We start from the raw sequence: 119,166 nt of genomic DNA on the forward strand, positions 1-119,166 counted from the left end.
TCTTTTGACCTCTAACTTTCCTTCTGGTGACATACATGATGCTGAGCTTCCCCTTTCCACCTCATTCATGCACCATTCGGCACTGTTAGTTATTCTCACATCTTGCTACCAACACCTCTATTCATTTCCAAACATTTAAGTTCATCGTAGTTGAACATTCTGCTCATACTAAGCAACCGCTCCCCATTCTTAAGCCTCGTCCTGTATCTTGGTACCTTATATTTCATGTCTTTGAGTTTACGTATTATAATTAGTTCTTATCAGTGAGACCCTGCAATATTTGTCCTTATGTGTCTGGCTTATTTCACTCAGTATATTGCCCTTGAGGTTTTCTCATCACCCCATTTTTTTTTTTTTTAAGATGGTTTTGTTCACACACCATACATTCCATCCTAAGTAAACGATCTATGGTTCTCTGTATGGTCACGTATTTATGTGTTCACCACCTTCAGCACTATCTGTATAAGGGCATCTACATTTCTTCCACAAGGCAGGAGGGAGAGTCAAAGAAGGTAGAGAGGCAAAAGAAAGAGGAAAAAAAATGACAGCTAGGAAGTAGTAAAAGGAAAAGTAACCTTAAATCAAAGTAAAGAGTCAGACAACACCACCAATGTCAAGTGTCTAACATGCCTCCCCTATCCCCCCCTCTTATCTGCATTTACCTTGGTATATTGCCTTTGTTACATTAAAGGAAGCATAATACAATGATTCTATTAGTTACAGTCTCTAGTTTATGCTGATTGCATCCTTCCCCCAATGCCTCCCCATTTTTAACACCTTGCAAGGTTGACATTTGCTTGTTCTCCCTCGTAAAAGAACGTATTTGTACATTTTATCACAATTGTTGAACACTCTAGATTTCACCAAGTTACACAGTCCCATTCTTTATCTTTCCTCCTTTCTTGTGGTGTCGCACATGCTCCCAACCTTCCTCTCTCAACCTTATTTATAGTTATCTTTGTTCAGTGTACTTACATTGCTGTGCTACCATCTCCCAAAATTGTGTCCCAAACCATGCACTCCTGTCTTCTCCTATCACTCTGTAGTGCTCCCTTTAGTATTTCCTGTAGGGCGGGTGTCTTGTTCACAAAGTCTCTCATTGTCTGTTTGTCGGAAAATATTTTGAGCTCTCCCTCATATTTGAAGGACAGCTTTGCTGGATATAGGATTTTTGGTTGGCGGTTTTTCTCTTTCAGTATCTTAAATATATCACACCACTTCCTTCTTGCCTCCATGGTTTCTGCTGAGAGATCCACACGTAGACTTATCAGGCTTCCTTTGTATGTGATGGATTGCTTTTCTCTTGCTGCCTTCAGGATTCTCTCTTTGTCTTTGACATTTGATAATCTGATTATTAAGTGTCTTGGCGTAGGCCTATTCATATCTCTTCCGTTTGGAGTACGCTGCGCTTCTTGGATCTGTAATTTTATGTCTTTCATAAGAGATGGGAAATTTTCATAGATTATTTCCTCTATTATTGCCTCTGCCCCTTTTCCCTTCTCTTCTCCTTCTGTGACAGCAATGATACCTACATTCTTGTACTTCGTTTCATCTTTAAGTTCCCAGGGACGTTGCTTATATTTTTTCATTCTTTTCTCCATCTTCTCCTTTGTGTGTAGGCTTTCAGGTGTTTTGTTCTCCAGTTCTTGAGTGTTTTCTTCTGCCTCTTGAGATCTGCTGTTGTATGTTTCCATTGTGTCTTTTGTCTCTTGTGTTGTGCCTTTCATTTCCATAGAATCTACTAGTTGTTTTTTTGAACTTTCGATTTCTGCCTTATGTATGCCCAGTGTTTTCTTTACAGCCTCTCTTTTGCAAAATATTCTCTAAACGTTTTGAATTGATTTAGCATTAGTTGTTTAAATTCCTGTATCTCAGTTGAAGTGTACGTTTGTTCCTTTGACTGGGCCATAGCTTCGTTTTTCTTGGTGTCGATTGTAGTTTTCTGTTGTCCAGGCATCTGACCTCCTAGGCCACCCCAATCAGGTTTTCCCAGACGAGAACAGGCTCAGGTCACAGAAGGAGGAAATATTCAGTAACTGGTTTCCCTGATGGTTTTTCTTAGAGGATTGATACACCTGTGCTTTTCTGCCTGGCAGGTGCACCTGTCAGCCTGTCACTGGCAGGTGTAAGAGGGTGTGGCCTGTGGGTCTCCTCCCCCAGGCTTTGGGGTCTGGTTCCAGTAAGGCGGGCAGTAGAGCTGGGCCCCTCCCTTTCCTCTTGGGAAGCTGTGCCCCCTCCAGAGAGGTCGTCTGCATATCAATAAGTTCTTTGTTTCTCTGACTCTGCTGGTCAAAGTGTTTTGATTTTAAAATGGCTGGGTCTGTCTTTACTGCAAAGCTCTATGGGCTGAAAATGGCTGAGGTTTTCTCCACAGAGAGAGAAAGGGACAGAAAAGTTCCCAGATTCACCTGTCAGCCAGAGATAGCACCCGATCCTCTGGGCTCCCAGTCCTGAGACAGTTTTGTCCCCTGACTCTCCCAAGGTCAGTCGTCACCAAAAGCCTCTGTCTGCTTGTTGAGGATTCGCTGTTTGTATTGAGCAGTTAACATTAAAACCCCAGTTGGAGCTGGGCTGAGAGAGTGCTGCTCTCTAGCACCACGAGGCTTCCATGAGGGAGGGGCTCTCAGCTCTCGGCTCTCAGCGCAGGTCCACAGTTTTACTTACAGATTTTATGCTGCCATCTCGGGCATTCCTCTCAATTCAGGTTGGTGGATGATGAGTGGACAGTCACGTTTGTCTCCTTGCAGTTATTCCAGGTTATTTACTAGTTTTTTGGTCATTTATGAATTGTTCCAGGGGGGGCCTAACAGTCTTCCACTCCGCTCTATGCCGCCATCTTAGCTCCTCCGACGCTGGGTTTTTATAAAATAGGACAGAGCTACTAGAAAGTATTCTGACTCAAGCATATTCACTCTTCTCTCAAGGATTGTTTCTTTTTTTGCACATTTTGCAGACCTGTGCCAGCAGCTTTGACTGGGGAGCTGGTCCTCCAGGTTCATGTGTAGGATCCAATCTTGCTCTGTTCACCCAGGCCTGGGTTATGATGTACAGACCCAGCAGGTGGAATCCCCCTTCTGAATCAGAACCAAGGATAGAGCTAAGAGCCCTGTAGGATTTACACAAACACCACTGTCATATAGATACTATGTGGGAAAGATAAAGACTTCCAGGATCAAAGTGCTTACAGCTTACTCTGAGGCAGTACAGACCATAGATAACAAAATGCCGTAACCTGCAGGGAACAAAATGGACATGCCCTCACCCAGTGGATGAGCTGGGTTTGCGAAGTCTTTGCTTTCCTTTGCCTCTTAAACTTGGCACAGAAGAACTCACCCCAGTTCTGTTTCATTATTCTGTTTCACTGTCCTACCCACCCCACCAAAAATGGACCATCTAGTCTCCTGTGAAGCTGACGTTGGTCATACCTGAGCTCCCATCTTCTCTCTCTGTGGCCTGCTCTCCAGCTCTTCTCCTCCAGCGCCCTGACAGTGAGGACCCCCAATTCTGCAGCCTCTGTAGCCCTTCACCAAAGGCTTTGCACATAGCTGAGGAGGAGAAATAGAAAATTAAGGGGTCAGTGCAAGCACTGAGAGCACTGAGCAACACTGCACACACCCGCCAACTTTGACTTCTCCTCTGGAGAGAATCCCACCACATGAGACACATTATAGGGCACAAAACAGACCAGAAAATTGAAAACAGGGGCCAGCTTCATGGCTCTCCCAGTACTTCTGAGTCCCCACTTGGGGCCGGGAGAACATGATGTGCACAAAATACCAGTAGCAGAAGATGGTCATCGCCATGGAGTTGAAGAAGAGGACAAGGCACAGCTCTAGCCACACAGGAAGCATCATGTTCAGCTGCTCTTTGCTGAAGTTCTCATAACAGACAGGGAGGCCGTCAGCATCACTCATTGCATTATTCGTTGGTAAGTATTGGACACTGATCATGATGCTGCAGTGTCCACAGGATATGATCTAGGCAACCGGAACAGCAATCACTCTGTACACGGGCTGGCAGGAGAGCTTGTACTGCATGGGGAAAGCTGTACTGTGGTAGTGCTCAATGCTGATGCCTGCCAGGAGCCATGCGCTGCAGTAGATGCTGCTGTAGAAGCCGAAGCCAGTGAGGGCACAGAGTATGTCACCAAGGGGCCAGAAGAAATCTTTCACTGCCTCAACCATCTTAAAGGGCAGCAGCAGCAGCCCCAGGAGTCCAGTGTTGGACCAAGCCAGAGTATATGGACGGGTACAGGGTGGGGCCGGCAGACCCACCCTAAGAGGACCCGCAGCGCCAACAAGTTGGCAGGGAGACCAATGAGAAACGATATGATTAGACGAGGAGAAGTCCCGTGTTTCGGGGATTTGGAACCATCTTTCCTTAGGAGACAAAAGATGGGGTCAGAATCCTCTCAGATCTCGAGTTTCCCAGCCCCAAACCAAGGTGAATCCATCTTCAGCTTCGTTGAAGCTCTTCCCCCGGATTCACCGAGTGATTATGTTGCTAAACCTCCTCACTGGGCACTGTTCTGCTTCCTGTGTCTGCCACCGTGTGTCATGGAGAGGAAAGGCCTCCTTCCCCTCCAAATTCCTTCTCCAGGACCTGCCTCCTTTCCGTTTCCACCCCATCTGAGAAAAAGTTACACCCGTAAGAATGCTGATGTCTCAGAAGCTCCCACAGGCAGAGTGCTGAGGTCTCTGGGCCCACACTAGAAAGGACCCTTCAGGAGGGCCGTGACGTCGTCTCATTCACCATTGTATACCTAGCACCTGGAACCATGCCTGGCAATAGTCGAATGGACGTATGAACTGAGGGAAGGAAACAGCCATTTTCAGCACAAAGCGGGGGTAAGCCCGAGACTGTGTCCCAGTTTCCTCAAGTCCGCATTCTACCTGGTTGTGGCTTTTCTCTCTCTCAGTCTTTTCTTGTTTTTTCTTTTTTTCTTTTTTTCTCTCCCAAGTCATTGGGCTTGAACACAAGGTTTTCAGCTTCACCTCTGGAAATGAGCATTTGACTAAGCCTGGGAGAAAAACAGATTATGTTCAAAGTTAGTCCTGGATGCCCAGTTTCTTGATTCCATGCTGAGCCTTTCAAAGAAAACCTGTAGGTTTGGGTGGGGTAACAGAAGGGGCCTGTCCTGGGCAGGGTGTTCTAGCTTGCTAATGCTACCGGAATGCAAAACACCAGAGATGGATTGGCTTTTATAAGAGGGGGTTTATTTGGTTACACAGTTACAGTCTTAAGGCCATAAAGTGTCCAAGATAACACATCAACAATCAGGTACTTTCACTGGAGGATGGCCAGTGGTGTCTGGAAAACCTCTATTAGCTGGGAAGGCACGTGGCTGGCATCTGCTCCAAAGTTCTGGTTTCAAAATGGCTTTCTCCCAGGACATTCCTCTCTAGGCTGCAGTTCCTCAAAAATGTCACTTTTAGTTGAACTTGGGGTATTTGACCTCTCTTAGCTTCTCTGGAGCAAGAGTCTGCTTTCAATGGCAGTCTTCAAACTGTCTCTCATCTGCAGCTCCTGTGCTTTCTTCAAAGTGTCCCTCTTGGCTGTAGCAAGCTCACTCCTCCTCTCTGATCTTATGTAGTGCACTAGTAATTTAATTCAGACCCACCCAATGGGCGGGCCAACACCTCCATGGAAATTATCCAATCAGAGTCATCACCCACAGTTGGGTGGGGCACATCTCCATAGAAACACTCAAAGAATTACAATCTAATCAACACTGATAGGTCTGCCCACACAAGATTACATCAAGATAATGGCGTTTGGAGGACATAATACATTCAAACTGGCACAGCAGGGTGGCGAGGATTGAAGTCCTAGACAAGCTTCAGATCAGCCACATGATTCTGAGAAACTCACTGTAACCCCTCTAAACATCAAATTCTCTCATTTGTATCTGAACCGCATAAAACCAGTGATTTCGCCAGAGCTATCATAATTTCCAGTGTGCTGCCTGCAAATTCACTCTTTCTCTCCCTTTGAAGAAAGCTTCAGCTTTATGTGAGTCAGGAGTAACCTTAAAGCTCCTCATTAAAAGGTAGACATTTTAAAAATAAAATTGAGTCCTTAACCTCATACTGGTAACATGTTACTGGTGGCCGGCCCATCTGCGTATGCTGTTCTGCCTTTGAGAACCTCAGAAGTAGAGGACCAGATGACAGGGAGAGATTTCCTGCCTTGCTGGGGCTGAGCTCACCTCTTGTTCTCCTCCTGCTCTTACCTCCTTCAAGGCCCATCTAGCACCATCTCTCCATAGACCTGTCCTGGCCCCTTTCACATTTCTGTGACCTCTTACTTCCCCTCCCTTGGGAGTACACCCCATACACTACTCCCTCTATTCCTTCGATCCCATCCCTTCCTGGGGTTGTGATCTCAGAAGTCTCTTCCTTGACCACAAGTTAATCGGGTGCCTTGGCCTTTCCTGGAGACAGTTGATGGCCTCTCAGATACGTCAGGTGTCAGAAGCAGGCTAAATCCTGGCTAGCTGGACCACCTCTTTTTCTTCCATGAACAGTAACAGGCTTTTGTTCTTGGTAGAATTATGTGGTCAAAAGGAGGAAAGTCAGTAATTGAGCTCTTTCTGAGGCAGCTTGGTCCTTTTGCTCCCCCACAAAATTCTGCCCCCAAAAAACTTTCTCTCTCCCAGAATCCAAATTGCAGCTTCTCTTTCAGTCTTCTTCTCACTTATGCTTTTCAAGTAATCTATTCTGTTTCCTTTCCACGAGCAGTTATTCCAAACAATTCTGCACATGCACCAGCTTCTTACTCCCTCTGTTGTTTCTTCACTTGCTCCTCCCCCACCGTTCTGCTTGAGGCTCCTGACCAGTTTCCTGTTCGCCTTCCAGGAGCTCCAGCTGAAGCCGGGTCATAACTTAAGTGTTGCTTGACTTCCTCTGGCCCAGCAGGTCTGTTCTCACAAATTGCGACCACGATGCAAACGATCCAGCAAAACACCCTGAGTCCAAGTTGCTGCCAGGGGGTGTTGGGTTCTGGGCCTCCCTCCCTACTCGTTCCCCCTCCCAGGGGCCAGAGGCCTTACCTGGGCCACCCTATCTTCTCACTGTTGTTTTTGCACCAAACTGTGCAGGGTCCTTGTTGCTTCGTCATCCCTGGTGGTGCTTTTGAGGCAGACACATGAAGCTGTGGAGATAATACAGGGGAAGCCTTTGTCTCTCCTCAGGGCGTGTGTCTCTTGCCATGGGTTGCCTGACCTTGTTCTTACCCCATGATCTAGGAGGAGTGGCCCTCAATAATGTTTCTCCTCCAAAAGGGTGGCTTGTCAGTTAGCTCTTCTCTCCTGGTCCCCACTCTTCACCCCGGTACCTCTCTCTTTCTCTATTCCTGCCGGCTGGCCCTCCCCAGCTCACATGGTGCCCATCCTGAAATGGGCACCCAGGAAGTAGTTTTGAATCCTTGATACACCTTTTGGTCTCTACCAAGTTAATTTAGGTATCTGCATTTGACGGAGCAACAGAAAGGTGAAGATTGCCAGATAGGGATGCTCCCATACTCCTAAAATGCCGGGCGAGGCCCCTCTTTTCCCCACTCCCATCCCCAGCCACACAGAACTGAGTCCAGGACAGGAACAGAGCTGCAGAATTCTCTAGGTACCAAGACCTGGGTAATTCCTAAGACATCAGGAGTCTCTCAGTCAGTCCCCCTCACTCTTAGAAAAGGGCATTGCCTCCTTGGGTAAACCTATCCTTTCTCATCTATTAGTGTTTAGTCTGGGTAAGATTAGTTCTTCTAGAAGTTGCTGTTTTGAAATTTGTCCTTAGAAAGAACCTAATTCATATAATAGGCACTCAAATGCTTGTGGACTGAGAGGGTGATGGTTAGATGTGTCTTGAAGAACTTGCTGGTAGATGATACACGAAGGAGATTGCTGACCTGCCATTGAGGTCAGAACCTACTTCTTCTTTCTTTCTTCCTTTTATCTCTATTCTGTCATCCAAATAATGGGTATTGAGACATTCTTGGTCCTGCAGTCCCTAGGGTCACTGGGGCCAAAGGGGGAATTCAGACTAAATTGGTTTGCAGAATCATAAGGCTTTATGGAGCTCACGCACAGTTGCATCATGGGAGTGGGCAGTGCAGCAAGTCACGTCTCTCTTGACTGATTGCTCAGAATGATTGACGAGACATTATTCATGGAGGGTTTCAAGCCCACCTTTCACAGCCACTCCCCTTCCCATTGTTTGGGTCCTGAGCCCTCACTCTGTACCAGGCACAGATCGAGGCCCCAGTACATGTGTGAACAAGACAGACGGTAAGTAAGTCAACAAATGAACCAGGTAATTTCTAGTGATACATCCTAGGAAGGAAGTAAAATAGGGAAACCCAGAGAGAGACTGGCATGGGGCTCTTTTTAGATAGGGCTGTCGGGAAAGACCTGGGCTAAGAAGGGATGTTTGAACTAATGAGAAGGAGCAAGCCTTGTGAACAGCATCCCAGGGAGGGGGTCAGCGAGTACTAAAAAGTCCTGTGGTGGGAACAAGCTTCCTGCGTGGGAGAACCAGAAGGAGGCCAGTGTGGCTGGGCTCTGAGGATGAGGTCAGGCTGCTCAGCTTTGTGGGCTGTGCAAGAAGTCACAGGGGTGGGCTTGAAAGTGCTGATTTGAGAATGGATTTGTTTGTCCTTGCCTGTCTCATCCTTGATCTTATCTTCCTCTCTGGTGTTCGATGTGGTCCTGATAAGCTGCTGCAGCCAACCAGAACCTGACAACACCCCCTCTGGTTCATGGTTCTCTTGATGTTTTGACAACAGAAACCTGCACAGAGCCTCACTGCTCTTTTCAGCATCCAGCAACAGCAGATAATGTGAAAGTCAGGTATGGGGACCCTGACAACAGAATGACTGTGAGGCATTTTAAAATGAAAGGGAACCCAGAGCTCTCCAGGTAGCACTAGCCATAAGTAGAGAGATGAAGGCAGCAGTGTGGGCCAACAGGAGAAGCAAAGAGAAAGGTGAAACGCAGACCCAATTAGGGAACTGGGGCCAAGTTGGTCCCTGCTCTCAGTCGCTTTAAGCTGGGCTTCCTGTGGAGTGCAGCCCTCTGTAGTTCAACTGTACCTCTTTGAAATCACCCCAACAGTCTCAGATAGGGAGACCTCATCTGCTGCCACCAACTGATGCCTCTCCAGGCCCCTGCTTCTACCATCTCGGGAGGGACACCCCAGGTTACCCAAGCTTTGCCGTCGCATCCTTCCAGTTGATCCAGCCAAACACCCAAGAGACAGCTTTAACTCTACTCTTTCTCTGACATTTATTCCATCAGCAAATCCTTTCCATTCTGTCTTCAAGATATATCCCAAATCCAACCACTTCTGCCCACATCCACACTGGCTCAGGCCATCCTCCCCGTCTCTCACTGTGCACCTCCAATAATCCCCTCTCCTGCCCTTTGCTTCTATGGTTGCCCCCTTCCAGCTGTTCTCTGTGCAGTGGCCAGAATGATCCCTTCAGAGTGTAAGTAGGTCACGTCCCTTTTCTGCTCAGAATCACTCAGCGGCTCCCCTATTGCTGACAGGGCGACGCAGGAATGAGACACGGACACAAAGCTAAGAGTTAAGGGAGCAGAGGGCCCACTCGCCTCTAGGGCGAATGGACGACAATGCATCTTTGCTCCAGCTATTTATCAGAGCAGATCACGTGCATATGCTCAAGGTACATCAGGTGTAGTTACATCAGGTGTGCACATCTTGTTTACATCAGGAACTTCATAGTCACAAGACTTACATCAGGTGTATATCCTCATCATCATAGTCACAAGTTACATATCTTTCCAGGGCGGGCCTGCATGGTATTCTATGCAGGCCTGCGGCTCACTGTTTTAAGCCACCACCCTAGATATGCCTCAGGCAGCATGGAAGACTCAGTTTCCCACACTCCCCCATCTCTTGTCAAAGCCAAAGTCCTTTACAGTGACCTACAAGTTCTACTGTGTCTGCTTCCTGCTCCTGTCGCTTTCTCACCTCGTCTCCTATTAATCTCTCTCCCTCTGTTACTGGAGATACTTCTGTGGGGGGCAATGTGATGATATCTTTCAAAACTAAAAGTCCTGTGTCATTTGCCCCAACAAGTTGATGTCTATGAATTTAGCATATGGATATACTTTCCCATAAACATAGGGGAGTATGTTCAAGAGTCTTCAGCACAGCGTTTTTTGTTTGCTTGTTTGTGATAACAAAAGACTGAGAACAATCTGTGTCCATCAGTAAGGGGTCTGATCAAATAAAAATATGGGACATCTATACAGTAGTATTATTATGCCTCTGTTACAGAGAATGAGACAGATCTGCAGATGCCAGTGTAGATCAAACTCCAAGATGTATTGTTAAATGAAAAAAGCAAAGTATGAGAACAGTGAGTTGTAAAAAGAAGGGGATATCCACCCACACAAGGATACTTCTGAGCTGCTCCCATGTCACAGCACTCTCTGGTGCCAAGGAATCAGCAGTGAACAAAGCCTAGCTTCATGGAACTGACATTTCATGGTGACAAGATGGGTGGTAATTGTTAACCAGATTCACAGCGTAAAGCCTGGGGCATGGCTGGTATAAGGGGCAGAGAGTGAGGGTGGTCAAAGAAGACCTCTCAGGGGAGGTTATGTTTGAGGAGAGAGCTGCAAAAAAGGGGTGGAGGGGGGAGCGCATGAGACTGACAGGAGGGAAGAGCACTCCAGGCAGAGAGACAGCAAGCCCTGGGGTGGGCCACAGTGTGCCAGAGGAGGTCAGGGAGGCCCGAGTGGCCGCAGGTGGACTGAGTGAGCGGAGAGTCAGGGACAGAGGCCAGGGCAGTTGACAGAGCCCAGATGGGATAGAGTCTTGTGAGCCTCGGTCAGGATGTGGAATGAAATCTGGAGCATGATGGGAAGCCACTGCAGGGCAGGGTGCAATGTAATCTGTTTAACATTTCCAAAGGGTGCCTCAGGATGCTGGGTGAGGAGTAGACTGGATTAAGGGGTACCCATGAACCTGTTAACAGTCTCTGGAAAGGGGGAATTGGATGTCGGGATTCCAGTTGCATACATACAAGCATGTATATGTATGTTTACATATGTATATGTATATATATATATAGTCTTACTCAAAAATGAATTAAAAGCAAGAAAAATAATCACAGAAAACATTTATTGAAAACTTATGAACTATCTGCTTGCTGCAGTGAACACTTAAGATTAAGGAAGATAGTACGTGCAAGTGGCAAGCGACTCAGCCCACACTGTCCAGCCAGAGACTTTTCTTCTGTTACATGCTCCAGACAGGCGAATGTACAGGGACCAAAGAAGACACAGAAAAGAAACAGGACATTGCTGCCAGCCTCACAGCTGTTAGATCTCTGAACCACATCCCTACCCACAGTTGGCGTTATCCAGCTTCCAAGCTTTTTCCAGTCTAATGGATATTAAGTAATGTCTCTTTGCTGTTTCAGTTTCATTTTTTAAAAATTACTAATGAGTTGAGTCTCTGTAGAATGCACACTTTCTTTGCATGATCATTATGTTGTGCTAGTGTCTCAGTGATGGCTCTTAAATGTAGCCAAGAGGCCAACTCTGGCTAATTCAGACACGTAATGATAAGATATTGGATAGTTCTGAGACTTGCCAGGAAGCCTAGAGGACTGGGCTTGGGAGGACAGAGGAAGCTTTATAGCCAGAACTATGTTAAAAGTCATGTCTCTGACACAGTCCAGAGAGGACACTGAACACTAGGTCCTGGAACCACGTTCTATTTGCCGTCACTTTTGCCACCACCAGGAGGCATTCTCCACTGCTCCTTAGATTCAGAATTTGGGGCTGGTGAACCTGATTGGCCAAGAGGAGATGTCAGGGTTACTGCAAAAACAGAGCACTGTCAGCCTCTCTAGTGGGAAGTGGGCTCTGCCTTCCACCAAAATTCATACGTGGATATGGAAGTGTTAAGTGTTCAAAGAACATGATGTATACAACCTACTCTCAAAAGTTTAGAAAATATACAGATAGATATGTAGTTAGGTAGATAGAATGACTTGGAAAATGTGGCAAAATGTTAAAAGTTGGTGAATCTGGGGGAGGGGGGTTATGTTGTAGTTCTCTTTATGGGTTTTGTGTTATTTTTGCAACTGTCCTGTAAGTTTGAAATTATTTCAAAATACAGTGTTTATTTTTTTTAAAAAAAGATTCATACGTGGGTAGTTCCCTAAATCTGAAGAAGGGCTTCAGATGCTCGGTAGCTGAAAGAGGACTGATGTCCCAATGGTAGGGCCTCTAGAGGTCAGGAAAGCCCAGACCACTTCCATTTTTTTAGATTCCCAGTATATGAAAGAAAAAATGACGAAATGGTAAAATGGGATTACCAAAATTGTAGTGTTCCGGTTTGCTAATGCTACCATTATGCAAAATACCAGTAATGGATTGGCTTTTATAAAGGGGGTTTATTTGGTTACAAATTTGAAGTCTGAAGGTCATGAAAATGTCCAAATTAAGGGATCAACATGAGTATACCTTCACCAAAGGAAGGCCAATGGTGTCTGGAAACCTCTGTTAGCTGGGAAGGCACATGGCTGGCATCTGGTGATCCTGGGTTGTATTGCATCTCCTCTCTCAGCTCCTGTGCATTCTTTGAAATGTTGCTCTTGGGGTGTTTTGTCCTCTCTTAGTTTCTGTGGAGCGAAGTGTCAGCAAAAGTCTGCTTTCGATGGCCGTCTCCAAAATGTCTCTCTCTTGGCTGCAGCAGTGAGCTCCTTCTGTCTGTGTGCTCTTATAGGACTCCAGTGATTTAATTAAGACCCACACTGAATGGATGGGGTCACAACTCCATGGAAATAATCTAAACAAAGGTATTACCCACAGTTGGGTTGGTCACATCTCCATGGAAGCAACCTAATCCAAAGACTCCAACCTAATCAACACTAATACCTCTGCCCCCACAAGATTGCATTAAAGATAATGGCATTTGGGGGGACATAATACATGCAAACTGGCATACATAGTGTCTTTAAAAGGTTTGTAATAATAGTACAGCAGCATTCTTAAAATGAAATAAAAAAATCTAAATGTCCTGGTAACAAAATAACTATAGGAATTTGTTTGCTTTTTGACAGAATTCATTGCAGTGTAGAGCTAGGAATGGGCCACAGGTTTAAAGTTGGGTGCTGTCAAGATATCTCTGCAACTGCATGCTTAACCTCATTTGGTGATGATGTCAGAACTGCAGTTCTGAGGCCTGGCCCAGATGCCCTCCAGGCCAGCACTGCGAAGGGGCCTGGTGTGGGCAGATGGTCCAGGTGTGTGATTCAGCATCTGCAGTGTCACTCTGAGGACAGGATGCACCCTCAGGCAGCAGCCCTTCCCTTCCCAGTCTGGTCCTGCGGGGACCAGGCTCAGTGCTCATTCCAGCAGCAGCCAGGGGCTGCATTAGATGTCGTGTAGAAACTAAATGCCAAAGAGGCAAATCACAGCACCCTTAGGCCATTGAAAATAAAATATAACCCCTTTATTGAACTAGCTGGGCTTGAAAAGAGTTAAGCAAAAGCCAATGTTATTCCTCCCCATACCCCTTCTTCCTCTGGCTTGCCTGGCCTCTTCAGGCACTCTTGGATCATAAAAAGTCCAGGCCAGTAGTAATCACATAGCTCAAGTCTAGTGTAATACCAAAATTTCAAACTTTTATACAAGCTGAGTTTCTCCTCCCCTAGCTCTGCAGTGCCTCAGGCTCACAGCCTGTATAGAAGGGAGAGGGGCATGTTGAAGTTCTTTCTTTGCTCCACTTTGTTTTATTTCCTTTTCCACTTGTTTGCTGCTACTTTGGACCCACTGGGCCCAAACCTGTGGAAAGCGAGGAGGCACAAGGGGCAGCAAATGTCAAGCTGGATTGGTAGGGTTGTGACCTGCTGGTGATGTCCTCCAGGTGGGGCAGACTTCTAGGGCTGACTCTCCTGTGGGGACCTCTTACAGGTTCTTTATCCTTCCCAGGTGGGACCTTCCTCTGCATTTCCTTTGGATACAGACAGCGCCTCTTTTGCTTGGCTACATTCGACTCATTCTCAGCCCCTGACATCCTCTCTGTGGGACTGCTTTGCTCTCATAGGCTGACCCTTGGGTGGGATTATTTATAAAATAACTCCAGGCTGTCTTCTCAGCAAGGGGCCCTCTTCCGGTTCAAGGGACCCATGCACCTTTGTCCCATTGCTGGTGGAGCAGCAGCTCACTCCTAATATAGCCTCTGTCCTATTTGCTCACCAGCTACAGTGAGTCTCTTATGTTTTGATTTCTCCCAGCAAGCATCTGTCCCCCAAACTTCAGGGGCATGTCATGTTCCCCCAGTGGTTTCTTTGAGGTTCCTCTATTGTGCATCATATGGGTGAGTGGGAAACTCTCTCTCTTTTTCCCACTGACATTAGAACACACTGCACTGACAACTCTGTCCCAAAGCAGTCCTCACTATCTGCTTCTTCCACTTCACGGCATCTTAATTTGGCTTGAGCTAATGCTGGCAAAACCAGTCTTAGCACATTCTGCATAGATGATCTAACACCTCCCATTAATTTGGGATGTGGAGGTACTTGGGTATCTATCAGCTATTCTTGGCTACAACTAACATAGCTAAGGTCCCCTTTTTATACCCTGAATTCACTTCACAGATGTGATCCTCAGGGCTGTCATCTCTAAAGAAAACAGAATAATGTCTAGACCTCAGGATTACTTTACAAGCTGAAGAGCTAATCCACCAGGAAAATCTTTGCAAAATTTAAAAGCATTCCACCAACTGTACTTATTTTTTGTGCAGATTATTTGCTAGACAACCTAAAAGGCTAGTGCTATAGTCTCTATCTTTTTCACTACACCTGCAGGAGGAATAATGTTCACATATATAATGTGGTCTTCAGAGAGACTAGTTCCTGGTGTGCAAGTTATAACTTTGCCTCTTCTGCCCCATGGAAGGAGACTTGTGATGAAAACTCCCAGTACTATAGGGACAACCTTGGCACTGCTCTATTTTTTTTTAATTTTTATTTATTTTTAAATTCTGCTCTTTAGCTATTGTGATAAAAGGCTCCTCCCCAAAGGGTGTGACGCTGTTCCTGCTTCGAAGGCTGCTGCCATGCCTCTCAGTGATTCCTTGCGGAAAATTCCCTGCCTGCTTTTTGGATATATCCAGAGACCAGTATAGTGAGACTGATTGTGTTTTGAGCTTATTGTGGATAATTCTATGTGACACGTTCACAGGACACAGGTCAGACGGGGCTCTGTCTGGGTGTGGTTATCCTGATCTTCACCCTTTGGGGTACTTTTTCTATATTATATCAGTGGGAGAAATGGCAGTGCCCAAAGGCATATGCTGGCCCCACGTGGTGGGTAAGGAGTCCCTCCCACATACCTTTCAGTGTTGCCTGCCTTGGGGTCCTTTATTGATATCCTGCCCTGTTTCTGTTCCCCCGTCTTCCGGTGACACCTCCCTCATTTTTGGTAGGGAAATCGCTCCTCCAGCTTTCGATGCATGAAGTTTGGGGACAGGGCGGTTTAAGCATCTCACTCCTCCCCAGCTCTCAGTGGGCACTCAGAGGCCTGAGTGTGTTAAATGGTTTACCCACATTACCCAGCTAACCTCACGGCAACCTGGTGAGTTTTCAGGCAAACTGAATCTCTGTGCCCTGTATCTGTTTTAGCTTAGGCAGAACTCAGGTGGTGAATGTTCTTCTATTATTATTTCTTTATTTTAAAAAGTACATAATAGTATATAAATATCTCCTTATTATAAAAGAGTCCAACAATGCACAAGTATAAAATGTGAAATACTTCTTCACTTCTCCTTGACACTTCTCCCTTCCTAGAGGTAACCGCTATTTTGTTTATGCACATACATGTGCGTATACAAATGTATAGTTTTTAAAAATGCATAATGGATTCTCCCTTCCAGTCCACCAAGATGGGAACATAAAATGCTCCCGGGTGCCATACCCCCACAGAATCTTTGAACAACCAGCAAAAACTGGCAGAGTCACCTTCCTCAAAACTCTGGAAATGCTTACAGGGTTGTAGTAACTGGATGAGGGCTAAATCACGAAAACACAGCTTTAAAAACAGTAGAGGAAGCTTGTGGTTCCCTTGCTGGTCTCTCCCTCAACCCCTCCCTGGCCTGGTGTGGAGCCAGCTGAGGGTCCCTGGCCCTTTTCCACAGAGAGCAGAGTAACCCCTGTGGGCATCCTGGGGTGCCCACACATCAGTGCCAGTCGACTGCGTGGCAGTCTGAAAGGCTGAGCCAGGAAATGTGTCTGGGGCTCACCCTCCCAGAACTTGCCCAAACAATCCAATTTAAAAATGGGCAAAAGGCTAGAATAGATATTTCTCAAAGAAGATACACAGACGACCAAAAAGCACATGAAAAGATGTTTAACATTATTATCCATTAGGCAAATGCAAATCAAAACCACAATGGGATACCATTGCACACTCACTAGAGTGGCTACTAATTTAAAAAAAAAAAACAGAAAATAAGTTCTGGAGAGGATGTGGAAAAAGAGGAACCCTCATTCACTGTTAGTGGGAATGTAAAATGGTGCAGCCGCTGTGGCAAACAGTTCAGCAGTTCCTCAGAAAGCTAAGTATAGAAATACTGTATGACCCGGCAATTCCCCTACCCAGTGTATACCCAAAATAATTGAAAGCAGGAACTCAAACAGATACTTGCACACTGATGTTCATAGCGGCATTATTCCCAGTTACCAAAATGTGGAAGCAACCCAAGTGTCCATCAGTTGATGAATGGATAAACAAAATGTGGTATATACATAAAATGGAATATTATTATTTAGCCATAAAAAGAAATGAAGTTTTGATACATGCGACAATGAATTGATTGAAATAAGCTAGACATAAAAGGATAAATATTATGTGATCTCAGTGATATGAAATATTGGAATACACAAATTCATAGAGTCAGAAACTGGAATACAGGTCACCAGGGGCCATGTGGGGGCAGTAAGGAATGGGAAGTTAATGCTTAATTGATACAGAATTTGTTTGGGGTGATGGAAAAGTTTTAGTAGTGGAGTGGTGATGATAGCACAACATTATGAAGGAAATGGCACCATGAATTTTATGTTTGGATATGGTTGAAAGGGTGAGATTTAAGATTGTATGTATGTTTCTTGAATAAAAAATGAATGCACAAATGGAATATATATATATATATATATATATATATATATATCTTCATTTTTCATTTCATATTATGCTTTGGTGATCTTTCCATGTCAATACATACAGATCTACTGAATTCTTTCTAATGGTTACTTGATGGTTGTTTTACACCTGTTCTATAATTTATGCAGCCATTTAAGGTCCATTTTCATAATTTCCGGTTCTTTTGCTATTACCAGCCGTGCTGCAGTAAATACCTATATGTGGGGTATGCTCGAGCAGACACATACTTTTTTTATTAGATGGATTTCTAGATATGTAATTGCTGAGTCAAAGAGATGTGCTTTTGCAGTTTTGATAGATATTTCCATATTACCTTCCCGAAAATGCCCAGCAATTTACATTCCCACCAACTATATATGAAAATGCCCATTTCCATGCACTTTCTCTAATATTGGGTATTTTGAATCTGTAACTAATTTTTGCTAAAATGATGGATTAAAAATGATAATCTTGTTATTTTAATTTACATTTTGAGGTTTCTTTCTACTTAAGTGATCCAAGTCTATTGCAAATCAGTGTGGAAAATGATGGCCTTTTTAGAAAATAATGTTGGGACAATTAACTATCCATTTGAAAGAGATATAATTAGATAACAAAACTAGAGTCCAGGTGTATTAAAGATCGAGTATGTTTTTAAAAACGTAAAAGTTGTGTAAGTATGATATAAGAAAATTTGTTTAAATCTTGAAAATGAGAAGGCTTTTCCTAGTCTGATGTAAAAACTGAAAGTCATCAAATAAAAAATTTAAGCACATAAAAAATTTAAAACTATGGAAAACATTGCCATTGACAAAGAAAAAGACCACTAATTTTCTATATATATGACCAATGAAGGTTTGTGTCCTAATATCCAAACAACTCCTACAAATCAAATAAGAAAAAGACGACATAATAGAAATATGGGAAGACACACAAATGACTATAAACAATATGCAAAGATTTTCTACCTCACTTTTTATCCTGGGAATTAAAATATTGCTGAGACACTGAATTTTAAATATCAAAATTTCAAAAAATTTAAATACTGATATTTTCCCTTGTTGGCAGGGTTGTGAGATTAGGGCACTCTTACAGACTCTTGGGGGAGTAAGGGTTGATTCAGCTAAAGAAGGTAATTTGTCATTGTTTATCAGAATTTAAAATGTTCATACCCTTTGTTTTTGTTTTTGTTTCCTAGCTGCTAAAACAAATGCTACACTATGGGTTAACTTAAACAACAGGAATTTATTGGCCCATGGTTTTGAGGCTAGGAGAAGTCCAAAATCGAGATGTCAGCAAGGCAGTGCTTTCTCCCTGAAGACGGTGGCACTCTGAGGCTGTCTGCTGGCGATCCTTGGTTCATGGCTTTTCTGTCACGTGGTGATGCACATTGCGGCATCTTCTGTCTTCCAGATTCCACTGACTTCAGGCTTCCGGCTGCTCCCTGTGGCTGCTGCTTCTGTATCCAATTTCCTTTGCTTATAGGGAGTTAAGGCCATATTGGATTAAAGGCCCACCCTTGTTCAGTTTGGCCACACTTTGACCAATAACATCTTCAAAGGTCCTATTTACAGATGGGTTCACACTCAGAGGACCAGGGCTGGGACCTGAACGTGCCTTTTGTGGGGGAACTGATTCAATCCTCAACATCCTTTAATACTGCAGTGCCACTTTTAGGAAAGACACAAGTACACAGTCATTTGTATGAAAGGATGTTCCTTTACCATTAATTGTAATAGTGGGAAATTGGAGATACTTTTATTATTCATTCATTTATTTATTACATACCAAACGGCTACTTGGGTATATAGTAATGAATAAAGTAGACGTGGTGACTGCATTCATGGGCTTCCCAATCTAGTAGGAGGAGTTATATATTAAACAAATGAACACAGAAATATGTAAATCAGACTGTCCTAAGCCCAATGTGAGATGATATCAAGGAAGGCTACTTGAGATTGGGAGGTCAGAGAAAGCCTTTCTGAAAAATGACATTTGAGTGAAACCTGAAAGAAGGGGTCGAACACGTCAGGTCCAGCATGGTGGCAACTGTGTGCAGAGATGGAGAGGTTGGCTGCTTGAGGAACAGAGTGGTCAGAGGAACAGAGTGGTCAGGCCAGCAGAGGGATAGGAGTGAGGGGAGAGAAGAGAGGCAGGGCCAAATGGGGAGGCATTGAAGGGTTTTATTTAGGACAGTGACATGATCCAATTTATGTTCCTCAAAGTTTCCTCTGGCTGTGGTGTGAACAAATGGTGATGGGGACAAGTAGAGAGACCAGGTTAGAAACTTTTGTAATAATCCAGTTAATGGTTGTGGGGTTGGAGAGAAGACGACTCATACAAGATATATTCTGGAGGTAGAAGTAATAGGACTTAATGGTGAATTGGATGTGGGGAGTAAGGGAGAAGTCATCAAGAATGGCTCCCAAACCGCTATACTCCTATCAGAATGGCTAAAATAAAAATTACTGACAATACCCAGTGCTGACAAGGATACAAAACAAGTGAACCTCTCGTATATTGCCAGAAGGAATGCCAAACGGTACAGCCACTCTAGCAAACAGATTGACTTAAAAACATGCACTCAATCATATGATTCAGAAGTCCTTCTCCTGTCTATTTACCCTAGAAAAATGAACACTTCTGTTCACAAAAAAACCTGTGCACAAATGTTGAGAGCAGATCAATACATAATTGCTCCAAACTGGAAATAGCACAAATGTTCTTCAATGGATAAACTGAGGTATATCCATACTATGGGAATACTACTCAACAATTAAAGGGAATGGACTATTGATATTCAAAGTGATTTGAATGAATCTCAAACACATTAAATGTGTACTGATTTATTTTAAAGTAATAATAACCATAAATTCATTACATGTTGATATAAAATAACATTTTTATGAAACAATGTATTTTCAAAAAAATTTAGCAAGCATAATGGCATTGATTTATATTTTTGCAAATCTCATTGATGACTGGCCTAAGAGAAGACAGACATGTGACCTCTGAAAAACTCCATTGTACATTTGTGAAAGAGTGAGGGTAAAAAATGCAAATAACATTAATATCATTATGAAAATAGTTTTTACCTCATGGATCCCTCAAAGGGTCTCTGTCCTCTGTCTGTGCCCCCTGCTCTCCCAGGAATCTCTAGACCAAACTTGGAGAAGTGGTGCACTAGATTCACAGCATTGAATGCCATCTGGATTGGCTTTTTTCCTTGATGGGTGATATTTAAAGAAAGAAGGAAGGAAGAAAGGGAGGGGCCAGCTGAAGAACTGCAGGCTCAGAAGTTGCATACTTTATGATTCCATTGATGTGACACCCTTGGAAAGATAAAACTAGAGTGATGGCCAGCAGATCTGTGGATGCCAGTGGTTATGGTTAAGGGGAGGATGCAACTTTAACTGCTCTTATCTTGATTGTGGTGGTGGCTTCACAACTCTGTGTGTTGAAAGTGATCGAACTCTGCACCCTTTCCTGAAAACGTTCATTTTGTTGTATTTACTCTTAAAAATTAAAAATAAAACAAAATTTTTAAAAAAAGACTGATGCCTGGGTTCTGGCATGAGTAAATAGGTAAATGGTGTTTCTATTTAAAGAGATGGAATAAGCTGGGGGTGGAGCCAGGTTTGGGGGTTGGAAATGAAGAATTCAGTTTGGACTTGTGAAGCTGAGGTGTTGCCGTACACAGTTGGATACAAAAGCGCCTAGGCCCAGAGAGGGAAATTCGAAAGTCCTTGGCATTTAAAGCCAGGGTAGTGGTACCTGGGAAGAGGATATAGAACAGGAGGCAAAGAGCAGGGCAGGGGTGAGGCTGAGGAACAAGAGCCTTCCAGAGCACGGGCGCAGGAGGAAGCACCTGGATTGAGAGAGAGGGCTCAGGAGAATGTGGGGGCCTAGGAACTGCCCTCCCCTTCCTTGCCTGGTCCAAGGACCACCCTTGTGCTTGGGGGATGCAGCTCTCAGAAGAGGGCTGCCAGGGTGGACAGGGACAGTACAATGAGAACGAGAGATTGGTAAGGATGTTCTTACAAAGTCAGCAGGTCTTTGCAGTGGTTTGCTGCCAGAGCTGGGCAAAGGCATTTCTGAGCTGTGCATGTGGCACAATCCCATGTCCTCGTGCTTCTTGCCCAGCCATCTCCAACGTCTGCACCCTCCACAGCCTGGTCCACTACTGCAGAGGTCCCCAACTCATTGCCGGACCCAACAACATGCAGGCTGTTTTGTTTTCACACACAGAACTTTAACATTTTGAATCAGTCATCAGCTTGAAAAAGTGTAAGATTTCAAGAACAACAATAACAACTGGATTTGGGGGTTGAAAAATCAGAAGATATGGCAACCCTGAGGCCACCACCCAGCTTGGGAACAAGGCAGGAGTTGAGTTCAGGTGGGCTTTGCACACTCTAGTTTGCCCTCGTCCCCACCACTCCCTGTGGTCTCCAGCACCGATTCTGAGCGCTGGTTGCCATTTGTCACCTGTGCACACCATTAGCTCTGTCCCTTTGTGTAACCTGGGACATCCCACAGCAGTCATGACCACTGCCAAGTAGCCTCTGGCTTATAGGAAGATTTATTCATGATGTTAAGGACATAAATATGAGCATGGAGGTGAGATGACACCTTTTATTTTTTAATTCCTCTTATTGGGATTTAATTGGCACTATACAATGCACTCATTTTAAGTGGTGAGTTTTGACAAATGTACACAGCTGTGTAACCCTCATCACAATCAAGATATAGAACATTTCCTTCACCCTCATCATAATCAAGACACACAACAGTCCATTTAGCGATTTCGCAGTCAATCCCCAGTTCCTTTCCCATATAGCCCCCCTGGGCCATCTGCTTTCTGCAGGAGGCTGTATTGTTGCTCACATCAGTAGTTTGTTCCTTTTTATTGCTAAGTAGTATTCCATTGTATGAGTACACCACAGTTGTTTATTTAATTTAAAATTTTATTTTGAAATAATTTCAAACGTACAAGATAGTTGCAAAAATAATACAAAACTCATACAGAGAAATCCAATGTACCCACCTCCAAATATCCACCAATTTTAATATTTTACCACATTTGCCCTATCATTTTATCCATCAGTCTGTCATCTATCTATGCATTTATCTATTTTCAGAACATTTGAGAGTATATGTTGTATACATCATGATCCTTGAATACAAATACTTCCATGTATATTTCTTAAGAACCAAGGATATCTAATTATGTAAACACCTTAAGTACAGTTATCAAGTTCAAAATATTTAACACTGATATAAAGCTTACAGTCTGTATTTCAGTTTTTTCATAAGTCACAAAAATGTCCTCTTGAGCCTTTTCTCCTCCATTATGAGATCCTGTTCAGGATCATGTTTTGAAATTAATTGTCATTGTCTCTTTAGTTGTTTTTTGTTAACTGCAGAAACATTTATACAGCATAAACAATCCCATCTCAACCCCCCACAAACATACCATTCAAGGGGATTAATCACATTAACAAAGTTGCGCTACCATCACCACCATCCATTACCTGAACTTTCCCGTCACCCCAAACACTGCACCCATTATGCAACAACTCCCCATTCCCTCTCCCTGCTGCCCGTTTCTATGCATTTGCATATTCTAGGTATTTCATGTAAGTGGGATCTACAATATTTTTCCTTTTATTCCTGACATTTCAAATAACATGACGTCTACAGGGTTCACCCATGTATGATAGCATTTATCAGAAAATCATTCTTCTTTAAGGTTAATATTCCATGTGTGTACATTGCACATGGTGTTAATCTATCCATCTGCCGATGGACATTTGGATTGCTTTCACCTTTTGACTATTGTGAATAGAGGTGCTAGGTACACTGGTGTACAAATATCTGTCAGAGTCCCTGCATTCAATTTTGGAATACCTAGAACTGGGATTTCTATACAGTAAATAAATTCTGTATTTAACTTTTTGGCAACTGGCCAGATGGTTTTCACAGTGGCTGTACCATTTGTTATTCCTACCAACAATGTATGATGGTTCCTATTTCTCTACATCCTCAGCAACACTTGATATTTTCCAATTATTAATAATAGCCATTGAAGTGGCTGTGAAGTGGTATCTCATTGTGTGTTTGATTTGCATTTCCTTAATGCCTAATGATATTGAACATCCTTCATGTGCTTATTGGCCATTTGTATATGTTCTTTGGTGAAATGTTATTCACCTTTTAGTCATTATTTAATTGGGTTGTTGGTCGTTTCTTGTTGAGTTGTAGGAGTTCTTTATATATTCTGGATATTAAACCCTTATCGGTTATATGGTGTCCGGATATTTTCTCCCATTCTGTTGGTTTTTCAATCCATTTTCTTGTTGACGGACACCTGGGCCATTTCCAGTTTGGGCTATTTTTATTAAAGGTGCTATGTGTACAAGACTTTGTATGGACTTCAGCTCTCGTTACTTCTGAGTCCTACCAAGGATGGCATTGCCAGTACGGTGAAGGGATGCCCCCAAAGCACCATGCACGTTGCTCCAAGTCTCGCCAAGACTGCGCTGATTCCTCACTGGGTTGGTCAGCATTGACTCTTGCAGGATTGTCCTTCCTTTAGCTCACACTTGCTGATGGGTTCAGCTCACCCTGCGGCCATCGTTCTGCTTACATCTTCTCTAGCTGAACTTCTTTGATTTGCAACAAATAATTTGATTGTTTTCCAAAGGACAGGCAACAAGGAGTTATTTTATTGCTAGAGGCCACTTGAGAGTGGAAAAGATGAGGGTTGTGTTCTAAGCAGAGAGAACCGTTAGAAAGCAATCTTATAAAAGGGAGGTGGGGGCATCAAAAAAGGGCAGCAGCCAGCAGCAAAGCCCTACTTGAGTACATTGACTATAAGGAGTAAATTAGATATCTGGGAACACATTTCCTCATCTTCATACAGGCATTGTGTGCATTTTGATGACTCCATGGGCCAGAAGCCAGGGTGGCCCTACAGTTTCCAAGAACAGAAACAGGGCCAAGCACTTTCCCCAGACCACATCGCTCATGACCGCACCCCACTCATTCAGCCCTCTCCTGTTTCCATGTGCCTGACATCCCACAGTGAGCACTGGAATCTTTATCAGTAACGGGAGGAGAGCCTGCACTCGAGACTGTCGGTCAGATGATGTTTGACCTTCTGTCCCGTAATGCAAAGTCCCTGCAGCACCAGCCAGTCAGCTCTCATAAGGCCCCTTCTGAATGAGGGGAGTCCTGACATCTTGGTGCCAGAGATACTATCCAGAACCATAAGAAATCTCCACTGAGTGTAGCCGTAATAGAGGTAAATGAAAGGTAAATGAGAGGTAAATGAAAGGTTAATACAAGCAGTTGTAAATGTAGTCTGATCCCTTAGAGAGACAATGCAATTGGCTACAAATTAGAAAATGTTTGTCCAACAGTGACTCAACCATACATTTATTAATAACAACTTTGGAGGTAGGTGGTCCCAGATCAACAGTGTTACCAAAGACAATCAACATTTCTCTGTCACCTTTAGTCTGTTAGCTTTATTTCTTGAGTTTGGGGCTTTATGGCCCCAAAATGTCTGCTGCAGTTCTTAGCATCACTTCCTCATGTGAAAACTTCTAAGCCGTGTAAAGAAAACTCAGGAACGAAGAGAATAGTTACTCATACATCTATGTCTTTTATAGTGGAGAAAAATCTTCCCCAGAGACCCCCTTAGAAATCTAATTATCCTAAATTGGCCAGATTTGGTGACCTGTCCATCCTGAGACCGGTAACCAGTAAAGGGGTTCAAAATTTTCATGATTGGTACCAGTCATGATTCAAATCCCAGGGCTGCCATAGGGAATGATAATCACTTGTAGGGAATGCACTCATTGATTTGGTTGTCTTATTGTAACTTTCAAGGCTAAAGTCGATCAATTCACACACATACCTGCTCCTCTTCAAAAAATATTTCTGACCCTGTTCTCCGTTCTGCAACATTTTCTCTCCCCGGGTTGCACACCTGCTTAATGTGTGAATTCTGCCCAGTCCCCATTTCCTCCAGTGTTTTTCAGTGTCCATCCCTCTATCCCAGCCTTTCCCTGGATGTGATCCTGAATGCTTGTCTCTAATACAGACTGGCACTTTGATACATTGAGCTGGTTCCACCTGGATAGTTTTCAGAATTATTCTCAAAGGGAGGTTGGCAGGATTTCCACAGACATTATGAAGTTTTAGGGACCTCAACTACCTTTATCTCTTGGGGCTTTTGTAATAATAATTATTGTCAGGAGAGGAAGGTCAAAAGATGAGCACTTTCTCACACGTTTTCATTCTCTTTGGTTCCAACCCCCCCCCCCCCCCCAAATCTGGGTCTCACCTCCAGTTCTCCTCTTCCAGGATCTAAGTTCTGACTTGCCTTCCATGCATCTTTCTTCTGTTGTTGATGCTTTGCTTCCTCCCGTAGGATGATTCTTGAAATTGTTCTGCAGATTCCTGGTTTTTTTCTGCTCTTCACCTGCCTTCCATCGTCCCCTGACCTTTGACCTGGTTTAGTATTTGCTTCCCTGCCAGGATTCAGTTGAAGCAGATCGCTTTCCTGATTTGCATCACACCTTCCCTTGACCCACCAGGAAGGTGTACAGACTGAGAGGCTGCTTCCTGAGCTGTCCAAAGTCTCCATTTGATGAGAATGTTCAACTCACTAAAACACCTCTGGTCAGCCTCTCCTCCTCTCCCCTTCCTCCCCTCCCCCTGTATCCCAAATCCACTTTATTGGACACTGAACTAGCATGCAGGGCTTTTACAACTGACTGTCTTCTCTCAAATTGAATTGCCTTAGCCAATTGTAAATGACTTTTTGGGTAGCATCTCTTGATTTCTGGTATCCTGAATATTTAAAACTTCTGGTCTCCTCACCCTTCCTCTGTAACTAACTTAGCCTTGTCCCATGTCACAGAGAATCTGCGTCAGCAATACATCAATTCTACTCTTTTTCCGTCCTGTCCTTCTTCTGGACTATGTTATCCCAGATTTTGAGGAAGGAAAATCCTTCTTTCTAGGCTAGACAGAAATGTTCCTCCTATACCATGGAAATCAATTAGTTCCTCATGTGAATCTTTGCAAACTTTTTCTTAATTTATCAAAATTCTCTACTGCTGAGAGGCCTTGTTCTCTTAAATCACAGACAGTTATAAACTTTGCTGTTTGAAATAATGTTGGTAAGAATAGGTAGAGAATCAGTGTTTAGCTGATACTGAGTGCCTTTTGGGGTCCTCTGTGGGTCAGATGCCCAAAGGCTGGTTCTCATCTGTGGCTATGTCTATGCCCTTTTGGTCTCTGTGTTGTGAGATCCAACCCAACAAACCCTGGTTTGATGCCCTCCAGCAGCCCAGGATGTCCGCCTTTACAGTGGTCCCCTCACCCGTGAGACACTCACACTCGCATGATCTCCATGACTCCCACTCCACTCATGCCCCCGACCCTCTGCCTTCTCCCCTCCCTGCTCAGATAGACACAGGACAAGTCACAGAAACACATCTTCCTCTCTTCATGAGCTCTGCCTCTCTCTGAGAGCTCCTTTCCCTTGGCCTCAGGGACATATGGAAAGAGCCGTATTACTCCCCTCATCATCCCCTGACATTTGTCCCAGCTTCTTATGACTTTTCATCCTCCCCACCTCCCTCTTCTTTTGCTCCTCCAGATTGCGGTGGGGGTAGTGCTGGGTGATGGCTGAGATTGAAAAGCGACTTAACTTGCCGCTGATTCCTGTTAATAAATCCTGGGAGGTAGGGTGGGGGGTGGGGGCAGTAAGACTCCTGCTCTTACTGTTTTCAATTCCTGTTTGTCCTTTGATTTGGATCCTTGTTACCAATTTGGGGATCACAGGAAACGTTCCCTGTGACACCCCATTTCATCACCCTTCTTCCCTTTCTGAAGAAAGGCCCAGGTTAGTATCAACTTCTTATTAACCACCAGGGCCCAGTGCCTTGGGACACATAGATGAGCTGTAGGACAGTTCATGCATCATCTCTCCACACAGATGGGGTCTCTGTCTTTCTGCCTGAAACCAACACCCACAGCCCTCATTCATTCACCCTGTCACCTGAACCTCAGGGAGCAGGCAGATGTTAAAGACATTAGTAGACTTGTGAAATGGCTGAAGTTCTCAGCTCAGCCGTCTGCCATAGAAGCTGTTCCATAAATGTTTATGAAAGCAGGTGACTGAGCACACCTAGGTGCCAGGCTCTCTGATTTTCTTATAGGGCATGGTGGGTCCTTGCCAGCTGTTTCGCATGTACCAGTGGAAAAGGAAAACTTCCTAAATGACCACATTTTGGTAAAAATATCTCCTAAGAACATACGTCTAGTTGGTAGAACCCTAAACTAAATGACACTCACTGGTGATCCTCATTTATTTTTTCAGAAGGGTTTCTTTCCTGGGAAGAGGTCACACCAACAGATAGTCGATCTCCTAGTTCTGTCTCATCCTGAACTGCTGACGTTATGTGCTGGTCAGATGGCCTCACTGACTGGACATTTGAAGGGCTCAGGTCAGGGTGGGTGATACGCAGCTGAATGCAGAACAGCAGAGTGGACTGGGAGCCTGGGCTTCAGAGCCAAGTAACCCCAGCCTCAAGTCCTGCTTCTGTCCTCACCTCTCTGTGCCTGGTTCCTGGTCTGTAAAATGGGGATAATTATAATACCTACCATACTGCTATCTAGAGGTCAAGAGAAGGTCATGCATCAGGCTATCTACTTCAGGTAGGTTAGCTATTATTTTTATTCCATCCCGCCCAGATCCTCTCACATGGTCTCGGCATCTTGTCATTTAGTCCTTTTCCTGCAAAGCCAGCTCTTTTATCCTCCTATCCACCAATTCTACTTGACCCACATACACCAGAAGAAAAATAGGAGAATGAGGAAAGACTGCCCCTTTTGATTGCTAACAAATTTATTTGGGTAATTTTTCTTCTGACATTTTACATAAATGTCCCTGAATATCTGAATAGATTGAGCACAGCCACTTCGTAGAAAAATCCCCAAAGAGCAGGATGCCCCTTCATCCCCGGATCCTGAGACGGCTGCCAGCACTGAGCGCACAGTCCTGCCGGGTAGAGCTGCTAGGAGGTGTGGGTCCTTCTCCTCCACAGTCAAAAGCCACAGGCAAATCCCTTGGACCCTAGTCACAGCTCTTAGCTCCTCCCTTACCCTCAGGAGTCCATAGAAAGTGACCTGCAGTCATGGGGAACTCATTCCATCCTGTTCCATATCTCAGAGAGTCCACTACTTTTCTTCTCATTAGACAGCTCCTGAAACTGACCCTCTCCTCCATTCTCCACCTTCATTTCCACACTGCTCCCAGCCTCCCAGATCAACAGGCCTCAGCCACCCTCCTCAGCAGCCCATGAAAGTCTGCTTGGAACTCAGATGACGAGAAATAGTAGACAAGGGGGTCAACACAGGAATTTAGGGTGTTGAGGAGCAGCACTTAACTTCTCCAGGATGGACTTTTGCCCTGGATGAAACCCACGACATGAGACATACTGAAGGGCCCAAAGCAGACAAGGAAGTTGAGCAGCGTGGCTGTTACAAGCCCTGCCACCCTCTTCCGCCAGCAATGGCTGGCTCCCCTGCCAAGGATCCACACCAGCTGGCTGTAGCAGTAGCAGGTGATGAGCAGGGGCACCCCCAAAAAGGACCACAGCCATCTCTAGCCGGACAGGCAGCAGAATGGCCAGCTGCTCCTTCTGGAACACCAGGTAGCAGGTTGCATTGGCACTAGGTCTGTGAGCGGAGCCCCCTGAGAATTTGGTGATGTAGACCATGCTGCAGACCCCACTCACCAGACCGGCCTGTCTCGGTCGTGGCCGGGCCTTGTACCACACTGGGTAGGCCACGCTCAGGAAGCGCTCAATGCTCAGAGCTGCCAGGAAGAGGGAGGTGAGATAGATGGTGGTGAAGAAGAGGAATCTGCAGAAGGGGCAGAGGAAGAAGCGCATGGTCCAGCGCATGGCACTGCCCGCCTCCACCATGCGGATCGGCAGGAAGATCAGCAGGAGCAGGTCAGAGAGGGTCAGATTGAGCAGGAGCACGTCCACGGCCACCGGGCGGCGACGGAGTTTGCCCACAAAGATCACCAGGACCACCAGGTTGAGGGGCAGCCCCACGAGGAAGGTGAAGAGGTACACGGAGAAGTAGAGCCAGTGATGGCCGGGAGAGAAGGACTGGTCCAGGTCTGTACCCATGGTGGTGGCCACTGGCGGGAGAGAGAGACAGAGTCGGGGTCTGCCAGGGGCCTTCCTGCCCCTCGCCAGCTGCGTCTCATCTTTGAGCAGGAACATTGCCTCAAGCCCCAGCTTGTCCCGATTCTTTTCCCGGCAGAGTCTGCCTGCCCCATTCCCTGTCTGCCATGCCTTCCCTCCGCATAGAAAGCCCCGAGGTGCCAGTCCCAATCACTTGTCCACTCCTTATACCTTCCTGCAGGCCCCACGCTCATCTGCTTATTTGAGAGCCCAGGTGCTCTGGCACACAACACCTTGCCAACTCCTCCAGAGGAAGTGTGGTGAGCTGTTTATCTGGCAGAACTGATAAAGGCCTGGCAGTGCCCGTGATGTCACTCACTGTTTTTCCATAGCAGAAGGTTTGCTCTGTTGCCAGAGCTGGGTCGATTTGCAAAAAGAGGAACTACTGTGTCCTGTTCCTTGGGCAGCCCAGATGGAAAGCCTGAACCAGGCCTGAGCAGACCTTGCCTCCCCGCCCTGATGCTGCTCTCGAATGGCAGTCCTCCAGATTGCCTTGTAAGGGAGTGCAGTGCCGTGGTGGGGAGGGTGGGCTCTGCAGCTACAAGGCCTGGGCTCAATGCTGACTGCGTCACTCCCTCACTGGGTGGTTTGGGCTAGTGACTTAAGCACTCTGTGTCTCAGTTTCTGAGGGGATAATCTGAAAGGGTTGTTGTGTAGATTAAACATTAAACTATATCTCTTGGTTAGAATGGAACTTGGCACAGGGTGAGCACTCAACTGATGGTACCCTCCATTGTCCCAGAAACTGATGTGGGCTTGTCTCTAGAATTATGATATTACTACTGCTACTGTAATGATTTTGCTACTACTACAACATAACTAGTGCTACAACCACTGCTAGTGCTACAACTGCTGCTACTACAACTATTACTTCAAAAACTTCTGCTGATATTAGTATCACTAATACTGCAACTACTACCACAGCTTCTACAACTACTACTACAACTACAGCTACTACTATTACCACTACTTCTACTACAACTACTATTTCTACAACAACTGTTACTACCACTGTTGCAACTAAAATCACTGCAACTACTACTACTACTAATAATAATGTAGCCGTGATGCTTGCAGCTAGCTTTTTCTGCCACGTCTTCCATATCCCTCTGCTGGGCAGGGATCACCATTATGCCGGGCTGTCCTTGAGTCTCAGAGTAGGGAAGTGACTTGCTCCAGGTGGTAATGATGTTAAGCATCACCACCAGGATTCAAATCCAAGTTCTGTTCAGCTTCAGTGGTAAATTATGTATTCATTCCCTATACTTAATGTAGCAGAATGAAATACCATTTCCCACTCATTAGAATGGTCCCGAGCAAATTGTCATACTATAACAAGTGTTGGAGAGATGTGGAGAAATTGGAACACTCATAAACTGCTGATGTGGATAGAAAATGGTGCAGCCACTTTGGAAATCAGTTTGTTAGTCTCTTAAATGTTAAATATGAATTTACCATGGGACCCAGCAATTCAACTCTACATGTCTCCCTGAGAGCCATGAAAACGTATGTCCACCGAAAGATTTGCTTGCTAATGTTCATAGTAGCATCGTTCAGAGCTGTCAATAAATGGAAACACCAACTGGTGGTCCATCAACTGGAGAATGTATAAACAAAATATGGTGTATGTATATAATGGAAATCTATTCAGCAATACATAGGAAAGAAACACTAAGTGCTACAACAAGGATGAACTTGGAAAATACTATGCTAATTAAACACTGCCAGACATGAAAGTCTACATATTGCATGATTGCATTTATATAAAATGTCCAGAAAAGGCAAATCTACAAATTTGTGTAGATTAGTGGTTCCTGGAGCTGGGGATGGAAATGGAGATTAACTGTAATCAAGCATGAGGGATCTTATTGCAGTCATGAAAGTGTCTTAAAACTGGATTTTTCTGATGGTTGCACAAATAAGTAAATTTTAGTAAAAATCATTAAACTGCACCCTTAAAATGGATGGATTTCATGGTATATAAAGTTATACCTCAGTTAAGTTGTTAAAAATATGACAGTGAACCATACAAAGTTTCTGTCTTCACGGTGCTTACCTTTGGGGTACTGGGGGTTGGGGATTGAGTGCAGAGAGGATAATAAAGGCTCCAGTAATTCGAGACAAAGAGCCAGTGAAGAAAACACTGTCGGCAGAGGATTCCCAGTGCCGGACATCACGAGCTGGGGACCTGAAGGTAGGGACAGTGCCCAAGGGGGTCAGGAGAGGTGACCAAGGGCCAGGGCGATCAGCAGGGCCTCAGGGGCCCCGGGAGGAACTGCAGACTCCCCTGAGTGGGAGGAGACAGGAGTGACTGGAGAAGTGTGGGAGCACCCGGAAGTGGGTGGTCCAGAGCAGTGGGAATGATGAGTAATCCCTGGCACGATGGGAGGGGCAGTGGGGCTGACTGGGGCTGGTGGTTTTCTTTCACCGAAACTCCCTAGTGTCAACAGGGGCAAAGCTAGCTTCTGCTCTGTGGAGCCTGGAGCAAGTTACTTAACTTCCTTGGCCTGTCTGTTTCCATATTTGTAAAGTAAGGGTAGTAAAATTTCCTTTGTTTGTAATGCTACATTTCACATCTCAAAATGCTTAAAATTCAAAAGTATGAAAAACAAGTATAATCTTTGTTTCTGAGCACACAGAGTACAAAGATGTAATTTGTTTAAAGAACAACATCATAGAGAGGGAAAGGGACAGTGTGTGTGTGGGCTATAATGAAGTGAAGTTGGAATCAATACAGACTAAATGGTAATAGATTTAAGGTGCTAAATGTAAATCTTGTGGTAACCATTAAAATGTCTAAAAAGTCTACTCAAAAGGAAAGGTTAAGTGAGTCACAACGGCTTATTTGAAAACGTCATCAAAATAAAAGAGGATGGCAGTAATGGAGTAAAGGAGACAAAGAAAGGTATAAGACTTACAAAAAACCATTTGCAAAATGGCAGAAGTACGTCTTACCTTATCAGTTATTACCTTAAATATAAATGAATTGGGTCTGCAATCAAAGAGCAAAGATTTGTAGAATGGATGAAAAACCATAATCCAACTATATGCCTTTTACGAGAGAGCCATCTTAGATCCATAGCTACAAACAGGTTAAAAATTGAAGGATGGAAAAAAATATTTCATGCAAATAAGAACCTTAAGAGAACTGGTGTGGCTATTTTAATATCAGAAAAAGGAGACTTTAATGTAAAACTATTATAGGAAACAAAGAAGGACATTACGTACCGATAAAAGGGTCAAATCAAGGAGAAGATTTAACAACATAAGGAGATATGAACCCAACAACAGGTTTCATAATATATTAAGCAAACATTGACATGATTGAGTGGAGAAATAGACACATCTACAGTATAGTTGGAGATTTCCATACACCACATTTGCTACTGGTTAGAGCATCTAAACAGATCAATAAAGAAATAGGGGATCTAAACAACACTGTAAACCAACTAAACCTAACAGACATATATAGAACACTCCTCCGATCAACAGCAGAATTCACTTTCTTTTCAAGTGCACCCTGATGGTGCTCCAAAATATACCATATGCTAGGACACAAGAGAAGTTCCAGTAAATTTTAAAATGTTGAGATCATACAGAATAACTTTTCTGACCACAATGGAATAAAGCTAGAAATCAATAGGAGAAGGAAAACTGGAATATTTACAAATATGTGGAAATTATACAGCATACTCTTAAACAACAAGGTTAAACAAGAAATTGGAAGAAAAATGTGAAAATACTTAGAAATGAATAAAAACAAAGATACAGTGTACCAAAACTTATGGAATGCAGATAAATCAGTGTTCAGAGGGAAATTTAAAGCTATGAATTGTTTACATTAAAAGAAAGAAGAAATATTTCAAATTAGTAACCTAATGTTACATCTGGAGGAACTTGAAAAAGAAGAGCAAAATATACTCAAAGTCAGCAGAATTTTAAAAATAATTAAGATCAGAGCAGAGATAAATAAAGAAAAACATGTTATTCAGAGAATAAACAAAACAAAAAGTTGGTTATTTGAGAAAAATCAATAAGATTCCCAAAACTTTAACTAGAATGACCAAAAAAAAAAAAAAAAAAAAAGGGGAAAATATGCAAAGAACTAAAATCAGAAAGGAAAATGCTGATACCACTACTGACCTTATGAAACAGAAAGGATTATAAGAGAATATTTTGAGCAATTGTATGCCAACAAATTAGATAAAATAGAAGAAATGGAAAAATTCCTAGAAACACACGTTACCCAAATTGACTCAAGAAGAAATAGAGAACTTCAGCAATTATATAACAACTACAAATTTGATTCAATAATCAAAAACCTCCCTCCACAGAAAAGTCCTGTACTAGATGGCTTCATTGTAGAGTTCTTTGAAACATTCAAACAAGAATTAACACTAATCCTTCTCAAATTCTTCAAAAGAGAAAACTAATTCCAAAGTAAGCAGAAGGAAGGATATAACAAATGTCAGAGCAGAGATAAATGAAATAGAAAATTTTATAAGGAATAATGAAATTAGCAAAACCAAAAGGTGGTTCTTTAAAACATCAATGAAATCAACAAACATTTAGTCAGACTAACAAAAATAAATAAATAAATAAAAAGAGAGAGAGAGGACACAAATAACCAAGATCAGATATGAAAGAAGGGACATTATTAATGACCCCACAGAAATAAAACAATTATAAGAGGATACTATGGACAATTGTATGCCAACAAATTAGGTAACCTAGCTGAAATGAACAAATTCCTAGAAACACACAAACTACCTACCTACACTGACTTTGAAGAAATAGAAGATCTCAACAGACAAATAACAAGTAAATAGATTGAATCAGTGGTCAAAAAATCCCAATAAAGGAAAGCAGAGGACCGCATGGCTCCACAGGTGAATCATATCAAACATTCCAAGGAGAATTCACACCCATCATAATCAAACGCTTACAAAAACTGAAGGAGAGAGAACACTCCCTAACTCATTCTGTGAGGCCAACATCCTTATCACCGACAAGAAAAGAAAATTACCAAACAGTATATCTTATGGTATATGTAAAAATCATCAACAAAATACTAGCGATCTGAATCCAACAGCACATTAAAGGCAATATATACCATGATTAAGTGAAATTTATCCTAGGTATGCAAGGGTGGTTAAATATAAGAAAATCAATTAATATATTATACCTGTTAACAGAATGAAGGGAAAAAAACATATGGTTATTTCAGTTGACACAGAAAAGGCATTTCAGAAAATCCAGAACGCCTTTTGATAAAAACACTTAGAAAACTAGGAATAGAAGGAAACTTCCTCAGCATTATACAGGGCATATATGAAAAGCTCACTGCTAACATCAAACCCAAAGGTAAAAGACTGAAAGCTTTCCCCCTAAGATCAGGAACAAGACAAGGATGCCCACTGTCACCACTGTTATTCAACGTTGTACTAGAAGTTCTAACTAGAGCAATTAGGAAGAGAAAGAAATTAAAGCCATCCAAATTGGAAAGGAAGAAGTAAAACTTCCCTCCCTATTTGCAGATGACTTGAACCTATACACAGAAAACCCTGAAAAATCCACAACCAAGCTACTAGAATTAGTAAATGAATTCAGTAAAGTGGAGTACAAGATCAACATCTGAAAACGAGTAGTGTTTCTATACACTATAAAAGAACAATCTGAAGAAGAAATCAATAAAAAATTCCATTTACAATAGCAAGTAAAGGAGCAAAATATCTGGGAATACATCTAACCAAGGATGCAAAGGACCTGTATACAAGAAAACTACAAAACATTGCTAAAGAACTTAAAGAAGACCTAAATAAAGACAAGGACATTCCATGCTCATGAATTGGGAGATGAAATATTGTCAAGATGTCAATTCTACCCAAAACAATTTACAGATTCAACACTTCCCAATCAAAATTCCAACATCCATCTTTGCACAAATGTGTAACCCAATCATCAGATTTATATGGAAGGGTAAGAGGCCACGGATAGTCAAAACCATCTTGAAAATGAAGAATGAATTTAAGGATTCATGCTTCCCAGTTGTAAAACTTATTACAAAACTCCAGTAATCAAAATAGCATGGTAGTGGCACAATAACAGATATATAGACTAGTGGAACTGAACTGAGAATTCAGAAATCAACCCTCACATCTATGGCCAAATGATTTTTTTTCACTTTGGCCATATTTTATTGATTACAAGTAAGTCACCAAGTCCAGTCCATACCCAAGGAAGGGATTATACAAAGATATGTATCCATAGCAGTGTTCCTTGGAAGCTATTTCGAGGCTGCCCACCACATAAGCTAAATTGAGACACTTGATCTGATTATAAATATAAAGGGAAGCCACTTGAGGGTTTTTGTTTGTTTGTTTTTTATGATTTAACAAGTAGTTGTATAGAAAATTTTCAAGAATGTTATGGGTTACTGTACCGTAGTTTCAGTTATTTCCTTATTGTGACATATAACATATACACAAAAAGGTGATAAACTTCATGTTACAATTTATCAAGAAGCTATATAGCAAATTTCAAAGAATGTTACTGGTTACAGTACCACCATTTCAGTTCTTTCCTTCTAGCTATTCTAATATCCTAGCAAATAAGAAAAAGATAATTATATAGAGATTGAGTATTCATAATCGTTTGTTAAATTCCATCTTGTCTGTTGTGACCCCTTCCTCTATTTAATCACTTTTCCGATTTTCAGGGATGTCTAGGCGGTGACCACCCTATCTTGTTCATATGGCCAACTCATTTTTTAAAATTGTTTTATTGAGATATATTCTCATACCCTACAATCATCTGCAGTGCATAATCAGTTGTTGAAAGTACCATCATATTGTTGTGCATTCATCACCAAAATCAATTTTTGAACATTTTCATTACTCCAAAAATAAAATAAAATAAAATAAAATAGTAAAAAAATAAAAACAAGAATGAAACTACAAGTAAAGAAGAACACCCAAAACATCCCTTCCCCCATCCCCCCTATTATTCATTTACTTTCTGTTCCCCTTTTTCTACTCAGTCAACCGTGTAAGCTACATAGTTATACAATCATCTTCAAAAATCAAGGCTACTGGCTTGCAGTTCAGCAGTTTTAGGTATTTCCTTCTAGCTTTTCCAATACACTAAAAACTAAAAAGGGATATCTATATAACACATAAGATTAACCTCCAGAACGTCCTCGTGATGCTATTTGAAATCTCTCAGCCACTGAAACTTTATTTTGTTTCATTTCTCTTCCCCCTTTTGGTCAGGAAGTCTTTCTCAATCCTATGATGCTGGGTCCAGGTTCATCTCCAGGTTATGTCCCGTATTGCCAGGGAGATTTACACCTCTTGGAGTCACGTCCCACATAGCGGGGAAGGGCAGTGAGTTTACCTGCCGAGTAGGCTTAGAGAGGCCACATCTGAGCAAGAAAAGAGGCTCTCTGGGGTGACTCTTAGGCACAATTATAAGTAAGCTTAGCCTCTCCTTTGCAGTAATGAGCTTCATAAGGCAAGACCCAAGATTGAGGGCTCAGCTTTCTCAATTTGTAGGCCCCAATACTTGTGAGAATATCATAATTCCCCAGGTGGGGAAGTTTAATATTTCCACATTTTTCACCAATACCTCAGAGGTGCTTTGCAAATACAGTTTAATTCTCTGGACCAACTGATTTTTTCCCCAATTATTCTTTTTTTAATTAAATTCAGTTTTATTGAGATATATTCACATACCCTACAATCATCCATGGTGTACAGTCAACTGTTCTTAGTACCATCATGTAGTTGTGCACTCATCATCCCAATCTATTTTTGAACATTTTCCTTATACGAGAAAGAATAAGAATAAAAATTTAAAGTAAAAAAGAGCACCCAAATCATCCCCCCATCCTACCCTATTTTTCATTTAGTTGTTGTCCCCCTTTATCTATTCATCCATCTATACACTGGATAAAGGAAGTGTGATCCACAAGGTTTTCGCAATCATACTGTCACCCCTTGTAAGCTACTTTGTTATATAATCATCTTCAAGAGTCAAGGCTACTGGGTTGAAATTTGATAGTTTCAAGTATTTACTTCTAGCTATTCCAATATATTAAATACTAAAATGGTTATTGATACAGTGTGTAAGAATGTCCACCAGAGTGACCTCTCGACTCCATTTGAAATCTCTCAGCCAGTGAAACTTTATATCGTTTCATTTCACATCCCCCTTTTGGTCAAGAAGATGTCCTCAATCCCATGATGCCATGTACCGATTCATCCCCAGGAGTCATATCCTGCATTGCCAGGGAAGTTTACACCCCTGGGAATCAGGTTCCGGGCCAACTGATTTTTGACAAGAGTTCCAAGTCCACTCATTTTGGAAATGATAGTCTCTTCAACAAATGGTGCTGGGAAAACTGTATGTCCATATGCAAAAGTATGAAGGTGGTCCCTACCTCACACCATATACAAAAGTCATCTCAAAATGGAGCAAAGATGTAAATACAAGAAACAAAAGTATAAAACTATTAGAAGAAAACATTGGGAAGCATCTTTAGAACTTTGTATTAGGCAATGGTTTCCTAGACCTTATACCCAAAGAACAGGCAACAAAAGAAAAAAAAAATAGATCAGTGGGACCTCATCAAAATTAAAAGTTTTGTGCATTAAAGGACCTAATCATGAAAGTAAAAAGATGTCCAACAGAATGGAAAAAAATATTTGGGAACCACATATCCAATAAAGGTTTAAATCCAGAGTATATAAAGAAATCTTACAACTCAACCACAAAAAGACACAACCCAATAAAAAAAGGGCAAAAGATTTGAATACACATTTCTCCAAGGAAGATATACAAATGGCCAAAAAGCACATGAAAAGATGTTTGACATCATTAGCCCTTACAGAAATGTAAATCAAAACCACAGTGAGATACCATTTCACTCCCACTAGGATGGGTTCTATGAAGAAAAAAAAACAACCTGAAATTTACAAGTGATGGAGGGATGTGGAGAAATAGGAACACTCATTCATTGTTGGTGGGAATGTAAAATGGTGCAACCCCTGTGGAAGACAGTTTGCTGGTTCCTCAGAAAGTTAAATATAGAATTACTATATGATTTAGAAATCCCACTTTTAGGTATGTAAGCAAAAGAAGTGAAAGCAGGGACTTGTACAGATATTTGCACACTGATGTTCTTAATGGCATTCACAATTGCCAAATGATGGAAGCAACCCAAGGGTCCATCAGCTGATGAATGGATAAAGAAAATATGGTATATACATACAATGGAATATTATTCAACCACAAAAAGAAATGACATTCTGATATGTCTGACAACATGGATGAACCTTGAAGACATCATGTTGGGTGCAATAAACCAGATACAAAAGGACAAATGTTGTTTGATCTCACTGACACAGAATAATTAGAATAAGCAAATTCATAGAGGGAGAAACTAAAACATTGGTTACCAGGCGCTAGGGTGGTGTAGGGAATGAAGAATTAATGCTAATATGTGCAGAGTTTCTATCTGGGATGATGGAAAAATTTTGGTAATAGATGGTGGTGATGGTAGCACAACTTAATGAACATAATTAAGAGAACTGTATTATATATTTGAATGTGCTTAACGGGGAAATTTTAGGTTGCATATATGTTACTAGAATAAAATTAAAAAAAAAAAAAACAAAAACCATAGGACTGGACAACACAGGCAGTGAGCCCTAATGTAAACCATGGACTACAGTTATTAGTACAATTATAATAATATTCTTTCATCAGTTGTAACAAAGGTACCACTCTAATGGAAGGTGTTAATAATAGAGGGTAGGAGGCATGGGAACTCTGTATTTTCTGTATGCTTTTTCTATAAACCTACAACTTCTCTAATAAAAAGAATCTTCAAAAGAATATAAGAGAAGTGAACACTTCCTAATTCGTTCCATATGAGAACAGCATTACTCTGATACAAAAGCCTAATAAACACCTCAAAAGAAAATTACAGACAAATTACCTTTATGAATGTAGATGCAAAAATTCTTAACAAAATGCAAGCACACCTAGTCCAACATTATATTTAAAAAATTATCCCAGGAGGCAGCGATGGTTCAACATACAAAAATCAGTCAATGGAAAACATAAATAGAATGAAGGAAAAAAATCACATGATTATCTCAATTGATGCAGAGAAGGTATTTGACAAAATCCAGTACCCTTTCTTGACGAAAACTATCAGGAAGGCGGGAAGAGAGAGACAAGACTTTTTTTTTTTCAAGAGGCTCTAAATTTTTAATAAGCCTGCTACAGAAATAGTTGTAAATCTTCCGATATGTAATTTTGATTGTATATATGCAATCTTCTCCAATATATGTTTTATACATTGTGTTGCACATTGTTTAACTTTTAATATTGTGTTATTGAGATATATTCACACACCCTACAGTCATTCACAGTGTAAAATCAACTACTCACAGTACCATCATATAATTGTGCATTTATCACCAGAATCAACTTTTGAACATTTTTCTTAATCCCCAAAAAACAGCAATAAAAATAAAAGTAAACAAGAACAACCAAAACATTCCATCCCCGCCATCCCACCCCATTTTTCTACACATCTCTCCGTACACTGGACAAAGTGAGTGTGAGCCATGAGGTTTTCACAATCACAGTGTCACACCATGTAAGCTACATAGTTATGCAACATTCTTCAAGAATCAAGGCTACAGGGTTGCACTTCAACAGTTTCAAGTATTTCTTTTAGCTATTCCAATACACTAAAAACTAAAAAGGGATATCTATGTAGTGCATACGAATGCCCTCCAGAGTGACCTTTCAACTCCATTTGAAATCTCTCAGCCACTGAAACTTTGTTTTGTTTCATTTCACTTCCCCCCTTAGGTCTAGAAGATTTTCTCAATCCCACGATGCAATGTCCAGGCTCATCCCCAGGAACCATGTCCCACATTGCCAGAGATAATTATGCCCCTGGGAGTCAAGTCCCACATGGCGGTGGTGGTGGGGGGAGGCGGGACAGTAAATTCACCTGCCACATGGACTTAGAAAGAGAGAGAGAGGGCCACATCTGAGCAATAAAGAGGTTCTGTGGGGGAGACTCTTAGGCACAATTATAAGTAGGCTCAGCGTGAGGGACTTTTTTAATGTGTCAAAGGCATATATTAAAAATGCACAGCTAACATGTTCCTGTTTGCTAGTGCTGCCATTTTGCAAAACACCAGAAATTGATTGGCTTTTATTAAGGGGGTTTATTTGGTTACACAGTTGTAGTCTTAAGGCCATAAAGTGTCTGAGGTAGGGTATCAGCAATTGGGTACCTTCACTGGAGAAGGGCCATTGGTATCCAGAAAACCTCTGTTAGCTAAGAAAGCACATGGTTGGTGTTTGCTTGCTCCTACGTTGCATTTCAGCTCCTCTCTCAGCTCCTGTGCATTCTTCAAAGTGTCCCTCATGGCTGCAGCAGCAAGCTCCTTCTGTCTGAGCTCTTATATAGGGCTCTAGTAAACTAATCAAGGCCCACGCTGAATGGGTAGGGCCACGTCTCCATGGAAATTATCTAATCAGAGTTATCACCTACAGTTGGGTGGGTCACATCTCCATGGAAACAACCTAATCCAAAGGTTCCAACTTAATCAACACTAATTTGTCTGCCCCCACAAGATTGCATCAAAGAACATGGGTTTTTCTGGGGGATATAATATATACAAACCAGTACATAATATATCATACTCAAAGGTGAATTACTAAAAGTTCTTGCTGGAACAATTAGTCAAAGGAAAAAAATAAGTTAGCCACTTTATAAAGTAAGAAGTAAAACTATCTCTATTTCCAAACAGGTGTGCTCTTAATTACAGAAAATCCAAAGGAGTCCACAAGAAATCTATTAGAGTTGGAAATGAGTTGAGCAAAGTAGCAGCATAGAAGATCAACATACAAAGTCAATTATGTTATATTGTGACTATTACTAATACTGCTGAATTGTACACTTGAATGTGGTTAAAAGGAAAATTTTGTGCTCTATATTGGTTACTATAATAAAAAGTTTAAAAAAAATCATTTGCACTCCTATACACTAGCCACGAATAATACAAAGGGGAAATTAGGAAAAAAATTCCATTTACAATAGTATCTAAAAAATTCATTATCTAGGAAAAAGTTTAACAAAATATACAAAAGACTTGTATACTGAAAAATACAAAATCCTATGAAAGAGAAGAAAAAAAAGCTATGGCCACCAATGAATATATGATAATAGCAGAGTATGGAGGAAGGTAAAGCTGTCAACTGGAGCAGTGGGATAAATTTGATTTCATCAAAGTTAAAAACATTGCGCAATGAAAGAAATTATCGAGAAAGAGAAAGCAACCTGCAGAATGGGTGAAAATATTTTCAAACCATATATCAGATAAGGACTTAATACCCAGGATATATAAAGAAATTTAATAATGCAACATCAAAAAGATAAACAACCCAATTAAAAATGGCCAAAGGATTTGAATAGAAATTTCTCCAAAGAAATGTACAAATGGTCAATAAACACAACAAATGGTTTTCAACATCATTAATCATTAGGAAAACACAAATCAATACCACAATGTGGTGTCACTCCACAATCTCAAGGATGGTATTATTTTTTAAAAATAAAGGAAAATTAGAAATGTTGGAGAGGACCTGGAGAAATTGGAACTCTTGAGCATTGGTGGGAATGTAAAATGATGCAGCCACTGTGGAAGACAATATGACTATTCCTAAAAATGTTAAATGCAAGATTACCCTATGGCCCAGTAATGCCACTTTTAGGCATATACCCAAAGAGAGTGAGAAGAGGGTCTCAAACAGATACGTGGACTAATGTTTAAAGCAGCATTATTTACAATTGCCAGAAGGTAGTGTCCTTGTTTGCTAATGCTGCAGAATGCAAAACACCAGAGATGGATAGGCTTTTATAAAATGGGGGGTTATTTCACTACACAGTTACAGTCTTAAGGCCACAAAGCGTCCAAGGCAACACATCAGCAACCGGGCACCTTCACCTGAGGATGGCCAATGGCGTCCGGAAAACCTCTGCTAGCTGGGAAGGCAGCCGGCGTCTGCTCCAAAGCTCCGGCCTCAAAACGGCTTTCTCCCAGGACGTTCCTCTCTAGCAAGCTTGCTCCTCTTCAAAACATCACTCCCAGCTGCACTCAGTTAGTCTCCTCTCTCTGAGTCAGCTCATTTATATGGCTCCACTGATCAAGGCCCACCCTGAATGGGTGGGGCCATGCCTCCATGGGAACATCTCATCAAAATGATCATTACCCACAGCTGAGTGGGGCACATTCCAAGCAAATCTAACCAGCACCAAAAACGTCTGCCCCACACAAGACCACAAAGATAATGGCATTTGGGGGACACAATACACTCAAACCAGCACAGGTAGAAACAGCCCAAGTGTCCATCAACAAATGAAAGGATAAAAGAATGTGGTAATACACTCAATAGTATTTGGCCATAGGAAAAAAATTGAAGTTATCAGATATGCTGCAACATGGAAGACCCTTGAAAACAATAAGCTCAGTGAGATAAGGAAGACTTATAAGGACAAAAATTGTATGTTATCACTTATAGCAGATGATTAGAAATAACAAATTTACAGAGATAGAAAGATTAGGGCAACTATTGTGACCCCGGCGCCCCAGATGGGAAGGAGGCAGGTGGCTGCCCTCCCAGGCTGCACACCCCTAAGAACTCGCATACAGGAACTTGGCTGTATTGTCCTGCCTCAGAGAACAAACATCTATTGCAGGCCTAGCCTGGGTTGCTGCCTTTGAAAGCAAGGGAAGTTGGTAGAATGTCAACCACAGCACAGCATGGAAATTCCAGAGAGGTCTTATTTCAAAGCTTCATAAAGAAACGAACCACATGGACTTCTGCTAGGGAGATTGAACTGGCCTGAGTTTGAGAAGGATAACGTGTGACTAACCAGTAACTAACACCAAGGACGCCAGGTGGCAGAAGGTCTTGTATGAGTGACAACCCTTCCCTGATAACTACATGGATCTACAGTTTCTGGAAGAGCTCCGGAAAAACATCTGTGCTCAGAAATACCAATATTGGGCTGTGGTGTTTGAGTCCAGTGTGGTGATGCAGCAGCTTTGCAGTGTCTGTGTTTTTGTAGTTATCTGATGGTATATGGACGAGGGTCTTCTGGCCCCCTACTGGCTTTTTGGAACTGGCCTGGCTTCTTCATTGGTTGGCTATGTTCTGTTTGATCTCATTGATGAGGTGAAGGGCGGAAGAAGAGTGGGTCGACCCGGTGGGCTGACTTGAAGAGTGCCCTGGTCTTTATTACTTTTATGTATGGTTTTTCACCAGTGCTAAAGACCCTGACAGAATCTGTCAGCACTGACACCATCTATGCCGTGTCAGTCTTCATGCTGTTAGGCCACCTCATCTTCTTCGACTATGGTGCCAATGCTTCCATTGTATCCAGCACACTGTCCTTGAACATGGCCACCTTTGCCTCTGTCTGCCTGGCCTCACGCCTGCCGCGGTCCCTGCATGCCTTCATCATGGTGACATTTGCCATCTGCATTTTTGCCCTGTGGCCCATGTTGCAGAAGAAACTGAAGGCATGTACTCCCCAGAGCTATGTGGGGTTCACACTCCTTTTTGTGTTTTCAGCCTTGGGAGGCTTCAAATTTGAGGGAGAGCTTAAATTTTTCACAGGCAAACAAATGCTGAGAGATTTTGCTAATAAAAGACCTGCCATACTTGAGCTACTAAAGGGAGCCCTACTGACAGAGAAACTAATAAACGAGAGAGAGAGATGGAGAAAGGTTCAGTACTAAAGAGATTCAATATTGGTTCATTAAAGGACAATAAGAGAGAGAGGGAAAAAATATATCTGACAAACATAAACCAAAGAATAGGATGGCTGATTCAAGCAATGCCTTCACAGTAATAATGTTGAATGTAAATGGATTAAACTCCCCAATTGAAAGATATAGATTGGCAGAATGGATCAAAAAATATGAACCATCAATATGTTGCATACAAAAGACTCATCTGAGACACAGGGACACAAAGAAATTGAAAGTAAAAGGATGGAAAAATATATTTCATGCAAGCTACAGCCAAAAGAAAACAGAAATAGCAATATTAATCTCAGATAAAATAGACTTTAAATGCAAGGATGTTATGAGAGACAAAGAAGGCCACTACATACTAATAAAAGGGGCAATTCAACAAGAAGAAATAACAATCATAAATGTTTATACACCCAATCAAGGTGCCACAAAATACATGAGAGAAACACTGGCAAAACTAAAGGAAGCAATTGATGTTTCCACAATAATTGTGGGAGACTTCAACACATCACTCTCTCCTTTAGATAGATCAACCAGACAGAAGACCAATAAGGAAATTGAAAACCTAAACAATCTGATAAATGAATTGGATTTAACAGACATATATAGAACATTACATCCCAAATCACCAGGATACACATTCTTCTCTAGTGCTCATGGAACTTTCTCCAGAATAGTCCATATGCTGGGACATAAAACAAGCCTCAATAAATTTAAAAAAAAAATTGAAATTATTCAAAGCACATTCTCTGACCACAGTGGAATACAATTAGAAGTCAATAACCATCAGAGACTTAGAAAATTCACAAATACTTGGAGGTTAAAGAACACAGTCCTAAACTATCAGTGGGTTAAAGAAGAAATAGAGAAATTCCTACATATATAGAGATGAATGAAAATGAGAACACAACATATCAAAACCTATGAGATGTAGCAAAAGTGATACTGAGGGGGAATTTTATAGTACTAAATGCATACATCACAAAGGAAGAAAGAGCTAAAATTGCGGAACTAATGTAGCAACTGAAGAAGCTACAACATAAACAGCAAACTAATCCTAAAGCAAGTAGAAGAAACTAAGTAACAAAGGTTAAAGCAGAAATAAATGACATAGAGAACAAGAAAACAATAGAGAGAATAAATAACACCAAGAGTTTGTTCTTTGAGAAGATCAACAAGACTGACAAGCCCCTAGCTAGACTGACAAAATCAAAAAGAGAGACCTATATAAACAAAATAATGAGTGAGAAAGGTGACATTACTGCAGATCCTGAAGAAATTTAAAAATTATAAGAGGGTACTATGAACAACCATATGCCAACAAACTGGATAATATAGAGGAAATGAACAATTTCCTGGAAACATATGAACAACCTAGACTGACCAGAGGAGAAATAGAAAACCTCAACCAACCAAACACAAGCAAAGAGATCCAATCAGTCTTCAAAAATCTTCCCACAAATAAATGCCTAGGGCCAGATGGCTTTACAGGGGAATTCTACCAAACTTTCCAAAAAGAACTGACACCAATCTTACTTAAACTCTTTCAAAATGTTGAAGAAAATGGAACACTACCTAACACATTTTATGAAGCTAACATCAATCTAATACCAAAACCAGGCAAAGATGCCACAAAAAAGGAAAACTACAGGCCTATGTCCCTAATGAATACAGATGCAAAAATTCTCAACAAAATACTTGTGAACCAAATGCAAAGACACATTTAAAAAATCATACACCGTGACCAAGTGGGGTTCATTCCAGGCATGCAAGGATGGTTCAACATAAGAAAATCAATCAATGTAATATGATACATAAACAAATCAAAAGAGAAAAATGAAATGATCATCTCAATAGATGCTGAAAAAGCATTAGACAAAATCCAACATCCGTTTTTGATAAAAACACTTCAAAAAGTAGGAATTGAAGGAAACTTCCTCAATATGAAAAGGAGAATATATGAAAAACCCACAGCCAGCATAATACTCAATGGTGAGAGACTCAAAGCCTTCCCTCTAAGATCAGGAACGAGGCAAGGATGCCCACTGTCACCACTGTTCTTCAACATTGTCCTAGCCAGGGCAATCTGGCAAGCAAAGAAATAAAAGGCATCCAAATTGGAAAAGAAGAAGTAAAACTGTCATTATTTGCTGATGATATGATCTTATATCTGGAAAACCCTGAGAAATCAAAAATACAGCTACTAGAGCCAATAAACAAATTTAGCAAAGTAGTGGGACACAAGATTAATGCACATAAGTCAATAATGTTTCTATACGCTAGAATGAATGAAGTGAAGAGACACTCAAGAAAAAGATTCCATTTTCAATAGCAACTAAAAAAATCAAGTACCTAGGAATAAACTTAAACAAAGATGTAAAAGACCTATACAAAGAAAACTACATAACTCTACTAAAAGAAATAGAAAGGGACCATAAAGATGGAAAACTATTCCATGTTCATGGATAGGAAGGCTAAATGTCATTAAGATGTCAATTCTACCCAAACTCATCTACAGATTCAATGCAATCCCAATCAAAATTCCAACAACCTACTTTGCAGACTTGGAAAAGCTAATTATCAAATTTATTTGGAAAGGGAAGATGCCTTGAATTGCTAAAAACACTCTGAAAAAGAAAAACGAAGTGGGAGGACTTACACTCCCTGAATTTGAAGCTTACTATAAAGCCACGGTAGTCAAAACAGCATGGTACTGGCACAAAGATAGATATATGGATCAATGGAATTGAATTGAGAATTCAGAGATAGACCCCCAGATCTATGACCGACTGATCTTTGATAAGGCCCCCAAAGTCACTGAACTGGGACATAACAGTCTTTTCAACAAATGGGGCTGGGAGAGTTGGATATCCATATCCAAAAGAATGAAAGAGAAGATGGCAGACTGGTAAGCTGTAAGTTTCAGTTACTCCTCCAGGAAAGTAGGTAGAAAGCCAGGAACTGCGTGGACTGGACACCACAGAGCAATCTGTCTTTGGGCATACTTCATACAACACTCATGAAAATGTCGAACTGCTGAGATCAGCGAAATCTGTAAGTTTTTGCGGCCAGGGGACCCGTGCCCCTCCCTGCCAGGCTCAGTCCCGTGGGAGGAGGGGCTGCCAGCTCCGGGAAGGAGAAGGGAGAACTGCAGTGGCAGCCCTTATCGGAAACTCATTCTACTGATCCATACTCCAACCATAGATAGACTGAGATCAGACACCAGAGAATCTGAGAGCTGCCAGCCCAGCAGAGAGGAGACAGGCATAGAAAAAAAAAAAAACAACACGAAAAACTCCAAAATAAAAGCAGAGGATTTTTGGAGTTCTGGTGAACACAGAAAGGGGAAGGGCGGAGCTCAGGCCTTGAGGCACATATGCAAATCCCGAAGAAAAGCTGATCTCTCTGCCCTGTGGACCTTTCCTTAATGGCCCTGGTTGCTTTGTCTATTAGCATTTCAATAACCCATTAGATCTCTGAGGAGGGCCCTTTTTTTTTTTTTTTTTTTTTTTTAATCCTTTTTTCTTTTTCTAAAACAATTACTCTAAGAAGCCCAATACAGAAACCTTTAAAGAATTGCAATTTGGGCACGTCAAGCCAAGAGCAGAACTAAGAGAGCTCTGAGACAAAAGGCAATAATCCAGTGGCTGAGAAAATTCACTAAACACCACAGCTTCCCAAGAAAAGGGGGGTGTCCGCTCACAGCCACCATCCTGGTGGACAGGAAACACTCCTGCCCATCGCCAGCCCCATAGCCCAGAGCTGCCCCAGACAACCCAGTGTGACGGAAATGCTTCAAATAACAGGCACACACCACAAAACTGGGCGTGGACATTAGCCTTCCCTGCATTCTTTCTTTTGAAACAACGAATCAGTGACCTGGAAGTTGAACAACGAATCAGTGACCTGGAAGATGACAGAATGGAAAATGAAAGCATAAAAGAAAGAATGGGGAAAAAAATTGAAAAAATCGAAATGGACCTCAGGGATATGATAGATAATATGAAACGTCCAAATATAAGACTCATTGGTGTCCCAGAAGGGGAAGAAAAGGGTAAAGGTCTAGGAAGAGTATTCAAAGAAATTGTTGGGGAAAACTTCCCAAATCTTCTAAACAACATAAATACACAAATCATAAATGCTCAGCGAACTCCAAATAGAATAAATCCAAATAAACCCACTCCGAGACATATACTGATCACACTGTCAAACACAGAAGAGAAGGAGCAAGTTCTGAAAGCAGCAAGAGAAAAGCAATTCACCACATACAAAGAAACAGCATAAGACTAAGTAGTGACTACTCAGCAGCCACCATAGAGGCAAGAAGGCAGTGGCACGATATATTTAAAATTCTGAGTGAGAAAAATTTCCAGCCAAGAATACTTTATCCAGCAAAGCTCTCCTTCAAATTTGAGGGAGAGCTTAAATTTTTCACAGACAAACAAATGCTGAGAGAATTTGCTAACAAGAGACCTGCCCTACTGGAGATACTAAAGGGAGCCCTACAGACAGAGAAACAAAGACAGGACAGAGAGACTTGGAGAAAGGTTCAGTACTAAAGAGATTCGGTATGGGTACAATAAAGGATATTAATAGAGAGAGGGAAAAATATGGCAAACATAAACCAAAGGATAAGATGGCCGATTCAAGAAATGCCTTCATGGTTATAACGTTGAATGTAAATGGATTAAACTCCCCAATTAAAAGATATAGATTCGCAGAATGGATCAAAAAAAAATGAATCATCAATATGTTGCATATAAGAGACTCATCTTAGACACAGGGACACAAAGAAACTGAAAGTGAAAGGATGGAAAAAAATATTTCATGCAAGCTACAGCCAAAAGAAAGCAGGTGTAGCAATATTAATCTCAGATAAAATAGACTTCAAATGCAGGGATGTTTTGAGAGACAAAGAAGGCCACTACATACTAATAAAAGGGGCAATTCAGCAAGAAGAAATAACAATCGTAAATGTCTATGCACCCAATCAAGGTGCCACAAAATACATGAGAGAAACACTGGCAAAACTAAAGGAAGCAATTGATGTTTCCACAATAATTGTGGGAGACTTCAACACATCACTCTCTCCTATAGATAGATCAACCAGACAGAAGACCAATAAGGAAATTGAAAACCTAAACAATCTGATAAATGAATTAGATTTAACAGACATATACAGGACATTACATCCCAAATCACCAGGATACACATACTTTTCTAGTGCTCACGGAACTTTCTCCAGAATAGATCATATGCTGGGACATAAAACAAGCCTCAATAAATTTAAAAAGATTGAAATTATTCAAAGCACATTCTCTGACCACAATGGAATACAATTAGAAGTCAATAACCATCAGAGACTTAGAAAATTCACAAATACCTGGAGGTTAAACAACACACTCCTAAACAATCAGTGGGTTAAAGAAGAAATAGCAAGAGAAATTGCTAAATATACAGAGATGAATGAAAATGAGAACACAACATACCAAAAGCTATGGGATGCAGCAACAGCAGTGCTGAGGGGGAAATTTATAGCACTAAACGCATATATTAAAAAGGAAGAAAGAGCCAAAATCAAAGAACTAATGGATCAACTGAAGAAGCTAGAAAATGAACAGCAAACCAATCCTAAACCCAGTAGAAGAAAAGAAATAACAAGGATTAAAGCAGAAATAAATGACATAGAGAAGAAAAAAACAATAGAGAGGATAAATATCACCAAAAGTTGGTTCTTTGAGAAGATCAACAAGATTGAAAAGCCCCTAGCTAGACTGACAAAATCAAAAAGAGAGAAGACCCATATAAACAAAATAATGAATGAAAAAGGTGACATAACTGCAGATCCTGAAGAAATTAAAAAAATTATAAGAGGATATTATGAACAACTGTATGGCAACAAACTGGATAATGTAGAAGAAATGGACAATTTCCTGGAAACATATGAACAACCTAGACTGACCAGAGAAGAAATAGAAGACCTCAACCAACCAATCACAAGCAAAGAGATCCAATCAGTCATCAAAAATCTTCCCACAAATAAATGCCCAGGGCCAGATGGATTCACAGGCGAATTCTACCAAACTTTCCAGAAAGAACTGACACCAATCTTACTCAAACTCTTTCAAAACATTGAAAAAAATGGAACACTACCTAACTCATTTTATGAAGCTAACATCAATCTAATACCAAAACCAGGCAAAGATGCTACAAAAAAGGAAAACTACCGGCCAATCTCCCTAATGAATATAGATGCAAAAATCCTCAACAAAATACTTGCAAATCGAATCCAAAGACACATTAAAAAAATCATACACCATGATCAAGTGGGGTTCATTCCAGGCATGCAAGGATGGTTCAACATAAGAAAAACAATCAATGTATTACAACACATTAAAAACTCGAAAGGGAAAAATCAATTGATCATCTCAATAGATGCTGAAAAAACGTTTGACAAAATCCAACATCCGTTTTTGATAAAAACACTTCAAAAGGTAGGAATTGAAGGAAACTTCCTCAATATGATAAAGAGCATATATGAAAAACCCACAGCCAGCATAGTACTCAATGGTGAGAGACTGAAAGCCTTCCCTCTAAGATCAGGAACAAGACAAGGATGCCCGCTGTCACCACTGTTATTCAACATTGTGCTGGAAGTGCTAGCCAGGGCAATCCGGCAAGACAAAGAAATAAAAGGCATCCAAATTGGGAAAGAAGAAGTAAAACTGTCATTGTTTGCAGATGATATGATCTTATATCTAGAAAACCCTGAGAAATCAACGATACAGCTACTAGAGCTAATAAACAAATTTAGCAAAGTAGCGGGATACAAGATTAATGCACATAAGTCAGTAATGTTTCTATATGCCAGAAATGAACAAACTGAAGAGACACTCAAGAAAAAGATGCCATTTTCAATAGCAACTAAAAAAATCAAGTACCTAGGAATAAACTTAACCAAAGATGTAAAAGACCCATACAAAGAAAACTACATAACTCTACTAAAAGAAATAGAAGGGGACCTTAAAAGATGGAAAAATATTCCATGTTCATGGATAGGAAGGCTAAATGTCATTAAGATGTCAATTCTACCCAAACTCATCTACAGATTCAATGCAATCCCAATCAAAATTCCAACAACCTACTTTGCAGACTTGGAAAAGCTAGTTATCAAATTTATTTGGAAAGGGAAGATGCCTCGAATTGCTAAAGACACTCTAAAAAAGAAAAACGAAGTGGGAGGACTTACACTCCCTGACTTTGAAGCTTATTATAAAGCCACAGTTGCCAAAACAGCATGGTACTGGCACAAAGATAGACATATAGATCAATGGAATCGTATTGAGAATTCAGAGATAGACCCTCAGATCTATGGCCGACTGATCTTTGATAAGGCCCCCAAAGTCACTGAACTGAGCCATAATGGTCTTTTCAACAAATGGGGCTGGGAGAGTTGGATAGCCATATCCAAAAGAATGAAAGAGGACCCCTACCTCACCCCCTACACAAAAATTAACTCAAAATGGACCAAAGATCTCAATATAAAAGAAAGTACCATAAAACTCCTAGAAGATAATGTAGGAAAACATCTTCAAGACCTTGTATTAGGCGGCCACTTCCTAGACTTTACACCCAAAGCACAAGCAACAAAAGAGAAAATAGATAAATGGGAACTCCTCAAGCTTAGAAGTTTCTGCACCTCAAAGGAATTTCTCAAAAAGGTAAAGAGGCAGCCAACTCAATGGGAAAAATTTTTTGGAAACCATGTATCTGACAAAAGACTGATATCTTGCATATACAAAGAAATCCTACAACTCAATGACAATAGTACAGGCAGCCCTATTATAAAATGGGCAAAAGATATGAAAAGACAGTTCTCTGAAGAGGAAATACAAATGGCCAAGAAACACATGAAAAAATGTTCAGCTTCACTAGCTATTAGAGAGATGCAAATTAAGACCACAATGAGATACCATCTAACACCAGTTAGAATGGCTGCCATTAAACAAACAGGAAACTACAAATGCTGGAGGGGATGTGGAGAAATTGGAACTCTTATTCATTGTTGGTGGGACTGTATAATGGTTCAGCCACTCTGGAAGTCAGTCTGGCAGTTCCTTAGAAAACTAGATATAGAGCTACCATTCGATCCAGCGATTGCACTTCTCGGTATATACCCGAAAGATCGGAAAGCAGTGACACGAACAGATATCTGCACGGCAATGTTCATAGCAGCATTATTCACAATTGCCAAGAGATGGAAACAACCCAAATGTCCTTCAACAGATGAGTGGATAAATAAAATGTGGTATATACACACGATGGAATACTACGCGGCAGTAAGAAGGAACGATCTCGTGAAACATATGACAACATGGATGAACCTTGAAGACATAATGCTGAGCGAAATAAGCCAGGCACAAAAAGAGAAATATTATATGCTACCACTAATGTGAACTTTGAAAAATGTAAAACAAATGGCTTATAATGTAGAATGTAGGGGAACTAGCAGTAGAGAGCAATTAAGGATGGGGGAACAATAATCCAAGAAGAATAGATAAGCTATTTAACGTTCTGGGGATGCCCAGAAATGACTACGGTCTGTTAATTTCTGATGGATATAGTAGGAACAAGTTCACAGAAATGTTGCTATATTATGTAACTTTCTTGGGGTAAAATAGGAACATGTTGGAAGTTAAGCAGTTATCTTAGGTTAGTTGTCTTTTTCTTACTCCCTTGTTATGGTCTCTTTGAAATGTTCTTTTATTGTATGTTTGTTTTCTTTTTAACTTTTTTTTCCATACAGCTGATTTGAAAAAGAAGGGAAAGTTAAAAAAAAAAAAAAAAGAATGAAAGAGGACCCCTACCTCACACTTTATGCAAAAATTAACTCAGAGTGGATCAAAGACCTCAATATAAAAGACAGTACCATAAAACTCCTAGAAGGTAATGTAGGGAGACATCTTCAGGACTTTGTATTAGGAGGTCACTTCCTCGACCTTACACCCAAAGCACAAGCAACAAAGGAAAAATAGATAAATGGGAACTCCTCAAGATTAAAAGTTTCTGTACCTCAAGGGAATTTGTCAAAAAGGTGAAGAGGCAGCCATCTCAATAGGAAAAAATTTTTGGAAACCATCTATCTGACAAAAGACTGTTATCTTGCATATATAAAGGAATCCTACAACTCAATGACAATAGTACAGACAGCCCAATTATAAAATGGGCAAAAGATATGAAAAGACAGTTCTCTGAAGAGGAAATACAAATGGCCAAGAAACACATGAAAAAATGTTCAGCTTCACTAGCTATTAGAGAGGTGCAAGAAAGACCGCAATGAGATACCATCTCACACCAATTAGAATGGCTGCCATTAAACAAACAGTAAACTATAAATGCTGGAGAGGATGTAGAGATATTGGAGCTCTTATTCATTGTTGGTGGGACTGTATAATGGTTCAGTCACTCTGGAAGACAGTCTGGCAGTTCCTGAGAAAACTATAGAGTTACCCTTTGATCCAGCAATCGCACTTCTCGATATATACCCGGAAGATCTGAAAGCAGTGACGCAAACAGATATCTGCATGCCAATGTGCATAGCAGCATTATTCGCAATTGCCAAGAGATGGAAACAACCCAAATGTCCTTCAACAGATGAGTGGATAAATAAAATGTGGTATATACACACAATGGAATACTATGCAGCAATAAGAAGGAACAATGTCATGAAACATATGACAACTTGGATGAACCTTGAAGATATAATACTGAGTGAAATAAGCCAGGCACAAAAAGAGAAATACTATATGCTACCACTAATGTGAACATTGCTGGGGGAGAATGCAGGGGGTGTTGGGCTTCCCCACCTCGATGGTTGCTGATGTGCTCACAGACATTGGGGACTGGTGGTTTGATAGGCTGAGCCCTCAATCATGGGACTTGCCCTTGGGAAGACTGTTGCTGCAAAGGAGAGGCTAGGCCTGCTTATAATTGTGCCTAAGTGTCTCCTCCTGAATGCCTCTTTGCTGCTGAGATGTGGCCCTCTCTCTCTAGCTAAGCCAACTTGGCAGGTGAAATCACTGCCCTCCCCACTACGTGGTATCTGACACCCAGGGGCGTAAATACCCCTGGCAACGTGGAATATGACTCCTGGGGAGGAATCTGGACCCGGCATCATGGGATGGAGAACATCTTCTTGACCAAAAAGGGGATGTGAAATGAAATGAAATAATTTTCAGTGGCTGAGAGATTCCAAAAGGAGCCAAGAGGTCACTCTGGTGGGCCCTCTTACACACAATATAGATAACCCTTTTTAGGTTCTAACGAATTGGAATAGCTAGCAGTAAATACCTGAAACTGTCAAACTACAAACCAGAACCCTTGAATCTTGAAGATGATTGTATAAAAATGTAGCTAATGAGGGGTGACAATGTGATTGGGAAAGCCATGTGGATCACACTCCTCTTTGTCCAGTGTATGGATGGATGAGTAGGAAAATGGGGGCAAAACAAAACAAAACAAAACAAAAAAACACCCAGTGTTCTTTTTTTACTTTAATTGTTCTTTTTCACTTTAATTTTTATTCTTATTACTTTCGTGTGTGTGGTAATGAAAATGTTCAAAAATTAATTTTGATGATGGATGTACAACTATATGGTGGTACTGTGAACAATTGATTGTACAGTTTGTATGACCGCATGGTATGTAAATGCATCTCAATAAAATTGAATTATTAAAAAAAAAAAAAAAGAATAAACAGGGATCGTTTATGTAAACCAGTTATCGCAAGCCAGGCACATAGCTCCCACTTCTTGCACTCCCGTGTGCCTATGGCCTTAAAGTCAGCAGGGGGACAAGTACAAGTTCTACTCCTTGCTTTTGTCAGAGCAGATCCCCAGATATTTTACTCTTTCAAGGCCACTTTCCTCTGCAAACACTCTCACAGATTTGGGGTGCCATCCTTCACCTTCACAAAATGGGCCACAAGTATAGATATTAACCCCAATACCCCACGTTTGCCCAATGTCCCCTGGCCTTTTTGGGTTCTGTCTTGCAGGATCACACTCTACTCTCACCCCTTCCTGTTGTGGTGCCCCAAGCAAATATTTTTCCTTTCTTCCCCTCCCCCTCCCCTCCCTCGCCTCCCCTTTTGCTAATGCTGCCAGGATGCACAACACCAGAAATAGATTGGCTTTTATAAAAGGGGGCTTATTTGGTTAGAAAGTTACAGTCTTAAGGCCATAAAGTGTCCAAGGTAATGCATCGACAATGGACAATTGGGTACCTTCACTGGAGGATGGCCAATGGTGTCCAGAAAACCTCTGTTTAGCTGGGAAGGCACATGGCTGGTGTCTGCTCCATAGTTTTGGTTTTAAATGGCTTTTTCCCAGGACGTTCCTCTCTAGGCTGCAGTTCCTCAAAAATATCACTCCTAGTTGCTCTTGGGGCGTTTGTCCTCTCTTAGCTTCTCTGGAGCAAATGTCTGCTTTCGAAGGCCGTTTCCAAAATGTCTCTGTAAGCTGCAGCTTCTCTCTCAGCTCCTGTGTGTTCTTCAAAGTGTCCCTCTTGGCTGTAGCAAGCTCGCTCCTTCTGTCTGAGCTTATATAGGGCTCCAGGAAACTAATCAAGGCCCACGCTGAATGGGCGGGTCCACATCTCCATGGAAATTATCCAGAGTTACCACCCACAGTTGCGTGGGGCGCATCTCCATGAAAACAACCTAATCCAAACTTTCCAACTTAATCAACACTAGTATGTCTGCCCCCACAAGACTGCATCAAAGAACATGGCTTTTTCTGGGGGATATAATATATACAAACCAGTACACCTTCCTTTCCCTTTCCTTTCCTTTCTTTTCCTCTCCTTTATTTTTTGAGTAGTTACAGGTTTACAGAAAACCATTCAGGAAGTAGAGTTCCCCCGTTCCTCCCCCACGTGCAGTTTTCCCTATTATTAACATTTTGCATTAGTATGTCACATTTGTTACAATTGATGACCAAACATTACTGTAATTATATGATTGACTAAAATCCATAGTTTACATTGCAGTCCCCCCTTTGTATAGTACAGTTCTATGGGTTTCTTTAAATGTTTGTATTGTGCTTGTGCTTTTAGGGTAAAGTCTAAAGATCTACTGCTTAATACAAGGTCCTGAAGACATTCCCCTATGTTTTATTCTAGGAGTTTTGTAGTTTTACTTCTTATATTTAGGTCTTTGATCCATTTTGAGTTGATTTTTGTATATGGTATGAGGTAGGGGTCCACTTTATTCATTCTTTTGCATGTGGATATCCATATCCAGTTTTCCCAGCCCCATTTGTTGAATTGGGCTCTTTCCCCTTTAAGTGGATTTGGTGCTCCTATCATAAATCAATTGACCATGGATGTGAGAGTTTATTTCTGAACCCTCATTCTATTCTATTGGTGTATATGTTTGTTTGTGTTATTTTTTTAGAGTATGCAGTATTATTTTTCTTTTTTTTTTGACAGTTCAATAGTATCTTTTCTTTGTTTGTTTGTTTTTTGTTTTTCTTTTTTTATCTTCATTTTATTGAGATATATTCATATACCATGCAGTCATACAAAACAAATCATACATTCAATTGTTCACAGTACCATTACATAGTTGTACATTCATCACCTAAATCAATCCCTGACACCTTCATTAGCACACACACAAAAATAATAAGAATAATAATTAAAGTGAAAAAGAGCAATTGAAGTAAAAAAGAACACTGGGTACCTTTGTCTGTCTGTCTGTTTGTTTCCTTCCCCTATTTTTCTACTCATCCATCCATAAACTAGACAAAGTGGAGTGTGGTCCTTATGGCTTTCCCAATCCCATTGTCACCCCTCATAAGCTACATTTTAATATAATTGTCTTCGAGATTCATGGGTTCTGGGTTGTAGTTTGATAGTTTCAGGTATCCACCACCAGCTACCCCAATTCTTTAGAACCTAAAAAGGGTTGTCTAAAGTGTGCGTAAGAGTGCCCACCAGAGTGACCTCTCGGCTCCTTTTGGAATCTCTCTGCCACTGAAGCTTATTTCATTTCGTTTCACATCCCCCTTTTGGTCAAGAAGATGTTCTCCGTCCCACGATGCCGGGTCTACATTCCTCCCCGGGAGTCATATTCCACGTTGCCAGGGAGATTCACTCCCCTGGGTGTCTGATCCCACGTAGCGGGGCAGGGCAGTGATTTCACCTTTCAAGTTGGCTCAGCTAGAGAGAGAGGGCCACATCTGAGCAGCAAAGAGGCATTCAGGAGGAGGCTCTTAGGCACAATTATAGGGAGGCCTAGCCTCTCCTTTGCAGCAACCGTCTTCCCAAGGGTAAAACCTATGGTAGAGGGCTCAACCCATCAAACCACCAGTCCCCTATGTCTGTGGTCATGTTAGCAACCATCGAGGTGGGGTAGGCCAATACCCCTGCATTCTCCACAGGCTCCTCAAGGGGGCACTACATATTTTTTTAACTTTTTTTTCTTTTTTAAATCAACTGTATGAAAAAAAAAAGTTAAAAAAAAAAAAAATACAATAAAAGAACATTTCAAAGAGACCATAACAAGGGAGTAAGAAAAAGACAACTAATCTAAGATAACTACTTTACTTCCAACCTGTTCCTACTTTACCCCAAGAAAGTTACCTAATATAGCAACATTTCTGTGAACTTGTTCCTACTATATCCATCAGAAATTAACAGACCATAGTCATTCCTGGGCATCCCCAGAACATTAAATAGCTTATCTGTTCTTCTTGGATTATTGTTCCCCCTTCCTTAATTGCTCTCTATTGCTAGTTCCCCTGCATTCTACATTATAAACCATTTGTTTTACATTTTTCAAAGTTCACATTAGTGGTAGCATATAATATTTCTCTTTTTGTGCCTGGCTTATTTCGCTCAGCATTATGTCTTCAAGGTTCATCCATGTTGTCATATGTTTCACGGTATCATTCCTTCTTACTGCCGCGTAGTATTCCATCGTGTGTATATACCACATTTTATTTATCCACTCATCTGTTGAAGGACATTTGGGTTGTTTCCATCTCTTGGCAATTGTGAATAATGCTGCTATGAACATTGGCGTGCAGATATCTGTTCGTGTCACTGCTTTCCGATCTTCCGGGTATATACCGAGAAGTGCAATCGCTGGATCGAATGGTAACTCTATATGTAGTTTTCTAAGGAACTGCCAGACTGACTTCCAGAGTGGCTGAACCATTGTACAGTCCCACCAACAATGAATAAGATTTCCAATTTCTCCACATCCCCTCCAGCATTTGTAGTTTCCTGTTTGTTTAATGGCAGCCACTCTAACCGGTGTTAGATGGTATCTCATTGTGGTCTTAATTTGCATCTCTCTAATAGCTAGTGAAGCTGAACATTTTTTCATGTGTTTCTTGGCCATTTGTATTTCCTCTTCAGAGATCTGTCTTTTCATATCTTTTGCCCATTTTATAATTGGGCTGTCTGTACTATTGTCATTGAGTTGTAGAATTTCTTTATATATGCAAGATATCAGTCTTTTGTCAGATACATGGTTTCCAAAAATTTTTTCCCATTGAGTTGGCTGCTCTTTACCTTTTTGAGAAATTCCTTTGAGGTACAGAAACTTCTAAGCTTGAGGAGTTCCCATTTATCTATTTTTTCTTTTGTTGCTTGTGCTTTGGGTGTAAAGTCTAGGAAGTGGCCGCCTAATACAAGGTCTTGAAGATGTTTTCCTACATTATCTGCTAGGAGTTTTATGGTGCTTTCTTTTATATTGAGATCTTTGGTCCATTTTGAGTTAATTTTTGTGTAGGGGGTGAGGTAGGGGTCCTCTTTCATTCTTTTGGATATGGCTATCCAACTCTCCCAGCCCCATTTGTTGAAAAGACCATTATGACTCAGTTCAGTGACTTTGGGGGCCTTATCAAAGATCAGTCAGCCATATATCTGAGGATCTATCTCTGAATTCTCAATTCGATTCCATTGATCTATTTGTATATCTTTGTGCCAGTTCCATGCTGTTTTGACAACCGTGGCTTTATAATAAGCTTCAAAGTCAGGGAGTGTAAGTCCTCCCACTTCGTTTTTCTTTTTTAGAGTGTCCTTAGCAATTCAAGGCATCTTCCCTTTCCAAATAAATTTTGTAACTAGCTTTTCCAAGTCTGCAAAGTAGGTTGTTGGAATTTTGATTGGGATTGCATTGAATCTGTAGATGAGTTTGGGTAGAATTGACATCTTAATGACATTTAGTCTTCCTATCCATGAGCATGGAATATTTTTCCATCTTTTAAGGTCCCCTTCTATTTCTTTTAGTAGAGTTATGTAGTTTTCTTTGTATAGGTCTTTTACATCTTTGGTTAAGTTTATTCCTAGGTACTTGATTTTTTTAGTTGCTATTGAAAATGGTATCTTTTTCTTGAGTGTCTCTTCAGTTTGTTCATTTCTGGCATATAGAAACATTACTGACTTATGTGCATTAATCTTGTATCCCGCTACTTTGCTAAATTTGTTTATTAGCTCTAGTAGCTGTATCGTCAATTTCTCAGGGTTTTCCAGATATAAGATCATATCATCTGCAAACAATGACAGTTTTACTTCTTCTTTTCCAATTTGGATGCCTTTTATTTCTTTGTCTTGCCGGATTGCCCTGGCTAGCACTTCCAGCACAATGTTGAATAACAGTGGTGACAGTGGGCATCCTTGTCTTGTTCCTGATCTTAGAGGGAAGGCTTTCAGTCTCTCACCATTGAGTACTATGCTGGCTGTGGGTTTTTCATATATGCTGTTTATCATGTTGAGGAAGTTTCCTTCAATTCCTACCTTTTGAAGTGTTTTTATCAAAAACGGATGTTGGATTTTGTCAAATGCTTTTTCAGCATGTATTGAGATGATCATTTGATTTTTCCCTTTTGAATTTTTAATGTGTTGTAATACATTGATTGATTTTCTTATGTTGAACCACCCTTGCATGCCTGGAATGAACCCCACTTGGTCATGGTGTATGATTTTTTTAATGTGTCTTTGGATTCGATTTGCAAGTATTTTGTTGAGGATTTTTGCATCTATATTCATTAGGGAGATTGGCCGGTAGTTTTCCTTTTTTGTAGCATCTTTGCCTGGTTTTGGTATTAGACTGATGTTAGCTTCATAAAATGAATTAGGTAGTGTTCCATTTTCTTCAATGTTTTGAAAGAGTTTGAGTAAGATTGGTGTCAGTTCTTTCTGGAAAGTTTGGTAGAATTCCCCTGTGAAGCCATCTGGCCTTGGGCATTTATTTGTGGGAAGATTTTTGATGACTGATTGGATCTCTTTGCTTTTGATGGGTTGATTGAGGTCTTCTATTTCTTTTCTGGTCAGTCTTGGTTGTTTATATGTTTCCAGGAAATTGTCCATTTCCTTTACATTATCCAGTTTGTTGCCATACAGTTGTTCATAGTATCCTCTTATAATTTTTTTAATTTCTTCAGGATCTGCAGTTATATCAACTTTTTCATTCATTATTTTGTTTATATGGGTCTTCTCTCTTTTTGGTTTTTTCAGTCTAGCTAGGGGCTTGTCAATCTTGTTGATCTTCTCAAAGAATCAACTTTTGGTGATATTTATCCTCTCTATTGTTTTTTTGTTCTCTGTGTCATTTATTTCTGCTTTAATCCTTGTTATTTCTTTTCTTCTACTTGGTTTAGGATTGGTTTGCTGTTCATTTTCTAGCTTCTTCAGTTGATCCATTAGTTCTTTGATTTTGGCTCTTTCTTCCTTTTTAATATATGCGTTTAGTGCTATAAATTTCCCCCTCAGCACTGCTTTTGCTGCATCCCATAGGTTTTGGTATGTTGTGTTCTCATTTTCATTTGTCTCTATATATTTAGCAATTTCTCTTGCTATTTCTTCTTTAACCCACTGATTGTTTAGGAGTGTGTTGTTTAACCTCCAGGTATTTGTGAATTTTCTAAGTCTCTGATGGTTATTGACTTCTAATTGTATTCCATTGTGGTCAGAGAATGTGCTTTGAATAATTTCAATCTTTTTAAATTTATTGAGGCTTGTTTTATGTCCCAGCATATGATCTATTCTGGAGAAAGTTCCGTGAGCACTAGAAAAGTATGTGTATCCTGGTGATTTGGGATGTAATGTCCTGTATATGTCTGTTAAATCTAATTCATTTATCAGATTGTTTAGGTTTTCAATTTCCTTATTGGTCTTCCGTCTGGTTGATCTATCTATAGGAGAGAGTGATGTGTTGAAGTCTCCCACAATTATTGTGGAAACATCAATTGCTTCCTTTAGTTTTGCCAGTGTTTCTCTCATGTATTTTGTGGCACCTTGATTGGGTGCATAGACATTTACGATTGTTATTTCTTCTTGCTGAATTGCCCCTTTTATTAGTATGTAGTGGCCTTCTTTGTCTCTCAAAACATCCCTGCATTTAAAGTCTATTTTATCTGAGATTAATATTGCTACACCTGCTTTCTTTTGGCTGTAGCTTGCATGAAATATATTTTTCCATCCTTTCACTTTCAATTTCTTTGTGTCCCTGTGTCTAAGATGAATCTCTTGTATGCAACATATTGATATTTCATTTTTTTTGATCCATTCTGAGAATCTATATCTTTTACTTAGGGAGTTTAATCCATTTACATTCAATGTTATAACTGTGAAGGCATTTCTTGAATCAGCCATCTTATCCTTTGGTTTATGTTTGTCATATATATTTTTCCCCTCTCTCTATTAATATCCTTTATTGTACCCATACCAAATCTCTTTAGTACTGAACCTTTCTCCAAGTCTCTCTGTCCTTTCCTTGTTTCTCTGTCTGTAGGGCTCCCTTTAGTATCTCCAGTAGGGCAGGTCTCTTGTTAGCAAATTCTCTCAGCATTTGTTTGTCTGTGAAAAATTTAAGCTCTCCCTCAAATTTGAAGGAGAGCTTTGCTGGATAAAGTATTCTTGGCTGGAAATTTTTCTCACTCAGAATTTTAAATATATCGTGCCACTGCCTTCTCGCCTCCATGGTGGCTGCTGAGTAGTTACTACTTAGTCTTATGCTGTTTCCTTTGTATGTGGTGAATTGCTTTTCTCTTGCTGCTTTCAGAACTTTCTCCTTCTCTTCCGTGTTTGACAGTGTGATCAGAATATGTCTCGGAGTGGGTTTATTTGGATTTATTCTATTTGGAGTTCGCTGAGCATTTATGATTTGTGTATTTATGTTGTTTAGAAGATTTGGGAAGTTTTCCCCAACAATTTCTTTGAATACTCTTCCTAGACCTTTACCCTTTTCTTCCCCTTCTGGAACACCAATGAGTCTTTTATTCGGACGTTTCATATTATCTATCATATCCCTGAGGTCCGTTTCGATTTTTTCAATTTTTTTCCCCATTCTTTCTTTTATGCTTTCATTTTCCATTCTGTCATCTTCCAGGTCACTGATTCGTTGTTCAACTTCCTCTAGTCTTGTACTATGAGTGTCCAGAATCTTTTTAATTTGGTCAACAGTTTCTTTAATTTCCATAAGATCATCCATTTTTTTATTTAGTCTTGCAGTGTCTTCTTTATGCTCTTCTAGGGTCTTCTTGATATCCTTTGTATCCCGTACTATGGTCTCATTGTTCATCTTTAGTTCTTTGAGTAGCTGCTCTAGGTGCTGTGTCTCTTCTGATCTTTTGATTTGGGTGCTTGGGCTTGGGTTATCCATATCGTCTGGTTTTTTCATATGCTTTATGATTTTCTGTTGTTTTTGGCCTCTTGGCATTTGCTGAACTTGATAGGGTTCTTTTAAGATTTGTAGACCAGTTGAAGTCTTTATCTCTAATTTATCAGATCTACAGCTTCGTGGAGTACACTTTCTCTAACTAAGCAACAGGTAGCGTCCACGAGCCACCTGTTCTCCACAAGCTAGTTCTCCCCTGCTTAGCCTTTTTGGTGAGTGGGGGAGTGAGTCTTGTGGGGTCCAATTGGTGTACCAAGCTTGTGTGTGTAGTTGGTGTTGCCCGCCCTGTATGTGGGGCATGTTTCTGGGCAGTCAGGGAGTGGGGGTGGCTCTAACAATCAAATCTCCCTGGCGATCCTGGAGTTTTAAAGCTGCTGCAATAGTCTAATCCTTCAGTTCAGTCCTGCCACAGTTTGTCTCTGCCACTGACCCACAAGTCCTTGGTATTGGCGTATGGCTCCTGAGACTTGCAAGTGGGCCCCTCTTCCAGGCTGTGCACCCCGGGTCCTCTGTTGAGGGATGACTGTGCTATGTCACAGGTGAGTGCCGTCCCCCCAGGGCAGTTCTGGGCTGCTGTGCTGTGTAGGGAGGCTCCCAGTCTGCTGAAATGATGGCTGAATGGGGCTTTGTTAATTCACACTGCTCCACCTTCCCAACTCTGGGACAATCAGCTGAGGTTACAGAGAAGGCTAATGTCCACACCCAGTTTTGTGGTGTGTGCCTGTTATTTGAAGCACTTCCGTCACACTGGGTTGTCTGGGGCAGCTCTGGGCTATGGGGCTGGCGATGGGCAGGGTTGTTTCCTGTCCACCAGGATGATGGCTGTGAGCAGACACCCCCCTTTTCTTGGGAAGTTGTAGTGTTTAGTGAATTTTCTCAGCCACTGGATTATTGCCTTTTGTCTCAGAGCTCTCTTAGTTCTGCTCTTGTCTTGACCTGCCCAAATTGCAAGTCTTTGAAGCTTTCTGTATTGGGCTTCTTAGAGTAATTGTTTTAGAAAAAAGAAAAACGGATTAAAAAAAAAAAAGGGCCCTCCTCAGAGATCTAATGGGTTATTGAAATGCTAAGAGACAAAGCAATTAGGGCCATTAAGGAAAGGTCCACAGGGCAGAGAGATCAGCTTTTCTTTGGGATTTGCATATGAGCCTCAGGGCCTGAGCTCTGCCCTTCCCCTTTCTATGTTCACCAGAACTCCAAAAATCCTCCGCTTTTATTTTGGAGTTTTTCGTGCTGTTTTTTTCTATGCCTGTCTCCTCTCTGCTGGGCTGGCTGCTCTCAGATTCTCTGGTGTCTGGTCTCAGTTTATCTATGGTTGGAGTTTGGATCAGTAGAATGATAAGGGCTGCCACTGCAGTTCTCCCTTCTCCTTCCCGGAGCTGACAGCCCCTCCTCCTATGGGACTGAGCTTGGCAGGGAGGGGTGCGGGTCCCCTGGCCACAAAAACTTACAGATTTCGCTGATCTCAGCAGTTCCACATTTTCTTGAGTCTTGTATGAAGTATGCCCAAAGTCAGATTGCTCTGTGGTGTCCAGTCCACGTAGTTCCTGGCTTTCTACCTACTTTCCTGGAGGAGTAACTAAAACATACAGCTCACCAGTCCGCCATCTTGCCCCCTGCAGTATTCTTTTATTCATTCAGTAAGTATTTGTTGAGTGCATACAACAGGCTCTGATAAAGCAGTGAAGAAAAATACCAACCCTGCTCCCATGGAGCTTACACTAGTGGCAGGCGTGTAGTCTGTCACCCAATTATCAAAAAATCATATTATAATCATGCAGTCTAAAACTGGAAAATCAATCAGTTTGGGACAAATGAAAGAAGATCTTGGATCAGCTGCAGGGCAATTTTCATACAGATAAATGTCCTAGTGCCAGTACTATACTGTTCTGATTACTGTAGCTTTGTAATACGTTTTAAAATCAGGAAGTATCAGTCCTCCAACTTTGTTCTTTTTTTGGCTATTTGGGTTCCCTTACCCTTCTGTGTGGGTTTGATGATGGGCTTTTCCATATCTGCAAAGAAGGCTTTTCGAATTTTGTTTGGAATTGTGTTGAATCTGTCAAGCACTTTGGGTTGTTTGGACATCTCAACAAATGTATAGTCTTCCAATCCATGAACAGGGAAAGTCCTTCTATCTATTTAGGTATTCTTTAATTTCTTTCAACAATGTTTTGTAGATTTCCATGTACATGTCTTTTACATCCTTGTTTAAATTTATTCCTAGATATTTTGTTATTTTAGTTGCTATGGTAAATGGAATTATTTCTGAATTTCCATTTCAGATTATTCAGTCTGGTAAGGATGTTCTTAGACAGTCAGCAGGTCTTTGCAGTAGTTTGCTGCCAGAGCTGGGCAAAGGCATTTCTGAGCTGTGCATATGGCATGATCCCACGTCCTCGTGCTTCTTGCCCAGCCATCCCCAACATCTGCACCCTCCACAGCCTCCACTACTGCAGAGGTCCCCAACTAAACACCTCAAAGCTGGAACCAACAACATGCAGGCTATTTTGTTTTCACACACAGAAACTTTAACATTTTGAATTGTCATCAGCTTGAAAAAGTATAGAATTTCAAAAACAATAACCAATGGATTTGGGGTAGAAAAATCTGAAGGTACAGCAGCAGTGAGCCCACCACCCAGCTTGGGAACAAGGCAGGGGTTGAGTTCAGGTGGTCCTTGCAAGCTCTAGTTTGCCTTCATCCCCGCCACTCCCTGTGGTCTCCAGCACTGATCTGAGTGCTGGTTGCCATTTGTCACCTGTGCACACCATCAGCTCCATCCCTGTGTGTAACCTGGGACATCCCACAGCAGTCATGACCACTGCCGAGTAGCCTCTGGCTTATAGTAAGAGTTATTGATGATGTTAAGGACATAACTATGGGCATGGGGGTGAGATGACACCTTTTATTTTTTTATTAATCTCAGTGGAGTTTAATTGACAATGCACTCATTTTAAGCGGTGAGTTTTGACAAATGTACACAGCTGTGTAACCCTCATCACAATCAAGATATAGAACATTTCCTTCACCCTCATCACAATCACAATGCAGTATAGTCCATCTAGTGCATTCCCGGTCAATCCCCAGTTCCTCTCTCATATGTCCCTGGGCCATCTGCTTTCTGTAGGAGGCTGTATTGTTGCTCACATCAGTAGTTTGTTCCTTTTTATTGCTAAGTAGTATTCCATTGTATGCATACACCACAGTTGTTTATTTAATTTAAATTTTATTTTGAAATAATTTCAAACTTACAGGATAGTTGCAAAAATAATACAAAACTGTACAGAGAACTCCACATTCCCACCTCCAGATAACAACCAGTTTTAATGTTTTGACACATTTGTCCTGTCATTCTATCCATCAGTCCATCATCTACCTTCCTTCCTTCCTCTTTCCTTCTCTCTCTCCCTCCCTTCCTTTCTTTCATATCTATCTGTCTATCTATAGCTATATCTGTCTATCTAAGAATCTTCTATTTCTAGCTATCTCTATCATCTGTCTGCTTTCTGTACATTTGAGAGTTCTTTGCTCCTTGAACAGATAATACTTGCATGTATTAACCTAAGAACAAGGATATTCACTAATGTAACCACCTAAGTACAGTTATCAATTTCATGAACTACAACACTAATACAAAGCTTACAGTCTATATTCTAGTTGTTTCATGTGTCTCAATAATGTTCTTTTGAACCTTTTCTCCTCAATTTTAGATCCCATCCAGGATTATTTGTTGCATTTAATTGCCATTGTCCATTGTCTCTTTAGTTGTCCTTTTTTTTTTGCAGAAATATATACAATATAAACTTTTCCATCTCAACCACTCAGTACACTATTCACTGGGATTAATCGCATTCACAATATGATGGTGCTCTGACCACCCTCCATTAACAGAACTTTCACTCCAAACAGAAACCCTACACCTGTTACACATTAACTCCCCTGCCCTCTGTCCCTCTAACCTGTACTCTACATTGTGTCTATGAATTTGCATATTCTAACCATTTCATATAAGTGGAATCATACACTGTCTCTTTGTGTCTGACTCATTTCACTCAACATAATGCCTTCAAGGTTCATCATGTAGTAGCATGTATCAGAACTTCATTTCTTTTTAAGGCTAATATTCTAGTGTATGGTTATACCATATTGTGTTTATCCATTCATCTGCTGATGGACATTTGTGTTGCTTCCACTTTTTGGCTATTGTGAATAATGGCGCTGTGTGCAGTGGTGTACACATATCTTCAGAGTCCCTCCTTTCAATTCTAGAATACCTAGAAGTATCAATTAAGTGTGACTGATGTAAAAGTTTACAATCTACGCTCTAATTTTCATGTAAGCATTTTCTAAATGAGATCAGAGGGTATATGTCCTTTTTTTCTGGCTTATTTCGCTCAACATACTGTCCTCTAGGATCATTCATCTTGGTGCGTGCCTCACAACTTTATTCCTTTCTGTGGCGACACCATCCTGCATCACATGCATACACCACAGTTCATCCTTCTGCTCATCAGTCGATGGAGCCTTCAGCCAGCTCCATCCAAGGACAATCATGAGTAATGCCCCCATAAACATCAGTCCGCACACATCTCTTTTATGATGAAGAAAAATCTTTCTGAGAGATTCCTCCAAATCTAATTATCTTAAGTTGGCAAAATTGGGTGACATGTCCATCCTGAGACCAGTAACCAGTAAAGGGGTTCAAAATTGTGATTGGTGCCAGTCATGAATCAGCTTCCAGGGCTGGGGGTCTGCCACAGGGAATGATGATCACCTGTTGGGAATGCACTCATTGTTTTGGTTGTCTCATTACAACCTTCTAGTCTAAATCCAATAAAATCACACTCGCATACCCATGTCAAAAATATTTCTGTGCCCTGTTCTCTTTCTGCAACAGGTTCTCTCTCCTGGCTGCGCACCTGCATGAGGGGTGAACTCTGTGTCCATCTCCACTTCCTCCAGTGTTTCTCAGTGTCCATTCCTCTATCCCAGCCTTTCCCTGGAATGTGAGCCTGAATCCTTGCCCCCAGTACAGACTGCTACTTTGACACTTTGAACTGCCTCCACCTGGATGGTTTTCATAACTGTTCTCAAAGGGAAGTTGGCAGGATTTCCACAGACATTATGAAGTTTGAGGGGCCTCAACTACCTATATCTTTGGGCTTTTATAATAATTATTATTGTCAGGAGAGAAAGATCAAAAGTTGAGCACTTTCTCACACGGTTTCATTCTCTTTGGTTCTCCCTCCCTGCCCAACCAAGTCTGAGGTTCACCCCCACTTCCCTTCTTCCAGAATCTAAGTTCTGACTTGTCTTCCGTGCATCTTTCTACTATTGTTAATGCTCCACTTCCTCCCTTAGGATGGTCCTTGCAACTGTTTTGCAGACTCTTCTATGTTATTTTTTCATTCCCATCTGCTCTTCACCTTACTTCCATTCTCCCCTGGCTTTTGACCTGTCTAGTATGTGCTTCCTTGCCAGGATCCAGTTGAAGCAGATCGATCTCTCCTGATTTGCATCGCAGCTTCCCTTGACCCACTGGGAAGGTGCACATACTGGAAGGCTGCTCCCTGAGTGTCCAGCCTCCAGTCAAGGAGATATGTTTAACTCTCGAAAATGCCTCCACTCAGCCTGTCTTCTCCAGTGGATGGTTTCCTGCTCCCCTTCACACCTCACACCTCTGATCCCCTCTGGTTTACTGGACAGAGTGAAATTTGGGGGCACCAGAATGCAGAGATTTTATAGCTCACTGCCTTCTGTCATGACACATTTTCTTGGCCAATACTTTAATGACTTCTTGGGTAGCATCCCTTGGTTTCTGGTCACAGTGGTCATTTAAATTTTCTGGTCTCCCCGCCCGCTCAACTAACCTCAAAGCTGACCTGTGTTCCAGGGAATCTCAGCCTGCTTTTCTAGCTCCTGCATTCTCAACAGGAGCAATGTTGCACCAGAAGGAAAGGAAAGTAATTCTTGGGGGCTACAAAATTTTATCTAAATATTACAGGATTTTGTGGCCCTCCAAAGGCACAAAACATAAACAGGTATACAGTATGTCTGTGTTTTTCAAAGTTCTTGGGCAGGGATGGGAGAGTGATAAATGGAAAAAAAATATTTTGAACAGCTCCTTATTGGAGCAATCATCCAGAAAGGGTAGAGAAACAGTGTTTAGCTGATCTTGAGTGCCTTTTGGGGTCCTCTGTGGGTCAGGTGCCTAATGGCTGGCTGTCTTCTGTAGCTACGTCTATGTCCTTTTGGTCTTTTTGTTGGGAGACCAACCCTGGCTTGAGACCGGCAGCAGCCCAGGATGTCCACCTTTACAGTGGTGCCCTCACCTGTAGGAGACTCACACTCGCATGAGCTCCATGACTCCTGCATACACTCAGGTCCCCGACTGTGCCTTCTCCCCTCCCTGCTCAGAAAGCCACAGGACAAGTCATGGAAATGCATCTTCCTCTGTTCGTGAGCTCTGCCCTTCTCTGAGAGCTCCTTTCCCTTGGCCTCAGGGACATAAGGAAAGAGCCGTGTCACTCCCCTCATCATCCACCCTGATGTTTGTCCCAGCTTCTGGTGACTTTTCATCCTCCCCACCTCCCTCCTCTTTTGCTCCTCCTGATTGCAGTGGGGGTAGTGCTGGGTGATGGTTAGGGCTGCAAAGCCAGTTAACTTGCCTCTGATTCCTCTTAATAAATCCTGGGCAGAGGGATAAGACTCCTGATCTTACTGTTTTCAATTTCTGTTTGTCGTCTGATCTGGGTCCTTGTTACCAATTTGGGGATCACAGGAAATGTTCCCTGTGACACCCCATTTCGTCACCCTTCTTCCCTTTCTGAAGAAAGGCCCATGTTAGTATCAACTTCTTATTAACCACCAGGGCCTGGTGCCTTGGGACACACAGATGAGCTGTAGGACAGTTCATGCCTCATCTCTCCACACAGATGGGGTCTCTGTCTTTCTGCCTGAAACCAACACCCACAGCCCTCATTCATTCACCCTGTCACCTGAACCTCAGGGAGCAGGCAGATGTTAAAGACCTTAGTAGACTTGTGAAATGGCTGAAGTTCTCAGCTCAGCCGTCTGCCATAGAAGCTGTTCCATAAATGTTTATGAAAGCAGCTGACTGAGCACACCTAGGTACCAGGCTTTCTCTGATTTTCTCATAGGGCACAGTGGGTCCTCGCCAGCTATTTCACATGTACCAATGGAAAATGAAAATTTCCTAAATGACCACATTTTGGATAAAATAGCTCCTAAAACAAAAGTCTAGTTGGTAGAACCCTAAACTAAATGACACTCACTGGTGATCCTCATTTATTTTTTCAGAAGGGTTCCTTTCCTGGGAAGAGGTCACACCAACAAATAGTCGATCTGCTCGTTCTATGTCTCATCCTGAACTGCTGACGTTGTGTGCTGGTCAGATGGCCTCACTGACTTTGGACATTTGATGGGTCCAGGTCAGGGTGGGTGATACGCAGCTGAAGGCAGAACAGCAGAGTGGACTGGGAGCCTGGGCTCCAGAGCCGAGTAACCCCAGCCTCAAGTCCTGCTTCTGTCCTCACCTCTCTGTGCCTGGTTCCTGGTCTGTAAAATGGGGATAATTATAATACCTACCATACTGCTATCGAGAGGTCAAGAGAAGGTCATGCATCAGGCTAGCCACTTCAGGTAGGTTAGCTATTATTTTTATTCCATCCCGCCCAGATCCTCTCACATGGTCTCAGCATCTTGTCATTTAGCCCTTTTCCTGCAGAATTCTGCTCTTTTATCCTCCTATCCACTAATTTCAGTGGCCCACATATCCTACAGGAAAACTCAAGAGAATGAGGAAAGACTGCTCCCTTTTGCTTGCTACCAAATTTATTTGAGTAAGTTTTCTTCTGTCATTTTGCATAAATGTCCATTTATATTTGAATAGATTGAGCAACAGCCACTTCGTAGAAAAGGGCTGTGAGAGCAGGATGCCCCTTCATCCCTGGATCCTGAAACAGCTGCCAGCACTGAGCGCACAGTCCTGCTGGGCAGAGCTGCTAAGAGTAAAAAGCCACAGGGCAGCTCCTTCAGAACCTCGTCACAGCTCTTAACTCCTCCTTTCCCCTTGGAAGACCTTGGAAGATGGCCCACTGCCATGAGAAACTCATTTTTGTCCAGAGCAGTCTCTCACCTTGATGACTCTTGGAGCTAACCAAATCCATGTAGTTTAGGAGGCTGGGGAGGGGCCAGTGTGGTGCGAGCGATCGTTGGGTGCATTGGGTAGCACACACTTAGGAAGGCTGGGTATATCCTCTTCCCTCAGGCCACCTCAGTCCCCGCCTGCCTCCCCAAGGTCCTGCTTCACTTGAGATAAGAACTACCCTGGGGATGATGTGTCAGTTACACCCCCAGACCCCAGAAGACCCAGCTTTCTCCAAGGCCAATTAGCCACCACAATCCACAGCCCCCTAGAATCCACTACTTTTCTCCTCGTTGGACAGATCCTGAAGCTGCCCCTCTCCTCCATTCTCCTCCTTCAGTTCCACACTGCTCCCCAGCCTCCCAGACCAACAGGCCCCAGCCACCCTGCTCAGCAGCTTGTGAAGTTCTGCTTGGAACTCAGACGATGAGAAGTAGTAGACAAGGGGGTCAACACAGGAGTTCAGGGTGCTGAGGAGCAGCACGTAACTTCTCCAGGATGGACTTTTATCCTGAATGAAGCCCACAACATGGGATACATTGTAGGGCCCAAAGCAGACGAGGAAGTTGAGCAGTGTGGCTGCTATGAGCCCTGCCACCCTCTTCCGCCGGCGATGGCTGGCTCCCCTGCTGAGGATCCACACCAGCCGGCTGTAGCAGTAGCAGGTGATGAGCAGGGGCACCCCAAAAAGGACCACAGCCATCTCTAGCCGGACAGGCAGCAGAATGGCCAGCTGGTCCTTCTGGAACACCAGGTAGCAGGTTGCATTGGCACTCAGTCTGTGAGCAGAGCCCCCTGATAATTCGGTGATGTAGACAATGCTGCAGTGGGCGGTGGCCAGGAGCCAGCAGGCCCCACTCACCAGACCGGCCTGTCTCGGTCGTGGCCGGGCCTTGTACCACACTGGGTAGGCCACGCTCAGGAAGCGCTCAATGCTCACAGCTGCCAGGAAGAGGGAGGTGAGATAGATGGTGGTGAAGAAGAGGGATCTGGAGAAGGAGCAGAGGAAGAAGGGCATGGTCCAGCGCATGGCACTGGCCGCCTCCACCATGCGGATCGGCAGGAAGATCAGCAGGAGCAGGTCGGAGAGGGTCAGGTTGAGCAGGAGCACGTCCACGGCCACCGGGCGGCGACGGAGTTTGCCCACAAAGATCACCAGGGCCACCAGGTTGAGGGGCAGCCCCACGAGGAAGGTGAAGAGGTACACGGAGAAGTAGAGCCAGTGATGGCCGGGAGAGAAGGACTGGTCTGGGTCTGTACCCATGGTGGTGGCCACTGGCGGGAGAGAGAGACAGAGTCAGGGTCTGCCAGGGGCCTTCCTGCCCCCTCGCCAGCTGCATCTCATCTTTGAGCAGGAACATTGCCTCAAGCCCCAGTTTGCCCTGATGCTTTCCCTGATGGTGTCTGCCTGCCCATCTCCCAGACCATTCTCTGCCTGCAGTGCCTTCCCTCCATCCTGAGGTACCAGTCCTGGTCACTTTCCCACTCCTTACACTTCCCTGCAGGGCCCCACGCTCACCTGCTTATTCAAGAGCCCAGGTGCTCTGGCCACAGCACCTTGCTGACTCCTCCAGAGGAAGTGTGGTGAGCTGTTTATCTTGGCAGAACTGATAAAGGCCTGGCAGTGCCCGTGATGTCACTTTCTGTTTTTCCACAGCACAAAAGATCCCTTTAGCTCTGTTGCCAGAGCTGTATGCAAAAGGAGGGACAAACTCCACAACTGTGTCCTGCTCCTTTGGCATCCCAGATGGGAAGTCTGAACCAGGCCTGAGCAGACCTCATTTTCTCGCCCCATTAATCTTGCCTAGATTAAAATAGTAATCTATGTCTAGTTGTTAGAATGGAGCTTGGCATATGGTATGCATGGTGTGGGCTTGTCTCTAGAATAATGGTGTTACTACTAGTACAAAACTACCAGTACTATAGATAGTTACTACTGCTACAACTAGTTATACAACTACTGTTTCTACTGCTGCTACAACTGCTATTACTACTACATCTACTAATGCAACTACTATGGCTACTGCTACAACTACCACTGCTACTACAATTATTAATAAAACCACTACTAACTACACCAACTGCTATTAGTACTACTACAGCTACTGTTGCTATTACAGTTGCTACTACAACTACTACTACTGCTGAACTGCTACTCCTATAGCTACTACTACCACTGCTGCAACAAGTGCTATTACTATGATTACCACTACCACAGTTACTGCTATTACTACAACAATTACTGCTACTACTACTACTACTAATAATAATGTAGCAGTGATGGTAGCAGCTACCTTTTTCTGGCACATCCTCCATACTCCTCTGCTGGGCAGGGATCACCATTATGCCGGGCTGTCCTTGAGTCTCAGGGTAGGGAAGTGACTTGCTCCAGGTGGTAATGATGTTAAGCATCACCACCAGGATTCAAACCTAAGTTCTGTTCAGCTTCAGTAGTAATTTATGTATTCATTCCTATACTTACGTAGCACAATGAGATACCATTTCACACTCATTAGAATGGTCCTGAGCAAACTGTCATACTATAGCAAGTGTTGGAGAGGATGTGGAGAAATTGGTTCCCTCATAAACTGCTGATGAAAATGTAAAATGGTGTCAGCCACTTCGGAAATCTGTTTGGCAGTTTCTTAAAAACTAAACAAGAATTTACCATAGGAGCCAAAAGTGTCTCCCCAAGAGCAATGAAAACATGTGTCCACTCAAAGACTTGCTTGCTAACGTTCATAGCAGCATAATCCAGAGCAGTCAAAAAGTGGGAGCACCAGCTGGTGGTCCATGAGCTGGTGAATGTATAAACAAAATGTGGTGTGTCTATATAATAGACCTCTATTCAGCAGTTTAAAGGAAAGAAACACCAGTAAGTGCTATGACAAGGATGAACCTGGAAATCCTTATGCTAAGTGATTGCAGCCAGACATACAAGACCACATATTACGTGATCATATTTACACCATACCTCATTTTATTGTGCTTCATTTTATTGCACTTTACAGATATTGCAATTTTTACCAATTGAATGTTTGTGGCAACCCTGTATCGAACCAGTCTATCAGTGCCATTTTTCCAATAGCATGTGCTCACTTCATATCTCTGTATCACATTTTGGTAATTCTCACAATATTTCAAAGTTTTTCAATATTGTTGTATCTATCTGTGGTGATCTGTGATCTTTGATGTTACTATTGTAATTGTTTGGGGGCGTCACTAACCACGCCCATATAAGACAGCAAACTTGATAAATAAATATTGTATGTGTTCTGACTGCTCCACCAGCCAGCTGGTTCCCCATCTCTTTCCCTCTCCGTGGGCCTCCCTATTCCCTGAGATGCAACAATATTGAAATTAGGCCAGTTAACAACCCTACAATGGCCTCTAAGTGTTCAACTGAAAGGAAGTGTTGCACACCTTTCACTTTAAATCAAAAGCTAGAAATGAGCAAGTTTAGTGAGGAAGGCATGTCAAAAGTCGATAGGCAGAAAGCTAGACCTCTTGCAACAAACAGTTAGCCAAGTTGTGAATGCAAAGGAAAAGTTCTTGAAGGAAATTAAAACTGCTACTCCAGTGAACACACAAATGATAAGAAAGTGAAAGAGTCTTATTGCTGATATAGAACAAGTTCAAGTGGTCTGGATAGAAGATCAAACCAGACACTACATTCCCTTCAGCCAAAGTCTAATCCGGAGCAAGGCCCTAATTCTCTTCAATTCTCTGAAGACTGAGAGGTGAGGAAGCTGCAGAAGAAAAGTTCGAAGCTGGCAGGGGTTTGTTCATGAGGTTTAAGGAAAGAACCATCTCCATAACATAAAAGTGCAAAGTGAAGCAGCAAGTGCTGACACAGAAGCTGCATTAGGTTATCCAGAAGATCTAGCTAAGATAATTGATGAAGGTGGCTACACTAAATTACAGATTTTCAATGTAGATGAAAGAATCTTCTATTGGAAGAAGATGCCATCTATGGGGGGTTGGGGGTGGGCAGGGAGTCAGTCCCAGGCTTCAAAGCTTCAAAGAACAGGCTGACTTTTTTGTTAGGGGCTAATGCAGCTGGTGAATTTTAATTGAAGCCATTGCTCACTTACCATTCTGAAAATCCTGGGGCCTTTAAGAATTATGCTAAATCTACTCTGCCTGTGCTCTATAAATGGAACAACAGAGCTTAGATGACAGCACATCTGTTTACAACATGGTTTAGTGAATATTTTAAGCCCACTGTTGAGTTCTGCTGCTCGGAAAAGACTCCATTCAAAATATTACTGCTCATTGATGGTGCGTCTGTTCACCCAAGAGCTCTGATGGACATGTACAACCAAATGAATGTTGCTTTCATGCCTGCTCACACAACATCTATTTCAGCTTTCAAGTCTTGTTATTTAAGAAATGTATTTCATAAGGCTATAGCTGCCATCGATAGATTCCTCTGATGGATCTGGGCAAAGTAAATTGAAAACTTTCTGGGAAGGATTCACCGATCTAGATGCCATTAAGAACATTTGCGATTCATGGGAAGAGGTCAAAATATCAACATTAATGGGAGTTTGCATGACTTTGAGGAGTTTAAGACTTTTGTGGAAGAAATAACTGCATCTGTGGTAGAAATAGCCAGAGGACTGCAGTTAGAAGTAGAGCCTGAAGATGTGACTGAATTGCTGCAATTCCATGATAAAACTTTTAACAAGTGAGGAGCTGCTTCTTGTACATGAACAAAGAAGGTGGTTTCTTGAGATGGAATCTACTCCTGATAAAGATGCTGTGAACATTGTTGAAATGACAACAAATGATATAAAACATTACATAAATTTAGTTGATAAAGCAGTGGTAGAGTTTGAGAGGATTAACTCCAATTTTGAAAAATGTTCTACAGTGGGTAAAATGCATTGCATGCTTCAGAGAAATCTTTCATGAATGGAAGTCAATTGATGTGGCAAACTTCACTGTTTTCTCATTTTAAGAAATTACCACAACCTTCAGCAACCACCACCTGATCAGTCGGCAGCTGTCAGCAAAAAGATTAAGACTCGGTGAAGGCTCAGATGATCATTAGCATTTTTTAGCAATAAAGTATTTTTAGTTAAGGTATGTACATTTTTTTTTAGACATAATGCTAGCATATCCTTCATAGATTACAGTATAGTATAAACATAACTTTTATATGCAGTGGGAAACCAAAAAATCTGTGACTCACTTTATTGAGATTTTCACTTTATTGCGGTGGTCTGGAACCAAACCCATAATATCTCCAGGGTATACCCGAATACAAAACATCCAGAAAAGGCAAATCTATAGATTTGTGTAGGTTAGTAGTTGCATGGGGCTGGGGATTAGCTGTAAACGAGCCTGAGCGATGTCTTAAAACTGGATTATTGTGATGGTTACACAACTCAGTCAATTTTAGCAAAAACCAACCTGTACCCTTAAAATGGATGAATTTTATGGTATGTAAATTGTACCTCAATTAAGTTGTTAAGAATATAACAGTGAACCAAACAATGTTTCTGTCCTCATGGTGCTTTCCTTTGGGGTACTGAAGGTTAGGGGTTGAGTGCTGGGATGATAATAAAGGCACCAATAATTAGAGGCAAAGAGCCAGTGGAAAAAATGTTGCAAGCAGAGGACTGGCCAGTGCCAGCCATCATGTCCTGGGGACCTGATGGAAGGGACAGTGCTCAAGGGGGTCATGAGAGGTGGCCAGGGGCCAGGGTGACCCGCAGGGAATAATGAGTAGCCCAGGCATGATGGGAGGGGCAGTGGGGCCACCTGGGGCTGGAGTTTTCCCTTCACTGAGCTGAGTTCACTTCTGGTCTGCAGAGCCTCGGGCAAGTTACTTAACTTCCTTGCCTGTCCGTTTCTATATTTATAAAGCAGGGGTAATAAAACTTCCTTTGGAGGATGGTTAGGAACATTGATTCAGCAAATATTTACTGAGCGCTTTCTGTGACTCCAGCTCCATTTAGGCACAGGAGCTATATGAGCGAATAAAGCAAAAATCCCTACCCTTGTGCCCGTTCAAGCATGGCAAGAGATCACTTGTGTAAACCAGGTAGTGCCTGCCAGGCACGTGGCTCCCACTTTGCGTGCTCCTGTATGCCCATGGTGCGGTCGTCATTAGAGGAACAAGCCTGGTACCTCCTTGCCTTGTCGGAGCCCAGGTGTTTACCTCCTTCTTGGCACTCTCCTCCGCCACCCTTCACCTTTGCAAAATGGGCCACAACTTCAGGTGTTATCCCCAAGTTTCCCCATGTCCCCTGGCCCTTGGGGGTCCCACCTTGCAGGATCACATTCCACTGCCACCCGTTCCTTGCTGTGGGGCCTCAGACAAGTTTCCTAACCTGTCAAATAAAGATGATAATATACCTGCCTCCAGGACTGAAGCTAGCTCAGGCAGTGCCTCTGTGCAGATTAGGAAAAGACACCCCCTCCAGGCACACGCCACCCTGCACCAGGATGCACCGCTTGAGGAGTGCGTGGTGTCTTTGTTCAAATTAGAATAAGACCCTTCTTCCACTGGTGGGAGCAGCCCCATGCCAGGCACTTGGCTTGGTGAGCAAAGCACAGGCTGGCCTTTAGTCAGTGCTTGACCCCGCTGCTGGTGCCCTTGTGCAGTAAACAACCTACCCAACTGTACAGCAGTGGCACGGCTAAATCAAAGGGCTGTTTGAGGGTGAAATGAGACAACGCTTGTAAAGCACCCAGCATGGTGCCTGGCACATATCAAGGACTCCGTATCTGTTTGCAACCATTAACGTCGTCGTTTGTAGTTTCCCTCTCTGAGCTGAGGTAGCTTTTCGTGCCAGCTTCCTCTTCACAGCTCTGATGCTGCCCCCTTGTGAGTTTGAAATGGTACAACAGTGTCATTTTCTTGCCTCCTGCCTCCTTCCTTATGCAGAAATTCAAATGTTCTTGGCAAGCATTTCATAGTAGTACCTTCCAAAGTGTATCATCTGAGTGACCTTTCCCCTAGATCAGAAACAAGCTCCCCTCCTGCTTCTCCACCGAAAAGGACCTCTGCCCCTGGCATCCTGGCAGACAGAGGCCTGCTTACCTACCTCCTGCCACCCGGCTCCTGGCCTCCACTCTTCTCTCCCGCCTCATCAGCGGCTCCAGGAATGCCACCAGGCAAGGCTGCCCTGCAGTTCCTCCGGGGCCGGGAGAGGCAGCAGGGCTCTCGGCTCCATGCCCCTGCCCCCAGCAGTGGCTCCTACTTCTGAGTGGTCCCCACATGTGTTCCGGCCACACACGCTCTCCCCCGGCTGGTCCTCTCTCCCAAGTAGCCGGTCACCAGTGGGTTGAGCACCACGCTCCATGCCCCCGTGATGAGCCCCAGCTTCCGCCAGCAGCCCCCCACGTCGGGGTGCAGGAAGCCGACCACATTGAAGGCATTGTAGGGCCCGAGGCAGAGCAGCAGGGTGAGCAGGGCCCCGCCGGCCACCCAGGCTGCCCTCAGCTTCCGCCTGTGGCTCAGACCTGAGCGGGCCAGAGCCCGGAGGCAGCCCACATAGCAGAAGGCCGTGATGGTCAAGGGCAGAAAGAAGAGCAGGAGGGAGAGGCTGAGGCGAGCAGGGCCTGACAACGCGGGGTCCCAGGCCTCCACGCAGACCGGCGAGCTGTTGACCAGCTTGTTGATGCCCAGGGAGCTGTTGGAGCTGTCCGCCCAGCCTCCCGGAGCCTCCAACCCAAAGACCAGCCCCAGGTGGCAGAGGACCACAACCCACAGAGCCACACACACCCCCCAGCTGTAGCGCGGCCTCCGGATGGCTTGGTAGCCCAAGGGGAAGGCCGCCCCCAGGTAGCGGCCGACGGTCAGGGCAGCCAGGAGGGCCCCGCCTGTGTAGAGCGGAGCGAAGTAGACCAGGGCAAAGACAGGACAGAGGGCGGCCGGCAGGGGCCAGGCCCCCTCGGCCAGGGCCTCCACGGCCTTCAGGGGCAGGGAGAACACCAGCAGCAGGTCAGAGCAGCCCAAGTGCAGGACATAGACGAGGCTGGGGGTGAGGCCGAGCCGGGCGTGGGCCGCAGCGCCCCGGATGGCCAGCGCGTTGAGCGGGAAGCCCAGCGCAAAGGCGGCCACGTAGAGGGCGAAGGCGAGCTGGGGAGGCAGGTCCATGGGGCCGGGCTGCTGGGCTCCCCAGCGTGGCGCTCGGCTTGCTCCGTGTCCTCAGGTCTCGCCGCCTCAGAGGAGAGGAGCTCCTGGGACGACGAACTGGTGTTAGAGCTGCCTGGAGCACGGGTAGCCAGGTGGTCAGACCACTGGGCAAGTGGAGGCCTGAATCAGAAGCGAAGTCCTCTGCTCTCCTTCCACTATATCACCTCTTTAAAGAAAGAGAACAGCCACGGTTGTAACTGGAAAAGATGGGGTGCAGGTATGCCGGCCCCGCAGGAGGGAAGGTGTCTTGAATCGAAGGCTCTGGGGAGAGAAGAAAGAAACAGAGAGGATTCGGAACAGGGTCTGGCCCTACAGCACGGGTTTTCCTTTGGAATGAAAGGAGACTCCTGTCCTCACTACCCCCTCCACCCCAATTCCCTGGAAAGAGCCCGAGCTGCTCCCCCTCAGTGGGGATCCTGCACGGCAGATGGGTGAGGGCTGGTGGCAACCCCCGGCTGAGGGGAAGAGAAGTGAGGGGTCTGGCTGTGATGGAGAATGCAGGCAGAGGAGTCCCCAGGGAGAGAGTCTAAGGGCCAGCCAAGTCCCACCAGTGTCACAGAGATAGGCCTTAGCAGATTTAGGGAGCACCTGGGCCGGGAGAATTTGGGGAGAGGAGCCACAGAGAGAGGGACTCACCTCTTGACGCTGCCAGATGTCTCTGAGGCTCAGGAGCCCCTCGCTGGGCTACAGGAGGATGGCCGGGCTGGCCAGTGAGCCGGAAGGGAGAGGGAAGGGTGGGGTGGCAGGGCCATTAGCCCGAGGCTCTAGCAGCCTGGGTGAGCAGCTAATGGAGCATTTCAGGCAGGAGCTGGGGACAGGCCTGATGAGGTGAGAGTCCAAGAAGAAGGTTCGAGCACCGAAGCGGGGGAGGGCAGGAGTCTGGGTTTCCCCTGGGTAGGCTGGGGAGTGTGCAGCCAGCAGCTTGAAGGAGAGGATTCATGGAGGACGGACGACCAGACACAGCTTCCTGCCCTCCCCCACCCCACCCATGACCTATTCAAACCTGCTCCTGGATGAAGTCGAATTCGTGGGCAGGCCCCATGCCTTAGGGGCTTACTCCAGCCACGTTAGCCATCCAAAGTGTCTCAGTTCAGTCCTGAGTATGTGGGATAAGGAAAACTTCATTCCAAGGTGAAGCTTCTCCCCTACCCCACTGTGTGCAGGCTGTGGGCGCCTTTTGCGAGGAGAGGGCTCCTCTGTTTTCCTGCCTTGCGCTTCTCCTTTCCCTTCTAGCTTGATGACAGTGTTTTCGGGCCCTTTCAGTGTTGGCCGGAGAGGGAAGGAGGAAAAGCACAAGCGAAGTCTTGTCCGACCTCACTAAAGCAGCGCGGCCGTGGCCTGCGCCCTGCCAGACTCAGGGCTGCAGGACGTCAAAGCCTGGGACGTTCGTGTGGGGACACCAGACGGCACTCGCTCAGGCCCGGCCAGAGTGGTCTCCTCGAAGCCCTTCTCACCAGGCTTCAGATGACCCCTAAGGGGTCATCACAGTGGTAGGAAACAGGATTCTTAGCATCTCAACAGCTCCCTCCAAAGAAACTCTGGTTTCCTACCCTATCCTTTTATAGCTCAGAGTCGCTGAATCGGTTCTTGGTTCCTGGTTGTCTCCTCTCCAGATCCTGCATGTGTGGTCCAGCACCTCATTCTGAATCCTGAAGAACTAGCCACCCATTGTGTAGCGTTTGTGTTTTGGAAAGACTGAGAAACCAGCAGAGCTGAGGGAAAATGTAAAAAAAGCGCATTAGCGTGCTGGAGCAAGCGTTTGGGAGAAGGGAGTTGCTGGGCGCTGAGGGAGGCCTCGAGTCTTGGAGATCTTTCCTGCTTTGGCCCTGGCCACCTGGCAGTTCAGGGCTCTACCAAGTGTCCCCTCCCCGCGGAGCCTTCCCTGACCCCTCCATCCCCAGGGGTCCCTCCCCTGCCTCCAGCTGGTCTCTCCAGGTCCTCCTGCATTGTTTATTCACAGCACAGCACCTGCTCTCAGAGGCGTCCTGTTTGCTATCTCCGCTGCTAGAGGGCAAAGATTTCAGTCTGCTTTGCTTGCGCGTTGCCTCGAAGGTGCTGGGTCAACATTGCTGAATGAACGGCTGGTTGCCTGGGCTCTGGGAGGACGGTGAGATCTGGGGCTGCGCAGAGGGCTGCCTGCGGCCTGATGTCCCTGCCCTCAGAGCTCCCCGGCCACCTGCTCCGCCGGCCTCCCCAGTGCCTGTTGACAGCCGCATCTCGCGGTCAGTTGCTCATGAGGAGGTTTATGTCAGCAGCTGGGCTCAGGGACAGGATGGGAAAGCACCCGCTGGTTGCCAGGGAGCCCGTCCCAGGCCTCATCACTCCCTCAAGTGGAGCCCACCCGAAGACCCTTTGGGGACCCTAGACTATGAGATCCCTAGGAGTGGGGCTGGGTCTTATCTCTTGTCCCCGCAGCACCTGGCTGCACCTGGCTCAGTGCTGGATGCATTGACAGCTGCTCAGAGATATTTGCTGAATGAATGAATGAATGGGTGACACTGAACCTCATTTTGGGTACAGAAACCCCCAAACCCTTCCCCTCTCATTCAAACAGTCAGCAAAGTCTCTCCTCCCTCCAGAAATATTTCTAGGCCATAGACGGTGCCCTTAAGAAATCAAACTGGGAACCAAGTGGATTGATGGAGAAACCAGTGCTTCACTCTGCCATAATTCCAGAATTTCTTCTCTTAGAAAGCATTCTGGTCTTGAGCTTAGATGGGAAAGGAGGGGAAGAAAATGAAGGTGGCACTTCTGGAGCACTAGGGATTTTGTGTTCACTCTCTTGGTGATTTATTAATCACATGTTCCCTGCCTTCTAGGGAGATGGGGTCCTAGCCCAGCGGCAGAGGCAGAAGAATGGATAGAGAGAGATCAAACCTGGTAAGTGGAGGGAAAGCTGGAAGGGCTTACTGGAAAATCTGATCCATGAACAGAATACAGAACTAGCGGGGATGATGGTGAAAGACAGAAAAGCTGTGAGGTTTCTTAAGGCAGTTGACCTTCAACAAGTTCAGAAGCAGCTGCAGGTTGTGAAAGAAATTGGTAGCAGTGACTTTTGAGAATAGCTGTAATGAATTGGCTTCCCCTTTTACATCCTTCAAGGGCTGCGAATACAAGATGGAAATTGTGTTTTAGGGATTTTGGGCTGCTGTGCTAGGTTTCTTCTAATGTGACTCCGGCATCTGTGAGGTTTCACCTCACTTCCTCTTGAGCCACCTGAAGGTAGAGGTGGCAACTTCACTTTACAGAGGGAGAAACCGAGGGTCAGGGAAGTTGGCTAACTCTGCTAGTTAGGTAGAAGAGTCTTGATTCAAATTCATGCTTGCATGGTTACAAAGCCAGTGCATTCTCTCCAATCTGCTGATTTATCATGAAATTGCCTTGACTCCCTTCCCTTCTCTCCAGGCCCCACAATGCCATCCCCATCTCCCCATCCCCAAAAACCCTGGCCTCCCCAGGCTGGAAGTAGTTCATGGGTTCTTTGGAACTGTAGCTGAGCCATTTTATTTTGCAGCTCTCTGTCTCAGATGACAAGACCCCTGAGGGTGGGGCTGCAGATCCTGTCCCTGGAATGCCCAGCTTACACGTAGACTTGTTTCTAGAGGAGAAACCAGCAGGAGAAACCAGTGCCTCTTTCTACCTCACTTTGTTCCCTCTTCCCCTGGGCTTTATCACAGAGGCAGAAATAGGGCATATGATTTGTGAATGGCGATTCCGAGCAGGGCTGGGGGTCAAAGGGATGAGGAAAGGGGGAAGAAGAAAGAATAGTGACATGGCTAGCCCGAGCTTGTACACAGCCAGCTGGGGACAGGGTTGGGGGAACACATGGTGGCGGGGGGCTGGGGAGGGACAAAGGGAGCTGTAGTGCCCAGGGCAGGTGTTTTGATGAGTTTCTGGGTGGGAAGGAGAGAGGAGATGGACCAGGGGCAAGCCCGTCAGAAGTCGGGTTACATGCTGAGAGGCAGTCTGGCTCTGGCACACGCACAGGGTTCTCTGCGCCAACTGGGGTGGCGGTAATTGAGTAACTGATCAGCTGTGCGGCTGAGGGTTCCAGGAGCTCCAGAAATGCCTCGGGCACCCCCACCACAGCCGATTCTGCTCCTCAGTGCTTGAGGGTCGCATAGTCTACTTCTTCTTGGATCAGAGGCCGAGTCCCAGCACCAAACTGAATCAGCTCCGAGTAATGTATCCCCTCGTCGTCTGGAAACTCTGGAGTCACGTTCTCATAGTCGCCCTGAGGAAGCCACAGGGTGGTCAGCCAGCCCTCACGGTTCCCAGCCTCCTGCCATCTGCTTTTGCTGCCCATTCCCTCCTCAGTTCTTGGATGGGGGTATCCAAGAGCCCCAGCAGAGTCCCCTTCTCTGGAAACCGAGTGTGGTCGTTGTCTAAGACTCTGAGGTGACTTCCCAGGCTCCGACTGTGCCCGTGCCTGACAACCCTCCCCAAGGCCCAGCCCAGGCCGCCCCGGAGCCCACAAAGAAGACTCAAAGCCGAGGCCAGACCACACCCCACACACCCCAGCCCTGCCCTCTTACCACGTGACGCTTCTGTACCACAGAATAAGTGACCGTGTCATCCCTGTTTGGGAAACTGGCTGCGGTCCCTGCACCCCTGAGAGGGAGGGCAGATAGATGAGCACAAACCAAGCATTGCGCCGTGAACTCTCCTCCTACTTCCAACTCCCCCAGCCCCCTCAGCAGTGCCCCCCAGTCTGTCCCCCTTAGCTGAAAATAATTTGCTGTATCCCCAGTGCCGAGTGGGTGAATGTATCGCAAAGGCCTCGGCTCAGTGATAAAGACAACTCGAGGCAGGCAGGCCCCTGGCTCACAGAAACTGGCACAGTTCAGTAGACAGTTACTTCCCCTGAGGGTTGTAATGCAGGCCGGAGGTGACAGGTGTGTAGCAGTGCCTGGCACAGCCTGGCACAAGGAGGGCAGGCAGACACAAGCTTGTTCTCCCGTATCCCTCGGGGCACAGGTGTCACCTCCCGGTGCCCTCAGTACCCAGCTCCTGCTGTGTCCGTGCTGCCGACGGGGAAGTTCAGGACAGCATAGCTAACGCCATCTTCCATTACTGGATTGTGACATCCCAGGGCGTGGGGGCCGTCCGTGAGGGGCGTCCTTCTAATCTGGGAGAGAGACAAGCTTTCAGCTCTAAACACTCATTTCATCACCCCAGCTCCCTTCCCTTGGCCTCTGACACCCCAGATCACCCTTTTGGTCACCCTTCTTTACCTGGTTTCTTTGCTCGACTCCAAGGGTTCCACTCTACTTTTCCTCTTTCTCTTGTCTTACCTTTTTGTTCCTCACAAAGAAGCTCTGCCCACTGGAATTTTCCTGAAGCCCCTGCTGGTCCCGAATCCTCTTCCAGCTACAGAGATAAAGAGACACTCAGGGTCACGGGAAGGGGAACCAAGCCTGTTGGGGGCTTCAGGAGCCAGCAGTGGAGTCGGGAGCAAGCCAAGGGGAGAGAAGCAGGCGGGCAGCGGGAGGCACTCACCTTCGGCGAAGCTTGGCCCCCCAGATGGCCAGGATGAGGATGGCCAGGCAGATCCCGATCCCCACGGCCGCTCGCCTGCCGATGGTCTCGGGGCTGTCTGGTGGAGGGAGGAGGCCCTCAGCTGATGCCAGCAGCCTCGAGCAGGTGCCCTGCGGCGTCTGCCTGGAAGGCACCCTCAGCTCCTCTTTGCACCCAGCCATCCAGCTGCTGCCCTTCCCTGCACCCCTCTTCCATGCGTGGGGGAGTGATGCAGAGAAGGAGCGAGAAGCCAGCCCCTGCCCGCTGGAATTCCCGTTGGGGGAAAGGGCTGGTCCTTTCTCACGAGGAGCTCCTGCTTCATGACCCACACGGGCACGCACAGAGGATGTTAGCCTCGTAAATGGGTCCATCTTTATCAGTCGGCAGGCTGGCAATATTATCAGAACGTAAAATGCACCTACGCTATTACCCAGAAGTTCCACATGGGAATTGATCCTGCAGCTTTTCTTGCAGTTCTGCCCAGCCTGCAAACAGCCTTGAAGAGGGCACTGGGGAGGTAAATTATGGGGCATTCCTACAACGGAAAGCAGTGCAGCCCCTAGCAAGAGGCAGGTCTCCAGGGTGTCTGAAAAGTCTGGAGACAGCAAACATGGTCGTGATGTTTCCTCATAACATGCTCAGAGTGTTTGCCTTTAGCCTCCAGCTTTGCAGGCAATGAGCCTCTCAATTTAAAGCTCAAATCATTAATCTGAAAAGTACAATAAATAAGTTAAATAGTTCCCCTGTTTCCAGACTCTCTGGACCCTCTGTGCACTGATACACAATGGTAGGATGATGGGTCCAGAAGTTCAGGACCAATTGTGTGACGAAGAAGGGCCTGTGACATGGCTCCATATCTGCACCTGGTGCCTGTATAGAGTATCTCCATAAGGAGACACAACGAGCTAGCTAAGTGTGGACACCTCTCAGGGGTCAGGGTGGGGGGCCTAGAGTTCTCCGAGATCAAGAGAGAGAGGTGTCTGCCTTTCCACTCTTACCCTTGTGTGATGTTTTATTTTGTTTTTACCCTGTCCTTGTCTTGTCTTAAACACACACACACACACACACACATTAAAAATCTCCAAAGATAAAAGCAAGCAGCATATCAAGGGTGAGACAGAGAGAGACAGAGACAGAGATGCCAGTAGGGGCTCAGGATGTCTACAGGGTGAGGAGGTGAGTCAGGGGAGACTGAGCAGGAGGGAGGGAAAGAGAAACAGGGCGAGCCCTGGGGGCAGGTGAGCTGCGGGGCAGGGCTGCAGAGCAGGGTGGGAGGTGGGTGGGAAGGGGGCGAGGAGACAAGCTGGGCTGGGCTGATGGGAAAGGGGAGGGGGAAAGAGGGGCTTAGTGGCCTGGGGGGCGGGGAGCTGCAGGAGCAGCCGAGCCTGGAGAAGACCCTGAGCCAAAGGGGGAAGGGGCCTTACAGTAGACGGTGAGGGTGCTGGGGGCCGAGTCGCCTGTGCCCAGCTGGTTGGTGGCCTGGCACCGATAAGCACCCGAGTGCTGGATCTGCACGGGCTCCAGTCTCAGTGTCTGAGCCGAGTGGTGCAGGTCTTGGTTGTTCCAGTCAAACCAGGTGTACCGGAAGACGGGAGGGTTGGCGTCACTCTGACACACCAGGGCTGCCTTCTCGCCCTCCACCACGCCGGCTCTCGGGGCAATGGACACACGCAGCTCCCTGGGTGCATCTGGAAGGGGACACAAAATAAGGATCTGGGTCACCGGTCACCAGCCCTTCTCTGCATCCAGCCGCCAGCCCCGGCCACTCACACAGCACGTGGAGCCTCCGGGCCTCAGACGTGGTCTGCCCTATGGAGTTGCTGACCGAGCAGCTGTAATCGCCAGCATCTTCTGGGGAGATGGAGGCAAAGCTCAGTTCTCTCCCTTCCTCCAGCAGGCTTCCATTTTTCTTCCAGAAGAAGCGGACTTCTTTGGGGCGGCTGCTTGAGAAGTCACATCGGAGGAGGACCCGGTGCCCAGAGTGAATCTCAAGATGGGGGCTGATCTGCAGGACCCTGACATCCCTGGGGGCATCTGCAGAGTGAGGGCCTTCGGCTGACCTCTCGGCTCCCTCTGGCTTTTCCTGCCCCTAGCACCTCCTCCCCTCGCCTGAGGCCTGGCTCTCATCCCTTCTGAGATGAGTCTGGGCTTCAGCCTCCTTGCTCTTCAATCCTCACATCCCACCTGGGCTACGTCCTCCCAGATGCCCCTGCCCAGGTCACTCACACTGGACATCCAGGTTGACAGAGGCAGCCCACGTACACCACCGGTTACAGGCTGCGCAGGCGATTGGCTGGGCATTCCAGGCAACTTTCGGAATCATCAGCACCCCAGAGGGTGGCTCATCCCGGGAGACTCGAGGGCTCCATTCATATCTGTTAACTGCAGGGTTACTGGAATTGTATTTACAGGACAGGGTCACTGCTTGTCCTTCTTGAATTGGTGTGGGGTTTTGAATCACCGTGGTCACCCCCTTTGGGGAATCTGGGAGGAAAAAAACCAGAGACGCAGGTGAAGAAAAGCCAGGTGTCCATAGTACCTTTTCTTTCCTTCTTCCTCTCTCCCTCCATCTGTCCCTGGTACTCACAGGGCTCCTAAATCAGTCAGAGGAAGGCTATCGCTTGCCTCTTTTATCTGTGTGGGGCAGAGACCCTCTCCTGGGCTTTTGGCCTCCTGTGGTTTGAGGCACAGTGGTTCAGAGCACACTGTGACCCCACCACTTAGAGCTGCAGGACCGTGGCCTGCGGTCCTCAGTTTACTCGTCTGTCACTGGGGCCCTAATGAGAGTATCTAACCTCGTGGAGCTGTTTGTTGCAAGGATTGAATGTGATGATACCCTTAAAGCAGAGCGGGGCACGGAGCAACTATTCAAGAAGCGTTAGCTGCTGCTGCTGTGATTGTCTGTCCTGCTGTCTACATGCCCACAACCTGGGCACCCCCACCAGCACATCTGGCTCAGACGATGACATCTCAGAATCCAGGGATCAAAACTATGGATTCTCTTTGACCTGGGCCCAACCCAGTGCCAAGGTTTACTGCGTTAGAGCGGGTCTGACGATGGAGAGGTTATAAAATGTGTTGGCCAGTTCTCCCTGAAAACTTCAGGATCCCTTCGGGGATTCAGCCACTGCTTGGTGACACTAAGCTTCCATGTCCCTCATGGACCTTGGGCATCTTGTCATTCATTCATTCAGCAAACATCTACCTATCATGAGCCAGGCCCTGTTCTAGGTGCTGGGAATACAACTGTGAGCAAAAGATGAAGCAACTGTCCCCAGAAGCTTACATGCCGGGAGACCCTGGCTTCTTTCTTGCTCTCCATTGCAGGACGTGGTCCTTCCCTGCACTCCATTGAGCTTCCTCCTTTCCCCACCCCCATGCTCTCTCCCTACAGCCCAGAAGTTCTGCTACTACTCACATTGTACGTCCAACTCAGCTTCCTGACCAACCTGTCCAGAGCCAAGACTGTTCTGTGCCAGGCAGGCATAATGCCCGGCATGCTCGAGGAGGACCTCTGGGATCTGGAAGTTCTTTCCTGTCATGCCCAGCACTTCCTCCTCATTGTGATACCAGGTGTAATTTGTTGGAGGAGGAAAGGCTAACGATATACAGGTCATCTCCACTGAATTTCCCTCTTTGGCTGGCAAGGTGAGGATCTGAACCTTGGAAGGTTCTGGAGCATCTGGAAGAAGGGGCAGAAGCAAGGGGGGGTGGTGGTGAGGAGAGCCTTCTGCTGTGTGCAGGCAGCCCCGAGAGCCTCCACTGGTCACCTCTCAAGGGCCTTGGTTCCCCCACCGCTCCCTGCCTGCCCCCTCTCCAGCTCCGAGGAGGCTCACACTGCACTTGGAGGACCACTTCTTCTGACTTCCCTGGACCCAGAGCATTGTGGGCCTCACAGTGGTACTTCCCACTCTCCTTCCTGGTCACGATGGACAGAGTTAGGTTGTACTCCTTCTGCCACAGTGGGCTCCCGTCCTTATGCCAGGATACACCTCGGCTCTCTGGGTGGCTGCTGATGATGTGGCACATCAGGGTCACGTTTTCTCCCTCCTTGACAGTGGCTTCTCTGGGACTGATCTTGATCTGTGGACGGTCTGCAGGGGCAGAGGGGCAGTGGGGGAGGGTGGAAGGCGGTAAGAAGGGGCAGTGCTTTCGCTCAGACTAAGGTCAACAAGGGTGGGCTGCTCCAAGCACCTGGACGACTGTCACCCCCTCCCAGCTGGTCTCTCTGCTTCTCCTCTTCCCCTACTATCTGGTCTCCTCCAGCCACCAGCAATGATTCCCAAGACTCCCCCTGCTCGAAACCATTCTGTGGATTCCAGGCTTAGAATAAAATCCGGAACCTTCACCTCGGCCCCGCATTCTGCTCCCTCTCAGTTCTCCCTCCTCACCACTCGGCTCCTGGGCTCCCTGTGCGTCAGCCTGACCCCCTCCCTCGCTCAGGGTCATGGACACACCAAGCAAACTCCCACCTCAAGCCTTTGGCACTTGCTCTTGCTTCTCCCTGGGATGCTCTTCTCCCAAACGTCCTGCCTCAGTCCCTCCTTTCCTTAAGGTCTTAGCTCAGAGGTTTACCTTCCTCAGAGGGTCTCCGTGCATCAGTCCCTCTGTCCTAACCCTGCTTTCTTTTTTCTTAATACACTCATATCACTATCTGCCAGTGTAGTCCATCTTTCTTTGTTAATCTATTTGTCATTTGTCCCTCCTCTGTAATGCCAGCTTCTCGTGGATGGCACTTTGTCTGCTCACTGCTGGGTCCCTGGCAGCCGTAACAGGGCTGTGCACTCAATGTTTACTGAATGAAGGAGTGAGGCCAGAATAATGATGTGGAAAATGTTCTCCCTCAGAGGAAAAGATACTAAGCAGATGATCCCCAAACCATGCCGTGGCTCAAGGATACGTGAAGTTACTTTAGTCTGTTAGACCAAGGCAGATGCCAAAGTGAATCTGTTTCCTGCAACACCAGGGCAGACAACAGGGAACACAGCTCCGCCTGGGCCACGTGCAGCTGTGGGTGACCACAGACAGCTTCACTACACTTTCCTTCCGTGGCTCCCGTTAGTCTCGGTGCCCAGTGCATGGGTTGGGGAAGAAATGATAAGGACCGTGTCCTTCCCGTGGGAGCACCAGGGAGACTCACGCTTCACATCTAGCTGCACCATTTCCTCAGAGAGTATCCACCCGTCAGTGTTATTCCAAAGCTGGCAGGTCAGGTTCATCCTGTGGTGGGTCCACTGCGCCTGGAACATGAGCTGGCTCTGGGTGGAGATGGCCATGGTGGTCAGGGTGGTCTGGGTGGTCTGGGTGATATTCGGCTCCTCCAGGGACCACTTCAGTTGGATGGGGTACCCAGGGCAGGCAAAATTCAGTGAGCAGGTCAGAGTGACTTTCTCGGACTCCTGGATTTCCGGAGGGAGCTGAATGTGCGGTGAAAGAGGCATTTCTGCAGAAGAACAGAGACCGTGCTGGGGGCCTGGTGGGGCTAGGGGCTGATGCCTGCTAGCCCCTTCCACCCTGCTTCTGACTTCCTGCCCCAAGTAACCCCTCAGTAATCTCTTGTCGGTCTCTTCCTCCTCTCTCCAGCCCTGCCTCTCTCTGCTTCAGATCACCTTAGCTCAGCCGAGTTCCTCTCCAAAAGTTCTTGGGCATGATACACCTCCTTAGGAATACTAATTTCAGTCTCACTTCCTGACAGCCGTTTTCTAAATGTTCTCAAGATTATTTCCTCTCTAAGTTTAGTTCAACACATATTTCTTGCTTTCATGACAAACTACTGTTTGTTTTATAGCCACACTTGGTGACATCCGAGCACAGCACTCCCCCAGTGGGATGAGCCTGTCTCTGTGGCTAATCTCTGCCATCCCCAAGGCTGGGAAACCCTTCAGACTGTGGGGTCTGAAGCTCAGAGCCACCCACCAAAGACACAGGCTGTGGGATGGAGAGACCAGACTCCCCAGGGCAAGGGCCCCAGACCTGTGTTTGATGGGTCACCACCAATCCCCTTGTGGATGTCAGTTAGCCCAAGCAAGGGATAACCAGAATTAGAATTAGTTGCAAGATGTCATATTGAGAGATTTCACTTGAAAATGCTGATTTCCAGATCTGGGATTTGCACATGACAGAAGGGGCAGGAGCCAAGAGACTGTTCCCCGCTGGAGGTGGGTCCAGGGCTCATGCCCTATTGCCGTGTGCCGCCTGCGTCACTCACCGGCATCCCTTGCCTGGCCTCTGCGGGCTCCTCAGTTTGTGACCGGCCCCTGCTCCAAGGAGTCAGGGTATTTCTCACCTCTTTCCTTGTCCCTGACCAGGGCTGAGACCCCCTACCCTAAGGCCTTACCAGAGACATTGAGGTTCATCTTCTCCATCCACTTGTCAGTCCCCGACGTCATCCGCAGCCCCAGCCAGCCACTGCCTTCCTTCACTGGGTTGATGCTCAGGCTGCAGTTCTGCTTGTAGGTGGTGCCCGTGTTCCGCTTGCTGTCACCCACATACTGCACCCTTCCTCCACCAGCCTTGGGGTGGTCATAGAGGATGGTCCCCCTAAAGTTCTTGGTGATGTTGTCATACTCGTAATTGTGGTACAGGGTAAGGTTATCCAGGGACTTTTTGATTCTTGGGATCGTGAAGCTGCAGGGAATCCAGAGGCAGGCCCCCTTCCAGGTGTAGAGAGTGTTGGGGTGCTCAACCTTCCACGAATTTGAGTCAGAGAAAGCCAAGTACTCTGGAACCCATCACAATGATCAGAATGCATTATTGTGGGGTAGAGAGGGCTTTCAAGGGAAGGAGGACTCTCCTCCAAGGATAGAGGGAGAGCTAGGGAGGTACCCAAAGAGAGAAGTGTGGGTATGTCCTGCCTCTGTCCACCTTAGCCCACATATACTCTTCCCTGCCCCAGCTCCTTCCTTCTACAGCTCCCGCCGCCATCCCAGAACCCAAGCACCCATCTCGGCCACTGTCCTTACCTAAGAGCAGGAGCAAGGGCCCAAGGAGATGCATGGTGTCCTGTCTGGACAATGCCTGCACTGGGAAGAGTTTGTCTTTGAGCCATCTGATCACTGATCCTTTCCAGGCGCTTTTCTTGCTCGCCCCACTGAGCTCCAGCTCCTTTTCCCAACCCTGGGAGGACCATGTCTGGTTGCGTGGCAGAGATGTGGAATTCTGGATGCTCCCATGGACTTCTCTGGGTATATTGGGCATCTCCCTTCAGCCTGAGGACCCTGTAAAGCCAGCCACTCTCTCCTCCCAGCACACACTCTTAGGCTCACCCGCTCCATCCATCTATCCATCCATCCATCCATCCATCCATCCATCCATCCACACATCCATCCATCCATCCACCCATCCATCCATCCACCCATCCAGCCATCCACTCACCCATCCAGCCATCCACCCAGCCACACAGTCCACCCACCCACACAGCCAGCCAGCCATCCACCCACCCCATCCATCCATCCACACAGCCATCCAGCCACACAACCAGCCATCCAGCCAGCCATCCACCCCCACCCATCCATCCATCCATCCACCCATCCATCCATCCACACATCCATCCATCCATCCACCCATCCACACATCCACCCATCCACCCACCCACCCACACATCCATCCATCCATCCATCCACCCATCTACCCACCCATCCATCCATCCACACATCCACCCATCCGTCCACACATCCATCCATCCATCCATCCATCCATCTGTCCATCCATCATTTTATAAATTCCCTGCCTAGCTCACAGGCTTTCAGGGGGACCAAACCACTGGGAGCCTCAAATGCCAGGCTCTGGGTAACTTCGAGCTCCCCCTGGCCATAACAAGTGAAGGGTTTTACATAAGGGAGAGACATGCTCAAACCTTGGTTTTTAAAGACAAGGAAAAAACACAAGCTCCAAAATCAATAATGAAATATGATGCCAGGAGGCCATTTTAGAGGGTCCTGGAAGGTTTTAGGAGAACATGACCCAAGGGGTCCCACTCAGATGCCCCCAGGACTGGGCAGGAAACATAAATCAATCAGGTGGGGACAGAAGGTCATGCCTTATCTAAAGGGGGTGACTGTCTTCCAGGTTCTAGCCAATTGTTGCCAGTGGGAACATGGGCCCAGCACTGCCCCATCTTCTACTCTTTTTCAGGAGAAATAGGAAGCCAGATTTTCATTGTAAAATGTTCCTGCTTTTAAAAACACAAACAAAAGATCTGAGCTAGCCAAACCAAACCTGTCTGTGGTCTGGAGGCAGCCCAAGGACCACCCCATTTGCTACTCCTCCCCATCTCTCTGTCTGTACAGTGAGCTTGTCCTCCACCCTTCCTAGACTTTTTAAATAGAGTTAAATTTACATAGAGTTAAATTTAAGTCCCCAATTTACATAGTGTGAACCTTCTGTGCTGGTCCTCTGGGACACCAGCCGGATGTGCTACCAGAGTGTGTCTCCTGTCCCAGCACAGACCTGCCATCTCTCTCAGGCCACCCTCCACCAGCGTTTCCCATGCATCGAAACCCGGCTCCCCCTCACCCCTCCCTGCTATGGCTGTTGATGTCCTCAGTTGACTTGGCCCATGCCAAGGGCTGTTGGGTGTCCAGAACTGGGTGTGGGGGAAGCTAAGCTCCTTGCTGAAAGCGGGAGGGGGAGTTTCAGTCCCCAGCTCCAGGTAGCTAGCCTGGACATGAATTGGGGACCAGGACGGCTGAAGCTGGCTCAGATTCCCCAGGCAGAGGTGTGACACCAGCTCCTTGGGTGCTAACAGTGTTAACCCCCAGAAACCTCTGAAGTCATATCCATCTCAGAAAAAAAAAACTGGGCTACAAAAAGTTAAACAGTATTCTTTACTCTAGGACTTTTCAAAGCCTTTGATAAGCTTGTGTGTGTTGTGAAGCTCCACACATCTTTAGCCAGGGGATCTATTTTACATTTTCCACAAATAGCTTGGCAGGGTCTGTGTTCTGAGGAATGCCTTTGGGGTCTTCTCTAGGGTTCCACAAAGGCTGTGGCAAGGACTAGATTCCATTCCCCGTGCCAAAGATCAACCTTGGGGAGCTGAATTTTTGTGCCCCCCTTACCAGCGCCAACTTGCCACACCCTCATCAGGGCCTGCCATGAAGACCCCAGGATGGGTGGGATGCGTGCTTACCCCAGGGAGCCTCCAGGCAGTCTCTAGGAGTAGAAGAAGTGGAGCCTCGGGCCTGGGAAGGCTGAGGGGGAGCAGAGTGAGGCATGGAGGCTGGGACAAGTCATTAGCACAGAGGCTCAGGGCAAGGCCACCCTGTCTACACATGTGGCCTGCTCAGCACAGACCTGTTTAAAATCTTGCAGCATGTCAAAACCAGCCCCCAGACTCCACACTTGCTTACTGGGTATCCAGGGACCCCTGCCTACTCTCAGAAGACTTGCCAGGTCTGGCAAGGGGGATGCTCGAAGATGGGTCTGAGCTGTTAACACAGGTAGGAGAGAGGAAGGGAGGTCTCCACTGGTTTCCCAGCCCTGAGAACTGTGCCCAGCACACAGTGTGAAAGCTGCACCATGCTTGCTTTTTTAATGCAAAAGAGAACAAAATGGTTTTTACCTGTTTCCTCTCGTCCTCCTTCTTCAGGGGCCCTCGAAGCATCTGAAAGTGAAAGGGGAAGCGCAGTGAAGTCTCCAGTCCCTGATTTTCACCCTCCTTGGCCACACCCCTGCCCTCTCTGTGGCTGTGGGCATGAGCAAGAGGCATGATGATTTGGGGAGTGAGGAAAAGAGACCATGGAGGGGATGGGAACTTGGAGTAAGATTGGAAGGAACACCCGAATAGCAGCAGTCCATTCTTGATTTCAGTGTATGGATTTTTCACAACAGGTGTGTTTCAAAGCTGGTTCCCCTGCAACTTCCCTTCTACCAGCTCTCAGGAAATTCTCATCATTAATGACTCAAGATTAGAACTGTCAGCCTGCAGAAGAAGGGCAACTTGAAAGGGTTTGCAGTTTAGCGACACCTTCCCTCCATGGACACGAGTGATGGAGAATCTGACCATGCTTCACTGGTCCCCAAGGATTGGGGGAAGGACACAGAAATGTCAGGAAGAAAAATATTTTTTGGGTAAAGTGTTATTGAAAGGAAAAGTCTTGACACTGAAACCTCACCACTTTTTTCAGGTTTCTGATCAGTGTCTGCCTCTGGGCAAGAACCAGAGAGCACAAGGCCATGCAAATCCTGCAGATGATGACTTCTGAGAAATCCCCACACTGGCACCACCACACTCAACTGGCTGCCAGCCTTTGGGAAGGAAACGGGAAGAATGAAGAACAACTCCTTCAAAAAGCAGTGAGCTCATTCTAGAAAGACAGAGTAGACATATTTTTCCCTATTCCTCCTGCTGAGTACAGCCAAAACCCTGGACATTATGTATATAAAACAAGCATAAGAAGGCAGTGCTGAAAGGCAGAGAGAAGATGGCAGTTTAGCAAGGGATTCCTAGATGTGAAGAATGATACGGTTTTCTTTTTGCTTCCTAATCCCTCCCAGTCTGGGACACTGGAGGACACCGGCAACCCAGAAATACCAATGGGCACAGTCAAAAAAAAGTTCCAGCAGAAACCTGCTCTCTCTGACCAAAGAACCAGGAAAGGGGCATCCTGGCAAGACAGAAAAATTTCAGGCGAAACTGCTTTACTCCAGCCAAACACTACAGAAAAAACTGCAACCCCACACCTGCCAGCAAAAGCTGAGTGGGGAGCCTAAATTTCCACATTTGCTGGGCTGAAATGAGAAACCTATCCGCTCAACCTACCCCACCCCACCCCCCAACTCTGCTGGGGCTGTTCAAGAGAGGACTGAATGTAGAACTGAGAACTTCATCCCCAACAGTCCCACCCTCCCTGTGGTGTTAGTGGAGATCACAAGGAAAGCCTGTACTTCTACCCCACCCAGTGGTAATGAAGCATTCCTCCCCCTACACACTGGGATGGTGTCAGAGGAAGCCTCACAGGTGTCAGGTCTTTCACCACTTCTCAGTGGTAACAAGGCCACACCACACAGTGCCAGTGGAGGCCACATGGGAAGCAGTAATGAAGCACCCCACCCCTCCCAGCCAGAGGGTATCAGCAGATGCCTAGTGGGTAGCCTGAGTTCCCACCCCTACCCAGCGGTAACAAGGCACCCACCCCACCAGGTATCGGTGGAGGCTGAGTGGAGAATCTGGACTTCTACCTCCACCTGGCAGTAATAAGGGTGTGCACCTCCCTTCACTTCACTAGAGCAGTGCTAGGGAAGGCCTGCCAAAACACAAGATTTAATTAAGATTCTGAGTCATTGAAATAATTCCCAAACCATCCAGTTTCAATTGAAAAATCACTCAGCATGCTAAGAACCAGGGAGATCTCAAACTGAGCAAGAAAAAATAATCCACAGACACCACACCAAGATGGCACAGATGTTAGAATTATCTGACAAGGACTTTAAAGCAACCATCTTCAAAATGCTTCAATGAGCAGTTATGAACATGAGGAGGATCAGACCAGGAACATACCAAAGACCTTTTAAAAATGGTCCTAAATATGCTCAAAGAACTAAAGAAAAACATAGACAAAAAATAAAAGGAAATCAAGAAAATGATGATGAACACAAAGAAAGTATCAATAGAGAGATGGAAATTATGTAAAAGAACCAAACAGAATTGAAGACCAGAGTAACAGAAATTTAAAATTCCCTAGAGGGGTTCAACAACATATTGGAGCTGGCAGAAGAGTCAGTGAACTTGAAGATAAGACAACTGACATCATCTAGTGTGAGGAGTAGAAAGAGGGAAAAATGAAAAGTGAACAGAGCCTAAGGAACCTGTAAAATACCATCAAGCATCCCAATATAAACATCATGGGAGTCCCAGAAGGAGAAGAAAGAGAGAACATTCAAAGAAATAATGGCTGAAAACTTCCCAAATTTACAAAAAAAAAAAAAAAAGTGAATATACACATCCGAGACCCTTAATAAACTCCAAACAAGCATAAATCCAAATAGAACCATACCACGACATTTACAATTAAACTGTCAAATGCCAAAGACAAAGAGAAAATTCCGAAAGTGGCTAGAAAGAAGCAATGTGTCATGTGCAAGCCTTAATAAGATTAAGTGCCAGTTTCTCATCGGAAACCACGGAGACAAAAAAAGCAGTGGAATGACATAGTTAAAGTGCTGAAAGCAAAAAAAAATGACAACCCAAAATTTCTATATCCAGCAAAATTGTCTTTCAAAAATGAGGGAGAGATTAAGACATTCCCAAATAAACAAAAGTTGAGGGAGTTTGTCACCACCAGGCCAGTCCTACAGGAGATGCTAAAAAGAGCTCTGTGGGTTGAAAGAAAAAGACAATAGACAATAGATTGAAGCTTCAGGAAGAAATAGAGATCTCCAGTAAGGTTAACAACATGGGTAAATATAAATGCAAGTACTATTGCATTTTTTGGTTTGTAAATCCACTTTTTACTTCCTATAGGATCTAAAGGGCAAATGCATAAATGAAATGAATAATCACTGGTTTTGGACTCATAATATATAAATGTGAAGTTTGTGAGAAGAACTATGTAAAGCTGGGGGGACAGAGGGATATAGAAACATAGTTTGTGTATACCATTGAAGTTAAGTTGGTATCAAAAACAAACACAATCATTATAGATTTCAGATGTTAAATTTAAGCTTCATGGTTACTACAGAGAAAATAGAGCATAGCAAGCTCATAGAGATAGAAAGTAGACTATGTGTTTTCCGGGAGGAGGGGTCAGGGAGGACTAGGTGGTTAATGCGTAATGGGTATAGGGTTTCTGTTTGGGAAGATGGGAAAGTTTTGATAATGGAAGTTGGTGAGGGAACCACAGCATTGTGAATGGTATGCTTGGGAGTCTCCAGTTGAGGTGAGAAAGTTTATGTTGTATATATGTTCCTACAATTACAAAAAAAAAAAAAAAAGGCAACTAAAGAGTCAATAACAATTAAATGAAATACATTATCCTGAATGGGGTGTAATAAGGGAGGAGAAAAGGTACAAAAGGACACTGTTAGTCCACACCACGGTTCCCTAGTGGAAACAATTTGCAGGCCAGGTTGAAGTGTATTTTTTAAAAGCACTGAAGTAGCAGGAGTTCTTTCAGAGACCATTTCTGTGCCACAACAAATAAAAGCATTGCAGCTGGGAAAGAGATAGAAACTCAAATCCTGGATTGGCCCTCTGTGATTGCTGCTGAAGTCAGACAGAAATCAGGTGGTATTTGCTGTTCGTCAAGAATATGTCGAACTTGGAGATCAAGTCCTCTTATTTCAAACATGAGTCCAAGTTGCCATTATCCTACCCATTAGTGGAGGATAGTACTTTTGAGCCACTTTGGAAAGATATGAATGAAATTGAATAGAAATTTAAAGATATAATAAAATTTACTGCTGAGAAACTTTCAATAGATGAAGTCTCAAAGTTGGTGACTTCTTCACTCTGTGATGCAGTATCCCTATTTGTATGGACTATAAGAAATAACTTTAAAGGAAAAAGAGTCATTAGCTTAGAACATGAAGCCTATCTACCGATGGCAGAAAATGAAGTCAGAAGAATTTGTAGTGACACCAGGCAAGCACATAGCAGTGTTCCATAGACTCGGCTTGGTTCAAGTGTCAGAAGCAAGCATAATTATTTCTGTGTCCTTAGCCCACAGGGCTGCATCCCAGGAAGCTGAGTTTTGCCATTGGCACTTTGAAAGCCAGGGTGCCTGTATGGAAAAAGGAAATATATGAAAGTCACCATCATCTTGGAAAAGAAACAAAGAATGCTTTGAGGCAACCCATGATTAAATCACTTATATTTTAGAGCACTGGATTTTAAATTTGGTTAACTTTTCTCTTTAATTACCTTTTGGTTTTTCCTCTCAACTACACAGTAACTTTACTGAAGCACAAAACAGAGAGGGAAAAAAGGAAAGGAAATGGAAGTGTAGGATGAGGGCTTATACTGGAAGTAGAGATAGAGGAAGGACTTGAGGGAAGAAATGGGATCATTAAAATATCTGCCTGTGGTGAAGATACCATTCCATGACTAAATTCTGATGGTAACTCCACTCACATTGAAGTATGGCCCCTGCTCACTTATTGTAACTGTCTCAGAAAAAGCCTTCCTCCTCACACCCACCTCCAATGATATCATTGTTATCAGGGATGCAGGATGGGAATTGTACCAGTTTGAATGTATTATGTCCCCCCAAAAGGCCATTATCTTTGATGCAGTCTTGTGTGGGCAGACGTATTGGTGTTGATTAGATTGTAATTCTTTGAGTGTTTCCATGGAAATGTGACCCACCCAACTGTAGGTGATAACTCTCATTCCATGGAGGTGTGGACCTACCCATTCAATGTGGGCCTTGATTAGTTTACTAGAGCACAATTTAAGCTCAGACAGAAGGAGCGAGCCTGCTACAGCCAAGAGGTACACTTTGAAGAATGCACAGGAGCTGAGAGAGGAGCTTCAGCTTACAGAGACATTTTGGAAATGGCCTTTGAAAGCAGACTTTTGCTCCAGAGAAGCTAAGAGAGGACAAATGCCCCAAGAGCAACTAAGAGTGACATTTTTGAGGAGCTGAAGCCTGCTGAGAGAAAGCCATTTTGAACCCAGAACTCCAGAGCAGACGCCAGCCACATGCCTTCCCAGCTAACAGAGGTTTTCTGGATGTCATTGGCCATCCTCCAGTGAAGGTACCCAATTGTTGATGCATTACCTTGGACACTTTATGGTCTTAAGACTGTAACTGTGTAACCAAATAAACTCCCTTTACAAAAGCCAGTCCATTTCTGGTATTTTCATCTTGGCAGAATTAGCAAACTACAATAGGAATGTTGGCAGAGCTGGAAAGTAGGAAAAGTCATTGTCAGACAGTCTTGATATTAGGTATTTTTAGAATGTATATACTTTAAAAATGGGCTGAAACTAAATAAACACATGATTTAAAAAGTTTTTTGAAAAGGACGTTATTGGGACTGTGAAAAAATATGAAAAGTCTCTAAGCTTTATATCAATTTTAAGTTGCTTGAACTTGATAACTGCAATTAAAATGGTTACCTAAGTGAATATCCTTGTTCTTAGGATAGGTACATGGCAGTATTAAGTATTCAAGCAGCGTGATGTATAAAACCTACACTCAAATGTTCAGAAAATGGGTTGATAGCTAGCCAGAGATACAGACAGATAGCCAGGTGGATGGATGGATAGATAGATAGATAGATAGATAGATAGACAGACAGACAGACAGACAGACAGATAGATAGATACGGCAAATGAGGCAAAATGTTAATATTGGTGGATCTGAATATTCGGGGGAATAGGGGGCTGTTGGGTTTCTCTGTATGGGGTTTGTATTATATTTGTAACCATCCTGTAAGTTTGAAAGTATTTCAAAATAAAAAGTTTTAAAAAAAAGAACTCAAGGGAAATTTTAGAACTAAAAATGACAACCAAAATTAAAAGTTCAATGGATGGGCTCAACAGCAAGATGGAAAGTACGGATGAAAGAATCAGTGAACTAGAAAATAGATCAACAGAAATTACCCAATCTGAACAACAGAGAAAACATTAACAGAAAAAAATGAACAGAGCCTCAGGGATGTGTATAACTGTATCAGAAAATATAATATTTTTGTCATTGGAGTCTCAGAAGGAGGAGGAGAAAGAAGGTGGGGCTAAAAAAGCATTCAAATAAATAATGGCTGAAAATTCCCCAAATTTATTAAAAAAAGAAAACAACCCACAAACCCCATAAATCTACAGATTCAAGAAGCTGAGTGACCCCCAAACAGGATAAACCCAAAGAAATCCATGTCAATACTTATCACAGTCAAACTTCTGAAAACCAAATACAAAGAAAAAAAAATCCTGAAAGAGACATAGAAACTATGTATTACCTATAGAGGATTGCTCAACAGAAACCATAGAGGCCATGAGGATGTATTACACTTTTAAGGAGCTGAAAGAAAAGAACTGTCAACCCAGAATCCTATATGGAGTGAAAGTGTCCTTCAGAAATGAAGGGGAAATTAAGACAGTGTCAGAAGAAGGAAAATGAAGAGCATTTGTGGCCAGCAGAGACTTACTCTAAAAGAATGGCTAAAGAAAGTTCTCTAAACAGAATAGAAGTTATGACAGAAGGAATCTTGAAACATCAAGAAAGAAAAAAGAACACAGATAGAGCAAATGTATTGGTAAATAAAATAGATTTCCCTTTTTCCTCTTGAGCAAAAACTGTAACACTATCTATTGTGGTTCTCAATGTATATAGAGGAAATATTTAAGACAATTATGAACAGGGGAGGGTAAAAAGGTGTAAAGTTAAGTAAGCTTTATACACTTCACTTGAATTGGTAAAATGTCAACACTAGAATTTGATAAGTTAGATATATATAATGTAATATGTTGATCAACCACTAAAAAGCTATACAAAGTGATACATTCAAAACACTACAGATAAATTAAAATGGAATTTTTAAAAATATGTTCAAGGAACCCACAGGAAGGCAGGAAAAAGAAAACAGAAGTAAAAACTACAGAGGACAAAGACATAAAAATAAAATGGCAGACTTAGGTCTTAATATATAAATAATTACATTAAGTGTAAATGGCCTAAAAAATTAAAATTAAAAGACAGAGATGGACAGAGTTGTTAAAAAAAATGATCCAACTATATGCTATTTGCAAGAAGATAACTTCAAATATAATGACATAGGTAGATTGAAAGTAAAAAAATGGAAAAGGATATACTAAGCTGACACTAATCAAAAGAAAATAGGGAGGGGCTTTGGGGAAGATAATGGAGTAAGTGAGGTGGAACAGGCTTCTCCTCCATAAAATAAACTGGAGAAGGGCTGAAGGACACCCAGAACCATGGTTTCGGGGTGTGACTGGCCATAGGGGGTCCCCACAGTACATGAAGGGGGATTTGGACAAAAACCTGAGAGACAGCAAATCTAGGGGTGGGGTGAGTTTGTTTGGTCAGGTCCACCTCCTGGGCCAGCAGCGGTGAGACAACTTCCAGGTAAGGGAGTGAGGAGCAGCTCTCCAGTCCCATGTACCTACCTTGATGAAAGCCAGATGGCCAGGAGATCCCGTGACAGAACCCAGGAGGCAGCATTTACTCTCCTCCCACAGAAGTTTGGGGTGGGGGTGCACGGGGGGTGCACTGTCAAGAAGTAGAGATGGGAAAGGGCCCCATACCAATACATTAGGAGCCCCTCTCACACCCCAGAGGCTTGTGGGATCACAGCAGGCAGGGAGCAGGGCACATTTGATCTGCAGGGTGCCCTTGAGTGGACTCCCTGCCTAACTGCTCAGGGCCCACATCACAGCCCCGGGGCAGGCAGACCCCAGTGCACATGGAGAACTGGTGCTCTGATTGGTTCCCCACCCAGTTTGGACTTGTCCAGCACACTTGTCAAGTTGAAGACCAACTTCAGACCATCACCTGCTGGTAGGATAGGGAATCTGCACTCCAGCAAGCTATAGCTCAAGAGCATCACTTGCTAGTGGAATTGGGAAGCTGCACTTTAGCAAGCTGTAGCTCTCCAAAATTATATGGAAATGCTCAAATAATACTGCATTTCCCAAAATGACCTTATCAAGACAAGCAAATGCCCTGAAGCCAACAGAAAATCACAAAGACTTGAAGAATCTAGAAGATATGGACAAGCCAAATGAACAAATTAAAAAGCCAGAAGAGAAACAAAATACAGAGAAATTAATTAAAGAAGTACGAACAAATCCTCAAAACAACTTCAACAAGATGACTAAAGACATAAAGGAAATCAAGAAGACTCTAGAAGAGCATAAAGAAGAATTTGAAAGAGTAAATTGAAAATAGCAGATTTTATGGAAATAAAAGACACTGTGGATCAAATTTAAAATATACTAGAGACACACAACAGCATATTTGAAGAGGCAGAAGAAAGAATAGGTGAACTAGAAGACAAGGCAATTGAATGTTGCACAAAAGAACAAATAGTGATCAATTAGTGATATGAATGAAGCAGGTCTGGTTAAGACCAGGGCAAGCCAGGATAAAGGATAAAGGTTGAAACTGATTGTGTTTTAAAACTTCAACTTTCATATGAGACCAAGGGAATAGATATCTATTTGGTACAGGATCTAAATTTTCTAAACGGTACAACTCTACAGTCGATTTGTTCAGACACCACAATTGCATGGAACTTTGAATAGGAAGTGAGATAAGGTAGGTTAGTATAGGCTGGAGTGAAATAGTGACACATCCTAGAGTAATTTGGGCAAACAATAAAAAATATATTTACAGCCTCCCCCTCCCCAGCCCCGAGGATCTGGGGGAAGGTGCGGATGTGTTGGACATCCTCACCTGGACTGGTGTTGATGTTGTCATGAGCATCAGGACTGGCGGTTTGATGTGCTGAGCCCTCGAGCATGGGACTTGCCCTTATGAGGTTCATTACCACAAAGGAGAGTCTAAAGTTGTATGTAATGGTGCCTAAGAGTCTCCCCCTGAGTACCTCTTTGTTGCTCAGATGTGGCCTTCTCTCTCTAACTGAGCCATCTTGACAGGTGAACTCACTGCCCTCCCCCCTACGTGGGACCCGACTCCCAGGGTTGTAAATCTCCCTGGCAAAGCAGAGTATGACTCCCGGGGATGAATGTGGACCCGGCATCGTGGGACTGAGAGTATCTTCTTGACCAAAAGGGGGATGCAAAATGAGATGAAATAGTTTCAGTGGCTGAGAGATTCCAAATGGAGTCGAGAGGTCACTCTGGTGGACATTCTTATGCACTATATAGATAACACCTCTTAGGCTTTAATGTATTGGAATAGCTAGAAGTAAATACCTGAAACTACCAAACTCCAACCCAGCAGTCTGGACTCCTGAAGACAATTATATAATAATGTGGATTACAAGGGGTGACAGTGTGATTGTGAAGACCTTGTGGATCACACCCCCTTTAGCTAGTGTATGGATGAGTGGAGGAATGGGGATAAAAACTAAAGGACAAATGGGGTGGGATGGGGGGATGATTTGGGTGTTCTTTTTTCACTTTTATTTTTTATTATTGTTCTGGTTCTTTCTGATGTAAGGAAAATGTTCGGAGATAGATTGTGGTGATGAACGCATAACTATGTTATCATACTGTGGACAGTGGATTGTGTATCATGGATGATTGTATGGTGTGTGAATGTATTTCAATAAAACTGAATTTAATAAAAAAAATTAAAAAAAGAACAAATAGTGAAAAAGATTGAAAGATTTGAAACGGATCTCAGAGAAATGGACAAAATGAAGTTAACAAATACAAGAATTATTTGGTGTCCCAGAAGGAGAAGCGAAGGGTAAAGGGCTAGGAAGAGTGTTTCAAGACATTGTTGGGGAAAACTTCCCAACCCTTCTAAATGACATAAATATGCAAAGCAAAGATGCCCAATGAATTCTAAACAGAATAAATCCAAACAAACCTACTCTGAGACATATACTGATAAGATTGTCAAATGCTGATGAGAGGGAGAAAGTTCTGAAAGCAGCAAGAGAAAAGTGATTCACCATATACAAGCTGTTCCAGTTTGCTAATGCTGCCATTATGCAAAATACCAGAAATGGATTGGCTTTTATAAAGGGGGTTTCTTTGGTTACACAGTTACAGCTTAAGGCCATAAAGTATCCAAGGTAAGGCATCAACAATCAGGTACCTTCACTGGAGGATGGCCAATGATGTCTGGAAAATCTCTGTTAGCTGGGAAGGCATGGGGCTGGCATCTGCTCTGGAGTTCTGGTTTCAAAATGACTTTTCTCCCAGGATGTTCCTCTCTAGGCTGCAGCAGCTCTTCAAAATGTCACTCTCAGTTGCCCTGAGGTTTGTGAACTCTTGTTATAGGACTCCAGTGAACTAATTTAGACCCCCCCCCCCCGAATGGATAGGGTAACACCTCCATGGAAATTATCCAATCAAAGGTTTCACTCACAGTTGATTGAGTCACATCTCCATGGAAACAATCAAAGGATTCCAACCTAAGCAACACTAATATGTCTGCCCACACAAGATTGCATTTAAAGAACATGGTGTTTTGGGGGACACAATACATTCAAACCAGCACACAAAGGAAATGACATAAGAATAAACACTGGCTATTCAGCAGGCACCATGGAGGTGAGAAGGCAGTGGTATGAAATCTTTAAGATTCTGAAAGAGAAAAATTGCCAGCCAAGAATTCTTTATCCAGCAAAGCCCTCCTTCAAAATTGAGGAAGAGCTTAAAATTTTCTCAGACAGACAAATAATGAGAGAATTTGCTAATGAGAGACCTGCCCTGCAGGAAATACTAAAGGGAGCTCTACAGCTGAGAAACAAAGAAAGGAGAGAGAGGTCTGGACAAGGGCACAGAATTGAAAAGGATTAGTAAGGGTAACTTAAAGGAAAAAAAGAGGGGGCGGGGAATAGATTTAACAACTAAAAACCAAAGGATATGGTGGCTGCTTCAAGAACTCCTTTCACAGTAAAACTTTGAATGTGAATGGATTAAACTCTCCAATTAAAGGATACAGACTGGTAGAATGGATTAAAAACTATGACCTGTTGATATGCTGTTTACAAGAGACCCATCTTAGATCCTGTAACACAAAGAGACTGAAAGTGAAAGGATGGAAAAAAATAATCTAACCAAACTCCAACAAAAGAAAGCTGGGGTAGCTAAACTAATATCAGACAAAATAGACTTTAAATCCAAAGATGTCATAAGAGACAAAGAAGGACACTATATATTAATAAAAGGGACAATTTGCAAAGAAGAAATAACAGTCATAAATGTTTATGTGTCCAATCAAGGAGCTCCAAAATACATGAGACAAACATGGGCTAAACTGAAGAGTAGCAATAGACACGTCTGCAATAATAGCAAGAAACTTCAATACACCACTCTCTTCTATAGATAGAACACCTAGACAGAGGACCAATAAGGAAATTGAGAACCTAAACAATATGATAAATGAATTAGACTTAACGGATATATACAGACTGTTACATCCCAAAGTACCAGGGGATTCTTCTGTAGTGCCCATGGAACATTCTCCAGGATAGATCTTATGCTGGGACACAAAACAAGTCTTGATAAATTTAAAGAGATTGAAATTATTCAAAGCACATTCTCTGACCATAATGTAGTGCAACTAGAAATCAATAACCACCAAAGAACCAGATCTTTCACAAATAGATGGAAGTTAAACTACACACTCCTGAACAACCAGTGGGTCAAAGGAGAAATTTCAAGAGAAATAGGTAAATATCTAGAGATGAATGAAAATAAGAACACAACATATCAAAATCTACGGGATGCAGTGAAGGTGGTGCTGAGAGGGAAATTTGTAGCTCTAAAGGCATATACCAAATACCAAGAAAGAGCTAAAATCAAAGATCTAACTGAACAACTGAAGAGACTAGAGAATGATCAGCAAACTAAGCCTAAAGCAAATAGAAGGAAAGAAATAATAAAGATTAAAGCAGAAATAAATGAGCTGGAGAACAACAACAACAAAAAAAGAGAATAAATAAAACCAAAAGTTGGTTCTTTGGGAAAGTTAACAAGATTGCTAGACTGACCAAAAGGAGAGAAGACCAAATAAACAGAATCAGAAATGAGAAGGGGCTAATTACTATGGATCCCAAAGAAATGTAAAAAAAAAAAAAAAAATCATAAGAGGATACTGTGAACAACTGTATGCCAACAAGCTAGACAATTTACAGGAAATGTACAATTTCCTGGAAACACATGAGCAACCTAGACTGACTCAAGAAGAAATATAAGACCTCAACAAACCAATCATAAGCAAAGCGATCCAATCAGTCATCGAAAATCTACCTACATACTTTGAAATAGCTAGAAGTAAATACCTGAAACTATCAAACTGCAACCCAGTAGCCTTGACTCTTGAAGACTAGTGTATAACAATGTAGCTTACAAGGGGTGACAGTGTGATTGTGAAAGCCTTATGGATCACACTCCCTTTATCCAGTGTGTAGATGGATGAGTAGAAAAATGGGGACAAAAATGAAATGAAAAATAGGGTGGGGGGGATGGTTTGGGTGTTCTTTTTTCTTTTATTTTTTATTCTTAGTTTTACTTTTTGTAGTACAAAGAAAATGTTCAAAAAATAGATTGGGATAATGAATGCACAACTATATGATGGTACTGTGAACAGTTGATTGTACAACATGGATGAATGTATGATATGTGAATATATCTCAATAAAACTGAATTTTAAAAAAAATACCTACAAATACAAGCCCAGGGCCAGATGGAATTTTACTGAACTTTCCAAAAAGAATTGACACCATCCCTGCTCAAACTCTTTCAAAAAATTGAAGGAAAAGGAACACTACCTGTGCTGGTTTGGATGTATCATGTCCCCCAAAATGCCATGTTCTTTGATGCAATCTTGTGGGGGCAGATGTATTAGTGTTGATTAGGTTGGAACCTTTTGATTGAGTGTTTCCATGGTGATGTGACTCAATCAACTGTGGGCAAGAACTTTGACTGGATAATTTCCACGGAGGTGTTCCCCACCCACTTAGGGTGGGTCTGAATTAAAACACTGGAGCCATATAAAAGAGCTGACAAACAGAAGGAACTCAGAGCAACTGTGAATGACATTTTGGAGAGCAACTGAGAGAGACATTTTGAAGACAGCCATTGAAAGTAGACTTTTGCTACTCCAGAGTATGCCTGGGAGAAACTAAGAGAATACCCCCAGATGCCTAGAGAGAAACATCCTGGGAGAAAGCCATTTTGAAACACAATCTGGGAGCAAAGGAAGAAGATGCCAGCCACATGCCTTCTCAGCTAACAGAGGTTTTCTGGATGCCACTGGCCTCCTTCAGTGAAGGTATACTAATGTTGATGCCTTAATTTGCATATTTTCATGGACTTCAGTAAATTTGTAACTGAATAAGCCCCCTTTATAAAAGCCAATCCATTTCTGGTATTTTGCATAACCAGCAGCATTAACAAACCGGAACACTACCTAACTCATTTTATGAAGCTAATATCATCCTGATACCAAAACCAGATAAAGATACTACAAAAAAACAAAAACTATAGGCCAATCTCCCTAATGAATATAGATGCAAAAATCCTAAACAAATACTTGCAAATCGAGTCCAAAGTCACATTAAAAGAATCATACACCACAACCAAGTGAGGTTCATTCCTGGCATGCAAGAGAGGTTCAACGTAAGAAAATCAATTAATGTGATATATTACATTAACAAATTGAAAGGGAAAATTCAAATGATCATCTTGATAGATGCTGAAAAAGCATTTGACAAAATTCAACATCCCTTTTTGATAAAAACACTTCAAAAGGTAGGAAAGGTAGGAATTCCTCAATATGATAAAGGGCATTTGTGAGAAACCAACAGCCAGCATAGTACCCCATGGTGAGAGGCTGAAAAACTTTCTCCCTAAGATCGGGAATGAGACAAGGATGCCCACTGTCACCTCTATTATTCAACATTGTACTAGAAGTTCTAGCAAGAGCAATTCTCCAAGACAAAGACAGAAAAGGTATCCAAATTGGAAAAGAAGAAGTAAAACTGTCATTATTTGCAGATGATATGATCTTATATTTGGAAAATCCTGAGAATTCAATGACAAAGATACTTGTGCTAAAAAAAAAATTCAGCAGAGTGGCGGGATACAAGATTAATGCACATAAGTTTTTATATGCTAGTAATGACCTAACTGAAGAGGCAATTAAAAAAATTCCATTCACAATAGCAACTAAAAAAATCAAGTACCTAGGAATAAACTTAACCAGGGACATAAAAGACCTTTACACAGAAAATTACAAAATTTTACTAAAAGAAATAAAAAAGGACCTAAATGGGTGAAAAAATATTCTGTGCTCATGGATAGGAAGACTAAACATTATTAAGATGTCACTTCTACCCAAACTGATATATAGATTCAATTCAATTGCAATCAGAATTCCAACAACCTATTCTGCAGACTTGGAAAAGTTAGTTATCAAATTTTGGGGGGAGTGAAAGAGGACTCGATTGCCAAAAACATCCTAAAAAAGAAGAATGAAGTCAGAGGATTTACACTTCCAGACTTTGAAGCCTATGATACAGCTACAGTGGTCAAAACAGCATGGTATTGGCATAAAGACAGACATATTGATCAATGGAATTGAATTGAGAGTTCGGATGTAGACCCCCTGATATATGGTCAACTGATTTTTGATAAGGCCCCCAAATCCACTGAATCGGGACAGAACAGTCTCTTCAACACATGGGGCTGGGAGAATTGGATAGCCATAACAAAAAAAAATGAAAGAGGATCCCTACCTCACACCACATACAAAAATTAACTCAAAGTGGATCAAAGACCGCAATATAAGAGACATCACAATAAAACTCTTAGGAGATAATATAGGGAAACATCTTCAGGACCTAGTAATAACAGGAGGTAGCTTCTTAGACCTTACACCCAAAGCACAAGCAACAAAAGAAAAATTAGATAAATGGGAATTCCTCAAAATCAAAGGCTTCTTTGCCTCAAAAATCTTTGTCAAAAAGGTGAAGAGGCAGCCAACTCAATGGGAGAAAATATTTGGAAACTATATGTCTGATAAGAGACTGATATCCTCCATATATAAAGAAATCCTACAAATCAACAACAAAACCCAGGGGCAATAGCCTCTTCAATAACATCAACCAGATGTGTTCCCTTTTCCCATAATGTCAACACCCCTTTTCAACATGAACAAGTTAGGGTGGCCATTGCCTAGACATCCCTGAAGATCGAGAAAGTGATTAAACTAGAGGAAGAGGTAGCAACAGACAAGACGGAATTTAACAAAGGATTATGAATACTCAATCTCTATATAATTTTCTTCTTCTCAACTGCTAGGGTATTAGAATAGCTATAAGGAAAGAATTGAAATGGTGGAACTGTAACCCATAGCATCCTTTGACATTTGTTCTATAGCTACTTGTTAAATTGTAATTTGAAAGTTATCACCTTTTTGTATATATGTTATATGTCACAACATATGAAACTATGGTACTGTATCTCATAACATTTTTGGAAATTTCCTATATAACTTCTTGTCAAATCATACTTTGAAAGACATTACATTATTGCATATGTTAAATTTCACAATAAGGAAATAACTGAACGGTGGAACTGTAACCCATAACATTCTTTGAAATTTGCTCCTTAACTACTTGTTGAATTGCACTTAGAAAGTTATCACTTCTATGTATATATGTTATATTCTACAATAAAAAATATGATAGAAGAGAAAATAGGAGTGACTCTATTAATAACAAATAAAATAGACATCAGAGCAAAGAAAATCACCATGTACCAAGAGGGACAGAATATAAATAGCAAACAGTCGATTCACCAAGAAGACATAGCAATCCTAAATGTGTATGCGCCAGACAACAGACCTTCAAAATATGTGAAGCAAAAACAGAAACAAGAGGAGAAATAGGCAAATTCACAATTACAGTTGGAGACTTCCATATGAACTCTCCCTCAATAATTTATAGAACAACTTGACATAAAATCAACAAGGTTAAGGAAGAACCTGACAACACTATCAACCAACAGGATCTGGTCTTTAGAACACTCCACCCAACAACAGCAGAACACACATCCTTTTCAAGCACCCGTGGAACATATGCCAAGATAAACCATATCCTGGACCATAAAACAAGCCTCAAAAAACAAGAAAGAATTGAAATCATTTGGAGTGTATCTCTAGCCACAATAGATTCAAACTGGAAATCAATAACAGAAAGATAACAGAAAAATCTCTAAACATTTGGAAACCAAACAATTCACGTCTAAATAATTCATGGGCCAGATAGGATATCTCAAGAGAAGTATAAAAATACATTGAATTGAATGAAAATGAAAATACAACCTATCAGATTTTGTGAGATGCAGCTAAGGTACAAAAGGAAATTTATGCTTATATTAGAAAAGAGGGAAAGTCTCAGATCAATAGTCTAAGATGCCATATCAGGAAAGTAGAAAAAGAAGAGCAAAATAAATCTAAAGCAAGATGAGGAAGGAAATAATAAATATAAGGGCAGAAATCAATGAATCTGAAAATGGGAAAATACTAGAGAATATAAAATATCTGGTCATTGAAAAGATCAATAAAATTGACAAATTTTATCAGCAATACTGACAAAAAAAGAGAGAAGACACAACTTTCTAATATCAAGAACTAAACAGAATTATAAGTAAATATCCTGCAAGCATCAAAAGAATTATAAAGGAATACTACAAACAACTCTACACAAATAATTTAAGAACTTAGATGAAGTGGGTCAATTCCTCAAAACAGTACAAAGTACCACAACTAACCCAATATGAAGTAGATTATTTGAATAGCCCTATAACTATTAAGGTGATTAAAAACCTCCCCATTCCTTAGATATTGAGTTACCCTTTGATCCAGCAATTTCACTTCTTGATACATACCCAGAAGATCTGGAAGCAGTGACACAAACAGATATTTGCACATCAACATTCATAGCAGCATTATTCACAATTGCCAAGAGATGGAAACAATCCAAATGTCCTTCAAAAGAAGAGTGGATAAATAAAATGTGATATATACACACGATGGAATACTATACAGTAGTATTAAGGAACAGGATCGTGAAACATATGACAACATGGATGAACTCTGAAGACATAAAACTGAGCGAAATAAGGCAGACACAAAAAGAGATATATCGTATGTTACCACTAATGTGAACTCAGTGGAAAATGTAAAATAAATGCTTTATATTGTAGAATATAGGGGACCTAGAGATAGACAGCAACTAATGAAGGGGAAACGATAATCTAATAAGAACAGATAAGCTATTGAGGGTAATCTTAATGTTACGGGAATGCTCAGGAATGATTATGGTTTGTAAATTTTCTTGGGGTATGGTAGGAACATGTTGGAAGCAATGTAGTTATTTTAGGTTATTTGTTTTTCTTATTCCTTTGTTTTGTTTGTAAAATGTGTTTTTTTTTTTAATATATATAAAGTTAAAAAAAAAACAAAAAACCTCCCAAAAAAGAAATCTCCAGCCCCATATTATATCACTGGAGATTTCTACATTTAGAGAAGAATTAGCACCAATTCTACATAATCTCTTCCAGAAAATGGAAGAGAGAATGCTTCCCAACTCATTCTATGAAACCAGTATTTCCCTGATACGAAAGAGAGAAAAGTTACAGACCAATAACCCTCATTTGCTTAACAAAATATTAGCAAATGGAATTCAGCAAGATGTAAAAAGAATTATATACCACAATCAAGTGAGGTTTATTCCAGGAATGCAAAGCTGGTTCAATAGTTAATAATTAATCAAAGTAATACTCCATATTAACAGGATAAAGAAGAAAATCACAAGATTATATCAATTGTTGCTGAAAAAGCATGTGACAAAATTCAACACTCATTCATGATAAAAATTCTCAGAAAACTAGGTATTCCTCAGCATGATACTCTACAACTAATGAAAATAGCTACAGTTAATGTACTTAATGTTGAAAACTAAGTAATTTCTCCCCTGAGATCAGGAGAAAGGCAAGGACAGCCACTCTCACCGCTGCTACAGAACATAGTACTGGAAATTTCACCCAGCACAATAAGGCAAGAAAAGGTGCACAGATCTGAAAGGAAGAAATAAAACTGTCTCTATTTGCAGATGACTTGATGGTCTATGTAGAAAATCACAAGGAATCTACAAAAATTGTAAAACTAATAAATGAGTTCAGCAAGTTTGCAGAATACAAGATCAACACACAAAAATCAGTCACATTTCTATATACTATGAACATGTGGAAACCAAAATTTAAGATACAATTCCATTTACATTCACTCTGAAAACAAAAACAAATACCTACATGTAAATATAACAAAACATATATGGAACTGGTATATTAAAACCTGAAAAACACCAAAGAAAGATAAAATTATTTTTTTAAAAAAAGGTCTAAATAAATGGAGAAACATACTGTGTTCATGAATTGGAAGGCTCAACATAGTAAAGATGTCAGGTCTCCCCAAATTGTTATATCAATTTAATGTAATTCCTGTCAATATCCAGCAAGATGCTTTATAGATATAGACAAGATTATTTTAAAATTTATATGGAAAGGCAAAGGAATTAAAATAGAAAACACTTCTGAAGAAGAATGAAGAGGGAGAATTCATTCTACCTTACTTCAAGGCTTATTATGATGTTACACTAATCAAGACTGTGCAGTATTGGTAGAGAGATATACACATAAATCAACTGAACAGAAGAGAGACCCCAAAAATAGCCCCACACAGGTATAGCCAACTGATTTTGGACAAAGGTGCAAAAGCAATTCATTGGAGGAAAGATAATTTTTCAACAAATGGTGGTGGAGCAATTAATTATACATCCAAAGGCAAAAAAAAAAAAAAAATTAACCTCAACCTAAACCTCACACCTTATACAAAAATTAACTCAATATCGTTGAGACCTAGGGTTTAGTGAAAAGTCCATAGACAATGACACCAAAAGCACGATCCCTAAAAGAAAGGATTAATGCACTGGACTTCATCAAAATTAAACACATTTGCTCTGAGAAAAAAACTGTTAAGAAAATTAAAAGACAGACTACAGAATGGGGGAAAATATTTGCAAACCACATGTTTGACAAAGGATTCATATCTAGAATGAACATATAAATAACTCAAATTTCAACATTAAAAAAAAACCAAACAATCAAAACAGTTCCTCAAAAGATAAAACACAGTTAACATATGACCCAGCTGTTCCACTGCTAGGCGGAACACAAGAGAAATGAAAAAATATGTCCAATCAAAAAACTGAACACAAATGTTTGGAGCAGCGTTATTCATAATAGCAAAAAGGTGGAAACAATCCAAATGTCCAGCGAACGATGACTGGATAAACAAAATATTGCATATCCATGCAAATACTAGTCAACAATAAAATGGGATGAAGTACTGATACATGCGACAACATGGGTGAACCTTGAAATCATTATGCTAAGTGAAAGAAGCCAGTCACAAAAGGCCACATATTGTACGATTCCATTCACATGAAATGTCCAGAAAAGGCAAATTTTATAGACATAAAGTAGATTAGAGGTTGCATAGAGCTGGGGACCAGAAGTTGAGAAGAAATGGGGAGTAACTGCCTAACAAGGGGATAAAATGTTCTAAAATTGTGATGGTGATTGCACAAGTCTGTGAATATGCTAAAACCATTGTGTGGTATGATTTTTATCTCAGTAATGCTGTTTTAAATGTATATATATATATATGTATGTATATATGTATGCATATATGTGTATATAAAATAAAAACCAATCCAGTTAGAAAATGTGCAAAAGACATGAAGGGACATTTCACTGAAGAGGACACACAGATGGCAAATAAGCACGTGGGCAGATGTTCACCATCACTAACCATTAGTGAAATACAAATTAAGATGGTGATGGAATATCACTACACAGCTATTAGAAGAGCTAATAGATGTGTAGTTTGTTCCTGGCAGCTTTATCTGTAACAGCCAAAATCCAGAAACAACCAAAATGTCCCTCTGTAGGTGCATGGGTTAAACAAACTGTGGTACCTCCAAACCATGGAATGCTATGCCACATACTAATAAAAAGGAACAAACTGTTGATGCATGGAATGATTTGGATGTATGCAGAAGGCATTAGAATGAGTGAAAAAAAAAAAAAAAGCTGGTCTCAAAGGGTCACATACTTTATGCTTCCATTTATGTAACATTCTCAAAATGACAAAATTATAGCGATGGAGGACAGGTTACTGGTTGCTGGGGGTGAGGCATAATGGGGGAGAAGAGGATGTGTGTGTTACTATAACAGAGCCAGCACAGGGATATCTTTGTAGTGATGGAATAATTCTGTATCTTGATTGCAGTGGGGGTTATAGAATCTACAGAGGTGATAAAATTGTATCTTTGTCAAATTCCTGGCTTTGTTACCATATGTAATTATGTAGGAAATAACCACCGGGGGAAATGAGGTGATGGGCACCCAGGACCCCTCTGTTCGATCTTTGCAACTTCCTGTGAATCTATAGTTATTTCACAGTAAAAAGTTATTTATTGTTTGCTTTTTTTAAGCAGCGATCTCAGTGGGGGACTCAAGGTCAGGAGAGAGTTTCACCAAGGTCTCCCAGGCAGGGGACCCACCACGGTCTTTGATCCCTGCTTGTCACCTACAAGGAGCATCTGAGGCCTTGGCCATACCTAGCTCCAGGCATTACTCACACTCTCACAACAGGAGGAAACTGGGCAATAGGTTCATGGACATGTCGTAATTTCTGGAAGCAAAAGGCCGCTAGGAGAAGGCAGGGGTGGGGGAGCAGGACCTCTGAGAACAGAAGCTTGGGTGCCTTCCCCCTTCCTTCTGTCCTTCCGTCTGAAGAGATAAGGGGTCTCGGGTTTGGGTGCCTTGACTGGGAGGTGGGGAAGTGAGGCAGTGTGAGCCCTGGACAGCCCCCCGCAAAACCCGCCTGACTGTGTGCCCCTCTGAGCCCCCTCCCCAGGGCTGTGTGACTGGGGCCGTGACAGCACCTTCTTAGGCCTACTGAGTCACAGCTCTCAGCAGCAAGTGAAGCACATGATCAACATGTGGTGCACAGACCTGGTCCCACTCCCAGTTCTGCCATTTGTCAGCTGTGGGCTCTGAGGCAGGTGCCCATCACCAGGTGATGGTGATATCGGAAGTACCAACCTCATTTGTGTGCTGCAGGAAATTGTGAGCAGGCAAAGCACTTTGCACAGCAGCTGTCATGGAATGAGCTGGCATCGCCACTAGCGCTGGTGACCAGCACTGCATGGTGATGTTGATTCACACGCCCAAGCCCGAGACCAAACTGGTGTTTCCGTCCCACTCCCCAGGGAAGATGTTACAGGCAGACCAAGCTCTGGGGATGGGCAGGGGTTTTATGCATGGCTGCTGCCCTGCCTCGGAGGGGAGCAGGCTGGAGTTGAGAGTGAGGAGGGTGGGGAGCGAAGGGGGCACAGCTACTTCTGAGCAGGGTCCTGAGTCCCCATGCCCTGGTCTACCCCCATCCCATCGTGAGAGCCCAGCCCTCCCGGATCTAACTGGGGAGGAGGCTTTGAAGTCGCCAGCACCAGCCTGGATCCCTTTCATCAGTGAGGATAACGGAGCCGCCTGCCCCACGCACGGTCCACAGGTCAGGGTGAGGGGCAGGCCAGGGATGGGTCATCTCAGCCAGGAGTGACCTGGGAGGTTGGCAGGAAGGGAGGGACAAAGAGGTCCCTGTCACTACCCTGGCCCGGGCCTGGTTGTCCTGCCTCTGGTGTGGGGCGGCCTGTCCGTCCCCGAGATCTGAGACTGAGACCTCCTCGTCTCTGCTCCAGCCTGGCTGGGCCTTATCTGACGGCAGCAAGTGTGAGTCACGGTGTCACGGGTTCTGACTCTTCCTCAGCTCACCAGCCCCTGGTGCCATCAGCCTCTCCTGACCCTGTGGACTCCTCCCCAGGAACAAATGTGGCCAAAGTAAGACACTAGTGCTCTCTGCCCAGCACATTCCCTCCCCAGTCTTCAGTATCTTAGCAAGTGGCCGGAGACCCTTCTGACTCCCCTGTTTCCCTTACCTCCAGGGTTAGTGAATCCCACCAGCTCTTCCTCCAAAATAGATCCTGACTTCATCCCCTTCTCGCCATCTCTGTTTCCTGTCTTGGACACCTGTTATGGAGCCCTCTCCCTGCTTCTGTGGATCACCTCTGCCCATTGTCCACACAGCTGCCTGTTAAAGCTCAGGACCCCCCACGATACTCCTCTGTCTACAGTTCTGCTGTGGCTCCCATTTCACTCCAAGTAAAAGCCCACGTCCTGCGTGTCCTGAGCCTCCACTCCCGCCCCATCGGACATGCTGGTCTTCCTCTCAGCACGCCCCCCGCCCCCGGGCCTTGGCACCTGACCTTGGCTTTCCCGGGACACACATTCCCCAGAAATCCACAGAGCTCCTTCTGGAATCCACTTCCTTCCAGTCTCCACTCAAGCGAGCTCCCTTTCTGAAACAGGAACTTGGCTCCACACCCTCTGTGTTTCTCTCCTGCTTAGTTTTGGTTTCCCTCTCAGCCCTCTGGCTGTCTAGCCCTGGTAATCTCATCGTGGTGCTGCGTCCACAGGGCCAGCTGCCTGCTGGGTGCCCGCTGGGTCCCAGAGCCCAGCGTCAGCGTGGCGCACAGTGGGCACTCAGTCCTCCCATGTGGATGGGGCACATGCTGCTGGTGGGGTCCGGGAGTTGAGATGCCCGAGCTCAGCTCCTGCTTGTGTCATTGAATGTCAGTCCCTCCTCAGAGACGGTCTGTGAGTCAAACAACTTCATTGTTTCATAGACGGTAGGTGTTTGTCTACAACCGTCTGGACTTTTGCCCTGTGAATCACCTGCAACCTTTTAATTTATTTCTTTAAATCAATTCATTTGATTGATTGTTTTCTCCTTTTTTTGTTTTTTTAACTTAGCATTATCCTAAGTTTTTATCATGCACATACAAACTCTCCATTTGTAGGCTGGTTTCCTTCAGCTAAAATGAAACATAAATATTAAGGTCAAAGGAAGTCTTTCCGCTCCCCTCCTCGGCTCATCCCGGGCACGTGCCCGGCCCTCGGGCCCCACTGCGGGCAGCTCGGGGCCAGCCCCCCGCCCTCGTTGTTGACGTTTCCCTGCTCCTCAGGGCGAAGTCCTCAGCGGGCATCGCTACCGGGCCAGACCTGCCGGAGCCGGGGCCTGATGTCAGGGACAGGTGCTGCGTGTGTGCGGGAGGTGGGGACGGAGCACCCATCCCGGCCGCCGGCCCTCCCACCTCTCCCCCGGCGCCTCTGTTTCCCGTCCTAGATTCTCACGCAACCCCCTCCTCAGAGCCTTCTCGCAGGGTGCTCCCGTGCCAGAGCCGGCGGGCTCCCACCCAGACCCCCTCCCACAAAGAAGCTTCCCTGGGCCTGAGACCCTGCGCCCACTTCCTTTATCTGCTCTGAAAGCCCTGCCCTTCCCCTTGCGTGCAGGGGTCGTGAGTTGCATTCTGTGTGAGATTATCGATGTAATGTCCGTCTCCAGGCCCAGACTGCCAGCTCTGAGGACAGGGCAAGGTCCCGGCCAGCTTGGGGCAGGCTCAGAGGGGGGCCAACCTCGCAGACGGCCCCCTCCCCTGCCGCTCACAGCCGGGACACCACCCCATGGCCTCCTTTCTCCTGCGGTGGCCTTTCCATCCTGGCCCAGGGGCCTCGTCGCCTTCCCTGCCCCCATGGTTTCTTTATTCTCATCTCTGGGTCTTCTCTTTGGTCTCTGCCCTGGAGCCTCTGCCTTCTTCCATAACCAGTGGAGAACTGCCTTCCTCAGGAAACCCTGCCCTGGTATCCTGCAGCCCTCCAGCTTTATTCTCCATGTCCCTGCGAGCTCCAGCTCCTTCTCACCAAAATGGCAGTCAGCACCCATAGTGGCAAGAGCCAGGGCCCCGGAACCAGCCACTTAGGTTCTGCTCTGCGCTCCACAGCTACCAGCTGGGGCGAATTTCCAGCCGGCCTTGCCCCAGGAGCTCTGGGACTCTGACCACTTGCAGCCCTCTGCCCCTAGTGCCGGCCTGCGTGGGGAGTGTTTCCATTCATCTTGGGGTTGTTGGATGCCAAGGTTGATGCTGTGGGGGGTAGGCTCTCTGGGACCTTGAGCAAGTGCATTAATTCTCTGGGTCTCAACTCCCCAGGAAGAGAATAATGGTGCCATCTCTTAGTGGTTCCCGGGCATCAGAATCACCTGGAGGACTTGTTGAAACACGGATTGCTGGGTCCCGCCCCAGAGGTTTCAATTCCTTTGGGGCAGGCTGAGCGTTTGCCTTTCTAACAAGCTCCCAGATGACCCTGATGCTGCTGGTGCAGGGGCCACACGTTGAGAACCAGGGTCGTGGTTGGTGGGGAAGGTAAGTGGGTTAATGGAAAAGTGGGTGGCACCATGTGGCACATAATCGGCGCTCATCAAATGTTAGCCTGTTACTGAGTCTGGCCCGCTTTAAATTCTGGGCAGGTGTTACAGAAGTTCACTTTCAAGCAGAAGAACTGAGTCCAGGATCTGGCTGCACCATCTCCTCGCTCTGGGGAAATCACCAAGCTTCTCCGAGCCTTGGGGTTCTCACCTTCCCAGGAGGCCCAGGACCCAGGACACAGCTGGTGCCTAATTCATGTTTCCTGAACCAAATGGAGTGACATTTGAAAGGTGGGAGCTGCAGGATGCAGCATGAATCTGAGGGACAGCCGTCAAACCAA

The 119,166-nt window shown here is 43.7% G+C and overlaps 3 protein-coding genes and 4 pseudogenes across 5 annotated transcripts; 2 read left to right on the plus strand and 5 right to left on the minus strand.

Annotated features, from left to right (window-relative positions):
• Positions 1 to 3,393: 3,393 nt before the first annotated feature.
• On the minus strand, positions 3,394 to 4,879 carry LOC119521514 (annotated as a pseudogene).
• Positions 4,880 to 28,401: 23,522 nt separating this feature from the next.
• LOC119521192 lies at positions 28,402 to 29,482 on the minus strand (annotated as a pseudogene).
• A 12,237-nt stretch (positions 29,483 to 41,719) lies between these two features.
• On the plus strand, positions 41,720 to 68,486 carry LOC119521193 (annotated as a pseudogene).
• Positions 68,487 to 70,923: 2,437 nt separating this feature from the next.
• On the minus strand, positions 70,924 to 72,762 carry LOC119521584 (free fatty acid receptor 3-like). Its single transcript, XM_037820003.1, has 2 exons — positions 72,681 to 72,762; positions 70,924 to 72,436 (listed from the first exon to the last, which is right to left on the minus strand). The coding sequence occupies exon 2, from the start codon at positions 72,423 to 72,425 to the stop codon at positions 71,430 to 71,432; it is 996 nt and encodes a 331-aa protein (XP_037675931.1). The 5' UTR covers positions 72,426 to 72,436; positions 72,681 to 72,762; the 3' UTR covers positions 70,924 to 71,429.
• A 3,580-nt stretch (positions 72,763 to 76,342) lies between these two features.
• Positions 76,343 to 82,668, minus strand: FFAR1 (free fatty acid receptor 1). The gene has a single exon (XM_037819175.1). The coding sequence runs from the start codon at positions 79,272 to 79,274 to the stop codon at positions 78,372 to 78,374; it is 903 nt and encodes a 300-aa protein (XP_037675103.1). The 5' UTR covers positions 79,275 to 82,668; the 3' UTR covers positions 76,343 to 78,371.
• A 133-nt stretch (positions 82,669 to 82,801) lies between these two features.
• Positions 82,802 to 116,845, minus strand: CD22 (CD22 molecule). Of its 3 annotated transcripts, XM_037819170.1 has the most exons (15): positions 116,829 to 116,845; positions 94,393 to 94,434; positions 91,793 to 91,852; positions 91,168 to 91,551; positions 89,971 to 90,273; positions 88,667 to 88,924; positions 88,249 to 88,512; positions 87,057 to 87,314; positions 86,601 to 86,864; positions 86,255 to 86,518; positions 84,813 to 84,909; positions 84,608 to 84,683; positions 84,317 to 84,441; positions 83,849 to 83,924; positions 82,802 to 83,547 (listed from the first exon to the last, which is right to left on the minus strand). In XM_037819170.1, exons 3-15 carry the CDS (start codon positions 91,824 to 91,826, stop codon positions 83,416 to 83,418), a joined length of 2,535 nt encoding a protein of 844 aa, XP_037675098.1. In that variant the 5' UTR covers positions 91,827 to 91,852; positions 94,393 to 94,434; positions 116,829 to 116,845; the 3' UTR covers positions 82,802 to 83,415. The 3 variants fall into 3 exon arrangements, with proteins under 3 accessions (XP_037675098.1, XP_037675097.1, XP_037675099.1); XM_037819169.1 differs by lacking the exon at positions 116,829 to 116,845 and having other exon boundaries at positions 91,793 to 91,847; positions 94,393 to 94,429; XM_037819171.1 differs by lacking the exons at positions 88,249 to 88,512; positions 88,667 to 88,924; positions 116,829 to 116,845 and having other exon boundaries at positions 91,793 to 91,847; positions 94,393 to 94,432.
• Positions 98,081 to 99,036, plus strand: LOC119521118 (annotated as a pseudogene).
• Positions 116,846 to 119,166: the final 2,321 nt, after the last annotated feature.

This window comes from Choloepus didactylus, chromosome 27 (assembly GCF_015220235.1).
Source record: "Choloepus didactylus isolate mChoDid1 chromosome 27, mChoDid1.pri, whole genome shotgun sequence".
In the NCBI taxonomy this organism is placed as follows: domain Eukaryota; kingdom Metazoa; phylum Chordata; class Mammalia; order Pilosa; family Megalonychidae; genus Choloepus; species Choloepus didactylus.

Coding starts and splice junctions, on each gene's coding strand:
- LOC119521584 (XM_037820003.1), bottom strand. CDS start 72,425: ATGGGTACAGACCCAGACCAGTCCTTCTCTCCCGGCCATCACTGGCTC.
- FFAR1 (XM_037819175.1), bottom strand. CDS start 79,274: ATGGACCTGCCTCCCCAGCTCGCCTTCGCCCTCTACGTGGCCGCCTTT.
- CD22 (XM_037819170.1), bottom strand. CDS start 91,826: ATGCATCTCCTTGGGCCCTTGCTCCTGCTCTTAG. Junction 90,274..91,167: donor GATGAACCTCAATGTCTCTG/GTAAGGCCTTAG, acceptor GTTCTTCTGCAG/AAATGCCTCTTTCACCGCAC. Junction 88,925..89,970: donor GGTGCAGCTAGATGTGAAGC/GTGAGTCTCCCT, acceptor CTGCCCCTGCAG/ACCGTCCACAGATCAAGATC.